At 42.1% G+C, this 144,179-nt stretch overlaps 1 protein-coding gene and 1 long non-coding RNA gene across 4 annotated transcripts; one reads left to right on the plus strand and one right to left on the minus strand.

The window, feature by feature from the left end:
- Positions 1–56,879: 56,879 nt before the first annotated feature.
- LOC124118861 (paired box protein Pax-1-like) lies at positions 56,880–76,209 on the minus strand. Of its 2 annotated transcripts, none has more exons than XM_046481153.2 (2): positions 75,946–76,209; positions 56,880–58,336 (listed from the first exon to the last, which is right to left on the minus strand). In XM_046481153.2, the coding sequence occupies exons 1-2, from the start codon at positions 75,956–75,958 to the stop codon at positions 57,537–57,539; spliced, it is 813 nt and encodes a 270-aa protein (XP_046337109.1). In that variant the 5' UTR covers positions 75,959–76,209; the 3' UTR covers positions 56,880–57,536. The 2 variants fall into 2 exon arrangements, with proteins under 2 accessions (XP_046337109.1, XP_046337110.1); XM_046481154.2 differs by lacking the exon at positions 75,946–76,209 and adding an exon at positions 63,800–63,934.
- LOC124118862 lies at positions 62,448–116,817 on the plus strand. Of its 2 annotated transcripts, XR_006858543.2 has the most exons (4): positions 62,448–62,496; positions 63,741–63,898; positions 116,348–116,416; positions 116,694–116,817. It is a non-coding gene; the product is annotated as an uncharacterized LOC124118862 (long non-coding RNA). The 2 variants fall into 2 exon arrangements; XR_006858542.2 differs by lacking the exons at positions 62,448–62,496; positions 63,741–63,898 and adding an exon at positions 65,003–65,122.
- Positions 116,818–144,179: the final 27,362 nt, after the last annotated feature.

Raw genomic sequence — 144,179 nt, forward strand, 5'->3', positions numbered from 1 at the left:
AGGGTGTATGTACATCTCTCTCAGGAATAGAGGGTGTATGTACATCTCTCTGTACTGGTCGGTGGATGTACATCTCTCTGTAATGGTGGGTGGATGTACATCTCTCTCTGCACTGGTCGGTGGATGTACATCTCTCTGCACTGGTGGGTGGATGTACATCCCTCTGTACTGATGGGTGGATGTACATCTCTCTCTCTCTGCACTGGTCGGTGGATGTACATCTCTCTGTACTGGTGGGTGTATGTACATCTCTCTGTACTAGTCGGTGGATGTACATCCCTCTGTACTGGTCGGTCGATGTACATCTCTCTGTACTGGTGGGTGTATGTACATCTCTCTATACTGGTCGGTGGATGTACATCTCTCTGTACTGGTGGGTGTATATACATCTCTCTGCTCTGGTCGGTGGATGTACATCTCTCTGTACTGGTGGGTATATGTACATCTCTCTGCTCTAGTCGGTGGATGTACATATCTCTGTACTGGTCGGAGGATGTACATCTCTCTGTACTGGTGGGTGTATATACATCTCTCTGCTCTGGTCGGTGGATGTACATCTCTTTCTACTGGTCGGCGGACCTACATCTCTCTGCTCTGGTCGGAGGATGTACATCTCTCTGCTCTGGTCGGAGGATGTACATCTCTCTGTACTGGTCGGTGGATGTACATCTCTCTGTACTGGTCGGTGGATGTACATCTCTCTGTACTGGTGGGTGTATATACATCTCTCTGCTCTGGTCGGTGGATGTTTATCTCTCTCTACTGGTCGGCGGATGTACATCTCTCTGCTCTGGTCGGTGGATGTACATCTCTCTGCTCTGGTCGGAGGATGTACATCTCTCTGTACTGGTCGGTGGATGTACATCTCTCTGTAGTGGTCGGTGGATGTACATCTCCTGTAATGGAGGGTGTATGTACATCTCTCTCAGGAATAGAGGGTGTATGTACATCTCTCTGTACTGGTCGGTGGATGTACATCTCTCTGTAATGGTGGGTGGATGTACATCTCTCTCTGCACTGGTCGGTGGATGTACATCTCTCTGCACTGGTGGGTGGATGTACATCCCTCTGTACTGATGGGTGGATGTACATCTCTCTCTCTCTGCACTGGTCGGTGGATGTACATCTCTCTGTACTGGTGGGTGTATGTACATCTCTCTGTACTAGTCGGTGGATGTACATCCCTCTGTACTGGTCGGTCGATGTACATCTCTCTGTACTGGTGGGTGTATGTACATCTCTCTGTACTGGTCGGTGGATGTACATCTCTCTGTACTGGTGGGTGTATATACATCTCTCTGCTCTGGTCGGTGGATGTACATCTCTCTGTACTGGTGGGTATATGTACATCTCTCTGCTCTGGTCGGTGGATGTACATATCTCTGTACTGGTCGGAGGATGTACATCTCTCTGTACTGGTGGGTGTATATACATCTCTCTGCTCTGGTCGGTGGATGTACATCTCTTTCTACTGGTCGGCGGACCTACATCTCTCTGCTCTGGTCGGAGGATGTACATCTCTCTGTACTGGTCGGTGGATGTACATCTCTCTGTACTGGTCGGTGGATGTACATCTCCTGTAATGGAGGGTGTGTGTACATCTCTCTCAGTAATAGAGGGTGTATGTACATCTCTCTGTACTGGTCGGTGGATGTACATCTCCTGTAATTAAGGGTATATGTACATCTCTCTGTACTGGTGGATGTCTGTACATCTCTCTGCTCTGGTCGGTGGATGTACATCTCTCTGTACTGGTCGGCGGATGTACATCTCTCTGTACTGGTCGGTGGATGTACATCTCTCTTTCTGTACTGGTGGGTGTATATACATCTATCTGTTCCGGTCGGTGATTGTGTACATCTCTCTGTAGTGGTGGGTGGATGTACATCTCTCTCTACTGGTAGGTGTATGTACATCTCTCTGCTCTGGTCGGTGGATGTACATCTCTCTGTACTGGTCGGAGGATGTACATCTCTCTGTACTGGTGGGTGTATGTACATCTCTCTGCTCTGGTCGGTTGATGTACATCTCTCTGTACTGGTCGGTGGATGTACATCTCTCTGTACTGGTCGGTGGATGTACATCTCCTGTAATGGAGGGTGTATGTACATCTCTCTGCACTGGTCGGTGGATGTACATCTCTCTGTACTGGTGGGTGGATGTACATCTCTCTCTGCACTGGTCGGTGGATGTACATCTCTCTGCACTGGTGGGTGGATGTACATCCCTCTGTTCTGATGGGTGGATGTACATCTCTCTCTCTCTGCACTGGTCGGTGGATGTACATCTCTCTGTACTGGTGGGTGTATGTACATCTCTCTGTACTGGTCGGCGGTTGTACATCTCTCTGTACTGGTGGGTGTATATACATCTCTCTGCTCTGGCCGGTAGATGTACATCTCTCTGTACTGGTGGGTATATGTACATCTCTCTGCTCTGGTCGGTGGATGTACATCTCTCTGTACTGGTGGGTGTATATACATCTCTCTGCTCTGGTCGGTGGATGTACATCTCTCTCTACTGGTCGGCGGATGTACATCTCTCTGCTCTGGTCGGTGGATGTACATCTCTCTGCTCTGGTCGGAGGATGTACATCTCTCTGTACTGGTCGGTGGATGTACATCTCTCTGTACTGGTCGGTGGATGTACATCTCCTTTAATGGAGGGTGTGTGTACATCTCTCTCAGTAATAGAGGGTGTATGTACATCTCTTTGTACTGGTCGGTGGATGTACATCTCCTGTAATTGAGGGTATATGTACATCTCTCTGTACTGGTGAGTGGATGTACATCTCTCTGTACTGGTGGGTGGATATACATCTCCTGTAATTGAGGGTATATGTACATCTCTCTGTACTGGTGGGTGGATATACATCTCTCTCTGCACTGGTCGGTGGATGTACATCTCTCTGCACTGGTGGGTTGATGTACATCCCTCTGTACTGATGGGTGGATGTACATCTCTCTCTCTGTGCACTGGTCGGTGGATGTACATCTCTCTGTACTGGTGGGTGTATGTACATCTCTCTGTACTGGTCGGTGGTTGTACATCTCTGTGTACTGGTTGGTGTATATACATCTCTCTGCTCTGGTCGGTGGATGTACATCTCTCTGTACTGGTCGGTATATGTACATCTCTCTGCTCTGGTCGGTGGATGTACATCTCTCTGCTCTGGTCGGTGGATGTACATCTCTCTGTACTGGTCGGTGGATGTACATCTCTCTGGTCTGGTCGGTGTATGTACATCTCTCTGTACTGATCGGTGGATGTACATCTCTCCGTACTGGTCGGAGGATGTACATCTGTCTGCACTTTTCGGTGGATGTCCATCTCTCTCTGTTTGTTTTCAGGATAGACTTAACAATATTATCCAATGTCAAGAAGATAACGGAAGCTTAAGTAGATAGAAGAAGAGATGTAGTTTCTTACATACCAAATCTAACATAATGTTTCTTTCTGCACTTCCCCCTTGGATACATCTGAGAGAATGTCATTTAACAGACATCGCTTTTCACGTACGCGTTACAAATGAGACTAAATGTCCCGACCAGTTGGCTAGATACCTTTCCTAGTTACCCCCGTCTCCTCCGTGTATGTATGTTTGTTTGTTTGTTGTTTAACGCCGCACTCAGCAGTATTCCAGCTATATGACGACGATCTGTAAATAATCGAGTCTGGACCAGACAATCCAGTTTTTGACATCATGAGCATCAATCTTCGCAATTGGGATACAATGACATGCATCAACCAAGTCAGCGAGCCTGACCACCCGATCATGTTAGTCGCCTCTTACGACAAGCATCTCTGTGTATGTCGTAATTTGATTTTCCGATGTGTATCTATCAATATCTCCACAATTGTGGTCGTGAGGCCTCCTTGACATAAACTGTGGGGATAGTGATACACTGAGGAAGAGAGGGTGTAACTGACGTATCCCAAACTTTCGGTCGAGTTAATCTCAATGAATATATTTTGGCAGGGACCATATATATATCGGTATATGGTCTCTGATTTTTGACACGCACACGTTCAGACACTGTCAGACACGTGTCTTTGTTTTCAATACTGAAGTAAGCTGCTTGTAAACTTGGTCGTGTTGCACGTGCTATATGTCTTACACTTGCTGGTTTACCGGCATATTGTTTATAAATGTTACTACAGGGACTTAGTAACTGTTGCGCCCTTGTAAGGGGTATATCGTGTCGAGCTCAGTGGCAAGTGTAGGTGTCTCAGTCAAACTAAGTTGGAGTACATTCACCATGTGAAACCGACAGACAAAATGGTCCCCTCCTTTCCTTGAAAATGTATAAACAATAGTGATAAGTGCAATGTACAAATGTTGAATTAACCCCACATATGGCATTCCTTCAACACTCGCGATAGAAGTATATGCCCTGGATGCGCACCTGGATACTGTTAGTCGTTTCCTCAAACCTGCTTTCAACATTGCCTACCGAGGGTCACGATGTAAACGCACGACTTCAGATTTGATAATCCTAGTTTTCATAACGCTGAAAACAGTTTAAATAAATCTGTTTAAATAATTTGGACTACCTTGGAAGTGCCAAATATTGGTGTTCTATAATCGCTACAAGAAAGCATTTAATGGTGATCAGGTACATGCGTACATTCCAGTCAGATACTCGTCTAAATCGGAAACAAATGAATCCAAATGGAAGACGTTACTGCAACTGCAGTCGGCCTCACCTTGCAGGGAGCAAATGGATGCATGGTCATATGCTATGTGTGGATTTCACACAAAAAGGAGAGAAAAGGGAAACAAATAATTCACCGTACTCACTCTTGGTTTCAAGATAGTTTCACTCACAGAAACAACAAGCTCATTACTTCATCCATGTCAAGATCAGTAATGGGCAATAACATGTGATGATAGCACCACATCCGCAGTTAGGACCACCCATCAAACCTTTTCTAAGTACGTTATATGAACTATCACGTTATCTTATTATCACTATTGTTCTTTATTTAACGATATGAGAAACAGCGCGAGAAGTTGAGCTATGTAAATGGAGACTGGATTAGAAACTCTCCATGTTTCCTATTTTTTAAGTTATCAAATTGAATTTGTATTGTCACATTTACATACTCACGTGTTGGGGAAATGTTTCAGCGTGCTTTTCACTGAGCATCTTTGATTCAGAGGCAAACTAATTTTTTGACTTGCTGAACAGTTTACACATTGCATGACCCCAACATGCCAGGATTTCCGACTTCCCCGAAATGTGCATACATTATCTGATCTCACCGCATCATTGACAACGCGTCTTTGACGTGATCTTCTTCATCACACGATGGCGACAATGTTGCCCCGTGGGCCAAAAGTAATTTACTGAATGTTATAAAACTGTTTATGAAATGTGCATTTCTGTTGGTGTGTCAACTACTGTTAATTAGCACGACAGGTGTACCAACCATCTGGCGGAGCCATTTCACACACATATAATTAATGCTGGAAAAACCTATTCGTCACGCTATCAGACCACACCGTGCTAACTGAGCTTATTGAACCCAGTGGATGTTGAAAATTACAGTTAATTACACACTTCTGACAAATACTCTAACATATCGGCTTTTAAAAAATAACAGTCAGGTTTAAACTTCTGGTATTTGTATCTGGGAGCTATAAGAACAAGATTCTTGTAATTTAGTGTTGCATTGGTGCATACAACCAGTCGTCGTCTTATAAATGATTTTACAAATAATAATTGCAAGACTATTTTGGACATCACATGTGTTTGCATTAATGATTGGTTGTAAAAAGCTTCAGAGCTACATTGAACTGACAGTGCACGGACATGGTTCCAGTAAGTGCGTCTGTGCCATGTACAACTTGTAACATTGTGAATCACGTACAGCTGTTTACATGAACTGTCCAGTGTGCATGAGATCAGCTAGTATTCTCTTTGTCCATTACCATGTATTATCAACATGTTAGTCATGAAACCTAAGTCACGTTACCTGACGTTTATGTCTTTTATTGTCAGAAGATAAATTGAACGGATTTAAGATTCCAAAATATGTTCCAGTTTACTGCATAATGATAACATGACAGAAATAAATACAAAGAGAACACGGTGATGAAAAATTATACATCAAGCTGACAAAAAAACCGTTTAAAATCGTTAATAAATCTAAAATACGTATGTACAAGATCTTATATTGCGCAATTAGTTTTAAAACATACACTTAATTTTTTAATTGTATGTATGGAAACTACATTATATTCCTTGTAATTAAGTCACTTGGTATAATTAGGATATTCAAAGTACAAATAGTAACTTTTGCGAGAACAAGACAGATAATTTACTGGGCCACATCTGAAACTTTTGCTATTTTATTCATAATCTCTGATACACATTTGTTAAATTATTTGTTTGTATCTACATTATTCCAAGCTTTTATAGTTGTAGGTATTACAGTCCTACAGAGGGTTTCCGTAAATTTCAGAACATGTATGTTTGTACCTTTAGGCTGGTTTTTACAATGTGACTTGAACCTTTACTTGGAGCGAGACTTGAAAAAAGTCGTAGAACGGTTTGGGTTCGAGTTTTGAAACTAAGTTCTAATATACTTTGAGAACGTCTTTCACTTAAAGGCTCCCCAACTCCCAACTCCCAACTAAAGCGGACTGTGAGATGCAAACATGAGCAAACTAGTGATAATAGGTGTTGCCAAGACAGACTCAAGCACATCAACTTTTGGTCAAAAATACGTTTTATTAATTATATCCAAGATCTTTCTGGGAAGAATGAACTCATATTTTGTTATTATATTTTTTGAAGCAGACAAGACACTTCTTTCAGGTGGACTCTGGTTACAGTTCAGTGATATTGCTACACCTAGGTGCCAGTGGGCTGTTAGTGCTCTCACAACGAATGTGCAATACTATATAAGTTTTTTTCCAGCTGTGTTTGATAATAAAATACCTATTAATTCAGTCTTTCTTGGTTCACCCAACCGATCTTCGGCCCACTTCGAAACGTTTACTAAGTTAGAATTATCCTCTTCCGTAAAATGTTTAAATGGGTATGCGATGCACCTATATAGGTATCGCCTGCAAATAGCCCAACACAAGTATCACATGTATCTGCTACATCGTTAATATAGACAAGAAATAGGAACATAGAACGATCTGTTACACATTTTACAAAGGTCATATTTGGCATAACACTTTCTTGGTAAAGTACAAATTCTCTTACTTTTTATGAATTGAGTCCCATCCGGGATTCGAATCCACACTCTCAGAATGTGCTGGCGAATAGGTGCCTCACTCGGAGAGTGTGAGTTCGAATCCCGGATAGGGCTCACCCTCCAAAAGCACTAGAATTTGTACTTTAGCAAGAAAATGTTATACCAAATATAACATGTGTTACATTTGACAGGGGGCACGGGTGGCCCAGTCGTCTAAGGCGCCGCGATTCACTGTGCAGAGTTGCGTCCCTTGGGCACGCTAGACACCTATGATTGTGGGATCGAATCTCGGTTCGTCCCGATTATGTATCTAGGTTTGTCAGCACCATACCCGTGCTCGTTGGTTTCACTGAAGTGGTAAACGTCTGAGACCTGCATCACGTTTCGCTTTCCTCCCACATTAAGCTGACAAGCCGTGATGTAACTGGAATACTGTTAAAAGCGGCGTTATAAACCCAACTCACTCACTCACTCACTACCTTTGACCACTTTCTGAAAGGCAGTGTGGTTCATATACCTTTTACATTTTGTATTCCCCGTCGACAAAGTCGATTTGCTCTCTAATATCTGAAATAGAGTCTACTCACCAGAGAAGCGAGAAGTTTACCCTGAATACCATATTATGAATAAGAACAGTATGCCAAACACGGTTAAATGCTTTTGGTAGATCGGAAGATGAAAACACCCCAGCAGAATGTTCTCTTTTATCAACTTATGTGCAGTTGTCATGGTATAGTTCGATAAACCGTGTTGTGACCCATCCTGAACCCGGATTTCTATTCATAGCTACGATTGTTAGAGTAAAAGTGGTTATACAAATGCCTACAAATAATTCCTTCTGATATTTTTCCAATACAAGAAAAGAGATGGGTTTGTATTTTGCTTGATCTGACAATCCCCTCTTTAAACAGAGTTATAGCGTGGGCTAATTGATTGTATGTCACCGTTCGCTCACTGTATTAGTTTATTATGAAAACGAATATTACAACCGATATGTTATAGCTTAAGATAGTAAGTTTAGAGACTGCAAGCGCAGAGTGGCATATGAGGGGTATGTTATTTGTATTCCAGTACTCACACACTGTTTTTTCCTTAGTGCTCTGAAATTACATAATGATACACATTTTTTTTGGTATGTTCTTCTGAGTATGTGTTTAAGGTTTGACATTGTAATAACATTTTAGTGAGATGGCACAATCTATGGAGTTTGTTAATGCTGCTTTCATGGACTTGGAGAATGCGATCTCGTCACGTCCCCTACCGCCACGAGAACTGTCAGTCACATGATTCAAGATGGAGGTACGCATGCATGACGAAGTGATACATGTGATTGATAAAAGGGCCGGTGACATGCTAAAATCAAGTTAGTAATTAACTGATGTGCAAACAAGTTCTGTTCTGTCCCCGTATTAAAAAACATTAAGGTCGGATTCAACTCTGGTAGATAAGTGTTAGGGTGAATGTTAGGTGTGTCATATCAGGCAAACAAAGAAGCGACTGGAGGAAATTAGAAACAGCTTGCGCACAACATAACAATTCTCAAAAGGAATGAAATACATTTAGTACGTGGATGATTTACTAGGGGTGTATAAAACCCCATTCATACCACAGTAGTCAGATCAAAGAGCTCGGAGATGACAGGTGAATCCTGTGCACTGAAAGGTTAGAGTTATCTGTCCGTAGATCTTGAACGGTAGATGGAGCTACAGATTACCCGAATATCTCTCTTCTATTGTTCTAAATACTCAGTTGAGTCTTCCGCACTTACACCCTAAAAAAATGCAGTTTGATATCCCCGCCTTGCCTCTGTGTGACAGGGGTAATTGACCATGCTCGGCGCGGAAACCTAGCAAGCTGCTACTTCCGTCTCGTCAGGAATTCTTGCTCTGTGTTTTCTGTATTTATAGGAAACAATCTGTTCACTTCTTAATAAGTTGTTTCTGGCTACTTTAAACAACTGACATTGTATCTGGTACATAGAAACCATAATAAGTATACGCATGCAGAAGGCGAGACACAAGTTTGGGGAGTTTGGACGGGTGGTGACTGCTTTGACGTCTAACGTCAACATGTCCCTCAGACTGAGGTGCTTCATCGTGCAATATTGTGGGGTTTTAAATGGCATGATGAAGACACTTAGAAATTATATATTGGACTGTTTCTTCCTGAAGAGTATGTATATTAGGGACCAGTTCAAAAGTTCAATGTCGGATAGAAATCTTATTTCCTTAAGTTAAAGTGTGGGGGGTTAACAGCCCTGCAAGTTTTCCATCCTACCAAATCAACTTACTTGATCTCTCAATGTTTTATATTGTAACTGAACTGAACTGGGGGAAGTCTCAAAACGTAAGGAATTAAGTTTTTGGACGACATCGAACTTTTAAACAGGTCCCTAAGATGATTGCGTTTTAGTGTGTCTTGAACCTGATTTTTTTCACTGACGGTGTTCGTTATTCATTTTTTCTATCTAACAAATCAATTCATCTTAATGCGTTTCCAAGACAGTGGACACCCAAGGTACATGAATAAATATGCAAACTATACGAACAAACTCATCCACCCCCATACATAGTAACTGGTGGACCTTCGGTTTCGAGATTATTTACTATCTGTAATGTATTTACAAACACGACTTGAACCACTAAAGTAGCCATCAGACATTTACCACTAAAAGGAGCAAATCCACAGATGCATCAAGATCAGAGACCGAACTTTTGCATTTGCACGCTTTGAATACTTCTTTCGGGAACAAAGTTGCATATTGCAGGTCCTCGGGGACTCATCTCGCGATAACACACGAGACCACGTGAAATCAAGGCTGAGACAACATAGGCTCAAACAGCATGATATCCCTTTGATTGACTCAAGTAATTAACTTGTTGTGTGCTGTGTTGGCTTATTAGGGGGCCGAGGAATCAGTGAAGAAGACACTTTGAAAGCCGGAAGTGGCAACACAGGAAAGAATCTAATGGCTTCTCCAGGTAGATACTAGGAAATGGCTGTGAGATATATATGTGCTATACATGCAAATAAGCATGACTGTCAGTAAATGGAAAGTGCCCTCGCCAGCAGTGCCTGTCTCTGCTTTGATCTCAACTGTGATAACGTAATACTGTAGTGATGGCTAGATCTTATCTAATATTGCAGCGTCTATCGTGTTTATTGCTGCCATTCAGGACACGGGTCTGTGGACTACACTTGATTATCAGTGTCCAGGGGTGTACTCGATTACTTCTCCAAACATCACTCACACTCTTATTGGACCCCTGCAGAGACATACAGACAGATATTTTATAACGTGCCAAACCAATTACTTAGCCAAGTCTATAGTGTTCCTGATACTCTTGTACAGGTTTGTGGGATATTCACTGAAGTCGGTTTATGATACAATTATGACTGGCATCTGACACGCGGTAGATATGCCAGGGCGAGGTATGTCGCTATGGTGTGAACCTACTCTGAAAGAAGACGAAGCGATATATGGCATGTGGGGGTATTATCGTTGTGGATTTAACTCATATTTAGTTTCCAATAGTAGCATTGTTGACTATATCCTCTACCACGTCCCACCTATTGGTAGAGGAAGTAGTATTGGCACCATAAAAACCATTATATTTGTATTGGTTATACAAGCACATAGAAACTGACGAAGGCATAAAGGACAGGCGTTAATATCACTGATCTATAACTAACAGGTTGATTGGGTGGATGGTTTCTTGTTTAACGCCGCACTCAGCAATATTCTAGATATACGACGGCGGTCTGTAAATAATCGAGTCTGGACCAGACAATCCTGTGATTGATATCATGAGCATTGATCCACGCAATTGGGATCAACCAAGTCAGCGAGCCTGATCGACGATCCCGTTAGTCGCCTCTTACGACAAGCATAGTCGCCTTTTATGGCAAGCATGGGTTGTTGAAGACCCATTCTACCCCGGATCTTCACGGGTCTATAACTAACAGGAAATACACGAGGCCCTGCTGTTTAGAATTCAACTTCAACAATCATATATCCCTAACTATTACTAAAAAAAGGGATGGCCCTCTGTCATATTTCCTTTCGATTCAAGATGTGTTGAAAAGGAATGAGAGCTTCCAATGCATAAAATACACTCCACTTCTAAAATCAGCAGTCCCAAAGACATGTGTTTTTTTTTAAAAAAGGGAAGACTGTTTAAGAAGTTTAAAGATCAGATTGAATTATTTAGCATAGTACAACCTTCTCTCAGATAGTCAAGTTGGTAAAAAATAATGCAAATAAAACTATTCTTTTTAAGATTTATCTTGAACGAAAATAATATTTTGGTTATCAAATTCTTTTAATTATTCATAGTTCTGTGCATTTAATAAATTGAGCAAATGTGTTCAATATTTCATAAACTTTCAGGCAATAACAACTTTCTAAATCCTTGTTATATTTCGGTTCTTCATCAATCCACATCCTTATTTCCTATTTAAAAATACGCGGAACTGATATTATTTAATTAAATAATTGAAATCAATTATTTTCATATAAATATTTTTAATTTGTATTGATTATTTCAAATAATACAATACTTAGTTATCGTTTACTCGTATTAATCCATTCAGGTTCCCTTTAATAATCATTATTTTGTAATTCTTTCTTCATGTGCATAACGGATATTGGTCTGTTTTTTTATAAATAATACGATGATTTGTTATTTTTTATAAAATTAACGTGGACTAAAATTAACTCGGAATGAGTGTTGTTTCACTAGAGTAAATTATTATTTTCTTATTGTCCAAACAATATAGCCTTTCGTTTCTAAATACATAAAAGGATGTTTCAAATAATACAAAAATATTTTATACAATTGTGTTTCAATTTGATCTTTTTGCTTTAATTAATGTATATTCAATTCACTCATGAAATCATTTCTTTGTGACCTTAGCTCGGCGAGCAGCACTTGCCGCCGTCGAGATATTTCTTCCTCGTGTTAACATACAGCAATAATATTTACACTCTTGTTGGTTAGAAATTATCATTTCAACACGCTCTAAAATTATCTTGTTGTTGATAGATGTAAAGTTTTAGCGAGCGCCGGCACACTGGTGATGAGAGCCTAAGGGAGCATGTCCGCCACCGCCCCATCTGCTGCTGTCGTCACTAGACGACCTACCTCACACTCGGTGAAGCGCAGTATACAGTCGCTAGCGAACACGCTCCACCAAAACTATATACTTAAAAAAAGTTTCACAGTCCAATGGTTTGGATTATTGAGCCTGAAAATATGTAGGTGAACATAATTTCTTATCCTACATAGTAATCTATTTCAAAGTTGTAAAGAAACGTATGTGAATTAAATGTATTTGAAAATGTATCTCCCAATCTGTGTTTGATAAAATGTATACACAATAAAACAGTGCACAATCGTAAAAACTTGTGACGTTACTCTCTTTCAATTATTTTCCAATGTTTTGCTCTCATTTGGATTGTAATAAAAGTGTCAATTACAATCATATGTCGTCTTTTTTCACCGCAAATGAGAACATTTAAACACAGTTTGTAAAATAGGCTTAACTAAGTACTTTGAGGACCGGCATTTCATTTTTCCGCTAGCATCAAAAATCTTGTTTTGTTCATCAATGTCGGAGATTTTTTTCCTCATCACGCTTTCAGTACGTTTTAACAGGGATAGTGATGTCTCTCTCCATCGCAGTTACCCGACGGCAGTGTTTGCCCATGCCGATCCACCATACACCGCAATGTTGCAACAGAAGCGGGTCGCTACACTACCTCCAAATCATTTAGCATGACACATTTTTCGCACAGTTTAATGTAATAACTGTATGCACCTAATCCGCATGAAAATCTAACGCAAAACCAAGACGGTGGTGACTGGAGAACGATACCACGGCAGGGCTGCAGCTGGCCAGAAGAAACATGTAGAATTACCCAGAAAGCCATTTACTCCAATAGCCAGAGCCAGGAAGGAAATTCTTAAACATCAGATATTAGAACAAAATTAAAAATGTATTCCTGTTTATTTTTTTATATTTTTTTTTATTCGATTTCAAAGATAGCTATTGTATGAGGTTACGTGTGCAGTATGGGGGATCGGAGTACTCCAGTACACAAGGGGAGATTAAGAACACAAAGACCAGCAGCCTGTACAAGAAGGACATTTGTCTGCTAGCAGGAAGGGCCAGATGAAATTATTCTAGCAGGGTTATTAATTTATTCAGTTTTATTGTAAGTTGGAAATTTTAAAAGCAAAATCGGAAACATGTTATGATTACTGGATCTCCTCATTACAAAGAATAAACATATTAATTTGTAGGACCATTATATTGATCACACGATATTAACACTCTGGGGTTTTGTATTGAGACCAGATATTTTTCTTCGACAGCTGCAAAACCATAAATATTAAAAAAAATTAAAACTATGATCCTTATTTGTTTATATTATAAAAAACTCATGGCAACAATGCAATTATTGTGTCGGACAATTTCTTTTTTTCAAACAATATGAAGCATAAGGATTGTGTTCAAAGGTTTTCGCGGACAAATTTGTGTTTAGATAAAATCCAAGGCCCTGCACAAGAATTTCAAATTGTCGACCCCTAACTCTGGCACCGGTATAACTCTCGCACCAGTTTATTTCACACAATGATAACTGTCACTTTATTATAACTCAAGTATGACTGTCCAACAAAAAAACACCAGTTGTATATTTTTTTAGATTTTACACACATGGCAGGGAGGTGAGGTGAAATGGGGTTTAATGTCGCGTCCAAGATTATTGCACTTATATAGCGACGTGCATGCACGTGTATGTTTGTGTGTGTGGCTGCTTGTACTAGTCCGGACTAGCACACTGAGATACCATGCCGCAGTTTAACATGAATACCCCACTCAGACACAGTATACTGACTCCAAGCCGACCAGTCCTTGTTTTAGCCCCTTAATGCCGAGCGCCAGACAGGGTAACAACATATGCCATCTTTTAACGTATTTTGGTATGACGCGGCTGGGGATCGAACCCCGTACCTTCCGCTCTCCGGGCGGACGCTCTACCATTAGACCACGGAGGCGGTCCACATGGCAAGGAAATAAGGTAACTTCAGGACGTAGTCATGTCCTCAGTTGAGTCTTTGCAGCAGCAACATCATCAAACTGCAATTATTTGAGTACTGGCTTTGTGGTTGAAGTCAAATCTACTATTACATGCATTTTCTGAGTAACATTGTGAACCCGTGTATGTTGTTCAGATTGTGTACTGTGCTTGAGGAGTTTTAATCCCCAATATGTTAATTAGTACAATATGTTAATGAGAAAGAATATATTCTTCTGTTCTCGACATGATTTTTTGCAAAACATAGTACTTCTATGAACTATCCTTACCTATCTGTTTCAGTTTAATGTTATTTTATTATAAGCTTTGTGGTAACCAACTGCTTTTAACAACCGAAACCAAACAATTAGAAATTGGCTAAACCTAAAATGTGACGAAGATAAACTCAACAAGTGACGAAGATAAACCCAACAAGTAAGGAAGATAAACATGTTAGCAATATTCGAGCAATATCACGGCGGGGGACACCAGAAATTGGCTTCACACATTGTGCCCATGTCGGGAATCGAACCCGGGCATTCCGCGTGACGAGCGAACGCTTTAACCACTAGGGTACCCGACCGCCCCTCCAACATGTAAACAAAATAAACACAACACGACAGAAAGATATCCCCAACACGTAAAGAAGATAAACCCAACAAGTAATGAAGATAAACCCAAAACATAAGGAAGATAAATCCAACACGTAACGAAGATAAACCCAACAAGTAATGAAGATAAACCCAACATGTAAAGAAGATAAACCCAACACATCAGAAAGGTAAACCCAACATGTAAAGAAGATAAACCAAACATGTAAAGAAGATAAACCAAACAAGTAATGAACATAAACCCAACATGTAAAGAAGATAAACCCAACATGTAAAGAAGATAAACCCAACATGTAAAGAAGATAAACCCAACATGTAAAGAAGATAAACCAAACAAGTAATGAACATAAACCCAACATGTAAAGAAGATAAACCCAACATGGAAAGAAGATAAACCCAACATGTAATGAAGATAAAGCCAACATGTAAAGAAGATAAACCCAACATGTAAAGAAGATAAACCCAACATGTAAAGAAGATAAACCCAACATGTAAAGAAGATAAACCTAACATGTAAAGAAGATAAACCAAACAAGTAATGAAGATTAAGCCAACATGTAAAGAAGATAAACCCAACATGTAAAGAAGATAAACCAAACATGTAAAGAAGATAAACCCAACAAGTAAGGAAGATAAACCCAACATGTAAGGAAGATAAACCCAACATGTAAAGAAGATAAACCCAACATGTAAAGAAGATAAACCAAACATGTAAAGAAGATAAACCAAACATGTAAAGAAGATAAACCAAACAAGTAATGAAGATAAAGCCAACATGTAAAGAAGATAAACCAAACAAGTAATGAACATAAACCCAACAAGTAATAAAGATAAACCAAACAGGTAATGAACATAAACCCAACATGTAAAGAAGATAAACCCAACAAGTAATGAAGATAAAGCCAACATGTAAAGAAGATAAACCAAACAAGTAATAAACATAAACCCAACAAGTAATAAAGATAAACCAAACAAGTAATGAACATAAACCCAACAAGTAATAAAGATAAACCAAACAAGTAATGAACATAAACCCAACTTGTAAAGAAGTTAAACCCAACATGTCAAGAAGATAAACCCAACATGTATAGAAGATAAACCCACCAAGTAATGAAGATAAAGCCAACACGTCAGAAAGGTAAACCCAACACATAAAGAAAATAAACCCAACACGTAAAGAAGATAAACCCAACACATAAAGAAGACCAAACAAGTAATGAACATAAACCCAACATGTAAAGAAGATAAACCCAACAAGTAATGAAGATAAAGCCAACATGTAAAGAAGATAAACCAAACAAGTAATGAACATAAACCCAACAAGTAATAAAGATAAACCAAACAAGTAATGAACATAAACCCAACTTGTAAAGAAGTTAAACCCAACATGTAAAGAAGATAAACCCAACATGTATAGAAGATAAACCCACCAAGTAATGAAGATAAAGCCAACACGTCAGAAAGGTAAACCCAACACATAAAGAAAATAAACCCAACACGTAAAGAAGATAAACCCAACACATAAAGAAGATAAACCCAACAAGTAATGAAGATAAACCCAACATGTAGAGAAAATAAACCTAACTAAAGAAGATATACCCAACAAGTAATGAAGATGTACCCAACAAGGAAGATAAACCCAACACGTCAGAAAAATATACCCAACACATAAAGAAAATAAACCCAAAACGTAAAGAAAATAAACCAAACACGTAAGGAGATAAACCCAACATGTAAAGAAAATGAACCCAACTCTTAAAGAAGATAAACCCAACATGACAGAAAGATATACCCAACACGTAAAGAAGATAAACCTAACACACAAGGAAGCTAAACCCAACACGTAAAGAAGATAAACCCAACAAGTAATGAAGATAAACCCAACAAGTAATAAAGATAAACCCAACACATAAAGAAAATAAACCCAACTCATAAAGAAAATAAACCCAACACGACAGAAGGGTATACCCAACACGTAAGGAAGATAAACCCAACACGTAAGGAAGCTAAACCCAACAAGTAATAAAGATAAACCCAACATGTAAAGAAGATAAACCCAACAAGTAAGGAAAATAAACCCAACATGTCACAAAGATAAACCCAACAAGTAAGGAAGATAAACCCAACACAACAGAAAGATAAACCCAACATGTAAAGAAGATATTCCCAACAAGAAATGAAGAAAAACCCAACACGTCAGAAAGGTAAATCAAACACGTAAAGAAGATAAACCCAACAAGTAATGAAAATAAACCCAACACGTAAGGAAGATATACCCAACACATCAGAAAGGTAAACCCAACACGTAAGGAAGATAAACCCAACACGTAAGGAAGATAAACCCAACATGTAAGGAAGATAAATTCAACATGTAAAGAAAATAAACCCAGCAAGTAAGGAAGATAAACAAAACACGTAAGGAAGATAAACCCAACACGTACAGAAGATAAACCCAACATGTAAAGAAAATAAACCCAGCAAGTAAAAAAGATAAACCAAACACGTAAAGAAAATAAACCCAGCAAGTAAGGAAGATAAACCCAACATGTAAGGAAGATAAACCCAACACGTAAAGAAGATAAACCCAACACGTAAGGAAGATAAATCCAACACGTAAAAAAATTAAACCCAGCAAGTAAAAAAGATAAACCCAACACGTAAAGAAAATAAACCTAACAAGTAACGAAGATTAACACAACACGTAAGGAAGATAAACCCAACAACTAAGGAAGATAAACACAACAAGTAAGGAAGATAAACCCAACACGTAAGGAAGATAAACACATCAAGTAAAAAAGATAAACACATCAAGTAAAAAAGATAAACCCAACACGTAAAGAAAATAAACCTAACAAGTAACGAAGATAAACAAACCACGTAAAGAAGATAAACCCAACACGTAAGGAAGATAAACCCAACAAGTAAGGAAAATAAACCCAACACGTAAGGAAGATAAACCCAACAAGTGAGGTAGATAAACCCAACAAGTAAGGAAGATAAACCCAACACGTAAGGAAGATAAACACATCAAGTAAAAAAGATAAACCCAACACGTAAAGAAAATAAACCTAACAAGTAATGAAGATAAACACAACACGTAAGGAAGATAAACTCAACACGTAAGGAAGAAAAACCCAACAACTAAGGAAGATAAACCCAACATGTAAAGAAGATAAACCCAAGAAGTGAGGAAGATAAAGCCAACACGTAAGGAAGATAAACCCAACACATAAAGAAGATAAACCCAGCAAGTAAGGAAGATAAACTCAACACGTAAGGAAGATAAACACATCAAGTAAAAAAGATAAACCCAACACGTAAAGAAGATAAACCTAACAAGTAACGAAGATAAACACAACACGTAATGAAGATAAACCCAACACGTAAGGAAGATAAACCCAACAAGTAAGGAAAATAAACAAAACACGTAAGGAAGATAAACCCAAAACGTAAGGAAGATAAACTCATCAAGTAAAAAAGATAAACCCAACACGTAAAGAAAATAAACCTAACAAGTAAGGAAGATAAACCCAACACGTAAGGAAGATATACCCAACACATCAGAAAGGTAAACCCAACACGTAAGGAAGATAAACCCAACACGTAAGGAAGATAAACCCAACATGTAAGGAAGATAAATTCAACATGTAAAGAAAATAAACCCAGCAAGTAAGGAAGATAAACAAAACACGTAAGGAAGATAAACCCAACACGTACAGAAGATAAACCCAACATGTAAAGAAAATAAACCCAGCAAGTAAAAAAGATAAACCAAACACGTAAAGAAAATAAACCCAGCAAGTAAGGAAGATAAACCCAACATGTAAGGAAGATAAACCCAACACGTAAAGAAGATAAACCCAACACGTAAGGAAGATAAATCCAACACGTAAAAAAATTAAACCCAGCAAGTAAAAAAGATAAACCCAACACGTAAAGAAAATAAACCTAACAAGTAACGAAGATTAACACAACACGTAAGGAAGATAAACCCAACAACTAAGGAAGATAAACACAACAAGTAAGGAAGATAAACCCAACACGTAAGGAAGATAAACACATCAAGTAAAAAAGATAAACACATCAAGTAAAAAAGATAAACCCAACACGTAAAGAAAATAAACCTAACAAGTAACGAAGATAAACAAAACACGTAAAGAAGATAAACCCAACACGTAAGGAAGATAAACCCAACAAGTAAGGAAAATAAACCCAACACGTAAGGAAGATAAACCCAACAAGTGAGGTAGATAAACCCAACAAGTAAGGAAGATAAACCCAACACGTAAGGAAGATAAACACATCAAGTAAAAAAGATAAACCCAACACGTAAAGAAAATAAACCTAACAAGTAATGAAGATAAACACAACACGTAAGGAAGATAAACTCAACACGTAAGGAAGAAAAACCCAACAACTAAGGAAGATAAACCCAACATGTAAAGAAGATAAACCCAAGAAGTGAGGAAGATAAAGCCAACACGTAAGGAAGATAAACCCAACACATAAAGAAGATAAACCCAGCAAGTAAGGAAGATAAACTCAACACGTAAGGAAGATAAACACATCAAGTAAAAAAGATAAACCCAACACGTAAAGAAGATAAACCTAACAAGTAACGAAGATAAACACAACACGTAATGAAGATAAACCCAACACGTAAGGAAGATAAACCCAACAAGTAAGGAAAATAAACAAAACACGTAAGGAAGATAAACCCAAAACGTAAGGAAGATAAACTCATCAAGTAAAAAAGATAAACCCAACACGTAAAGAAAATAAACCTAACAAGTAAGGAAGATAAACCCAACACGTAAGGAAGATAAACCCAACACGTAAGGAAGATAAACCCAACAAGTGAGGAAGATAAACCCAACACGTACAGAAGATAAACCCAACACGTAAGGAAGATAAACACATCAAGTAAAAAAGATAAACCCAACCCGTAAAGAAAATAAACCTAACAAGTAAGGAAGATAAACCCAACACGTAAGGAAGATAAACCCAACACGTAAGGAAGATAAACCCAACAAGTAAGGAAGATAAACCCAACACGTAAGGAAGATAAACACATCAAGTAAAAAAGATAAACCCAACACGTAAAGAAAATAAACCTAACAAGTAACGAAGATAAACACAACACGTAAGGAAGATAAACTCAAAACGTAAGGAAGAAAAACCCAACAACTAAGGTAGATAAACCCAACATGTAAAGAAGATAAACCCAACATGTAAAGAAGATAAACCCAACACGTAACGAAGATAAACCCAACAAGTAAGGAAGATAAACCCAACACATAAGTAAGATAAACACATCAAGTAAAAAAGATAAACCCAACACGTAAAGAAAATAAACTCAACACGTAAGGAAGATAAACCCAACACGTAAAGAAGATAAACTCAACACGTAAGGAAGATAAACCCAACACGTAAAGAAGATAAACCCAACACGTAAAGAAGATAAACCCAACACGTAAAGAAGATAAACCCAACAAGTAAGGAAGATAAACCCAACACGTAAGGAAGATAAACACATCAAGTTAAAAAGATAAACCCAACACGTAAAGAAAATAAACCTAACAAGTAAGGAAGATAAACACAACACGTAAGGAAGATAAACTCAACACGTAAGGAAGAAAAACCCAACAACTAAGGAAGATAAACCCAACACGTAAAGAAAATAAACCCAACATGACAGAAAGATAAACCCAACACGTAAAGAAGATATACCTAACAAGTAATGAAGATAAACCCAGCACGTCAGAAAGGTAAACCCAACACGTAAAGAAGATAAACCCAACACATTAGGAAGATAAACCCTACAAGTAAGCAAAATAAACCCAACAAGTAATGAAGATAAACTCAACACGTAAGAAAGGTAAACCCAAAAAGTAAGGAAGATAAACCCAACATGACAGAAAAATAAATTCAACACGTAAGGAAGATAAACCAAACACATAAGGAAGATAAACCCAACAAGTAAGGAAAATAAACCCAACACGTAAAGAAAATAAACCCAACACGACAGAAAGATAAACCCAACACGTAAAGAAGATATACCAAACAAGTAATGAAGATAAACCCAACACATCAGAAAGATAAACCCAACAAGTAAGGAAAATAAACCCAACAAGTAATGAAGATAAACCCAACACGTCAGAAAGGTAAACCCAACAAGTAAGGAAAATAAACCCAACACGTCACAAAGATAAACCCAACAGAAAGGAAGATAAACCCAACACGTCACAAAGGTAAACCCAACAAGTAAGGAAGATAAACCCAACACGTCACAAAGGTAAACCTAACAAGTAAGGAAGATAAACCCAACACGTCACAAAGGTAAACCCAACACGTCACAAAGATGTCCAGATATTTGTGCTTGTCAAAACTCCTTTATCTACACAAGATCTTTCGCCGTTCAACGGCTCTTCAGGTGTAAAAAAACTTTAAACTTACATTGTAGTCCTAGGCGACGCACAACAGTAGTATTTGTATCACATTAATATCTGCATGAACGTTCAAAACCACAAAGCCATGGACGCCCTCTACATCGACGTAAACAGTATTATTTTCCCAAACTTGCCTCCGGCGAAACCTTGTGATATACAGTTGTAAACAACGTTTTAAAATAGTTTCTTGTGTTAATGCTTATTATCAGCAGAGTGTGTATATTCTGTACTTGTCTGTACAGGGTTATGTAAAGCCTTCACTACACCGGGGATCTTCGTATCATGCAGCCTGTACTCAACAAAAGAACCTTGATGCTTGATCCTATGAGATGTGATGACACAGATACTTGGACAGCCCCTCGACCCACGCTTGCAGAACCGACCCACGCTTGTTCAAAATAGGTAATGTTTATATGATGATGGTTTTTGTTGTGGCTACTAATCTCTTTTGTCTGGATGATGTTCCTTAAATCCCCCTAAAATGTATCGCTTGTGGTTGTTTTTACTAATGGGAGAGTTTAGGCACATATTATTTAATCAATGTATAGCGATTTGTTTTCGTATTCTTGTTCTTTCATTGTGTTGCTTTCGGCTACGTGTTACACGTCTTCTAAATTGCTTTGTGCAGTTGCTACCACAGTCGCGAATAGAAATATCCAGCGCTAAATTAGGCAAGGAATCGTACTTGACAGTCAACATCAATCTCCAAGCTACTTCTCTTTCCTTATCAGCTATATAGAGACAAACTAACTTCAAATCAGTTGATCAAGAATCACTTGTCGGCATTTTAATGGAAAATAGTTCCGTGACAAATTTGCATGTATCGAGTTGCCCTTTGGCGTAAAGCGATCTACCAAGGGCGGTAACATCAGCAAGCTGGTAACAGGTGGCCGCCCTCCTTCACGTTTCTCGTGACCTCACACTCCTCTCGTGACCTCCCGCGCATCATTCATCACTCTTTCTGATTGGTCAATACCTGTCCCAGCAGGACGTAGTGGCTTCCAGGGAGGAAAACGCTTTACCTTCTGGAATCTGCTGCGCCGAGACCACATGATGCACTATCATCTACAGCGGATGCTGTGAAATATGAAAATTTGTCAAACAAACGTGTAAGAAAAATGGCGACGTGTCGTAAATCTTCCTGAGTAATTAACGCAATGGCCGACTCGGGTTGTTACATCCGGTGACTTGCCCTGTACTTTGGTTGTGCAGTTTGATACAGCTGTACATCTGTGCTTTATGGAGAGGTGCCCGGCATGCGTATGTGCCCGCTACTCCTAGTTCAAAGTACTGATGGTTTTACCTTCCATTCACACTTCCTTCATCTACTCCTCTAACCCAAACAACGGATGATTAGACGACAGTATCAGACCAATTCCCACAGAGTATAGGGGTATCACAGCAGCCTCACTCTGTAGAAGATATATCCATCTGCTCTTATACAATATGTCCACTCAACTGTTTTATTGCTACTAGTGTATCAAGATGCGTCTTTGACTGTGATAATGAGACGTCTCCAAACGTGGTGTGTCCATGTGAGCTGAACACGTTGTTGTTTACCCTACTTACAGGCGCGACCATAAAACATTTGGATCTTTCCCTAATTAGTAGTCTTCAAGGTTATAATTACTTGTGTCCACCAAACAACCCCACTGCTAATGGTTATAACACTATGCATGCGATACTGGACTGGACACGTGGAAGAAATTGAATTCGAATTAGCTTTAGCAGTAAACGGAAATCTAATTAAACACAGCGCCAATATAGCGAACTTCAAAACAGAGCTGTGTAACAGTTTGTTGTCTTGCGCTTTGGTCTTGCTGGACATCACACTCTCATTTGAGGGTCAACTTCCTCAAGTACTAAAACCGAAAGTTCATAAACGGCTTCAGATACAATATATGGGTAGATGTAATAAAAATGGCAATATATGAACAAACACGTGGAAAAAAATAATAAACATCTAACATCAGAGACCATGTTATGTTTACCGTTATAATCTTGGGTTTTTATAAATATGAGGTGAGTATATCCGAGAGATCTCATCTTTAACAATATGATACAATTTTTAACCACCTCATTTGGCTGGACAAAAACTATAAACCGTTATGCAACAGAGGGAAAGTATTTTTAAGATGCAAATAGCCTCATTCATTTAAAAAAAACTTTTATTACGACAAATATCCATTTTCATTAATCATCATAATAATACTTTACATCCCATAATTCGGAAACAGTTATAATTAATCTAAAGCTATTATAGCTGCAAAGTATAGCTGTATTTACAATCTGTTGACCAATTAGGTTTTGAAAATGGTGTTAATACTAGATATTCATCAAAAGTAAGTCATTACCGAAACTCCCTTACTCGTTACCAGATACAAGTTATCTCCTAACACACGTTGATGTGTTTAGCTCATGTATTCAGGTTATACAAAATGACTTGGAGATGTACAATTGCAGTCAATAAAATAAATTGTCTGCAAATGCGAACTGCCCGATACATGACATGATTATGTTTATATTATAAACAACTGTTTTTCTGTAAAATATATCTATTTCAGAGACTAGTTGTTAGTTTAGTAATGCACAAGCTCTTTGGTAACGAAAATGAATTCAATACAACTTAAGATACACCCTTGGCGAACACCCCTGAAAGTAAAGAAAGGCTGTCAAACAAATGATCTAACAGAAGTATACATGTTTTGAAGTAGCTATAGGTTCAATGTTTTCAAGTCACATATAAACTACTGGCAATTGATATCGCAGATACAGAATTACAAATTGCAAATAACACCTTGGAAAGTTTAAAAGTGTCCATGGAAGACATATGGATAAAATTCACAAGCTATGTTGATATTTCTTATTTTAAAATATTGTTTCATAAGATTCGGGTACAGCCCTTCTGTATAGTTACATCACTTTTAAGAGCAACAGCTAAGGAATAAACACTCTTTTAAGCCATAAGCGCTTGGTTTACAGTGAGATCTGGTCACCAAAAGTACACAGCAGTTCCGTTCGACCCGTCTGTTAGACATTAGAATATTGGATACTGGACATTAGATTATGTCCTGACCTGTGTTCTTTCCCTGCATAAATTTAACGTAACTGTCTGTTTTCAATCACCAAGTCGCATTCGTATTCGTTACCCGGTGACGTACGGTACACGTGTATGTCGTGCCTGTATTAAATACCGACTCGTTGTGTTACTGTTTGGACACCCCCAGTCTTTGAAGCCATTGTTTGGAGGCATCATTACCCAATTCTGCAGACAGCCTGTGATGAGCACGCGTTGTCTGATGACAACTGTTGTTTTTCGGTGACATCATCTGTCGGCAAGACGTCATAAACACGTCAGCCCCCGTCCCCCAGACGAGGGGTGTGTGGGGGGGGGGGGGGGGGGTGTGTGTGGGGGGGTGGGGGGGGGGGGGGGGGGGGTGGGGTGGCATTGGAGAGATTTTGTCATGTGCGCTAATTCAACAAACATGTGATGTCATGCCATTAGTGACTTTGTATACTGCCTGTTCTGGTGAATATCATCTATAAATCGACTCGCTCTTGAAAATGGAAAGCCGATGGGAGCTTTAGTGGTTACAGTGAATGTTCGAGTCGGGAGTTAACAGGATAACATAACACTTTGAATTTTAATTGAAGCTTCTGTTTTAATGCTTGTCTGTTTCACTTTCATGATGTGCGATTTTTTCGCTCACCACTATCTCTCTCCATCTTGAGACATTAGATTTATAATAGAAGAATAAATATATCACTCACACTAAAACTCGATTGCCCCACCACCACCCCACCCCTTGGCCACCCATATACATAAAGTATTGATCCCATTTCCAAACCTTTAATTCATGGTTTGTCCATTTTCACAGCTTTGGTTATATGTATACAGTTATTCATCCCTTTCTGTAATGGTCAACGTGTTTTAGCACCAGTTGAAGAGGACGACTGGTGTTTACGTCGTGTCATAATTTAATCTCACGTTACGATGCTGTCTGCCATTATTTTCTATCGTATCACTGCTACATACCCCCTCTGCTGGGGGGACCTTCCTCTCACGTGCACGTGCACACTCCCTAACACAACATTCCGACTTGAAGCAGACGACAAGAAGGCGGGAGACACGTCATAAATCCGCAAGGTGTATGGCGCCCTCTACGTGCGGGGGCAATGGTCAGGGGTAGCTAGGTGTGACTGGTTAACATAGTCGGGGCAGGAAGAGGGAGAGACCCCTGTACTGACGCAGATGGGGGAGAGCGGGGGATATACTATTTGGTCATGCAATACGCGTAGGGGAGTAGCACTCCTGGTGCTGACTGGGGTTATACTGTAAATATCTGATCACCAATTCACTGATCGGGACGTTTACATAGCGAGAAGTGTGTTTTCTCAACAATGGTATAACCATGGTTTTGGATGCGCGACATAATCGATGTTAAAGGGAAACTGTCATTTGACAATGTAAAAAACTTATAAAATGTTAATAAGTGCGTTCTGCAAAAACATCAACATTCAACGAAACGTCCCCTACGAAAAGATGCCACATATCACAATTGGCAACACTACAATGAAATTCTTTTTAGATGTACAAAAGATAGTAGTGGACAATGGTTCCAAAACATAACTCTACACCATACCTAACCAAATAATTTCCTGATAAATACGATATGTAGATAGCAGAAATTGTAGTTTTCTGCGCATCAGACATGGAAACAATCACGCATATATTCTGGGATTGCGGCAAGATAAACTATATCTGGAAATAACTTGAAATATGGCTTTACGGTCAAATCAAAATCAAACTTGAAATTTCATAGAAACATGTAGTAATTGGTTTTCAAAGTAGAACCAATGACCGATTGGAAGGCACGGTTAACCAGTCACTGATTGGGAAGCATGGTCAATTACTCACTGTTCAGGAGTCATGGACAACTCCATACTGATTAGGAGGCATGTCACCACTATTAGACAGTGGTCATGTCTACCAAACATCTGATATGAGTGTTGTTGCTTGCGCCACTGGTTAGCTGGATTGTTTCATCCACACAACTGAGCTGATAGATCTCGAACACCCAAACGATATCTTAGCTGTGTACTTTGCATTATGCACTTCGTTTGCATCTGTGTTTTATCATTGTTCGCATATAAGCTGTTTCATATTATGTATGAAGTTATTTGTATTCGCATCGTTACCCGCTCTTTATAGTTTTTTCTCCATTACTATATAAAGATATGTGATGTTTACGTTAGTTTAGTGACTGTAGAGAGTGTTGTTAATATATGCTAACGGCAAAAGTATCCGTGCTTCATATAAAGTTCAATAAAAATAATTTTCTTCTGAAATTAAATAATGCATCTTTCAAAACATATTCATGAAGGCATCTCGTCGACCTTAAGGTCGTGATTCTCAATGTGCACGTGCAGGGCGCACAATTTGGATGTATGTATGCTAAAGTTTTCTATTCACCTTTTAATACCCCACAATTACATTTTGCCGACAAACCAATTGAAGGCAGAACACTACTAGAAAATAGTAGTATTTCCTTTACGAAATCAGTCCGAATATGACTGAATATTAAACTATAAACAACGATGTCATTCCGACTATGGTGATTACCGTATCTAGCAATACGTTCTAATGTCTAGTCACCACTTTGGTTGAAGCTAGACTCCTTTAAAGATCAACCAACATGCTCATATAAGTACAAACATTCAGGTAAAAAACGTGCATTATAGTGTTCGTTCCGCGAAGCTGAATGCTTTTGCGACAGTTCATTTCCTGAAAATAAATATATAAACAAACAGTCACTGAACAGTTATCTTAAACGTTCCCTCGATACACATTGAAATAACGTACCTCGTGCAGTTCAATCCGCGAAGTAAATGACATTGTTCTTGTATTTGAGCTACACGGCAATCCATGAACAGTTCTTCAGTGCAGTGTGTTTGTTGGGAGCATGATACACAAACACATGTTTTTAATTTTCTTTAATGTGAACAGCACACAGTGATAGTTTTTGCTACTGTTGCACATAAAATCACTTTTGTTTCAAAGCAAATAACGGCTTGCTGAAAATCACCTTCTACGAGCCGTGGGTATTTTGCAAACCGGAATGGCGAAAAACGAAGTTGGCAGACATTTTAATTTCACTGAAAAATATTATCATCTCTTTGGTGACGTTATCTACAGCAAGGCAACACCCAAGGCTTGCCACGGGTCGGTCGTGCACGTGTGACGTCACGTCAACATAACAACCATATTCAGTGCATCTACGAAATCGATACCAAACTGCCACATTAATAGCTCTGACAATTCCTTGAAGGAAACCAATTTGTGACAGAGCCGTACGCAACCAGTTGAGTGAGCACAACATCCGGCTCCGACCTCCAGCCTTACGCCCAAATTTGCTTTCACGTCACCGCCAGTCACGCCCAGCTTGGCGTGACAGCATCTGAGGTTTAGAAAAGAAGTCTTGGACAATATACTGTTCACAGATGAGTCCAGGTTTCATCTGGACGTTGCACGTTGCACCTTGTAGCAGGATAATACCCATCCACACGATGCACGTGTTGTAACATACTTTCTGAGGCAGCACAACATTGCTGTACTGCCATGGCCTGCTGTTTCTCCGCACCTCTCACCCATAGTACATGTCTGGGATAAGATAGAACTGCGCCTACGACAGGACCAGAAACGATCAGTAAAGCTAGCCCAGTTGGACCAATTTTTGGTTGATATTTGGAACAACATCTCCAGGCTGGTTTTAATCATGTGGTGTCTTCAATGCGCCTCCGCTGCCTCGCCTGTATCAACACAAATGGCGGTCACGCCCGATATTGACATTGTTACTTGAGTTGTTGCATCACCCCTATTTTGGAGCGTGTCGCTCTGACTCCTGTTACCAGGTATGGATTTTGTCAATGAATTTGTTAGGTACCAGAATTTGAGTGATCTGTCCTTGTTGGGTTCGTGAACATGAAAAGCTTGATCGTTCTAGAAGTTTCTGGAGGATACAGTTTCTGAGAGGCTTGCTGTGCCTATATAAGAGCGACAAGGGGGCGATTCGAGTTCTTTTTCAACCTGGCTTATTTCTAATTTACTTGCCAAGTGCAGTTTGGATGCCTATTTCTGACAGATTCCAGCATTATTCTGGATTCAAAAGCAATATTATGAGCATTCGTGAGTGCACTGACATTAATTACTGGGCTTGTTCCTTATTGCTGCTGCCACCTATTGCACCCATTGTTTCACCTATTGTATATCCCTTTTGTGTTTCAGGAGGACAAGAAACTATCAAATCCTCCACAGTGTGATACCTGAAAATCCCCATCGAAACATCACCACTCAGCAATTTTCCAAAAGCCTGATATCAAAGTTTAAAATTTGTATCTCGTTGAAACTGACCAGGTGCCAACCGGTGTAAACCGTAAGCTGCGACATCTGGGGCGGATAAATGACAAATATGGATTAAAAGATTATCTGGCAACTATGGAGAATACAAGCCACAGAAGGGTCCTTACCAAGCTCCGACTGAGTCCCCACAGCCCGGAAATTGAGAGTGGAAGATACTCCAAAACTCCAGTTGAAAATATGTTCTGTCCGCACTGTGATTGCCATTCCGTGGAGGATGAGGAACACTTCCTGCTCTCATGCCCACTGTATACAGACCTAGGGAGAAATCTCATCACACTGACAGAAATAGGCGACCCTTCCCAGACTGATAAAACCAACCTCCTAAAACAATTTAAGAACGCTCTAAAAGAATAGTCAAGTCTTGTTGCCAGGACTGTATTTCGCATGTTTAAGCAGAGACCAACATAAGGGCCCAAATTAGATAAGATAAATTCATGCATTTATGCTGTGTATTTATACTATGTTCTCATCTCCGTACCATATAAATGCTCTATTTTTGTACCAGGTCCCACGTAGGCGTTTTTAAATGATAAAAAAAAAGAAACTAACTGAAAAAATGTCTATTCTATCAATACAGTAACACTAAGTGTACGCTGCCAGCCACCTCAATTTATACATAAATGCTTAAAATAATATGTAATACCTCTATATATAATGTATATTATGTATATCTACCTCTTATGTTTATAGTTATTTTTATGTCCATATGTAGATAGTTTCTACCCTGCCCTACGAGGGCGTTCTGTACAATAAAAAATCTTGATTCTTGATTCTAAAGAACAATAGTCCTCACACTGGTCGATTTGTAAATTCGTCTGTACAGTTAATACATTATATTATGATTTTTGAACAAATGCATTTTTGATAGACCGTGTCACATTGCATAAGGCCGACGAGGCAGGGATACAGCAACGCTGTTTTATTCCAACATAGAGTGTAAGGATATCTCTTTGTTCCGTACCATTATCTTGGCTTCAGAATTTGGGAATAACATAACTATATGTGAATGATGAAGTTTTCACTGTAGGGACGTTGAACAGTAATTGTCAAAACATGTACAATTTCAGCGTGGTTCTTTTCGCTTTGCCCACGGCTCTTGAAATTATGCGTCTTCCTTGCGTCTTAAAACGATTTAAACATGTAAATTATGCTCAAATGTTTTAGTCATGGATACATGCAATTTTGATGAGAAAACCATTTCAAATCAGAATATGGGAGCAATATGAAAAACCGCTTTAACTAGGCAAAATCCCTCTTCCCTTTGAAGCATCAAGCGGACATTTTTTAGAGGTCTCTCACTCGCTTGTTTATTTGACAAGTCTAATAGCTAATTAACTTGGAATTACCAGCACGTTTCTTTCAGATCTGTACCCCATCGCGCAGTATAGACGTACAAATGGTAATTTGCCGTACTTCTTTCTAACTTGTTTTTTTTACAGTAAACAGATTCAGTTCAGTTCCTTGACGAAAATGGCCCACATGAGCAAGGAAGCGAGACCAACGTTTCCAGCATGTTGAAACAATTACTTTAACCCCTGTAAATGACCCAGATGATTTTTCCATTGGTAGCTAGAATGCTACATGTTGTACAGGAACAGTGAGACGGACCAGGCTCGTTCAATACATCCAGTTCCAACTTCTCGTAACTCAACAGTTTTTTACACATGATGTTTAAATTTTGCTGTTTAAAATTTAGAGGGAAGCAGAAATCTACTTGAGAGTTGTTCCTTCTCTGAATGGGTGTTCGCATTGTCACTTAACTCGCCACATTCAACGCTTGATATATGTATCGTGTAGCACACAGGCTGGGGCAGCACCGTGTCGATACCCCTGTACGTACAACACAGAAATTAGGCTAATATAGCAACTGACACGAATATCGATTTTAGTTATATCTTTTTGGAATAAAACGTGGCCTTGGGCAGTGCACTTGGTAAAAAAAGTCACAATCAAACATAATCCGTCACTCTGCTGTACAAACAAGAATCAAATAATTTGTCACCCTACTATACAAACAACAATCAAATCAAATCTATCACTCTGCTGCACAAGCAACATTCAAATAATTCCTCACTGTACTGTACAAACAACAATCAAATCAAATCTATCACTCTGCTGCACAAGCAACATTCAAATAATTCCTCACTGTACTGTACAAAAAACAATCAAATCAAATCTATCACTCTGCTGCACAAGCAACATTCAAATAGTTCCTCACTGTACTGTACAAACAACAATCAAATACAATATATCACTGTGCAGCCGAAACAACATTCAAATATAATCTGTCATCCTGTTGCAAGTAAACAATCAAATAATCTGCCATCCTGCTGTATGAACAACAATCAAACAATCAGTCACCCTGCTGTACCAGCAACCATCATATAATTTGTCACTATGTTGTACAAACAACAATCAAATACAATCTGTCACTCTGCTGCACAAGCAACAATAAAATACAATATGTCATTCTGCAGCACAAGCAACACTCAAATAATTCGTCACTGTACTGTCCGAACAACAATCAGATATAATCCGTCACTCTGGTGTACAAGCATCAATGAAATACAATCTGTCACCTTGCTGTGAAAACAACAATCAAACAATCAGTCAGTGTGCTGTACCAGCAACTATGAAATAATCTATCACTCTACTGCACAAGCAGCAATTAAATAATTCCGTACTCTGTTGTACAAACAACAATCAAATACAATCGTTCACTCTGCTGCACAAGCAACAATCAAATACAATTTGTCACCCTGTTGCACAATCAACAATCAAATAATATGTAATCATGCTGTATAAACAACAATCTAACAATCAGTCACCCTGCTGTACCAGCAACATCCAAATAACTTGTCACTCTGCTGTAAAAACAACAATCAAATATAATCTGTCACCCTGTTGCACAATCAACAATCAAATAATATGTCATCATGCTGTATAAACAACAATCAAACAATCAGGCACCATGCTGTACCAGCAACAACCAAATATTTCGTCACTCTGCTGTATCATATACATCTGTCAATGTGCTGTACAAGCAACAATCAAATAATCTGCAAAGTATTGAATATCCCCGGATACGTGTGATGTAAGTGGAACCCATGAGTGAAGTCGTATTACGATGACCACGTGCACTCTAGTCATTTACTCTACATTAGCTCGCCGCCCTCGGTATATTCCTAGGTTTGTCAGCACCATTCCCGTGCTCGTGAGTTTCACCAAAGTGGTAAACGTCTGAGACCTGCATCACTCCAGGCTTTCCCCCAATTACTGGAATAAAGTTTAAAGCGGCGTTAAACCCAATTTATTCACTCACTCGCTCACTACATTAGCTTGACTGCACACAACGTGTCTATTATTCTCAACTGTTGACAGTAAACAGACTGTAGATTTTTAAAAATAAAAATATTTCACGTATGATGTTGCAGAAGGCTTTGTTTTACCACACAGTGGACCCTCGTACGCCATAAAGTTACACATATTTTTGATAGCGTTTTTACAATTCAAAGTCATATGGGCATGAACCTTTTTCCACATGGTTTCTGTCTGTGTGTGTGTATTCCATCTGTGTGACGACTGCCTCAAAATCATCCAGTGATCGATATTGAGATTAACGTCCCACCCCGTCTTGGTGCGCCGACACGCAGTCATCCAAGTCACCGAGCCTTATGACCTGCATGCGTTGCTGGGGACCTATTCTAAACCGGAATCTAAACATAGGACATGGTTTCTATTGGTAGCATGTATACATAGGTCATAGCTACTAATTCTAGGGTGAATACACCGGGCATGGGTACTAATTAAGGGTATATATATATACAATGCATGGCTACTAATTCTAGGGTGTACACACAAGTCATGGCTACTAATTCTAGGGTGTATACACAATGCATGGCTACTAATTCTAGGGTGTATACACCGGGCATGGCTACTAATTCTAGGGTGTATACACAATGCATGGCTACTAATTCTAGGGTGTATACACAATGCATGGCTACTAATTCTAGGGTGTATACACAATGCATGGCTACTAATTCTAGGGTGTATACACAATGCATGGCTACTAATTCTAGGGTGTATATACAATGCATGGCTACTTATTCTAGGGTGTATACACAATGCATGGCTACTAATTCTAGGGTGTAAACACAAGTCATGGCTACTTTTCTAGGGTGTATACACAAGTCGTGGCTACTAATTCTAGGGTGTATACACAATGCGTGGCTATTAATTCAAGGGTGTATACATTGGGCATGGCTATTAATTCTAGGTCGTATACATAGGTCATGGCTACTCATTCTAGGGTGCATACAAAATACATGGCTACTAATTCTAGGGTGTATACAAAATGCATGGCTACTAATTCTAGGGTGTATACACCGGGCATGGGTATTATGGGGAAATAAGTTGGTAAGTAAATGCGTGAATGAACGAACGAAAGAAGGCATGAAACAGTTCAATGTATCATTGAATTTATAGTCAAATGAAAGGGCTACCATATGAAAAAAGTACATACGTTAGTAAATACAACGTATTAGTTCAAACTTACAATGAAAAAAAAGCGGACGAAAAAAGAGAGAGAATATTTAAAATGATAAAAAGTATGTTAAAAGACTGCAGATTTCCGAGTCTACCACTCAACCCACATATGTTTACTGTGTGGGAGGAATCCTTACACTAAATGTATCGACTTTAAAGTAGCGATAAATGCCCGGGGCAGACTGACGTCCCTTGGGGAGTAGAGACACAGGGTAAGCGACACACGGGTCTCATCACCGGCAGGGAAATCTATACCCCCTCCCCTTCACCCCCTCCCCTACCCCTTGATGAGACTCAGATTAGGGTAAATAAACAGCTCATCTCTGCAACTGATGACGCGTTTAAAGCTACTGCTGTCCCGCACATCAGCACGGCTATAATTCAATCATTTGCTAACAGGGGAGTTGTTATTACTGCGTGAGTTGACTGTGGTGTACCTTTCTGGTTCCAGTGACAGAGTTCCTGTCACCCTGATCATTTACCGTATTGTCTTGGTGATTATGTTCAAGTACATGCTGGCTTTTACAGGTCCTTATTCATCATTGTAGTGACAGACAGGATTATCTACAATAACACAACCGCCATCTCTTCTTCTTCTTCTTCCCCGACTTCTCCTTCTGAAGAACATACGAGATGCTACTGAACGTCTCCCGCGTTACCAGATGAGGAGGAAACATACAGAGAATATACCCCTCACCTCCTTCCAACTCATCACTCAGCGAGTGCTCGGCTCTCCTTGCCCAACAATAATATCAAGGGACAAAGTTAGTGCTACCCGAGTCTCGACCCCCGATCAAAGACGATGTCTGTTTGTTTTGAAATGTTGTAAGTTGATCTGAGAGACACGGAGTACGGCAGACACTAGAGCCAGGAAAGAGAAGGGGAATGCCGGTGTTTGTTTCTGTCCCCGCAACCCTATACCAAACACTCGGCCATCGATAGGCCTTTCCGTGATAACTAAACCATATGTGGCAACGACATGCACATTTTGGGACCCAACAATGGCCGCCGACCTTTTTGGCGTGAGATACCCCGAGCAGCAGAGTGTAGACTGGTAAACACATCTTGTAGAACTCAGATGACGGATTTATGTCACAATCTGTGCGTGCTGTCTTGACGAGTTTGTGCGGAATATGTTTTTGAACATGGGGAGAAATATGCTGGGCGCTAATTACGGTGGCTAAAAAAGGTATACTTGACATTTACATAAATAGAGAGGGGCAATTATGAGCAAAAAAGGCACTTTATTATACATAGACTGTAATCAGGTATGCAGGATTGTGTCTACATAATGAAAGTGATACCATGACCATTTCAAACATGTTGTATACCCTTATCGAGTTAGCGACAGGTGCCCTTAACATACAGCAAACAGAAGGGTGTGACTTTCCTTTACTTTACATTAGATATATTTACTTAGTTTGGTTTTTAATTGTTGTTTAACGTCACACTGAACAGTACTCCAGCTACTCGACGGCGGACTGTAAATAATCAAGTAAAAACAGATAAACCAGTGATTGGTATTGTGAACAACTGGGTACGATGACACGCCATCAGTCAAGTTACATAGGGTAACAATCTGATCAATTCAGTTGTCTCTTCCGAAAAGAGTATATAAGTCGCTAGAGACCGATTCCAACCCGGAATCCCCGCGGGGCAGTTCCTTTATGATAAATAATACCATTAAGGAAGATTTCACAACTATTAAGGCACATGACTATGTGTCCAGTTTGTCTCAATGAATGAGAGCTACTAACAGAGTGAGTGGGGGAGTTTGTTGACGCAGGTCCTAGACGTCAACCACTTGGGTGAAGCACAAGAGCAAGAGTGGTGATGACAAATCTAGAAACATAATCAGGTTTTCTGGCGTATGTAAGGGACTCAACTCGGCACAGCAAATTACAGCGCATTAGATAGCTACGCCGGTAACCTCCCAAAACCCCTACATCCCATTTCCCCTACAGCTTAAGACAACAAAGTTCACGGTCCATGGCACTGCTAATCCCTACTCTATTACCTATTTCATACAATGGAACAACCCAAGAAACACGAACAGATTGAGATAAATATTAAATTACAATTACGATATTATTCAAATTTCATAATACATTATAATAAAATGTTCATTTTTAAAAATTCATAATACATTATAATAAAATGTTCATTTTTCAAAATTCATAATACATTATAATAAAATGTTCATTTTTCAAAATTCATAATATATGTACATTATAACAAAATGTTCATTTTTCATAATTCATAATACATTATAATAAATTTCATCTCAAATGTTCAATTCACTCTTTATTCGAGCCTGAGGAAATGGCCAACCGTATCTAGAAACTGCATTGGGGATTTCACCTCTCTATTCAACTCGTCTATTCAAGACGGTTCTCCACCTCTCTGTACACACTCTTCCTGCCTCTTGGAGCTGCTCCAAAGTCGAGCTGTAAAACCTTAGCTCGTTCTGCCTGTTCCACCTTCCTGACTACCTCGACAAATCGGTAGATGTTGGGATATCGGTGAGGGAGACCTCGGTTGAGTCGGTTATGAAAGCCTTCCAGGTTGTTGTTCGTCCTGGGACCTGTTGCACCGTGATGGTTCCACAGTGGTAGGGGGAATCGTGCTCCGTGGTCGACCCAGGTAGTGACGATGTAGTCGTTGAAGGCGACAGCTCTCGGTACATCTGGTGTGGTGTCCGTTGCGTCAACCCACGTGTCCTCTGTAGCATTCCTTATCACGGTTCCTACTGTCGTGACTCTTCCTCTACATGTGGACTTGACACACTACCAGTGTACGCAAGTCAGTCTCTCGACGTTCTTAGTGTGAAGATAACCATCAAAAAGGACTTGGGGCTTTCCTCTCTGTGACATAACAAACTCAACATAGCGAAGCCCAGACATGTTGATGTCATGTTAGTCAGATTCAAGTATCTATATACTAAACCTAGCCATCTCAACTGTAAATCGTCTATCTCAGTGTAATAATTGTTTCTTCCTATTGTTATTTTTGTAATTTTTTAAAATTGCTTTCTCATCATATAGGCATCTTTCATTACACTTACATTATTTAAAAAAAAAAAAATTCCCCTAGTCCCCTAAAGCTCTACCCCTTTCATTTCTACTACCTCTACTCCAGACCTTAATCTCTCCTTTAGGTGAGTTCATAATACCAGACAGGTAAATGCCTCGTGTTGTTTTAACTAATTGTAGGGGAACTGGGTTGTAGGGGAAATGGGATGTAGGGGTTTTGGGAGATAACCGCTACGCCACCCGTAGCGTCGGCGAGATCCGGATAGGGATAATGATTAATGGGTGTTATGTAGATAAATAAATGCGCCAAACTCCTTTCCATATTCATCAGAAATCTCTGGCCAAAAGCAGAGTCGATTGTACGATTCCGACTAGATGAAGACATGTGTTTATGAATCACTATCAAATAGTGATGATACCAGGTGTTCGCGAAAAGGTGAGCGTATCCTGCCCTACCGAAGGCAAGTCGATTGTTTACAGGAAAAAAACACGGGAACATATGGTACACGTTAAAATAAGGACATAATTTTTGTAACTGATGCGCCAAATTTGGAAATGTCCTCCAAATGTCTCCCATAAAACTTTACTGAGTTCTAGAATGTTGTAACTTCGACCAAACAACTTTTAAGCAAGAGTCGTGTGACGCTGTTTCAAATCTATTTCAAAAGTTGTGAAATGTAGACACCAAAGACTGGAGCTGCTGCGGTGTTACTGGACATAAAGGGGAAGTTGACTATTTGAAAGTTGAAGCCATCCCTCTTTTCATACAGTGTTGGTGGAGGGAGCTTTTTGTCACGCTGATTCGTTATGCATAGATCTAGAGACATGTTATCAATATCAAACCATGAGTAGATGCTAGGTCTGTAACCGTGGCGGTAGCCCATTCACAAGGATGACACAGTTACCCAGCATGTTTATATTGATGACTGACTTGCTTGTTTTTTATGTGATAACTTGACTAACAATGGGATTCGAACCCACACCGCCTTCTGAGGGTGGAAACGCCCAGCTAGCAACATGTTCTCTGATCCTTCAGAAATATGAACTGTGTTTGGAATATTACGAGGGGTGATTGAAAGATTCGAAGCCTAACTATGTTACCCCCTTAACAGTTTGCATATATTAATTACAATAGTTTCCATGCTTATAGGCATCATCTGAACCGAAAACACAACTTGGCGGCATATTTCTGCATGCATCAAAGTTACTAGGTATTCTCTGTTAAAGAAAATGGACAACGCTGGCTACCGTGCTGTCTTCGTGTATCTCCAGCAGCCATCCATGCGGTCATGGTGTCACTACCGTGCTGCTGTCATCGGGTATCTCCAGCAGCCATCAATGCGGTCATGGTGTCACTACCGTGCTGTCATCGGGTATCTCCAGCAGCCATCCATGCAGTCATGGTGTCACTACCGTGCTGTCATCGGGTATCTCCAGCAGCCATCCATGCAGTCATGGTGTCACTACCGTGCTGTCTTCGTGTATCTCCAGCAGCCATCCACGCAGTCACGGTGTCACTACCGTGCTGTCTTCGTGTATCTCCAGCAGCCACCTTTGCAGTCATTGTGTCACTACCGTGTTGTCATCAGGTATCTCCAGCAGCCACCATACAGTCATGGTGTCACTACCGTGCTGTCTTCGTGTATCTCAAGCAGCCACCCATACAGTCATGGTGTCACTACCGTGCTGTCATCGGGTATCTCCAGCAGCCATCCATGCAGTCATGGTGTCACTACCGTGCTGTCATCGGGTATCTCCAGCAGCAAACCATGCAGTCATGGTGTCACTACCGTGCTGTCTTCGTGTATCTCCAGCAGCCATCCATGCAGTCACGGTGTCACTACTGTGCTGTCATCGTGTATCTCCAGCAGCCACCTTTGCAGTCATGGTGTCACTACCGTGCTGTCTTCGTGTATCTCCAGCAGCCACCTTTGCAGTCATGGTGTCACTACGTACCGTGCTGTCTTCGTGTATCTCCAGCAGCCACCATACATTCATGGTGTCACTACCGTGCTGTCTTCGTGTATCTCCAGCAGCCACCTTTGCAGTCATGGTGTCACTACCATGCTGTCATCAGGTATCTCCAGCAGCCATCCATACAGTCATGGTGTCACTACCGTGCTGTCATCGGGTATCTCCAGCAGCCACCATACAGTCATGGTGTCACTACCGTGCTGTCTTCGTGTATCTCCAGCAGCCACCATACAGTCATGGTGTCACTACCGTGCTGTCTTCGTGTATCTCCAGCAGCCACCCATGCAGTCACGGTGTCACTACCGTGCTGTCTTCGTGTATCTCCAGCAGCCACCTTTGCAGTCATGGTGTCACTACCGTGCTGTCTTCGTGTATCTCCAGCAGCCACCCATGCAGTCATGGTGTCACTACCGTGCTGTCTTCGTGTATCTCCAGCAGCCACCTTTGCAGTCATGGTGTCACTACCATGCTGTCATCAGGTATCTCCAGCAGCCATCCATACAGTCATGGTGTCACTACCGTGCTGTCTTCGTGTATCTTCAGCAGCCACCTATGCAGTCATTGTGTCACTACCGTGCTGTCATCGGATATCTCCAGCAGCCATCCATGCAGTCATGGTGTCACTACCGTGCTGTCATCGGGTATATCCAGCAGCCATCCATGCAGTCATGGTGTCACTACCGTGCTGTCTTCGTGTATCTCCAGCAGCCACCTTTGCAGTCATGGTGTCACTACCGTGCTGTCTTCGTGTATCTCCAGCAGCCACCATACATTCATGGTGTCACTACCGTGCTGTCTTCGTGTATCTCCAGCAGCCACCTTTGCAGTCATGGTGTCACTACCATGCTGTCATCAGGTATCTCCAGCAGCCATCCATACAGTCATGGTGTCACTACCGTGCTGTCATCGGGTATCTCCAGCAGCCACCATACAGTCATGGTGTCACTACCGTGCTGTCTTCGTGTATCTCCAGCAGCCACAATACAGTCATGGTGTCACTACCGTGCTGTCTTCGTGTATCTCCAGCAGCCACCCATGCAGTCACGGTGTCACTACCGTGCTGTCTTCGTGTATCTCCAGCAGCCACCTTTGCAGTCATGGTGTCACTACCGTGCTGTCTTCGTGTATCTCCAGCAGCCACCCATGCAGTCATGGTGTCACTACCGTGCTGTCTTCGTGTATCTCCAGCAGCCACCTTTGCAGTCATGGTGTCACTACCATGCTGTCATCAGGTATCTCCAGCAGCCATCCATACAGTCATGGTGTCACTACCGTGCTGTCTTCGTGTATCTTCAGCAGCCACCTATGCAGTCATTGTGTCACTACCGTGCTGTCATCGGATATCTCCAGCAGCCATCCATGCAGTCATGGTGTCACTACCGTGCTGTCATCGGGTATATCCAGCAGCCATCCATGCAGTCATGGTGTCACTACCGTGCTGTCTTCGTGTATCTCCAGCAGCCATCTACGCAGTCACGGTGTCACTACCGTGCTGTCTTCGTGTATCTCCAGCAGCCACCTTTGCAGTCATGGTGTCACTACTGTGTTGTCATCAGGTATCTCCAGCAGCCACCCTTGCAGTCATGGTGTCACTACCGTGCTGTCTTCGTGTATCTCCAGCAGCCACCCATGCAGTCATGGTGTCACTACCGTGCTGTCATCGGGTATCTCCAGCAGCCATCCATGCAGTCATGGTGTCACTACCGTGCTGTCATCGGGTATATCCAGCAGCCATCCATGCAGTCATGGTGTCACTACCGTGCTGTCTTCGTGTATCTCCAGCAGCCACCTTTGCAGTCATGGTGTCACTACCGTGTTGTCATCAGGTATCTCCAGCAGCCATCCATGCAGTCATGGTGTCACTACCGTGCTGTCATCGTGTATCTCCAGCAGCCATCCATGCAGTCATGGTGTCACTACCGTGCGCTCATCGGGTATATCCAGCAGCCATCCATGCAGTCATGGTGTCACTACCGTGCTGTCATCGGGTATCTCCAGCAGCCATCCATGCAGTCATGGTGTCACTACCGTGCTGTCATCGGGTATCTCCAGCAGCCATCCATGCAGTCATGGTGTCACTACCGTGCTGTCTTCGTGTATCTCCAGCAGCCATCCACGCAGTCACGGTGTCACTACCGTGCTGTCTTCGTGTATCTCCAGCAGCCACCTTTGCAGTCATTGTGTCACTACCGTGTTGTCATCAGGTATCTCCAGCAGCCACCATACAGTCATGGTGTCACTACCGTGCTGTCTTCGTGTATCTCAAGCAGCCACCCATACAGTCATGGTGTCACTACCGTGCTGTCATCGGGTATCTCCAGCAGCCATCCATGCAGTCATGGTGTCACTACCGTGCTGTCATCGGGTATCTCCAGCAGCAAACCATGCAGTCATGGTGTCACTACCGTGCTGTCTTCGTGTATCTCCAGCAGCCATCCATGCAGTCACGGTGTCACTACCGTGCTGTCATCGTGTATCTCCAGCAGCCACCTTTGCAGTCATGGTGTCACTACCGTGCTGTCTTCGTGTATCTCCAGCAGCCACCTTTGCAGTCATGGTGTCACTACCGTGCTGTCTTCGTGTATCTCCAGCAGCCACCATACATTCATGGTGTCACTACCGTGCTGTCTTCGTGTATCTCCAGCAGCCACCTTTGCAGTCATGGTGTCACTACCATGCTGTCATCAGGTATCTCCAGCAGCCATCCATACAGTCATGGTGTCACTACCGTGCTGTCATCGGGTATCTCCAGCAGCCACCATACAGTCATGGTGTCACTACCGTGCTGTCTTCGTGTATCTCCAGCAGCCACCATACAGTCATGGTGTCACTACCGTGCTGTCTTCGTGTATCTCCAGCAGCCACCCATGCAGTCACGGTGTCACTACCGTGCTGTCTTCGTGTATCTCCAGCAGCCACCTTTGCAGTCATGGTGTCACTACCGTGCTGTCTTCGTGTATCTCCAGCAGCCACCCATGCAGTCATGGTGTCACTACCGTGCTGTCTTCGTGTATCTTCAGCAGCCACCTATGCAGTCATTGTGTCACTACCGTGCTGTCATCGGATATCTCCAGCAGCCATCCATGCAGTCATGGTGTCACTACCGTGCTGTCATCGGGTATATCCAGCAGCCATCCATGCAGTCATGGTGTCACTACCGTGCTGTCTTCGTGTATCTCCAGCAGCCATCTACGCAGTCACGGTGTCACTACCGTGCTGTCTTCGTGTATCTCCAGCAGCCACCTTTGCAGTCATGGTGTCACTACCGTGCTGTCTTCGTGTATCTCCAGCAGCCACCATACATTCATGGTGTCACTACCGTGCTGTCATCGGGTATCTCCAGCAGCCACCTTTGCAGTCATGGTGTCACTACCGTGCTGTCATCGGGTATATCCAGCAGCCATCCATGCAGTCATGGTGTCACTACCGTGCTGTCTTCGTGTATCTCCAGCAGCCACCTTTGCAGTCATGGTGTCACTACCGTGTTGTCATCAGGTATCTCCAGCAGCCATCCATGCAGTCATGGTGTCACTACCGTGCTGTCATCGTGTATCTCCAGCAGCCATCCATGCAGTCATGGTGTCACTACCGTGCTGTCATCGGGTATATCCAGCAGCCATCCATGCAGTCATGGTGTCACTACCGTGCTGTCATCGGGTATCTCCAGCAGCCATCCATGCAGTCATGGTGTCACTACCGTGCTGTCATCGGGTATCTCCAGCAGCCATCCATGCAGTCATGGTGTCACTACCGTGCTGTCATCGTGTATCTCCAGCAGCCATCCATGCAGTCACGGTGTCACTACCGTGCTGTCATCGTGTATCTCCAATAGCCATCCATATAGGTATGGTGTCACTACCGTGCTGTCATCGTGTATCTCCAGCAGCCATCCATGCAGTCATGGTGTCACTACCGTTCTGTCATCGTGTATCTCCAGCAGCCATCCATGCAGTCATGGTGTCACTACCGGGCTGTCTTCCTGTATCTCCAATAGCCATCCATATAGGTATGGTGTCACTACCGTGCTGTCATCGCGTATCTCCAGCAGCCATCCATGCAGTCATGGTGTCACTACCGTGCTGTCATCGGATATCTCTAACAGCCATCCATGCAGTCATGGTGTCACTACCGTGCTGTCATCGTGTATCTCCAGCAGCCATCCATGCAGTCATGGTGTCACTACCGTGCTGTCATCGTGTATCTCCAGCAGCCATCCATGCAGTCATGGTGTCACTACCGTGCGCTCATCGGGTATATCCAGCAGCCATCCATGCAGTCATGGTGTCACTACCGTGCTGTCTTCGTGTATCTCCAGCAGCCACCTTTGCAGTCATGGTGTCACTACGTGTTGTCATCAGGTATCTCCAGCAGCCATCCATGCAGTCATGGTGTCACTACCGTGCTGTCATCGTGTATCTCCAGCAGCCACCCATGCAGTCATGGTGTCACTACCGTGCTGTCATCGGGTATCTCCAGCAGCCATCCATGCAGTCATGGTGTCACTACCGTGCTGTCATCGGGTATATCCAGCAGCCATCCATGCAGTCATGGCGTCACTACCGTGCTGTCATCGTGTATCTCCAGCAGCCATCCATGCAGTCACGGTGTCACTACCGTGCTGTCATCGGGTATCTCCAGCAGCCATCCATGCAGTCATGGTGTCACTACCGTGCTGTCATCGGGTATATCCAGCAGCCATCCATGCAGTCATGGTGTCACTACCGTGCTGTCTTCGTGTATCTCCAGCAGCCACCTTTGCAGTCATGGTGTCACTACCGTGTTGTCATCAGGTATCTCCAGCAGCCATCCATGCAGTCATGGTGTCACTACCGTGCTGTCATCGTGTATCTCCAGCAGCCATCCATGCAGTCATGGTGTCACTACCGTGCTGTCATCGGGTATATCCAGCAGCCATCCATGCAGTCATGGTGTCACTACCGTGCTGTCATCGGGTATCTCCAGCAGCCATCCATGCAGTCATGGTGTCACTACCGTGCTGTCATCGGGTATCTCCAGCAGCCATCCATGCAGTCATGGTGTCACTACCGTGCTGTCATCGTGTATCTCCAGCAGCCATCCATGCAGTCACGGTGTCACTACCGTGCTGTCATCGTGTATCTCCAATAGCCATCCATATAGGTATGGTGTCACTACCGTGCTGTCATCGTGTATCTCCAGCAGCCATCCATGCAGTCATGGTGTCACTACCGTTCTGTCATCGTGTATCTCCAGCAGCCATCCATGCAGTCATGGTGTCACTACCGGGCTGTCTTCCTGTATCTCCAATAGCCATCCATATAGGTATGGTGTCACTACCGTGCTGTCATCGCGTATCTCCAGCAGCCATCCATGCAGTCATGGTGTCACTACCGTGCTGTCATCGGATATCTCTAACAGCCATCATGATCATGGTGTCACTACCGTGCTGTCATCGTGTATCTCCAGCAGCCATCCATGCAGTCATGGTGTCACTACCGTGCTGTCATCGTGTATCTCCAGCAGCCATCCATGCAGTCATGGTGTCACTACCGTGCGCTCATCGGGTATATCCAGCAGCCATCCATGCAGTCATGGTGTCACTACCGTGCTGTCTTCGTGTATCTCCAGCAGCCACCTTTGCAGTCATGGTGTCACTACGTGTTGTCATCAGGTATCTCCAGCAGCCATCCATGCAGTCATGGTGTCACTACCGTGCTGTCATCGTGTATCTCCAGCAGCCACCCATGCAGTCATGGTGTCACTACCGTGCTGTCATCGGGTATCTCCAGCAGCCATCCATGCAGTCATGGTGTCACTACCGTGCTGTCATCGGGTATATCCAGCAGCCATCCATGCAGTCATGGCGTCACTACCGTGCTGTCATCGTGTATCTCCAGCAGCCATCCATGCAGTCACGGTGTCACTACCGTGCTGTCATCGGGTATCTCCAGCAGCCATCCATGCAGTCATGGTGTCACTACCGTGCTGTCATCGTGTATCTCCAGCAGCCATCCATGCAGTCATGGTGTCACTACCGTGCAGTCATCGTGTATCTCCAATAGCCATCCATATAGGTATGTTGTCACTACCGTGCTGTCATCGTGTATCTCCAGCAGCCATCCATGCAGTCATGGTGTCACTACCGTGCTGTCATCGTGTATCTCCAGCAGCCATCCATGCAGTCATGGTGTCACTACCGTGCTGTCTTCGTGTATCTCCAATAGCCATCCATATAGGTATGGTGTCACTACCGTGCTGTCATCGCGTATCTCCAGCAGCCATCCATGCAGTCATGGTGTCACTACCGTGCTGTCATCGTGTATCTCCAGCAGCCATCCATGCAGTCATGGTGTCACTACCGTGCTGTCATCGTGTATCTGCAATAGCCATCCATATAGGTATGGTGTCACTACCGTGCTGTCATCGTGTATCGCAAGCAGCCATCCATGCAGTCATGGTGTCACTACCGTGCTGTCATCGGGTATCTCTAGCAGCCATCCATGCAGTCATGGTGTCACTACCGGGCTGTCATCGTGTATCTGCAATAGCCATCCATATAGGTATGGTGTCACTACCGTGCCGTCTTCGTGTATCTTCAGCAGCCATCCATGCGGTCATGGTGTCACTACCGTGCTGTCATCGGATATCTCCAGCAGCCATCCATGCAGTCATGGTGTCACTACCGTGCTGTCTTCGTGTATCTCCAATAGCCATCCATATAGGTATGGTGTCACTACCGGGCTGTCTTCGTGTATCTGCAATAGCCATCCACATAGGTATGGTGTCACTACCGTGCTGTCATCGGGTATCTCCAGCAGCCATCCATGCAGTCATGGTGTCACTACCGTGCTGTCATCGCGTATCTCCAGCAGCCATCCATGCAGTCATGGTGTCACTACCGTGCTGTCATCGTGTATCTCCAGCAGCCATCCATACAGTCATGGTGTCACTACCGTGCTGTCATCGTGTATCTCAAGCAGCCATCCATGCAGTCATGGTGTCACTACCGTGCTGTCATCGTGTATCTCAAGCAGCCATCCATGCAGTCATGGTGTCACTACCGTGCTGTCATCGGGTATCTCCAGCAGCCATCCATGCAGTCATGGTGTCACTACCGTGCTGTCATCGCGTATCTCCAGCAGCCATCCATGCAGTCATGGTGTCACTACCGTGCCGTCATCGGGTATCTCCAGCAGCCATCCATGCAGTCATGGTGTCACTACCGTGCTGTCTTCGTGTATCTGCAATAGCCATCCATATAGGTATGGTGTCACTACCGTGCTGTCATCGTGTATCGCAAGCAGCCATCCATGCAGTCATGGTGTCACTACCGTGCTGTCATCAGGTATCTCCAGCAGCCATCCATGCAGTCATGGTGTCACTACCGGGCTGTCATCGTGTATCTGCAATAGCCATCCATATAGGTATGGTGTCACTACCGTGCTGTCATCGTGTATCGCAAGCAGCCATCCATGCAGTCATGGTGTCACTACCGTGCTGTCTTCGTGTATCTTCAGCAGCCATCCATGCAGTCATGGTGTCACTACCGTGCTGTCATCGGATATCTCCAGCAGCCATCCATGCAGTCATGGTGTCACTACCGTGCTGTCTTCGTGTATCTCCAATAGCCATCCATATAGGTATGGTGTCACTACCGGGCTGTCTTCGTGTATCTGCAATAGACATCCATATAGGTATGGTGTCACTACCGTGCTGTCATCGCGTATCTCCAGCAGCCATCCATGCAGTCATGGTGTCACTACCGTGCTGTCTTCGTGTATCTCCAGCAGCCATCCATATAGGTATGGTGTCACTACCGGGCTGTCTTCGTGTATCTGCAATAGCCATCCATATAGGTATGGTGTCACTACCGTGCTGTCATCGCGTATCTCCAGCAGCCATCCACGCAGTCATGGTGTCACTACCGGGCTGTCTTCGTGTATCTGCAATAGCCATCCATATAGGTATGGTGTCACTACCGGGCTGTCTTCGTGTATCTGCAATAGCCATCCATATAGGTATGGTGTCACTACCGTGCTGTCATCGTTATCTCCAGCAGCCATCCATGCAGTCATGGTGTCACTACCGTGTTGTCTTCGTGTATCTCCAACAGCCACCCATGCAGTCATGGTGTCACTACCGTGCTGTCTTCGTGTATCTCCAGCAGCCATCCATATAGGTATGGTGTCACTACCGTGCTGTCTTCGTGTATCTCCAGCAGCCATCCATGCAGTCATGGTGTCACTACCGTGCTGTCATCGTGTATCTCCAGCAGCCATCCATGCAGTCATGGTGTCACTACCGTGCTGTCTTCGTGTATCTTCAGTAGCCATCCATATAGGTATGGTGTCACTACCGTGCTGTCATCGGGTATCTCCAGCAGCCACCCATGCAGTCATGGTGTCACTACCGTGCTGTCTTCGTGTATCTTCAGCAGCCATCCATATAGGTATGGTGTCACTGCCGTGCTGTCATCGTGTATCTCCAGCAGCCATCCATGCAGTCATGGTGTCACTACCGTGCTGTCATCGGGTATATCCAGCAGCCATCCACGCAGCATGCCGCGATGTTTAAAATGTTATCACAGTTTATACAAAAAGATTACTTTCTAGAAAAACTATATGTAGCTAAAAACGGTTACACTAATAAAATGCGTCGCAAAGGACGTATGCAATTTTTTTTATATGTCCAAGTCAGCAATAAGAGATGAAAGAAGACCTATTTTACATTCATTGTCATATGAACTTTGAACTCGTTACCTTTGTGAGATTTTGCCAGAAAATACTTGATTCTGACTGACAATCAGAAATTTCAAACCACAATAACAAGACCTGATTGAAACAGCTCATGCAGCCGAGGCCCCATGGGTACTTACTTGTTTGTTTCGCAAACATTTTTGGTAGACACTAAATGTGTCATTTAGTCACATGGTTTTAAATGTTCACACGACAGAGACATATTGTGAACTTGCAGAGTATAACGACGTCGATGTTCACGTACTGTTACAGTGAGGCTCCAGGAGGACTGGGCCTGCTTTTTCTATTGGTTTCAGTCATCGGAAATCGGAACAAGGAAGTCTTACATTTCGTGAAATCAGTCTCTTCGTAATTTTAAACAACTTTGGGAATTGGATCTTAATGCAGATAAAACTAATATTGTAATATTTGGATCTAATTAGCGCGGGTGATGTTTAATACAAAAACATCTAACAAAAATCAACTTTTTGAGTTTGAGTGTGTACTTGAATATAGTTCAAATCAATAAAATATCAACTCTAATTGTCACATTTTATCCGAAATTGAATTGTATCATTGTTGTATGTAAATCAAATTGAAAATACAAGAGCCAGTTCTGAGAAACATACATGTGTTGGCGCTGGCGTTGCTCCACAACTTCTATTGTAGCATCTAAGCAGTGGTACTTCTTCTGTGTTTAGTCTGAGGACAAGATACGCTTTTCCAACAACATATCAAAGACCGATCGACCTCGAACACGGTAGAAATGACAGTGTTTATCTGTTTATCTGTCTGTCTGTCTGTCTGTCTGTCTGTCAGGGGAGGGACAACAATCCCCCAATGTGACATATTGTTTTCTTTGTGGTTTGGAACTAAATATGCAAGGCTTATTTCATTGTCTTCAGAGTTGACCACTGAAAGTTTGGTGACAAAGTAGTTGTGCTACATACTTTCAATGCCTCTCATATATGACGAAACAAAACAATGTTTGATTATATTCTGCGACATTCCCTGTTTAAAGTGGAAGACAGCCTATTGTTGAGCTTACACACAGCTTTAGCCTTGCTCCAAGGCTGAACTGAAAGAAAACTCCATGGGTGTGTAGTAATTCTATCCTCCTAACAGGCAAGTCCAGTCTCTTATGGGGACAACTTGTTTTTATTATTTACATAATCTAGAACTAATGATTTAGTGTAATAGATATTGTGCAAGTATAATACAGCATCAACAATGCGCTGAAAGTAGTCATAGTCAACAACGGCACAGGGAGGATTTTCGCCTGAGTTATGGCCCTTACCGCCTGATATCTGATCATACACGGCGATATCCTCGTATTTGTGGCAGACGACAAAGTGAAGAAAACACACGCGTGGCTAAAGTTCAATCAATCAAACACGACGGCTAACAAAAAACACAGCTCGCCCTGGAAAGAAATAGTTCGCGTATAATGTAGTCTTTAATTCGCCAACAGACAGCTTAGTGCAAAACTCTTCGTGTTTGATTATATTATCAGTTTCCCTCTCACCTTTCTTAATCGCACATCCGCCATAAAACTCGAGTCGGGACTAATTTGAAACAGCAGACGACATGACGAGTAATCTCACGTGCGGGGGTGAAGACAGAAGTAAGACAGGCGCTACAGATACGTCTGAATCGGTCCCTGTCTGTTGCCGGCTAATCTGATCCATCGCTGCAGATTAACATGCTCAGCTCGACTACATCTTTATCCGGGCAATATTGCACACAAAGTGATTGGTAACATCAGCTGCCATGCACGATTTGTTGCAGCATCGGTATAACCACGTAAACGCCGTCTTCACGTCCCTGCGACGGGCAGATATTCTTCAATGTCGCCACCGTCGTTGCGTCAAATACAGGCGTAAGATTGGATGTTTGACAAAAATCGGTGAAATCACTCTACGTTATTGAGTATTTGGTACTTTGAAGATTGATTGGTGTTTATTTGACGCCTGGGATCTCCTTTGAAACAAATGTTGAAAGGTTCCAGGAATCAAATGCTCGGTAACCCTCACAATGTTTTATTATGTTCATTACCATTTACAATATTGAATATATGAAAATGTACACTCTCACTCTACTGAGTAAAGACATTGAAAAACTTTGGAAAACAATGACCCAATCAAGCAATGGATGGCATCGTCTGCTAAAATATATATATGTACCTTGGACACAGGGGAGCTGTAGACAGGGCGTAGAGGAGGTTGCGGGGACACAGGGGAGCTGTAGACAGGGCGTAGAGGAGGTTGCGGGGACACAGGGGAGCTGTAGACATGGCGTAGAGGAGGTTGCGGGGACACAGGGGAGCTGTAGACAGGGCGTAGAGGAGGTTGCGGGGACACAGGGGAGCTGTAGACATGGCGTAGAGGAGGTTGCGGGGACACAGGGGAGCTGTAGACAGGGCGTAGAGGAGGTTGCGGGGACACAGAGGAGCTGTAGACAGGGCGTAGAGGAGGTTGCGGGGACACAGGGGAGCTGTAGACAGGGCGTAGAGGAGGTTGCGGGGACACAGGGGAGCTGTAGACAGGGCGTAGAGGAGGTTGCGGGGACACAGGGGAGCTGTAGACAGGGCGTAGAGGAGGTTGCGGGGACACAGGGGAGCTGTAGACAGGGCGTAGAGGAGGTTGCGGGGACACAGGGGAGCTGTAGACAGGGCGTAGAGGAGGTTGCGGGGACACAGGGGAGCTGTAGACAGGGCGTAGAGGAGGTTGCGGGGACACAGGGGAGCTGTAGACATGGCGTAGAGGAGGCTGTGGGGGACACGTAGAAGCTGTAGACAGGGCGTAGAGGAGGTTCTGGGGGACACGGGGGAGTTGCGGACAGTGCGTAGAGGAGGTTGTGGGGGACACGGGGGAGCTGCGGACAGTGCGTAGAGGAGGTTGTGGGGGACACGGAGGAGCTGTAGACAGGGCGTAGAGGAGGTTGTGGGGGACACGGAGGAGGTGTAGACATAGCGTAGAGGAGGTTGTGGGGGACACGGAGGAGCTGTAGACAGGGCGTAGAGGAGGTTGTGGGGGATACGGAGGAGCTGTAGACAGGGAGTAGAGGAGGTTGTGGGGGACACGGAGGAGCTGCGGACAGGTCGTTAGGGAGCCTGCGAGAGACACAGGGGATGTTTGGAGGCGTCGCGAAGGCGGAGGTCAGGGGCGTGGAAATAAGTAAAATTAAATTTGGAGGAAGAGTTGGTGTTATCGTATATCAGGGGGAACACCGCCTAGCTTTAGGAAGCACCTCTTACTGCCCCCCCCCCCCCCCCCCCCCCCCCCCCCCCCCACCCACCTCTCAGGACACCCTTCTCCCATACGTATCAAGCACCTTGGTTTCTGTGAGTACACCTGCTCGCCCCTCCGCACATCATACTTTGTGGGTACACATCATCCTCATTTACCACATGCCCCTCTTACCTAACCCCCACCCCGCCTCATCCCCACCCGAGCAGATATCCAACTTGACGTCTTCCTCATCGTTAACGTACTGACGTCTAATTACGATATGTCAATTAGTCAGTTATCCCCAATTAATGGCCAGCACTGTGAGCGCCACTAGGCGAGCATCCGTGGTAGTTTTATTGCGGGTTCTGCGCGCTGTTCGACAGGGATATGATACTCCAGAAGTTTCTTTTTGTTTTTCCCCATTAATATAGGCCTGTGATCTCGCACCGAGTAACTTCATCAGTCAGTTTTCATATGGTGTATACAGTGGATGTATTCATACATACAAAGGTACGCTATATACATAGAACCGTTGATTTGAGATAGGGTTCATCAGGTATTTGGTATAAAGATTCAAATGAGATATTTGATTACCATTATGCTTGTTCCAAACATTGACTGGTCTGTACATGTAGACTGTTGCTGTGTTGTAAATTGCATCTGGTTTTTTTTGAATGTATTGCCATAAATATTATCTCAACTGCTGCCTCTGTACGTCAAATTGTCATCCGTATTGTCAAGAAGAGGATAGGACAATTGCCTCAGTAGAACATCTGAGTGTTGAAACACACACGCTTATAAGTGCTATGCTACTCAACGGGTTTTTTATGTTCGTCCGCAAATTAATCTCAGGTCAGTTTGACCATTCTGCAATAAATGCCTCAGCCCCGGACTCGACTAGGATGATATGTAACTGTTGTGATGGGCACAACAGAAACTACTGTGTGTTATCATGTCCATCTGCAACTACTCACATCACGGGAACAATGGCCCAATATCATAGTTTTCCTTTTCCAAAAGAAACTTCAGTTTGGGAACATATTCAGTCCTCACTCACACCAAATGTCAAATGTGTCACTTTATGGTTCTATTTCAGAAGTGTTTCATAACCTACACGTTCCACTCTACACCGAAGTAGAATTCCCGGGTGACGTTAACCTGCTGTCCAGGTTCTCCTCCTGCAACACCTCGCACACATTCCCACACAGCCTGCTTTACCTGCAACACCTCAACTCACATTCGCACAGCCTACTTTAACTGCAACACCTCAACACACATTCCCACAGCCTGCTTTAACTGCAACACCTCAACACACATTCCCACACAGCCTGCTTTACCTGCAACACCTCGCACACATTCCCACACAGCCTGCTTTAACTGCAACACCTCGCACACATTCCCACAGCCTGCTTTACCTGCAACACCTCGCACACCATCCCACACAGCCTGCTTTAACTGCAACACCTCGCACACATTCCCACAGCCTGCTTTAACTGCAACACTTCAACACACATTCCCACAGCCTACTTTAACTGCAACACCTCAACACACATTTCCACAGCCTGCTTTAACTGCAACACCTCAACACACATTCCCACACAGCCTGCTTTACCTGCAACACCTCGCACACTTTCCCACAGCCTGCTTTAACTGCAACACCTCGCACACATTCCCACAGCCTGCTTTAACTGCAACACCTCAACACACATTTCCACAGCCTGCTTTACCTGCAACACCTCAACACACATTCCCACAGCCTACTTTAACTGCAACACCTCAACACACATTCCCTCAGCCTACTTTAACTGCAACACCTCAACACACATTTCCACAGCCTGCTTTACCTTCAACACCTCAACACACATTCCCTCAGCCTACTTTAACTGCAACACTTCAACACACATTCCCACAGCCTGCTTTAACTGCAACACCTCAACACACATTCCCTCAGCCTACTTTAACTGCAACACCTCACACACATTTCCACAGCCTGCTTTACCTGCAACACCTCAACACACATTCCCACATACTAGACTAATATTTAGTCTCTGAAATGCACATATTTTACAGAAAAAACGTTGTTAAATTATATTTATAAATTATAATAAAAATGAGCAATGATATATTTTTCATTTTCAGAAACTGAAACTGCAGTAATAAATAGCCAGACTTGCCAAATTCAACAGATTTGCATGAGCTGTATTGGATATATTTGTTTCAGGGTCTGCATGACACACGATCTACATAATGAGTTGTTTAATTAACCTGCTAGTTATGGTTCAGGCGACAACATTCACTTCTCTTTGATTGACTTCTACTGATGTGACAATACCATCTAAAACTAGAATGATATAGATCTTATAACACTGGGCCAGTGTGTGAGCCCACTGCTACACTTCTAGAAATCACCAAAAGTGAATCGTTATGCCCCAGGAAAGTTTATGTCTAACATGTTACGTCTGAAGGTGTACTTATACATTGGTGCCGGGGATGTGTGTCGGGGATTGTAAACATGTTACGTCTGAAGGTGTACTTATACATTGGTGCCGGGGATGTGTGTCGGGGATTGTAAACATGTTACGTCTGAAGGTGTACTTATACATTGGTGCCGGGGATGTGTGTCGGGGATTGTAAACATGTTACGTCTGAAGGTGTACTTATACATTGATGCCGGGGATGTGTGTCGGGGATTGTAAACATGTTACGTCTGAAGGTGTACTTATACATTGGTTCCGGGGATGTGTGTCGGGGATTGTAAACATGTTACGTCTGAAGGTGTACTTATACATTGGTGCCGGGGATGTGTGTCGGGGATTGTAAACATGTTACGTCTGAAGGTGTACTTATACATTGATGCCGGGGATGTGTGTCGGGGATTGTAAACATGTTACGTCTGAAGGTGTACTTATACATTGGTTCCGGGGATGTGTGTCGGGGATTGTAAACATGTTACGTCTGAAGGTGTACTTATACATTGGTGCCGGGGATGTGTGTCGGGGATTGTAAACATGTTACGTCTGAAGGTGTACTTATACATTGGTGCCGGGGATGTGTGTCGGGGATTGTAAACATGTTACGTCTGAAGGTGTACTTATACATTGGTGCCGGGGATGTGTGTCGGGGATTGTAAACATGTTACGTCTGAAGGTGTACTTATACATTGATGCCGGGGATGTGTGTCGGGGATTGTAAACATGTTACGTCTGAAGGTGTACTTATACATTGATGCCGGGGATGTGTGTCGGGGATTGTAAAGGTGGTAAAGGAACAAGAGCACTTCTGAACATTTAGTTTATCAAATATATATGCATGGCTGCCTCTCCTGAAACCCCCATGTGTACGCACCTCAACATGAACTCCCTACTGGCGGGATCGAGTTACGCCTTTGCCATGAACTGAGCGGGTTGGTTGTCACTACATGTAACATCACTATCAGACACTGATCTTGTCACACCGATATCAAGAAAGGGGATCTTATCACCGAAAGTTCATTATATAATTATCACTCGTATTTCTTGATGAATTTGTATTTTCAAATGCATTTATTATTTCCCATCCTTTTTTCTGTCTCACCCCTTTAGAATAATTCAATACTTCACAGTACTATTCCCTTGAGTAATGCTTTGTAAAACATAGTTTGCTTCTCGATTGAAATATTCGAGAAGGCCCTGACGTCATCTTACTATTTTTAAAATAATTTTAACTCATCTTATTCCTCCTACTCAGTAACTATAGTTTAAACTTGTAAATAATATTTGCATGAGACGAAAAAAACGAACTTTTATGTAAATAGTGTATCAGATGAAATATAGTGGAACTAGAACAACATCGATTCTCTGTTTCGGACATTAACAAAAGATGTGACGCAGTGCCATCACTTATACTGGAAACTAAAATATTACAAGATCCGTTTACTGTACTGTAGCTGTATATACATGATAACTGTACCCATGGCTGGACGAATAACTCCGTTGTTAGACCCAGCTCCAGGATCTCTTCGTTTTCGTCAAACATGTGTCATGTCCTGATATTGATAACCTTTGTGGGTATGTCAACTTCTATTTAAGAGAGAAATGCGCCATTTCGCAGAATGAATGACAGAAAACATGCATTAAACTTTACAACAAGAGATTGTTGCTGGCCTAAACTACCTTTATATTTCTGCTTAACAGATCATTTGGAAAAACGTGACGTCTACGTTCAAATGTATCCAACCGTTATATGGAATTCTAACAATATTGGGATTGTTAAACAGTTTTACATCCTCCATATACATAAAGGCTTAAATGTTCATTATTTCTGATCTAATGTGTACAAGGTTGGTCAGTGTCTAATAAAAGGTAATCGGCAGCTTAAATAAATTTCCTACATGATATTCACTTATGTTAAAACACTGCTGGGGGCATGTGCGCGACGCCCAGAAATGCATCTCCCGTGTCTTTAAAGGATTACTATTTAAGAAAATAGTTCATTTAAGTAAACAGTACACACAAATAATTATGTCCGTGGCTAAAACATTAATGCAAACCCCTCCTGATTTACAAGGAACGCACTGAGAAAGTGAGATGCACGGGTTACAGACCCGAAGAGTCTGGCACCATCACACTAATGATAGGTTTTGCTTGACGAAAACCACTGTGTCCATGCCATATGATTTGTAGGTTTGATTATTACGGTGCTGTACGCGACTGTGTGTAGGGTATGGTTGGGGGTGGGAGTCGGGGTCCGGTGTGTGAGGGGTGGCAATACTATGACTTACGTTTTGATGATATATTTTCAACAAAATTACACTTTTACTGAACGAGATTTACCAAATAACAAAATACACCTCTCCTTTTCCAGAAACCTGTATCCGCGCTTCGTATGTTGGTGTTGGTGGTTATCTTTCTTGGATGGAAGAAGGGATAAGTTTAGTATTTCCCATCGCACGATATATTTCTGGTGTTTGACACGTAGTAGGTAATTCTGTCTTTCTCAATATAGAAAATGCCAGAAATGTATCGAAATTTATTTCTTTGTGAAATATCCATAAATCATAAATACATATAGAGAAACTCGATTTCAATGAAAACTGTCTCATAAAATAGACCCATACATAAACTGACGAGACCATCATGCATGCGTGTGTACAATGCAGTGGTTTTGTTCACACGCCTCCTGTAAGGGTCGTGCACTGCGGGATGAGGTTCGAGTCTCAGCCACGTCTTTAAATATACATTTATGTGCGTTGTCAATTATTTCAAGCAAACAATTTGTCATTGATTAGTTTTCGGCATATATTGTAAAGAGGCATAGATATGATGTCGGAAAGATTTTCAAAACTTGTAGAGAAGACAAGAAATTCATTAAAACTGCTCTATTAATCCATATCGGAGTACATTTTATCATATATTTAAAGAGTAATTACAAAATGTTTCAAAAACACTCTCTGGACACATCAGCGCGGCCCTTCCGTCTAGCTCCAAATCTAATCTTCGAGATATCTTCTTAAACTAAATATAATACACATATTAGGCATTTGTAAAATTACCCTACATGGGTAGTTCAAAAGTGGTATATGGTCGAATTAACAGGGTTTAACTATATGCCACATTTTGAACATAACACAATTACATGTTCATGATCAGTAAAGAAAGTATGAACCATGACTTGAGTATTCTGTGGTGAGGGGTCAACACCTTGTCTGTCATACAGACCCTGAAACAAATATATCCAATAGAGCCCATGCAATTCTGATCTATAATGTTTGGCAAGTTAAGATTCATGCAGTATGAGGATATGAAAATAAAGAAAGTCTCTGGGCTTCTTTTAATTATATTTTATAACTATAATTTTACAACCCTTTTTGCTGTGAAATATGTTCATTTCAGAGACTAGATGTTAGTCTAGGTCACACCGTGAAGTAGCAGTCACTGTATGTTCACACGATGCTAAGCTTGCATTTTAGCTGCTTATTTGTACTGATTATACGTGAAGAAAATGGGATGTAAGTAAAGCTGTTAATTAAACAAAAGCCCACATGTTTTCATGATAACTGAAGTCAACATTTTCTTCTGGAAATACAAGGTAACGTCGAGTGAAGAAATGATTGTACGTGCAGAAGGAAGTGTACATATTTAATTAAACTCGCACAGCAACTCGTTTTCAGAGTAAACTGTGGGTGCAGAAGCAGCTACTAATTTTTAGTTAGGATATTAACTTCGGGTGCAAATAAAAATAAAATCACCACAGATTATATGAATTTGTGAATGGGAATATTTACATACAGGAGTCCGTATCTCAATACAAGATATTGTGTCAGAATCATTATATAAAAATGATTAAACCTGCAGTGACACATTTATTTGAACTATTCAACAATTATGTTTGTCAGGCGTGTGTTAGATAGGGGTTTGGGTTGATCTGTGGCGTGGCACCTGTAACTATTGCTGTGTCCCGTCTTGCTGCGTTTGTTACTGGTAGTACACGGCGTACACCACAGACACTTACTTCTATTATACTCCCTGCTGTTCTCAATATACAAGTTTTACTATCATTACAGTAAAACGTTGTTGAATGATAAAATCATAAGTTATTCTTCGAATTACTTTGAATAACGAAAGAGGCAGAGAGTGATCCAACAATTTATTACATGAATTGCTTCTAGAAATAACGCCAGACAATATCCATTAATGATACACATACAGACATATGTACACGTGACTAGATGGCAACACATCAGGATGGATCACTTCCCAGCGGAGGCAAAATATGTCCCCGTGTGGCAAACAAAGGGAGATAACCCCCCTGAAGGTTTTCTTACATATCAGTATTTTGGCACTTATAATGTGTAATAAAAACGACAATAACAAAATGCTCTCAAATAATTTGAAAGATGAGGCATTTTTGCATAAATGATAATTTATGAAATGATTTCTTTCACACCATGAGCAAATGTTCAGAACAGTGTCCAGTGTTCTCTGGTGTGCCCCGAGCATGGTCTAGCACCGTCAGCAACACAGACCCGCGCAGTCACGGCGCGTGTACCTGACCACGGGACTACCAACTGTCACCGGACGAGAATCTGCAAAGACAACATTTTGCCGTGTCTTACCGTGCTATTTTGGGATGTGGCCATCTCTCCCAGAGCACAATATTCACCATCACTCGACGTCCATATTGTCACAGCACCTTTATAGTGTCATCAAAGAATTCCACTCCAAGCTTAAATTACGTGTCCACATATACAGTCATTGGGCCTTGCCAGCCATCACAATCTTTGTTGAGAATCAACTTTGAAGATACATAGGAGACATGGTTGGTTTCATTGCATAGTAGTTCGTGACGTTATAATTTTGACCGAAACTTGTGCCATTATCCGGTGGCATAGATCCCGCCTGCCCTATTGCCTGCTGGTACCTGAAGCCCAGAATATCATTAACGGAATGTGAGGAGGGCCACGCCCTCATCATACAAGGTGACACACAGCTTGAAACAGGGGGTTTGTTCATGGGAATACTTGGCGGCTGAGGTGGAATCTGATGGGGGGTGGGGATAGACGGCATTGTGGGTGCGGGGCAGGAGTAAGGGTAGAACTGGTTGTGATAGATGGGTGCAGACGGAGGCGGAGCGATAGGGGTGGGGGGCTTGCTCTCATACTGTTGTCCCTGAGAGGGTTGAGTACCCCCCGTCCCCCCAATCTTGTTCCTGAGAATCCGACTGATAGAGCTGACTGAAGGAACGTTGTACTTGTCACACACGCCGTCGGCTAACAGTTTGTCCCGGATCTCCCAGGCAAAGATGCCTGGGTCTCGGTCCTTGTACATTTTGATATGTTTAACAACGTTTGGTGTGGTCACCCGGGGCTTGCTCCCTCCTATGGCACCAGGAAGGATGGACCCCGTCTCGTTGTAGCGGGCTAGGATCTTACTGACACACCCGTGGGACACCCGGAGCTGGCGGCTAATGTCACATGGCCGTACCCCCAACTGAGCAAGTTCCACGATACGCAGACGGATGGCGTTTGGCAGTGGACGGCCGTTGACGAAGACGCCTCCCAGCTGGTTGACCTCCCCGTACGTCTGGTGCTCTGTAACAAACATAATGGGCATCAGACTCACGAAATATACCAGTACATGCACATACACACCAGCTGATAGATATGCACTGCAGCAAAAGGTCTTGAATGAATTAGATATTAAATACAATATCGAAATTATAATCAGTTATTTCTCAAGTTGAAATGGCATCACGCGAATTACTTTTTGGATGGATATATCCTGTGTTAGGAATAAGCATTGAATAAGCGAGCCTTGGCGAACTAAACACATAGAATTTTTTCCTAACAAAGGATATTTACCATCCCAAACCTGGTGACATTTTATCATATGATGTCATTTTTAAATTGTAAGCACTGCAAGTTTTACAGGAATTTGCGCATTGATTATTAGGTCTCAAGGTCGCAGAGTTACTAGAGTCAATATAATTCAAATTAAATATTTGTTTTTGAGACAGCGGCATAACTCCAAGATAGGCAAAGTGACATATGCCTACGCCTAAGTTTCCAATATCAGTGAACGCCTTTCGTTGGTAATCCATCGGTCCGCCGGAAAGAGTAATTGCCCTTTGCCAAAGGGAAGCAACTTTAGTATATGAGACGTCACGTTTGTTTAAAGTGTGCCCGGGCAGACATAAGGTTACGAAATCAGTCTGATGTCTCACACAGCGACAAAGCGAAACAAAGTCAAATATTTAGGCCAAATCCAACAGCTTTAAATTTGGGAAGAGACCCCAAGCCGTAGACATGGCAACTGATCATGCTGACGTCCTTGTTAGACACTTATTTTCTTTATCTTAGACTATTAGTGTAGCAATGTTAATGTTCCCAGTAATTTGGCAAGATCCCGATGGTCAATTCTGACGCTATACTGTTATGTGTGTGCGTGCGTGCGTGCGTGCGTGCGTGCGTGCGTGCGTATATGCATGTGTGTATGTACTGATGAATGTGTAAATTTCTTTGCATTTAACTTCAATTTCTAAGATTCCCCTATCTGACTTATGGACTTTTCCCCGAGGAATACATAAATGATGTATATATGGTACATTAACACTCTGTGATTTCACACGGAACAGTTGCCCACTAGTTATTTGTGGATACTAAATTATCACCTATTGATTCTACTGTGGCAAAGTGGACGAAACGTTTATGGATAATAACTATAATATACTGTAATAATGACAACGGTATAATGATCTATGCCGAAACGTCGCTATTACAGCATAATAAAGAAGTTGTTATCCATAAACGTTTTGTTTACTTTGTCATCTGTCAACTTCGAAGAAATGCCTATCAAACATTTCGTTCTACCGTGGTTTCGCCTTACAGTGTCCGTGACAATGTGGTGTTTGCTAGTTGACTATGAAGCAGCATGTCCAGTAAATATTAAAAATTATTATAACGAAAACAATTCATGAAATTCCGAATACTTTTTGTGTCGTCATTAAATATTTATCACTTTGTGCTGCGGCTTCAATAGCTTCGTTTTATTTAACATTCTGATCACTTGTAACTATTTTTTGTGTGTATGCAAATCTCGTCCTTAACAAATACTGTACTGTGGTATATGAAATACACCTGACAAGTCCCTCGAACAACCCCGCCACTGAGTGCAAGCATCGTCCAGCCTTGTGTTGTAGACCATGCAGATACTGTTCTGGTGGTATGTGCAGGGAGTACAGGGGGACACAACAGGGGAGGAAGGCAAAATATACATGCCAGTGCTTGCTTGTACGGAAAGTTGGTAGTGCTGGTTTGTTGTAATGATGGGACAGTCAGTGGTGTGTTGACAGCGTGTTACTGGCAGGGGAGGAAGTGGCTGCAGTCAGACATCATGTGATGCATACATCACAAGTCATGTGGTATATTTGTGTTACAATATTAACGACTTCGTTAATCTCAATGTGTATTTGTCAGTGGTTGAATTTGTCGCATAGGATAATATAACACTGAAACATGGTTTTGCTACACAGATAAACACCGTGCACATGGTAAACGTATGCTGTACTCTTCACTGTCGCCTGAACAATAACACATTAAGAACATAGATCAGATACTCATGTATTTAACTTAGTTTGAATAGTTATGAATCCATGGTCATACCATGTGAAGGGACTTGGAGAAGACGGAATGAACTGCAAACTATACTGATATATGGCCATGAGGAGATACACCTCAATCAGCTATTTATCAATCACTTTTGGGTTGTTGACGCAAATTTATATTGTTTTCTTAGATGTTTGCGCTTCTGCTTTGTAATGGCGTTTCTAAGATGCGTGTTTGTGAAATAAGAAATGTTATAAATTGTGTGTATAATAAAAGAAAGAAATCGGCAAAAGGACATTACAAAAAGAGGAGATATTCCCTCGTGTCGCTGTGCAGCTTCAGCTAGAAGACGGCAGGGTCTGTCATGATGGCATTGCTGCAAATCAGACTGCTAACAGAACAAATGGACTAGTTTCCGGTAAATTGAATTAGAACTAGCATATCATACAGCAAAGGATTATTTTAGAAAAAATAATTTCTCGGGATTAGTACAAGATGTTTCTTCACATACAATGTAGGCTGTGGCGGACTGCCGGTGCTGACTTAAAAATCCCAAGTTAATAATCTAAATTAATCATTTAAAATCTCATCACAAATTTCTGAACAAACACTAGATGTTGATGGTAGGCAGGTTGTATGTAACCATTCCTTCATCTAGTCTTTAGAGGTTTACACGTGGTGAGCGATCTAGTGTTATTAACAGGAATTTTACCTTTTATTTTATTTCATATTTTCAATCGCTCGTGAAAAAGATTCAACACCTGAATTCCTAAAAATATGTGGAACGTCCACTCAGCTTGACTTATTAATGTTTGGATATTATACAAAAATACATACACATAATTAAGAAGAATAATCAACTTCGAATGGGGAGGATTCAGTACAATGTAAAACACTCGATGAAAAGAAATAGTATCAAGAATAAGTGCATCTCAGTCAAATCACTTAATATCAACAAAACTTTAAAAAATGTTAGAAAGGTTAATTGTTGCCTGTACTGGGCACCCGAATGATTGATAAAACGCTCAATTTCTCCCAAACTCGCGTTTCACTTAAAACGTAAAATTCGCATGTTTCTTTCTGAGAATCTGTAAGAAAACATTGCAGCCCTTGGGACAATCTGTGTGTCGCAATTGAGTTTGACAGGGTAGTATTTAGCTGATAAATACCTCCTGTTCCGATTTCTGTTCTCGCACTTATCTCGCAACAAGCTTGACTCCATGTTTACCCGAGACCATTAGTTAGTGTCCGCATCAAAACATGTTAGCATAAAGTTCCAACATTGCGCAAGTTTTATTTATTTTTGAGGAATTGGATACTGCGTTTTTTTCGGTTACACATAGAACCAAATATATATAACACAGACATGCTGCTAGAAAAAATATATCTCAACAAATGTTAATTCCAGTGTCAAAATAGTAAATAACAGATTTATCATAAATTGTTGAAAGTTGAATAGATACATGCAGAAGACCCATGTAAAGTTTGAAAGGATCAGCAGTTTGTGGCTAATTTATAAATATTGAAAATTTCAAATGTCTAAAGAATTTTGCAGAGGAAAAGCTTTCCGCGAATTTCCTAAAGTAAAATATTTTTTTCTGACCAAACATTACAACTATACAGTTTAGAAATCAATATCTTAATAAAGCACTTGACTAGCTAAAATAACAAATAAACACTTAAATATTTCCTGCATTGCATATATCTAAGTATGATGTTTGTAAATGTGAGACAACAAACCCATATCCAGAGAATTTCGTGCGATTATGTAGAAGCGACCAGTTATGGAATTAGAGTTATGAACTCCAGATCTCTTATAAGGCAAACGACAGGGGAGAATAATTACTCAATACCGACATTGGAAGTCCCTGCTTAGTAAAGAAGACATGACATACACAGTGAAGTGCTTGATAAACAAAAGAAAAACATCTTGAGAAGCCTGAAGGATCGGTCTCTACATACGATGTCATATCCATGTTAGTTTGTAAATACGGGCGAGAGGGATCGCTGACCCACCGGGGGTAGACGGGGAACGTTTACCTACCCGCTGCAAATAAACCAAATTGGCACTTTCGATGAAAACACGCAACCTGAAGGGGCAAGATTTGCCAAACACCTAGATAAATCACTGCTCTCCCTGTTCCAAGGTGACTATCTAATTTAGCCCCGCGACAAGCTGGAAAATTAACATGGCGGTATCTTGTTGTTCCTGACCTGTTATCAAGCCAAAACGTGAGAAACTTTAATTCTAGGTCCGAATTAATTACCAGCAAGTGGTGGGACCCACCTTGGACACAGATGACCACTGTAAACCCCACATAGTCTTTACGAAATAACATGCTGGATGTGTTCATGTTTATCAGTTAACACTCTTTTAAAGGTATTATTTGCAATTCAGAACAACTGGTTACTCTCCTATTGTGGACTATAATAAAGAAATAAAAATGAATTTTGTGGAAATATTAATACAAATTGTAAAGGCGGATACTACTGGTGGTGTGAGCGGTCCGGCTGAATGTCCGTCGCCGACCATCTGGGTCAGTGCATGACCTCTGTGTGGACACTATACAGTTCTTGTAGCTAATCCTTCTGTAATATTTAACGCTCAAAATTATTTTTAGAATAGTTTCACCTTATTACAGTTCTGATAATGCGTGTCAACTTCTACACAAGCAAAATGTTGTTTATTTTGAAAGATAATAGTACGTACTTGAATCAAAACTAAAGATCTCCGCTAAAAAAACAATACAGGATATGTTTTGAGGTTTTAATTCAATGTACAATATTAGTTAAAATAATTTTGTCAAAAAGCAATATTTCACGTTAAGTGTTGGTGCTAAAATATTTTACGAAATTAGTTCTGAGTATTAAGTTGTAATAATTATCTGCAACTTGTTTAACAGATATTATTAGTTAAATTTTGATGTAATGAGTGTGGTAAAGATCTGTGTCGCCAGCTAAACATCATCACGCCAAAAGACATCGATGTAATTGTGAATGGAAACTTTAATACAGATATATTTTGTGTGCAAGGAAAATTTATCGTCACGAAAAGAATGAACTATTTCACGATCTACACCACTTGCGTCTTGTCGAGAACAGAAACTATTTTAGGAGCTGAAAGTTAATCCTAAATTCACATTTTGCTCGCGCTTAGCTGTCAAAATGGTTGGTTTATGCATGTTTTGCAGGGTTGAGTTTACTATTGTGGCAACTATGTCCCATATGGAAGCTATAGATGGCTGTGTTTTGGTGGCGGGGATGAAATGAGAGGGTCATAGGGGTATAAATCTCGCCGAGGGAGGTAGTTGTCACCATCAACCTGAGTGGTGAGGGGTCAGTAGTCACCTTGAAGTACTCCAGGCGTCTAATGGCATAACTGTTTCCCCAGCGCGTGTACCGGGTGGGGGCATGTGGTCACAGGAGCGTGATCGCTACCCACTCACTTACCCATAACTGAAGCGCCGTAATCCACTGCAAGTCCAGGGTTTGGGATATGGTTGGCGTCCAGCTTTCCGACTGTCAACAGCTCAGGGTGTTCCTGTGAAGGTAAGTGCTGGACAAACGACGACAGCTTGAATTGAGAGTTCGGTAAACTTTGGTCTCCGTTAACTGCCTGGTTTCATATTGCGTGGTGACTTTAGGAAGCGTTATGCATGTCAATGGCACCACAACGTGACTTTTACTGTCCCCCAAGAGCGCCTGTCGTTCCCAGTAGACGGAACCACCCGCTTAATTGAGCGCCTCGACACGTGATTGGATGGGGGGCGTGTGGCCGTCAATCAGGAGTCTATAACCCCGCCTTGGATCACCGAGCTCCTGTCAGGCATCGCGCCTGCCCTTGCAGAAGAACTAACCAGATTTGTTCTCCACAGCTACCAATCACAGACCGTGCCATTACCGTTGGAAAATGTGGTCCCGATTTGGAAGATCAAAGAAAATGTTTTCACCGAAAATCAAATTATGTTGGAAACAAAAGAATAACTTTCCTAATTTTCTTATCGGGTGTATTTTTTCATATTCTTTAATAGTACCATAATCAAAGTTTTGGTGTCGGCAAATGCACATTTGGCATTTCTATTTTCTTACTCCCTGCTTCTTATGTACATGACGGCAAGAAAGCAGCAGCGTATCTATGTATTTACCAGAGTCCTCACGCTTTATTCAGATGGCGGCCATCCCAGACGAAGCAATGATGGCCTGATGCTTGATGCAATACACTCAAACGGGAAAGGTGTTTGTTTCGCCCAATCACCTAAACTACGCCACATTAAGGGTGGGCATCGAATCTTAAACCTAGCAGAAAATAACTGCTTTTACAAATGAAACATTAACATACAAGCCGCTGGTACAGTGCGATCCCTTTGCAATGGCTGGAGGGTAATGGGTATATGGGTAGTGACTGTCGCCATCCAGGGGGGGTCGGCCGTAATCCCCCTCCTACTAACTCTCCCTCGTCCCAAGCAGAGTTTCTGGGAGATCTCGCTTGGATTCGTGTAATTTGGAAATGGCGTCTCCAGCAACATACCGTGAATCAGCCGGCCTGGTTCGCTGCCTCCACCATGTAGAATGTACAACTCAAACGAGAAATCCATGCCCTATAACCACACATATAAACCCGTCTCGCTAACTTTGTGCCTAAATCAGCAAACACTTTAACAAAGTTTAAACCTGCCCATTCCCTGGTGCTGTGGTCGAGTTAGACACACACTCCCACCCCAGTCAGCAGGCTCCTATACAGGATATACTCCGTGGATGTAATTCCTTATAAAGGTATGGCGGTAACACATGTCTTTAAACAATTAATTATTCATTTATAGTCTCAGCATTTGTTTGAATACTCCTGTGGTTCAAAGGTTACGAATGCAGTACTTATGTGTTGTTTATGTTCATATCTTGAAGTCAAAGTCAATGAAACTGGTACCGATAGAATCTAATTTCTTTGGGACGCCCTTTCACGTTAAAGTCGTAAGCACTTCATTGTTTTGCTTCAACTATTACTGTTACATCACAACATTTTCATTATCCCATCCCAAATGATGGTATATTTATGTTGGACTTAAACACTTGAATGTACATAGAGTATACTTCTACCCCTTACACATCTTACAGGGCCTTGCCTTGAAAACTGAAGACGTTTAAGTGGGTAATTTTTCATTTTGTATTCATGTGTAAAGATTTATTATCTGTGATTGAATACTTACTCGTGGTTTGGCTACTCGCGAATAAATATCAAACGTATTCACTGTTCCTCCACTAGACTTCAAAACTTCAGTGATGACAAAAACAAAAATGTATGCATAAACATATATGTATCGAACATTTATAGAACTGTATAAAAACAATTTAAAAACTATTTTTACAGTGGTTCTGAAAGGGATAAAACAATTATCAGTGATAAAATAAAACAGTACTACGTTTTGTTTTCACATTTATAGTTCGTTGTCTTCTTGTTCATGCCAAACCGTGCCCTGCAGTACTGATAGTATATATTTAGCATATAACAGAATTCATTCCTTTTTATATCTGTATCATGTCAGTACATGCTTACGCTTCTTACCCAATAATGAAATGCGTGTTATGCTAAATAAGTTGAAGACATTGACAGTATAATTGTTGTTATACTGCCCCACATGTTGAACATCAGCATGTCAACCGTCAACGAGAAGTCTCTCGAGAGTCCTGCTAGGTACCCGGATAATGCAGTCGGAATCTGCGTCTAGTACATGGGTATTCACTGGGCTTTGTTTATATATTTACATATATCACTTTAACCGCTATAGGTGTGATTATCCTAATGAATAAAATTATATAGGGTGGTTGTTCTTGCGACTTGAGATTATATATATTTTCAATCAATGTTGTAATCGTGTGTATATGCAAACCATTCTTTGTGGTGCCGATAAAAGTCACCTTGGCCAAATCAGAAAACAATTCCCCAAAAACAGACCAAAGTTCATTTAAAAAGGTGAATATGGTCCTTTGTTTCTGACAAAGAGGAAAACCACGCAGAACAACAAAAAAACTGTCGACAAAGTCACTTCCAGCTCATGTCATTTAAGTCACCTCTTCTTATAGAACCTGAAATTTGCTTGCTGTTAGTTTTTGCAACGGTCTGCGACTACAATTGTTAAGTGATACCTTTCAGCAACATTTACAACAAACTTTTCGAAAGAAAACCCAATAAACATCGCCAAACCACATGTAGATTACTGCACACATGTCGGATGGAACCATGGAGCCCTCGCTTGGAATGTAGGCGAGATGTTTCTGACAAACTGTGGAATCACTGGATAGAGAGAAGAATGGAGATCACTAGAGGAGCAAAGACATACTTAATGGAGCGACGGACAGGAAGAAAATAGCTTCATTCATCAATCCATGGGTTTCCTGGTGCACACGTTGCCAGGCAACATACACATATGTGCATACATGCACGTGCAGTCATCCAGGGCAGAAACGTTCCGGCTGTCTGTGCATCAATCATTTCTGTAATAACCAACAGATATATACTTAGCTACTTTCGTATACTTGTGAGACACATTTGGCTGGAGCACTGTGGGAGCTCTTGGCTTAGGTGAATTAACGACGGCACTAACGGAGTCCAACACTCTACGTATATAACAACACATTACCACACCCATTACCATTCATTACTATACAATACTATACATTTCCACACATTACTATACATTACTATACATTACTATACATTGCCATACTTTACTATACATAACTATGCATTACCATACATTATCATACATTTCTATACATTACTATACATTACCACACATTACTATATATTACTATACATTACCATACATTGTTATACATTACTATACACTACTATACATTACTATACATTTCCACACATTACTATACATTACTATACATTACTATACATTACCATTCATTATTATACACTACTATACATTACTATACATTACCACACATTGCTATACATTTGTATGCATTACCATACATTACTATACATTACCATACATTAGTATACATTACCATACATTACTATACATTACTATACATTACTATACATTACCATTCATTATTATACATTACCATTCATTACTATACATTACTATACATTACCATACATTATCATACATTTCTATACATTACTATAATTACCATTAGTTATCATACATTACTATACACTATAATACATTAATACCATTAATTACCATACATTACTATACATAACCATTAATTACTTTACATTACTATACACTACTATACATTACCATTAATTACTATACACTACTATACATTACCATTAATTACTACACATTACTATACATTACCATACATGATCATACATTACTATACATTACTATACATAACCATTAATTATCATACATTACTATACACTACAATACATTACTACCATTAATTACCATACATTACTATACATAACCATTAATTACTAAACATTACTATACACTACTATACATTACCATTAATTACTATACATTACCATTAATTACTATACATTACTATACATTACTATACATTACCATTCATTACCAGACATTACTATACATTACCATACATTATCATACATTACTATACACTACAATACATTACTACCATTAATTACCATACATTGCTATACATAACCATTAATTACTATACATTACTATACACTACTATACATTACCATTAATTACTATACACTACTATACATTACCATACATTACTATACATGACTATACATTACCATTAATTATCATACATTACTATACATTACTGTACACTACAATACATTACTACCATTAATTACCATACATTACTATACATAACCATTAATTACTATACATTACTATACATTACTATACATTACTATACATTACCATACATTTCTATACATTACCATACATTACTATACATGACTATACATTACCATTAATTATCATACATTACTATACATGACTGTACACTACAATACATTACTACCATTAATTACCATACATTACTATACATAACCATTAATTACTATATATTACTATACACTACTATACATTACCATACACTACTATACACTACTATACATTACTATACATTACCACACATTACTATACATTACCATACACTACTATACACTACTATACATTACTATACATTACTATACATTACCACACATTACTATACATTACTATACACTACTATACACTACTATACATTACTATACATTACTATACATTACCACACATTACTATACATTACTATACATTACCATACACTACTATACACTACTATACATTACTATACATTACTATACATTACCACACATTACAATACATTGTCATTCATTACTATACATTACCACACATTACTATACATTACTGTACATTACCATACATTACTATACATTACTGTACATTACCATACATAACTATACATTGCCATTCATTACTATACATTACCATACATTTCTATACATTACCACATTTTACTATACATTACTGGGGATGGCAGAACTAAGTGTGCTTTGACACTATGAAACAAGTATGGGCTACAGAAGGACAGTGGTGTTAGAATGTACCTCCCTCTTTCTAAAAACCTTCGACATAAAGATAGTCTCACAGAGTCGTATACTATGCCTCTTTCGATATCAGACTTAAACACAATCATAATTTTGAAACAGACCCGAGCAATTATATCGGACGTGCAATTGGCCTAGATAATAAAATCTACTTGCCATCCTTCTTAAGACACATATGCTTCATTATAAACATTACGTAAACCCTTCACGTATACATCTACTCTCGCCTATTCAAATATCAGTTGCAGCAGATATATAAGTTTGGTTTTGGTACAGATTTTCGTACTTACTTGCTGGCCTACGTTAACAATTGTATTTACTTACAGGCATGCGTTAATAATTGTATTTACTTACAGGCACAGGTTCAAAGTTTTGATTTACTTACAGGCATAGGTTAATAGTTGGATTTACTTACAGGCATAGGTTAATAATTGTATTTATTTACATGCATAGGTTAATAGTTGGATTTACTTACAGGCATAGGTTAATAATTGTATTTACTTACAGGCTTAGCTGAACAATTGAATTTACTTACAGGCACATGTTAATATTTGGATTAACTTACAGGCATAGGTAAATAGTTGTATTTACTTACAGGCACAGGTTAATAAATGTATTTACCTGCAGGCATACGTTGACAATTGTATTTACTTACAGGCATAGGTTAATAGTTGTATTTACTTACATGCAAAGGTTAATGATTGTATTTACTTACAGGCACAGGTTAATAGTTGGATTTACTTACAGGCATAGGTTAATAATTGTATTTATTTACATGCATAGGTTAATAGTTGGATTTACTTACAGGCATAGGTTAATAATTGTATTTACTTACAGGCTTAACTGAACAATTGAATTTACTTACAGGCACATGTTAATATTTGGATTAACTTACAGGCATAGGTTAATAGTTGTATTTACTTACAGGCACAGGTTAATAAATGTATTTACCTGCAGGCATACGTTGACAATTGTATTTACTTACAGGCATAGGTTAATAGTTGTATTTACTAACATGCAAAGGTTAATTATTGTATTTACTTACAGGCACAGGTTAATAGTTGGATTTACTTACAGGCATAGGTTAATAATTGTATTTACTTACAGGCATACGTTAACAATTGCATTTACTTATAGGCATAGGTTAATAATTGTATTTACTTGCTAGCCGATGTTATAAATTGTATTCATTGCAGACCTAGGTGAGAACTGTATTTACTTGCAGGCATGGGTTACGAATTGTAGGTACTGTACTTCTAGGATTTGATCATTTGTAAATAATACATAACCCTTATAATGAAATGTATCAATGTGTCCCAAAGCCATAAGACAGGTATGTTTTCAATGTGATATCTCATTGGTGCGTGCGAGGTTTATTCACACTGGACGCACTATGTATTCCGACCTTGTGATGACGTCTTTCGTCTCTGTATGGTGGATCTCGTGCTCCTGGGGTAGATAGGTTGTCAGACCCGACACGCCGGTGTCCAGTTCATTACTTACACATTGTAACCATTGATAGCCTATTATTATTATCATTCATTTTAGCTCTACCTTTAGGCAGGTTTACTACTTAACTGCAATTAAGCATGACGCGGAAATCAGGGATGTGAACTGTCTTGCAACACATAGGTGTGCGTATGACAATGGACATAAACAATTATACAAAACGTAACGTAGAAAAGAAGCCGGGGCTTTGAAAAAAACGTTTTAAATGGTCTATAGTATTAATATGTCCCCTCATGTAGTACGGGTTATCCGTAAAGACACGTAAAGACAAGGCAACTGTACGGGTACACGCTACAAGATATATGCATCTTGAACTTAAGCTCGATTCCGTTCATATGTTTCCGTTAGATGTTGATTATACATTCAAGTGAAACTAATTACATTGTAATATTTCAATACAACAGTAATGGGCAATCTTTGATATACAGTGTCATATTAAGTAATTAGAAACTGAATGAAACAACAGTTACTGATATGACAGACAGCGACATGACGCATTTGCTTAAATAGAGTTTTGAGGCATGTGTTCTTTTCTTTGAAGAGGAACATATATACATGGTCATGTTGAAGTTCATCGTCCAAGATTGACACATATGTATTCTTGTCGCAAAGCGCAATGGCAGTACATGCAACAGCAGGACAGTATATACAAAATCTGAGACCTCTCCTTTAATCACATAAACCTGAGCATATGTAAAACTAGCTATGTACATATACACCTGTATGCCTATTCTTCTGTACACACATAAGTATATCGCATATATTGTCTACATTGCTGAAATAAAGCGGACGGTTGGACATCGTCATGTTGTTTTAGCTATTGAAGCAAAATTGATTCCAGTCATTATATGATGATCACAATGCGTAAAATGTGTATGTTGTGTCAAACGATAATACAGATAATGTGTTTATGCTAGGAGAATACAGCACATGAAGTTATAAAATATATACCGGTAACAGTATGTAGGATAATGCGTTCTACCCACAGTCTACTAACCTCGGTGTGCCAGGAAATCAAATACAAACCAAACGTCCTACACATACAAACCGAATAGTCACAATATTTATATATTTATATATTTATATATTTTCTTGTTGAATATATTTATACATATTTATATATTTTCTTGTTGAATAATTTCAAACGTAAATCTGTTTACGTATCTAAATGTTATTTTTGTATTAAAACCTTGAATGTCATGGACCAAATAGGATAAAGCAAAATAGTATGTCTTTAGTGAAAGATTACTTTCATTTTGAATGTGTTTGTTATACACTTACTACTTAGATATGATGAAGAACAAAGTTTGAATTAAAAAACAACTTTCCAAACATATATTTTATTGGAACAAGGCTGATTTGTATGTTTACAACTCAGATCCAATTGACCATGGACCAAAGTAACTATACCTCTCAGGTGATTTTATCATACGTTTCATTTTCAGTTGAAAATATCTTAAGTTAGCGATATCATATCCAAAACATGGACTGGCGCTTACCACGCAAAAACGTCTACTTGTTTTTTTCTTTTAAAATATAATTTGAGTTAAAACTTTTAATCTTTTTTAATCGCTTAATACACAACTGATAATGAGTATGTTAGACATCTTATCTTTGAAAAATCGATAAATTTGCTTTTGTCGGCACAAATGTACAACATTTCAAACATGATGGGGGTCATGTGTTTGCAAATAATTTTTTTACCCCAGTCTGCTTTCAAATAATTTTTTTTTACATAAAATCACCCAGCCACAATAGACATATTTTTTAAAATGTTGCAGCAATGAGTATTGGTTAAATAGATATTATCAAATTTAACCATAGTTCTTCCAATTTTCAAGGCCATAAAAAACCTAGAATTTGTACTGTCTTTTGCCGCTGAGTGTATAAGCAATAGATTCGCATGGCTAATAAGGTTTTATGCTGGATAACACCAATATCATTTCAAAAATCATATTAGGAAAAAATACATCTTCGCATATCAAGAATGATAGGGATATGTGTGAGCATTCATTTTGTAATCCGTGTTATGACTCTAGGCAACCAAACTTATGTTCAACATCATATTCACACGTCCTGAAGCAAACACGTGATTAATGTTATGGGTGTCCGGCAGGCAGTAAGGGCGAGGGGTAGGAGAGAGAGGGGGGTGGGGGGTGGGGTTGGGGGAGGGGGTGGGGGGTGGGGGTGGAGTTTGATGAGAGAGAGGACATGGTTTTCTCGTCAATATGGAGTAGGGAAATACATCGTTTTCACTTAGAATTTGCAGTAAACTGATCTGCCACGAGGACTATCAAGTGCTCTGGCGCCATGAACCTCAAACTACCCGTCAAGTGCAGCAGCAACTTTCCTCTATTTTTCTGGAAGCGGTGACAGTGAAACTGCCCGTCAAATACAGCAACTTTCTTTTATATAGTTTGAGGCGGGTGAGATTGAAACTGCCCGTCCAATACGCCAACTTTTCAATATTTACTATTTATTTGGAAGCGGGTGGGGATACATACATATAACATCAAATTACACACTATGTGTGGATACATACATATAACATCAAATTACACACTATGTGTGTGAAATACATATAAGCCACAGAACGAGTGTCCAGATGCAATGTGTAATATCTATATGACCTTCCATTCTCGCGGATATAGAAAGGGTACAAAACATTTTTGAGTATATGACTGAATTGCAGGAACAACATTGTAGCTCAGAATAATATGCGTGACATTTGATGTTACATTCACGGTAGAGTATTGTAACAAGTGCAGCTGATACTAATTAGCAACATCACCTCCATGTCACCGTAACCATGCCATAGACTGTACACTTAGCACCCGACCTGTAGGTTACACACTACCATGTCCGTCTCACTATGAGATAGATATCTTAAAACGATCTCTTGTGTTAGTGTATTTCAATGAGTAGGATTTAATGAAGTAAATAATGTTTCGTGCCTCATGACAAATACCTGAAAATTATTATATGACATGTGGTATCAGGATCCCAATTACGAGGTACAATATTAATACAGTGTATTTATAAATGATAATTCCAATAGTGTTACATGATAATTACAATCGTTATAATTTGACATGCATGTTTTTATGCCTTCAAGATATAGCGGTGGAATATCGGAATACAACGGGAAGGAACATACATATTGAAGGCTTATTTACTTTGAATTTATTTAATTCGTTTTGCGGTTTTTATATAGAATCCAAAGGCCCGGATATGTTCGCAACATAAAATATGGCTATTCGTAACAGCGTGTCTTCTGGATCATCAGCCATAACGCTACAATCAGAAGCAAAAACGGTCCGTATTTAATATTGCACTAACACCATGACTTTGTTTGAAATGTCATGTCAGTGAATGCCATGTTCGCTCTGCACAAGCTGCCTGGCGATGCGTTCACTCCGGCATGTGGCAAACCCAACTCTTATCGTCTCAGTCAGTATTTAAAGAATTACATACGCTGTTAAAAAACAATATTTTTTCATGAAATTCAAGCTGCAATTTCCTACTTGAACATGTTTCTCCTGAAGTTAATTTAGCCTTTAATTTCTGATTTCAAACTAATGATCTTTGGGAGCATAAAATTTATCTAAAAGCAATAAAATAATATTCCTGCTTTGATTTTATCTCCACGATATCGGGTTTTGTCCGCCGTCTTCAGACGCCGCCCGTACCTGAGACATACAATACAGACATACAATTTTTTGTATACAGATTATGAAAATCAGACCTGTTTTGCTGGGTGGGAACCACCCAACGAAACCGTATCACTCGATCCGCCGATGCTGAATAAACCCGCAGTGTGTGATCGTCGTTCCTTGCACACTGCCGATCTACACACTTACGTCAACGACCGGCTTTGAGTTTTGTAACTTATAACGGCTAATAAGTTGGTGGAGTTCGGGGTGACTGGTCAGTGGAGGGCAGCTTGTGTGGACCTTTTACAGACGCATCTAGTGTCCATCCTGTTTCAGTGACTTCACTACTTTCGTGTTAATACTTTCACAAATGTTTCAACAGCTATGTGTGTAATTTAAACTCCCCAAGTATCAAGAAACTGTCACTTTACAACATAGAGGTCAGGCCGAATTTTAGATCTAAAAGTGGACAGATTAATATATTTCCTTTCAATACATTATTGACATTTAGCTACGCCGTTCTCAAAGCAAAGAAAGTACACTCACAAAATACACACACAAACACACACGCAGACAGCCTTCAGAAATATATACCCAAGTTGACCAGTTCGACAACAACACAATAAAGGGACCACGCAAAACAGAACTAAAATTACACCTACAAAAACGCGGCCGTTGTGGTGTATGTTATGGCCATCCGGGCTGCTCCCACCAGTCATTAAACAGATATCAGCGATTGAGCCATCAATCACTGTCACTTCACATTCATCATCGCACATTTCTGTTCACGTTTATCAATCGAGGTTCCCTTGAGATCGAGCAAAAAAAAACCCAACAGGATTATATTTTCATGATTCTCAACATTCAGATAATGGACAGGAGCCCTGTTCTCACAGTCACGTGTTGCCAGGTGGAAGACGTGTATGCAACGGGCCATGTTCTTATTCATCAACACAGGTAGCATATAAGATTCAGGGCTCATTGGTGCAATGATTGGACAATCAATGTATGTATGTATGTATGTATGTATGTATGTATGTATGTATGTATGTATGTATGTATGTATGTATGTATGTATGTATGTATGTATGTATGTATGTATGTATGTATGTATGTATGTATGTATGTATGTATGTATGTATGTATGTATGTATGTGTAGCCGACAGAAACAAGAGAAGGGAAGATTGTTGCGGAAACTATTATCCATATTTTCACACAACCATGTAAACATTTGCACACAGAAATAGCAGATTAACGCTTTTACTTCAATATATAAATCTGTATTATAAAGGATAACATGTCAATTTTGTCAGCATCACATGAGTAGAATTTACTCCAATAGCATGACAATGATTTTTAATCTACATAACACTAGATTAATCTTTCCTCCAGAATACAGAAATAAATATATTCATTTCCTTGACAATCGCATGAGTTATTGAAATGATCAAACTGGCACATTTGAGCAGAGGTTTCTGCAAAGTATTGTCATGTTACTCTTTTACACTGATTAACATAACTGTCCTTAAAATTCCATACAGACTATCTAAATATAAAACAAGAATTGGTGGTCAACATCGATTTTAGTGAACTGCATAAGTTTAAAGACTTTCACAAAATGTCAACCAATTTTGAAGTAATCTAGTGAAAAGAATACCAAAAATGAAGTAATATCGACCATTAGTAAGTTATATTTTTCAGTGAAGGCATTGGTCATATATTAGAGTTGTGTACCTGAATGCACTTTATTAAATTGTTGTCTTTAAATGTGGTTCACTATATATCATTGTTAAGTTTGAAATACTTGAAATCAGGTTGGTTTCTTTTCAAATTTGGTCTAAAAATCATATTGCAAAAGCATCTCAACACTCACGTTTGATAACCATGTTGCAGAAAGGCGGACTGTTCCATGATACAGGTAGGAGTTGCCTCAGACAATCCAATCTCCACCTTACAACACAAGGGATGTGTAACAATCTGGATACAACTTCATCACCGTCATTTTACACATACAGATTTGAATAAACCGACAGAATGACTACCCCCCTCAACAATTTTATCCTCAACTATCTAGGATTTCTGTGTCTGGTACAGGCATGGAAATACACTTTGTAAATGGTAGCAAAGGTCTTATGTCCTCCAACTATGAGGTAAAGTGTCTTGTTATCAATTATTTGAACACCTGTCATTTGCGTTGCTACACACATGCCTACTGTCACCGAACAGAGCACAGTGGTGTGTGTCTCTTTTCTTTCTTCCCGTATTGCTGTGGTTGTTTTATCTATAGACATGGACTAAACATCATCTTAATGGCTACTAAACATATATCTCCTTGAAAACTACTAAGCATGAAAGAACAACATACACAGAGAGGTTAACGATGCTGTAAAAGGCAAATGACTGGTCAATGAGCAACATCATTTAAAGCTGCTAGTTGGTCCGGGAATGATGAACTAAGAATTAGTTATTGCCCAAAATGTACAAATAATTCATCTGAGTTTATGTATATCCAATTTGATTAAAAATAAATGTAGAAAGTATTCAAAGAAAGAAATTTGTGAAATTCAAACTAATCAAACACATCGGCAACCAACACAACTAATGTTTATATACGGTTATTTAATAATATGGAGAGTATAGAATTCTGGAATTGGGTGAAATAGATCTGAATCTCTGAAATAAATATAACATTAAGTTGAAAGACTCATCTGAATACATTGGCAAAGAAGATGTATTTATAGATTTAGAAAACAGAATATTTATCTCAGATCATTAACAAAGATACAAGACTATGAATCACTAATACATCAAGGAAATATTTCACCTTGCGGCGTCAGATACTTTCATCGACTAATATGTATTGTTATGTAAATTTGTTTTTAACGTCAATATATAATCCCTATGGTCGTCCTGTACCTGTTACAAAGATAGTAGTGATATTAGAAAATGTTCAAATGCACAAAACACACAATTATCAAGATAAAGATCAACACAACAAGATGAAGTGTATGGCAGTTACCCACGTGCAGGCTAACAACGCAGCAAGATGATGTGTATGGCAGTTACCCACGTACAGGCTAACAACGCAGCAAGATGAAGTGTATGACAGTTACCCACGTGCAGGCTTACAACGCATCAAGTTGAAGTGTATGACAGTTACCCACGTGCAGGCTAACAACGCAGCAAGATGAAGTGTATGACAGTTACCCACGTGCAGGCTAATAACGCAACAAGATGAAGTGTATGGCAGTTACCCACGTGCAGGCTTACAACGAATCGAGTTGAAGTGTATGACAGTTACCCACGTGCAGGCTTACAACGAATCAAGTTGAAGTGTATGACAGTTACCCACGTGCAGGCTTACAACGCATCAAGATGAAGTGTATGACAGTTACCCACGTGCAGGCTTACAACGCATCAAGTTGAAGTGTATGACAGTTACCCACGTGCAGACTAACAACGCATCAAGTTGAAGTGTATGACAGTTACCCACGTGCAGGCTAACAACGCATCAAGTTGAAGTGTATGACAGTTACCCACGTGCAGGCTTACATCGCAGCAAGATGAAGTGTATGGCAGTTACCCACGTGCAGGCTAACAACGCAGCAAGATGAAGTGTATGGCAGTTACCCACGTGCAGACTAACAACGCATCAAGTTGAAGTGTATGACAGTTACCCACGTGCAGGCTAACAACGCATCAAGTTGAAGTGTATGACAGTTACCCACGTGCAGGCTTACATCGCAGCAAGATGAAGTGTATGGCAGTTACCCACGTGCAGGCTAACAACGCAGCAAGATGAAGTGTATGGCAGTTACCCACGTGCAGGCTAACAACGCATCAAGATGAAGTGTATGGCAGTTACCCACGTGCAGGCTAACAATGCAGCAAGCTGGCGTGTATGACAGTTACCCACGTGCAGGCTTACAACGCAGCAAGTTGAAGTGTATGGCAGTTACCCATATGTAGGCTAACAACGCAGCAAGTTGAAGTGTATGGCAGTTACCCATATGTAGGCTAACAACGCAGCAAGATGAAGTGTATGGCAGTTACCCATTTGTAGGCTAACAACGCAGCAAGATGACGTGTATGGCAGTTACCCATTTGTAGGCTAACAACGCAGCAAGATGAAGTGTATGGCAGTTACCCACGTGCAGGCTAATGTCGCAACAAGATGAAGTGTATGGCAGTTACCCACGTGCAGGCTAATGTCGAAACAAGATGAAGTGTATGGCAGTTACCCACGTGCAGGATAACAACGCAGCAAGATGACGTGTATGTCAGTTACCCACGTGCAGGCTAATGTCGCAACAAGATGAAGTGTATGGCAGTTACCCACGTGCAGGCTAATAACGCAGCAAGATGACGTGTATGGCAGTTACCCACGTGCAGGCTAATGTCGCAACAAGATGAAGTGTATGGCAGTTACCCATGTGCAGGCTAACAACGCAGCAAGATGAAGTGTATGGCAGTTACCCACGTGCAGGCTAACAACACAACAAGATGATGTGTATGGCAGTTACCCACGTGCAGGCTTACAACGAATCGAGTTGAAGTGTATGACAGTTACCCACGTGCAGGCTAACAACACAACAAGATGAAGTGTATGGCAGTTACCCACGTGCAGGCTAACAACACAACAAGATGAAGTGTATGGCAGTTACCCACGTGCAGGCAAACAACACAACAAGATGATGTGTATGGCAGTTACCCACGTGCAGGCTAACAATGCAGCAAGATGAAGTGTATGGCAGTTACCCACGTGCAGGCTAATGTCGAAACAAGATGAAGTGTATGGCAGTTACCCACGTGCAGGATAACAACGCAGCAAGATGACGTGTATGGCAGTTACCCACGTGCAGGCTAATGTCGCAACAAGATGAAGTGTAAGGCAGTTACCCACGTGCAGGCTAATGTCGCAACAAGATGAAGTGTATGGCAGTTACCCACGTGCAGGCTAATGTCGCAACAAGATGAAGTGTATGGCAGTTACCCACGTGCAGGCTAATGTCGCAACAAGATGAAGTGTATGGCAGTTACCCACGTGCAGGCTAATAACGCAACAAGATGAAGTGTATGGCAGTTACCCACGTGCAGGCTAATGTCGAAACAAGATGAAGTGTATGGCAGTTACCCACGTGCAGGCTAATAACGCAGCAAGATGAAGTGTATGGCAGTTACCCACGTGCAGGCTAACAACACAACAAGATGAAGTGTATGGCAGTTACCCACGTGCAGGCTAACAACGCAGCAAGATGAAGTGTATGGCAGTTACCCACGTGCAGGCTAACAACACAACAAGATGAAGTGTATGGCAGTTACCCACGTGCAGGCTAACAACGCAGCAAGATGAAGTGTATGGCAGTTACCCACGTGCAGGCTAACAACGCAGCAAGATGAAGTGTATGGCAGTTACCCACGTGCAGGCTAACAACGCAGCAAGATGAAGTGTATGGCAGTTACCCACGGTGAGGCTAACAACGTAGCAAGATGAAGTGTATGGCAGTTACCCACTTGCAGGCTAACAACGCAGCAAGATGAAGAATATGGAAGTTACCCACGTGTAGGCTAATGTCGCAACAAGATGACGTGTATGGCAGTTACCCACTTGTAGGCTAACAACGCAGCAAGATGATGTGTGTGTGTCAGTTACGCGTCATCTTGGAAAATATCAAGAAGTATGTGTCAGTTAGTTACGTGTAAGCTAAGAACGTATCGTGATGAAATGTATAGGATTTATGTTTGAGACAGAATATTTTTTTATACACAGAAATAAAGAATTATTAGGAACCAAGTATTTTAGAACATCCAGTATCCAGTGAACGATTCATTTTTATTTAGGTTCAACCTGAGGACAAATTAATTTATATACTATTAATTAAAAAAATTCCAGCCCATCTGAATATCAAATGGTCGGCCCCTACGCAGCAAAAACAATGGTTGAAGTTACCTACAAATCTGTACACCCCAGTCATGTCACGCTAGACATGCAGTTGTTGCTACCACAGCAATTATTAGTATTGTTATCATGCGATAGTAAAATTATTCCTTTATAAATTGGACGTCAGTACACGAGCCATGTAGAGTGAGTATTGTGTACACTGTATGTTCTATCAACATGCAGTGGATAAAGGAGGGGAATCCCACGAATTGTTTTGTAGCTGTTGACTCAGAAAATCCTATGACGCTTGCATCGAAAATATACAAAGTTACTGGCAAATATATATGAAAAGGTAATGGTGTATGTACGCAGAGACGGTACTCTCAGATGAATCTGGATGTAATTTTGGTGTTAGAAGAGGTTGTATATTAAATTATTTTTTGTTGTCTTTCTTTGGTAAGGGGCCGCTTTAATAACGGGCGTGCAGCATAATATGATATCAATATATTGTTAAAATCATCTTACAGTCATTCGCTGATGAAATTGTTAATATGGTTCTAGTACTTCTGATGACTTGCATAATAAGTGTTAACACAAAAAGGCAAAAATTTGCGTTCTTAAGATAAATGAAAGTAATTTAGCAAAATAAGAGAATGTTATTACAAAGGGAATCCTTTAGATGTAGGTGCACGTTAGTGGAAAGTTGCAGACAATAATACTCAAACTTCATTAGTTTGAGGAGAGTGTGGCAGATTTCGTCATCAAATCCCCTGTCATATATCCCACAGTAGGACATGATGTTATACGATAGCTGTAGAAAATATAATTGGGCTTTGTTTGACATAAACCATGAATCAAAGGTAAAGTATCCCGAACGCTTTGTTAAAACTGTTACTTAGACTCTCAAAAGATGTGAATATAAAATTAGTACTCGTCTCCAACGCTATTTACACAGAGGAGATTTTTTTAAAATTAGGAACCAAGTATTTGTTTTCAGAACATCCAGTCTCCAGTGACAGATTTATTTTTATTTTGGTTCAACCTGAGGATAAATTAATTTGTTAATATATTATTACGAAAAGACATTCCAGACCCCCAGATACCAACTGGTCGGTCCCTACAATAGTGGTTTTCAATATTATTTTTATATCTAACTTACAAATCGGAAAGCTTTCTTCTTACAACGTTTCTAAATATAACCAAAGTAGCCCTTTCTGTGTTTAGGTCTCTTCAAATGATCTAGCTTTCCTAACAGGCAGACAGATACAAGTTCCTAGAGGAAATAGAACATGTGAATGTAGAACTCCAACAATATTGAAGATGCGCATCGTGTACTCTTATGTACCCTTTGTATCAGCAATTGCGGAAGAAATATTTTCATATAGCCATAATTTATTACCGAACATAACAACCTGTGTCTGCTGTCAATTACAATGCATATCTTAGTCCATACACTGCCGGACAAAACAAAGTATACACATGAAAATTGATTTTGACCAAATACTTAGAAAATTTGGTGAAAACAAATTACGAGGCTGAAAAAAACCCCAAAACACTGCAATCTTAAGATCCAAAACACAATTGTGACACCTATGTCAATTGTATCACCATCGAATAACCATTTGTTGTTTGTGTCATTTTTAGCCACCATCAACTATGGATGTACACTTTTTTTGGCCCGGCAGTATAAATGCTAAGAAATACTGGAACACTAATTTTAGCAGTTGAATTTTACGTACCGTGTATATATCCAATATTATATACATTTTGTACTACAGGCGTGTAACCTATAAACATCAGTTTATTTACTAAATATTCTGGATATTAACAGATTACTTTTTTTCTTTTGTACCAGCTATTGCCATACCTTCACTTTCCCACTTTCTAGTCAACATAAGCGGTATTGTGTAGATACTTTATTTTGTATCATGAGTATAACTTTTCCTTTCCAAGTCAGCATACATATGGTGTGTAGATAATATATATATATTTCATATAAACAGTAAACATACGGGGGTAGTGTGTACAGAGTTTACTCTGTATTAAATTTTTAAAACCTTTCATTTCCAAGACAACATCAAAGATATTTACTGTGTACATATTGTATTCTGTATTACCTACTCGTATATATTATTGAACTTTACATTTTACACTGACAACGATTATTTATTGATTTATTTATTTGTAACGACAAAAATATATCCTATGTCAAATTTACACTGTTGCAGTTTAATTTGATAACATTCTCAATACATACTGTCAAAGATCACGATGAAATGTCAAGAGTAAAATGTCCAACTCCAAGGTGTACTTGGACAAACAGCCATTTTGTAAGCACAATATTGCCATTTGGGGAAGGGGAAAATAACTGATAACATAATCTTACTATTACGCTGTACATGTATTTTATTAAAGCGAGGTGCTTCAACTATTCCATGAGAAGACAATATATAGTAGGTATATCAAAACTCGCAAATATTGTAGCGCCAAAGTGCCTGAGAGAGTCACAAATTAATGAAAAAGTTTAGCATATGTTGTTATTCTGCTGTTCACTGATAATTGCAACATATATCAGCCGCAGTGCTTGTCGGGGGATTCTTGTACCTCTACCTCTTGATACATTCATCTTCTAATTTAACAACATAGGTAAAATATATGAAATACAATTAAAATATTCCATTATGGTTACACGGTGAATTTGCTGAATGATGCAAACGTGAAAACTATTGTCTACTAAACGTATGAAGAGTAGAGATAGATTAGTAGAATGCCGTACCGGTGTAGGAGGCTCAAATGACTCCCCAAGCTCAGACAACTCTAGTTATTTGAGCTTATACTCAGATGACTCCCCTTAGGCCCAAACGACTCCCCCGTCGTAGGCTCAGATAACTCCCCAGGCTCAAATGACTCCCCCATTTGTTTTGAAGAATACAAATGTTTTGACACTAATTGTGCAACAGTCTGTGAATGTCGTACACAAATAATATATTTTCGATGATACAGCATGGTATTTTCGAAGATTGCACCCCATTTATTTTGCATAAAGTAAAATTACCAGCTTTTTGCATAATAAGTTTTTATGTGATAAATTTGAAGGACATTATCAAGTCATTTCGTTTAAACTGTTTAAATACTGTTACACATCAACTTTATTTTCTGACATAATGGCTGGATATGATGTCATATTGACAGCAATATTTGTTTAACTTAGAAAAGATTCGTATTCATTATTCTAATTTACTAACTTTGTATTTCAAGTAATACTGCACCTGATGTTTGATTGTAATGTCTGTAATATTTTTTAGAAAGATAATTATGTTGGCACTATAACCTATTTGACAATCTTATTTCTTCATGTAAAATGTTGATATGTATGCATGAAATGTAACAAAATTAATGGAAATCTATATTGTTCAAAACAATTAAAGATATGTTAAAAAATATGTAAAGATTATTTTTATCGTCAAATTACCTTTAAGTGAAGTTAAAGTGTGCTTTGTGTTCAGAAATTATTTCCTTGTGATCGAAGTCGGCGCGGTTATTATTTTATTAGGTAATAGGTGGTTGATACACGTACGTCTCGTAATTATACACAAAAACTAATCGTCTTGTAAATTATAATATATTACGATTTTTATTAATGTTACCTATTGTTTTTAATGCAGCGACTCGCCGAGTTACAATACACTAAATCTCGGTAACTGCGCATTATAAACTGTGAGTAAATAAAATCAGATATATTTACCTACCAGGTGAATTTTATAATAAGCTGTACAACGTAGTATTTGTTGTTTGTGAATCAAAATTTACAAAGTATTTAGGGAATTTGTTTTACCTGACCGGAAGAGGTCATATAATACAAATGCGAGTCTATGATTTTAAAAGGAAGTGTGAGTGGATAGTCTGTTTGACAAATCTAACAAATGGTAGTCATAATCTCACAACCACTATACACTGTATACACATTTGCTCTGTTCTTTCAATCTCAACCCTTGACCAGTAATTGACTAGATCGTATTGACGAATGTTGCCTCATCGACCAATGTTGTTTTAACATGTAGGATCGTCTACTGGGATTTTGAGCAGGAAATTCTCATAATGACTTACAATGTTGAAAAACAACTTTGTAAAGATTAAATTCTCGAATATCAGGAGAACTATAGAGATGATGATATTTATGACGACACAGAACTTTGTACGCGTATTGTGTCGATTTGAAAAATGGATTCTGATAAGATGAAGTAGGATTTAGATGAGATCCGTTCCTACCTCTCCACATAAACCTATCCAGATTGGTGTACAGGTATCAGAGGACTGAAGGCAAACTTCAGAAGGAAGGCTTCTAACTTCATGATCCTTATTTCGGAACTGCTTTACAAGCATAAGATAGCTAGAAACTCGTCAGAAGGTAAGTTTTCAACAAGTTTTGCGTTAGTTGTTGGGATAGTTGTAATGACACGGCGTTACCTCCCCTTATCTTACATTCGACATCTGGCGTGAGGTCGATAACTTTGAGCCTGATACTCAAGAATCGGATATAGAATATGGGGAGCAGTTTGAGCCTGATATTAAAGAATCAGATATAGAATTGGGGGAGTAGATTGAGCCTGATACTCAAGAATCGGATATAGAATAGCAATTTGAGCCTGATATTAAAGAATCGTATATAGAACAATGGGAGTAGTTTGAGCCTGATATTAAAGAATCAGATATAGAATAAATGAGGTTAGTTTGAGTCTTATATTAAAGAATCGGATGTAATACAGGGGGAATCGTTTGAGCCTGATACTCAAGAATTGGATATAGAACAGGGGGAGTAGTTTGAGCCTGATATAACAAAAATTGGATAAAGAATAGGGGGAGTAGTTCGAGCCTGATATGAAAGAATCGGATATAGAAAGGGGAGTAGTTTGAGCCTGCTACTCAAGAATCGGATATAGAAAGGGGAGTAGTTTGAGCCTGCTACTCAAGAATCGGATACAGAATAGGGGGAGTAGTTTGAGCTTGATATGAAAGAATCGGATAAAGAATTGGGGGAGTAGTTTGAGCCTGCTATTCAAGAATCGGATATAGAATTGGGGGAGTAGTTTGAGCCTGCTATTCAAGAATCGGATATAGAATTGGGGGAGTAGTTTGAGCTTGATATTAAAGAATCGGATATAGAATAGGGGGAGTAGTTTGAGCCTGATATGAAAGAATCGGATATAGAATAGGGGGAGTAGTTTGAGCCTGCTATTCAAGAATCGGATATAGAATTGGGGGAATAGTTTGAACTTGATATTAAAGACTCGGATATAGAATAGGGGGAGTAGTTTGAGCTTGATATGAAAGAATCGGATATAGAATAGGGGGAGTAGTTTGAGCCTGATATGAAAGAATCGGATATAGAATAGGGGGAGTAGCTTTAGCTTGACATGAAAGAATCGGATATAGAATAGGGGGAGTAGTTTGAGCCTGATATGAAAGAATCGGATATAGAATAGGGGGAGTAGTTTGAGCCTGATATGAAAGAATCGGATATAGAATAGGGGGAGTAGTTTGAGCCTGATATGAAAGAATCGGATATAGAACAGGGGGAGTAGTTTGAGCCTGATATGAAAGAATCGGATATAGAATAGGGGGAGTAGTTTGAGCCTGATATGAAAGAATCGGATATAGAATAGGGGGAGTAGTTTGAGCCTGATATGAAAGAATCGGATATAGAATAGGGGGAGTAGTTTGAGCCTGATATGAAAGAATCGGATGTTATACAGGGGGAGTAGTTTGAGCTTGATATGAAAGAATCGTTCCTTCCTGTAGTGTGATTGTGCATCAGCATGTATTAGTGCTATTTGATCAGACAACTAGACACTCAAGTCCATAACATGAGACGAGTGAGTGAGTGAGTATGGTTTTACGCCGCTTTTATCAATATTCCAGCAATATCACGGCGGGGGACACCAGAAATGGGCTTCACACATTGTACCCATGTCGGTAAATTTGCCTCCTCTCATCTAAAGTCAGGTTACGTCACTTTCTCGCTGCCATCCTGCATTACAAATTAAATCAAATAAATTATAACATAATTAACTAGAAGTTGAAATGATTTGCAGAGACTTATCTCTAGAACATTGATTTTGGCAGATATTATTTTGCAAAAAGCACATTGTATCGAAAAACCAATTCAACCGCATTTACAGTTAACATTTTTCTCAAAATCATTTTTTCAGACACATTATTAGAGGCCAAAGGTTAGCTACAAAAATTACAGAATAGAATAGATGTTAACTTACCCTTTGATGCTGCATACAATCTTCTCCGTGCTTCTGACGACTGATAGGTGACACCGGGGAGAGTGGATACAAAACTTAATATACATGTAAAGTTGGCAAATTTCGGTTAAGTTTGGTACATTTGCATATAAGGTTAGTATGCATATCTAAAAAAAACCAATAGATTGGAAAATAAAATAATCTAAGGTATCAAAACGCAGTGCTTAACTTTAAGAAAGTGAAGTGAACAAACTTTTGGGATGCAGCTGTATACATTAATTTAAAACTATTTTACTTAGTAGATTTACTGCTAATAGATATCTTAGACATCTTATCTTTGAAATTCAATAAATTTGCTTTTTTCAGCACAATTTTACAGCATTTTAAACAAGGCGATGGTCATGTGATTGCGTGTTCCTTTCTTTTCCTTCATTTAACCGAGCATTGTTTTAGCAAATTTACCCATCCAGATTACTTTATACAAACTGTTGCAGAAATGTGTGATGGTTTAATAGACATAATCAAATTTAACAACAGTTCTTTCAATTTTCAATTACATAAAAAAAAACTCGTTAAAAATTATTTTGCCCCTCTGTTTGCAGCAATAAATTCGTCTGCTAGTGAGGCAAGACAACTAGTTACCTACTTCATGATCACTTCATGATCACTTCATGATCTTGTAACATTGATATTTGAGATGAAAAACAACTAAATACTACTTGTATATATACTTACACGCAAAAGAAACGCAATAACCATAACGGAACCATAAATTGAGTTTAAGCATGTAGTGAAGCCTGATGGTGTCATCAATAAAAACGCAACATAAAAAACCAATCGCCAAAACGCACCATTTCAATGAATATATGGGTATCATGCACCCATTTCTCGCGAAATCGAAAATGCACGAACTGTCACGAACTGTAGTGGGTATAAAACTGTGGCCGATTCTTGGACCTACCACTCCTTGGTCAACAATGCCACGCCTAACTCAAATTCAGAGAAACAAGGCTATCGGACGTTTGGAAGCTGGATAGTCTGTCCAAGATGTTGCCCGTCATTTCAACGTTAACATACCACAATTTACCGTCTCCTGCATCGATACAATGCTACACAGACCACAGATCTAGGGTCTCCACACCTCGACAAGATCGGCAGATTACCCGTCAACACCAGCGACATCCGTTCCTAACTGCAAGTGAAAGTGCTCGACAGACCATAGGAACACATAATCGACACATTAGCCGGGACACTGTGATCCGACGTCTCCGTTCCAACAACCTCAGATGTCGCCGCCCAGCACGTCGTCCTGTACTCCAACCACGGCATCAACAAGCACGACTTCAGTGGGCACAGGGTCATCACATTTGGCGTCATCGTGAGTGGAGGCGTGTCAACTTCTCTGATGAAAGTCGCTTTTGTGTCTCCCATGCAGACGGAAGAGTCAGAATTTGGCGGCGTCGAGGTGATCGTTTCGCTGACAGAAACGTTGTGGAAAGGGATAAATGGGGTGGACCTAGCGTCATGATATGGGCAGGGATTGGACTTAATGCGAGACTTGGACCCATGTGCTTTCTGAATGTTGATCAAGGTCGGGGACACGGCGTCACTGCTCAGCGGTATATCGACCAAGTGATCACTGATCAGACCCCACGTTGTTCCATTTTTTGCACAACATCAACAACACATTTTCCAGCAGGACAACGTTCTTCCCCATGTTGCCAGAGCTACCATGGCCTTTCTGCAACAACACAACATCCGTGTTCTACCGTTGCCGGCCCTCAGCCCTGATCTGAACCCCATCGAACACTTGTGGGATGAGGTTCAAAGGCGTCTGCACAATGTGCGCCCAATCCCTACAACTGCCGTGGTCACACCAGGTATTGACTGACATTTTGGGTATTGACCCGAAACTGTGTTATCCCTTAACATTTGAAAAAAAAACAATTATGTCATCTGGCTTTTAATCCATTTAACTGTTTTCAGACAAATTTTTGTCAATCTTGCCCTATTAGTATTTCTTGTCTTTACTGTTGAAAATAAATAACATGTATACTGCATACTCGACTTGCGTTTCTTTTGCGTGTGAGTATATAAGTACTTAACATTGATACTTGAGAGGATAGACACAGTGTACTTGTGTATATCAATATGAAACATGGACATTAACAAAAAACAACAACTCGATACATACTTCAAGATATAAGCTTGTAGCATTGTTACTTGAGATGAAAAGCAACACGACACTTATTTGTATATAAGCTTGTAGCATTGTGATTTCAGATGAAAAAAAACCATCTAGCTGGATACCTACTTGTATATATAAGCTTGTAACAATAATACTTGATATAAAAAACCCATCTAGATACCTACTTCCATATATAAGCTTATAACGTTAATACTTGAAATGAAAGACAACTAAATACCTACTTTGTTACAACTAGATACTTAGTGTACTCGTCTGTAGCCTTATACACCAGTCGTTAACTAGGCATGTACACATTTTACTAAATAGAGGTGCTATACATTTATAGAAATGTTTATATTCCCGAAATCCCGCGTTGGGCATACACAATACTGAGTGGCAATTGTCACATTCCGAGGGATTAAAGAGAGTCTCGTGTGCTGATTTCTGTCTTGATGGTTGATCGAATACTGAACAACTGACCCCATCTTCCATACCTTGGACACAATACTTTCTTTTTTGTTTTTATTCATGGCATAACCTGTAATGATGTTGATATATATTTCCTATTTTTTGACAGAACAATTTTGTTTATGCTGTATTTTTTCCCTGCAAGGGTAAATGCAATCTCATTAAAATCAGATCTTAGCTCTCGCAAACAAAGTTTGTTTAGCTGAAGCGAGAACTGACATCTAATTTTAATGAGATTGGGGTTAATGATGCTTAATGGACATTTCACGTCAAGCCAACAACTGTTTCAGTCACATTACAGCGGAACAAGTGGAATCAATAACCTTGTCCAAGGACACGACACTCTGACTTGCATGCTATTGTATTGGAAAAATTTGAAATGATTATCAATAAATAATTGTTACAGGCATACTGTCTATCATGCTCATATCTCGATGTCAAGGATTATGTTTGTGCTCACGAAATACTCTGTATTGATGAGGATGGCCATATTGCTGTCGATACTTTTTATTGAGGATTAGATTATTTCTTTCTAGCAGATGGAGGCTGAGATTTTGTTTTTAAACAAAATAATGAGCTGTGGGTTTTCAAAACAACAAGTAATATAGTGATTCTAGTAATGACAGGGGGTATTCCGTCGAGTGTTTATGCGAATGTCCGAATGGTGATTTCTGTTTACTAGTAATGTACAGAAGGGTACTGGTTTGTTCACAAACTACACAGTCAGCACAGAGTACTTAAGCCTATGGCGAAACATCCTCCAGAAATTGCACGTGTGTTGTTGCACATGTCATTAATGTCACAGTAACATCAATGGCTTGTCGATGACATGTACATTTCACCAAGTTCACTGTTTAAACGTTGACGTGTGCGGCTGATTTCCCACATCGTCGCCTCATTACAATCCCATTTCAGTCCAACACTGTGGGGGATTATGTCATTTCACATGTATAAGTTGTTTACACAGGGTTCCTTACGCACAGAACAAGACATTTGCTTTCTCCCAGTGCACAAAATACGAATAAATGTCTCATATGTTTCAAATGAGACCTATCCGAAATAAACAATCTCGTCCCCTGTGATTGTTTATTATCAACAGTTGTACGAGCACTCTCATGCTGGTGTAGACATTGCTCTGTGGCTGTCACAGCAGGCCGGTACCTGTAACTGCAAACACCGGTTAAACGTCGACCCTGAGTGAGGCGGGAAAACTAGTGGACTCTGCTGTTTGGTTCACTGTCAATTACGTTACAAGACAAAGTGCATGTTGTAAGCTAGCATTGACGCTTTTTGACCGCGGAACGCCCATTCGTGTCAGTGTGGTGCTTCGACACAAAGCTTCATGATCTGATCATTATAGCTCATTATTCCTCAAGTCATGTAATACTTTTCTTCAGCTTTACAAGTTTACAAGATAATTAACCTAATATTTATTTCCGTAATAATGGGATGCGAAAATTTTGAACGGATCAGACACATCATGTTTTTGGAAGTTTGACAAGTTTAGTGATAGTTTGGATTGGCTTATTGTATTCCCCTGTTTTAGTGGCTGACAATCGTGATGCATGTTTAATAGGTTCGAATAATTAATCTAAATAAACTAAAATTGATGGATGTTTGATTCTGTCCTATTTCCCGTATTATTCTGGTGATTGGATAAGTGTAAAGCGGTAAAGCTGATACCAGAGGGTAGATACGGCAGCCCGGCACCTCCTGTACTGAGCTGTGGGGAGGTTAAGGGACTCCGTCACGTTGCTAGTGTGCTGACATGTAGTCTCACCATGTTCTCTGGCAATTTCAAGAAGGTCCTGCAAGTATCGTCTGCAGCGTCATGTAGGACTTCTGAACTCTCGCAAGCCTTCGCTCAAAGGGAAGGTCATCCGCAGGTTAAGCATGAGGCGGGATATTGTCGCCCTGGAGTAATAAGGACAGTATTGTGTAACATAGCCTCTGAAGAGCCCCCATCTAACTGCGGTCGCATGGTACAGTATCAATCGTTCTTGAATGCCAGCAGTCGGCCATAAAACGATGGACTGGCTCGACTTTCAAAGCTCCTGTGGGGAAGCGCCAAGTTAATACGATGTACTTACATACGAAATGATCTCATGCATGACCTTCCGCATTTGTTGAGGAGGCAGGGAGGATAATTGTCGCTAAATATACCGCACCTAGGGCAAGCATATTGGTCACATATGCTCCCATCACGGCGGCAGGACAGTAATTGTCTTCGTGTAGTAATTACACGTATTTATTGCGTTGTAAGAAAGCTCCGTCATCGTGTTATCATGACAAAATCATATGGTAGCGTGTCTGCTAATATGGTTAACAGTCTTTTTCTATTCCAAAATACGACCTCGGAAGTTGGCAGCGTAAAATAGGTATTGTCTTAGTGCTCATCAAATGCTGGATTTTCTCTTCACATTGGCATCAGTTACACTTGTTCAGTGTTGATGATTTCCACATGCACGACCGCCAGCGCTAGAACCGAACACAAACACCAAGACGGATGAAATAGTGTGTGTATCTCCCTGTACATCTCACTGCAGTGTTTGCGGGCTTGTGTTCTACGTCATTAAGTCTTACGGTACACACAGATATGGTGATTAACTGCTACTTATTGCAACATTAACAATGCTAGTATCCAGGCAATATCGCAAAGAGTTTTCCAACAGCGTATGTGTTCACAATGATGATTATAACAGCAGGTTTAAACAGTTCGACAAGAGTAGAGGCTACTGGGAATTCAAACATTCTCTTGTACACGATAAGACGAACGTAACATTGATAATAATCTGAGGGCCAAAAGAAACGTTACCAACATTAACTGATTTGCCACTTTGAAACAAAGATGCCAACCTGTTCAAAAACAGTAAAGAACACATCTCACGAATACAGCCTTCATGTTCTCTGTCGTTCTTTGCACGTGCTTTGCTTTGCTTTGCTTTGCGTGCGTGCATGCATGCGTAGGTGCGTGCGTGAGTGCGTGCGTGCGTGTGTGTATTAGGCCGGACTAATGTCGGTTTTATAGTGCTACCAGCCCACTAAGATACCATGCCGCAGTTTAAAATGGATATCCCATTCTGAAAGAGTATACTGACGGAGAGCCGACCAGTCCTTGTTTTATCTCTTTAAAGCCGAACGCCAGACAGGGTAACAACAAGAACTATATTTTAACGTCTTGGTGTGACGCGACCGGCGATCAAACCACCGACCTTCCGCTATCTGAGCAGATTATCCATCCACTAAATCAGAAAGGCGGTCCAACTGTTTTGAAAAACGGCTCGTGGTATAAAACATAAATTAATACAACCCCATGTACCCCTCGTCTTTGGATATCCTAAACGACGTACTAAAATGTGTCTGAATGACCAACTTGTTGAACATTGCATTTGAGTTACATGCAATGTCTGAATGACCAACTTGTTGAACATTGTAATGTAGTGACATACAACGTCTGAATGACCAACTTGTTGAACATTGTAATGTAGGTACATACACTTTCTGAATGACCAACTTGTTGAACATTGTAATGTAGGTACATACACTTTCTGAATGACCAACTAGTTGAACGTTGTAATGTAGTTACATGCAGTGTCTGAATGACCAACTTGTTGAACATTGTAATGTAGTTACATGCACTTTCTGAATGACCAACTTGTTGAACATTGTAATGTAGTTATATGCAGTGTCCGAATTGCCAACGTGTTGAACATTGTAATGTAGTTACATGCAGTGTCTGAATGACCAACTTGTTGAACATTGTAATGTAGTTATATGCAGTGTTCGAATTGCCAACGTGTTGAACATTGTAATGTAGTTACATGCAGTGTCTGAATGACCAACTTGTTGAACATTGTAATGTAGTTACACGCAGTGTCTGAATTGCCAACGTGTTGAACATTGTAATGTAGTTACATGCTCTTTCTGAATGACCAACTTGTTGAACATTGTAATGTAGTTATATGCAGTGTCTGAATTGCCAACTTGTTGAACATTGTAATGTAGTTACATGCAGTGTCTGAATGACCAACTTGTTGAACATTGTAATGTAGTTACATGCAGTGTCTGAATTGCCAACGTGTTGAACATTGTTATGTAGGTACATGCACTTTCTGAATGACCAACTTGTTGAACATTGTAATGTCGTTATATGCAGTGTCTGAATTGCCAACTTGTTGAACATTGTAATGTAGTTATATTCAAAGTCTGAATGACCAACTTGTTGAACATTGTAATGTAGTGACATGCACTTTCTGAATGACAAACTTGTTGAACATTGTAATGTAGTTACATGCAATGTCTGAATGACCAATTTATTCAACATTATAATGTAGTTACATGCAATGTCTGAATGACCAACTTGTTGAACATTGTAATGTAGTGACATACAACGTCTGAATGACCAACTTGTTGAACATTGTAATGTAGTTAAATGCAGTGTCTGAATTGCCAACGTGTTGAACATTGTGATGTAGTTATATTCAAAGTCTGAATGACCAACTTGTTGAACATTGTAATGTAGTGACATGCACTTTCTGAATGACCAACTTGTTGAACATTGTAATGTAGATATATTCAAAGTCTGAATGACCAACTTGTTGAACATTGTAATGTAGTGACATGCACTTTCTGAATGACCAACTTGTTGAACATTGTAATGTAGTTAGATGCAATGTCTGAATGACCAGTTTATTCAACACAGTTATGTAGTTACATGCACTTTCTGAATGACCAACTTGTTGAACATTGTAATGTAGTTACATGCAGTGTTTGAATTGCCAACGTGTTGAACATTGTAATGTAGTTACATGCAGTGTCTGAATGACCAACTTGTTGAACATTGTAATGTAGTTACATACACTTTCTGAATGACCAACTTGTTGAACATTGTAATGTAGTTATATGCAGTGTCTGAATTGCCAACGTGTTGAAAATTGTAATGTAGTTATATGCAAAGTATGAATGACCAACTTGTTGAACATTGTAATGTAGTAACATGCACTTTCTGAATGACCAACTTGTTGAACATTGTAATGTAGTTACATGCAATGTCTGAATGACCAGTTTATTCAACACAGTTATGTAGTTACATGCACTTTCTGAATGACCAACTTGTTGAACATTGTAATGTAGTTACACGCAGTGTCTGAATTGCCAACGTGTTGAACATTGTAATGTAGTTACATGCAGTGTCTGAATGACCAACTTGTTGAACATTGTAATGTAGTTATATGCAGTGTTCGAATTGCCAACGTGTTGAACATTGTAATGTAGTTACATGCAGTGTCTGAATGACCAACTTGTTGAACATTGTAATGTAGTTACACGCAGTGTCTGAATTGCCAACGTGTTGAACATTGTAATGTAGGTACATGCACTTTCTGAATGACCAACTTGTTGAACATTGTAATGTAGTTATATGCAGTGTCTGAATTGCCAACGTGTTGAACATTGTAATGTAGTGACATGCAGTGTCTGAATGACCAACTTGTTGAACATTGTAATGTAGTTACACGCAGTGTCTGAATTGCCAACGTGTTGAACATTGTTATGTAGGTACATGCACTTTCTGAATGACCAACTTGTTGAACATTGTAATGTAGTTATATGCAGTGTCTGAATTGCCAACGTGTTGAACATTGTAATGTAGTTACATGCAGTGTCTGAATGACCAACTTGTTGAACATTGTAATGTAGTTACACGCAGTGTCTGAATTGCCAACGTGTTGAACATTGTTATGTAGGTACATGCACTTTCTGAATGACCAACTTGTTGAACATTGTAATGTAGATATATTCAAAGTCTGAATGACCAACTTGTTGAACATTGTAATGTAGTGACATGCACTTTCTGAATGACCAACTTGTTGAACATTGTAATGTAGTTAGATGCAATGTCTGAATGACCAGTTTATTCAACACAGTTATGTAGTTACATGCACTTTCTGAATGACCAACTTGTTCAACATTGTTTTGTAGTTACATGCAGTGTCTGAATGACCAACTTGTTGAACATTGTAATGTAGTTATATGCAGTGTTCGAATTGCCAACGTGTTGAACATTGTAATGTAGCTACATGCAGTGTCTGAATGACCAACTTGTTGAACATTGTAATGTAGTTACACGCAGTGTCTGAATTGCCAACGTGTTGAACATTGTAATGTAGGTACATGCACTTTCTGAATGACCAACTTGTTGAACATTGTAATGTAGTTATATGCAGTGTCTGAATTGCCAACGTGTTGAACATTGTAATGTAGTTACATGCAGTGTCTGAATGACCAACTTGTTGAACATTGTAATGTAGTTACACGCAGTGTCTGAATTGCCAACGTGTTGAACATTGTTATGTAGGTACATGCACTTTCTGAATGACCAACTTGTTGAACATTGTAATGTAGTTATATGCAGTGTCTGAATTGCCAACGTGTTGAACATTGTAATGTAGTTACATGCAGTGTCTGAATGACCAACTTGTTGAACATTGTAATGTAGTTACACGCAGTGTCTGAATTGCCAACGTGTTGAACATTGTTATGTAGGTACATGCACTTTCTGAATGACCAACTTGTTGAACATTGTAATGTAGATATATTCAAAGTCTGAATGACCAACTTGTTGAACATTGTAATGTAGTGACATGCACTTTCTGAATGACCAACTTGTTGAACATTGTAATGTAGTTAGATGCAATGTCTGAATGACCAGTTTATTCAACACAGTTATGTAGTTACATGCACTTTCTGAATGACCAACTTGTTCAACATTGTTTTGTAGTTACATGCAATGTCTGAATGACCAACTTGTTCAACATTGTATTCAACATTTAATTTAATTTATTCAACATTATAATGTAGTTACATGCAATGTCTGAATGACCAGTTTATTCAACATTATAATGTAGTTACATGCAGTGTCTGATTTGCCAACGTGTTGATCAGTGTAATGTAGGTAAGCGCAGTGTCTGAATGGCCAACTTGTTCAACACTGTAATGGAGCTACATGCAGTGTCTGAATGGCCAACTTGTTGAACATTGAAATGTAGTTACATGCAGTGTCTGAATGACCAGTTTATTCAACATTATAATGAACTGACATGCAATGTCTGAATGACCAATTTATTCAACATTATAATGTAGTGACATGCAATGTCTGAATGCCCAAACGTGTTCAACATTGTAATGTAGTTACATGCAATATCTAAATGACCAACTTGTTGAACATTGTTATGTAGTTACACGCAGTGTCTGAATTGCCAACGTGTTCAACATTGTAATGCAGTTACATTCAATGTCTGAATGACCAATTTATTCAACATTTTAAACGATAAAAGATACTGGAGGCGTCACGTGTACATAGAGTAATCAGATAACCGAGGACTGTGTCTGTCTTGTCACATGCTCTCCCCCATCCTACCCCCTCTGCCTGACTGTCTGTCATGTCACATGCTCTCCGTCCTCTTCCTGGCTGTATCTGTCATGTCACATGCTCTCTGTCCTCTTCCTGGCTGTGTCTGTCTTGTCACATGCTCTCTGTCCTCTGCCTGACTGTGTCTGTCATGTCACATGCTCTCTGTCCTCTGTCTGACTGTATCTGTCATGTCACATGCTCTACGTCCTCTGTCTGACTGTGTCTGTCATGTCACATGCTCTACGTCCTCTGCCTGACTGTGTCTGTCATGTCACATGCTCTCCGTCCTCTGCCTGACTGTGTCTGTCATGTCACAGGCTCTCTGTCCTCTTACTGACTGTGTCTGTCATGTCACATGCTCTCTATCCTCTGTCTGACTGTGTCTGTCATGTCACAGGCTCTACGTCCTCTGCCTGACTGTGCCTGTCATGTCACATGCTCTCTATCCTCTGTCTGACTGTGTCTGTCATGTCACAGGCTCTCTGTCCTCTTACTGACTGTATCTGTCATGTCACATGCTCTCTGTCCTCTTACTGATTGTATCTGTCTTGTCACATGCTCTCCGTTCTCTGTCTGACTGTGTCTGTCATGTCACATGCTCTCCGTCCTCTGCCTTACTGTGTCACTCATGTCACACGCTCTCTGTCCTCTGTCTGACTGTGTCTGTCATGTCACATGCTCTCTGTCCTCTGCCTGACTGTGTCTGTCATGTCACATGCTCTACGTCCTCTGCCTGACTGTGTCTGTCATGTCACATGCTCTCTATCCTCTGTCTGACTGTGTCTGTCATGTCACAGGCTCTCTGTCCTCTTACTGACTGTGTCTGTCTTGTCACATGCTCTCTGTCCTCTGCCTGACTGTGTCTGTCATGTCACATGCTCTCTGTCCTCTGTCTGACTGTATCTGTCATGTCACATGCTCTACGTCCTCTGTCTGACTGTGTCTGTCATGTCACATGCTCTACGTCCTCTGCCTGACTGTGTCTGTCATGTCACATGCTCTCCGTCCTCTGCCTGACTGTGTCTGTCATGTCACTGGCTCTCCGTCCTCTTACTGACTGTGTCTGTCATGTCACATGCTCTCCGTCCTCTGTCTGCGTGTGTCTGGCATGTCACGTGCTCTCTCTCCTCTGCCTGACTGTGTCTGTCCTGTCACATGCTCTCCGTCCTCTGTCTGCCTGTGTCTGTCATGTCACGTGCTCTCTCTCCTCTGCCTGACTGTGTCTGTCCTGTCACATGCTCCCCCTCCTCTGTCTGACTGTGTCTGTCATGTCACGTGCTCTCTCTGTCCTCTGCCTGACTGTGTCTGTCATGTCACATGCTCTCTGTCCTCTTCCTGGCTGTGTCTGTCATGTCACGTGCTCTCTCTGTCCTCTGTCTGACTGTGTCTGTCATGTCACATGCTCTCCGTCCTCTGTCTGACTGTGTCTGTCATGTCACATTCTCTCTGTCCTCTGCCTGACTGTATCTGTCCTGACACATGCTCTCCGTCCTCTGTCTGCCTGTGTCTGGCATGTCACGTGCTCTCTCTCCTCTGCCTGACTGTGTCTGTCCTGTCACATGCTCCCCCTCCTCTGTCTGACTGTGTCTGTCATGTCACGTGCTCTCTCTGTCCTCTGCCTGACTGTGTCTGTCATGTCACATGCTCTCTGTCCTCTTCCTGGCTGTGTCTGTCATGTCACGTGCTCTCTCTGTCCTCTGTCTGACTGTGTCTGTCATGTCACATGCTCTCCGTCCTCTGTCTGACTGTGTCTGTCATGTCACATTCTCTCTGTCCTCTGCCTGACTGTATCTGTCCTGACACATGCTCTCCGTCCTCTGTCTGCCTGTGTCTGGCATGTCACGTGCTCTCTCTCCTCTGCCTGACTGTGTCTGTCCTGTCACATGCTCTCCCTCCTCTGTCTGACTGTGTCTGTCATGTCACGTGCTCTCTCTGTCCTCTGCCTGACTGTGTCTGTCATGTCACATGCTCTCTGTCCTCTTCCTGGCTGTGTCTGTCTTGTCACTTGCTCTCTGTCCTCTGCCTGACTGTGTCTGTCATGTCACATGCTCTCCGTCCTCTGTCTGACTGTGTCTGTCATGTCACATGTTCTCTGACCTCTGCCTTACTGTATCTGTCCTGACACATGCTCTCCGTCCTCTGTCTGACTGTGTCTGTCATGTCACAGTCTCTCTGTCCTCTGCCAGACTGTGTCTGTCATGTCACATGCTCTCTGTCCTCTTCCTGGCTGTGTCTGTCCAGTCACATGCTCTCCGTCCTCTGTCTGACTGTGTCTGTCATGTCACATGTTCTCTGGCCTCTGCCTTACTGTATCTGTCCTGACACATGCTCTCCGTCCTGTGTCTGACTGTGTCTGTCATGTCACATGTTCTCTGGCCTCTGCCTTACTGTATCTGTCCTGACACATGCTCTCTCTCCTCTGCCTGACTGTGTCTGTCATGTCACAGTCTCTCTGTCCTCTGCCAGACTGTGTCTGTCATGTCACATGCTCTCTGTCCTCTGTCTGACTGTATCTGTCATTTCACTTGCTCTCTGTCCTCTGCCAGACTGTGTCTGTCATGTCACATGCTCTCTGTCCTCTTCCTGACTGTCTGTCATGTCACATGCTCTCTGTCCTCTTCCTGACTGTCTGTCATGTCACATGCATTCTGTCCTCTTCCTGACTGTCTGTCATGTCACATGCTCTCTGTCCTCTGCCTGACTGTGTCTGTCATGTCACATGCTCTCTGTCCTCTTCCTGACTGTCTGTCATGTCACATGCTCTCTGTCCTCTTCCTGACTGTCTGTCATGTCACATGCATTCTGTCCTCTTCCTGACTGTCTGTCATGTCACATGCTCTCTGTCCTCTGCCTGACTGTGTCTGTCATGTCACATGCTCTCTGTCCTCTTCCTGACTGTCTGTCATGTCACATGCTCTCTGTCCTCTTCCTGACTGTCTCTTATGTCACATGACAAGTATTGGAACAAAGATAAGTGTGGGGAACAAACATTCTGTACAAGAACGTTTATGTTTGTAAAAACCACCCAAAAACATCCTAGTTAATTGCACGAGCCTCACGCATTAGCGCCAAACACCTTCGTTGGGTGACATTCCTCATTTTGTCACTTTCAAGGAAGGTCGATTAATCTCAGTGGACCATTATTTCTGACATTCTTATAGATTCTGCTATTCATACAGATTTGTGATTTACTTGATGTCATTCCTTGTTTGTGTATAAACTAGCGATGCGGCGTCAGCAACGCGTGGAGCGTTTTCGGGTTATTGGAATGCTGGAAAATGACTGAAGTCAGCGTGCAGTATACGTTAAATGGCTCGTGGAACAGATACCAACAAACCAAAAATGTTGACGATCGACCTCGTTCAGGGTGTCCCAGGTGAACGATAAGAATACAGGATCGATTGATCCGAACCCAGGCTCTACGACATCGAGCTCAAACGGCGAATTTAATTGCTGCATACTTTCGAAATGAACGTTAATAGATTTGGCGGTGGATCGGTTATGGTATTAGAAGGCTATCACTATGACTGGACGAACCCATTCCACAATGTGCTAGTTTGGGTCATTGGACAGTACTATCGGGAAACATACTGACATCCTTTATTGTAATATATTTTATTTATATTTACTGTGACTGACTTACTGAGGTAGTTCTTATCAGACATGTTTCATCTTATGAGGATATATACTGAACCAAATTAAAAACTTCACAATCCTAAAATTTTAACATTTTGACCAGTTATCATTGTGGGCCTTTATTGTGTATTTAAACAGTAATGGCCACGTATTGTCTTCAGATAACGCCCGTTTTTGTGCAGGTGAATCGATCAAAATCATGTGCACAGCACTAAAGTGGCAAAAGTGTTTTTTCACGTGCAGCTGGTCACGTGGCCATAACCGCACGTGTTTTCAGCCATACTTGTTAGCAGTCATTAACAAAAAAAGAAAAACACAAGAAAACAAAAGTCTTTACGGCCATTTGTCATGCCACGCCTTTCAAATGTGCAACGTGAACGTGCCATCGGCATGTTGCAGACGGGAACGTCCGTAGGTGAAGTCACAAGGACGATGGGTTGTAGTCGACGGACTGTTTATGATTTACAGACGCGTCTACAGCAAACGGGTACCACCGCTATGCGCCCTCGGCCAGGTCGACCCCGTGTGACGTCACATGCAGCGGATCGTTAGATTGTCTTACGTCACCTCCGTAACCGATTTTTGACGGCTGCATCAACCAGAATTGAACTGTTCAAATGAACTGCGCAAACTGTTCAAAACCGTCTGAGAACTTCTCACCTTCAAGCACGACGGCCGTACTGCGGGCCGATTCTGACTCAATTACACAGACGTCAACGTCAGTTGTGGGCACAGCGACACTTACGATGGACTTAAGTCGTCTTCAGTGATGAATCCCGAATTAATCTTCGATTTGCTGATGATAGGGCGAGGGTGTGGAGGCGCCGTCATGAACGTTACGCCCAGTGTTGTGTACAGGAAGTTGACGGATTTCGAGGCGGAAGTGTCATGGTGTGGGGTGCTTTCTGTGGCAATGCACGTTCCAAGCTTCTTGTCATCCGTGGCAATCTCAACGCTGCTGCTTACCGCGACTAGGTACTGGCACCAGAACTTCTGCCTTTTATGGCAGCACATGGACCCGGTTTGATCTTCCAACACGACAATGCCAGACCCGTCACAGCAATTTTGACAAGGAATTTCCTTCAGAATGCGGGAGTCAACGTCATGGACTGGCCGTCAAGGTCTCCTGACCTCAATCCCATCGAAAACGTCTGGGATGCTCTCGACAGAAGTCTGCGCACTCTCCAGAACCAACCACAGAATTTGCAAGATCTTGGCACCATTTTGCAGCAACAATGGCGTCGTCTTCCCAATCATGTGTTCACAAGCATCACAAGGTACATGCGGAGGCGTTGTCTGGCAGTTGTCAACGCACATGGTGGCCATACACGCTACTGAACTTGTGTGCCATCAGATTCTCGTGCATGGGACTTATGATTTAAACTGTTGATGTTATTACCGAATACCTTAGGTGCTTGGAACAAATTATGGTTACCACCGTTAATTAAAATCCTTCTTTGGACATTAATGTTTAAAAATTACCTTCTCTGATACATTTGTCCGTTGTATATATCATATATGGCATTATATTTAAAAATGTGAAGTTTTTAATTTGACTCAGTATATTTTGAATAAATTGTTGTAAAGAAACTACAAAAGTTGTTCCTGTAGAGCATGTTGAGCATACATACGTTCATGACACCTCTCGTTTGGGGAACTATTTTATTCCGCGATACAGCTGGTTGTTGCATGTCTGTCAGTGTAAACAAACGTTCTAGATAATGCGTATAGATCTAGATCCTCCACACACACACACACACACACACACACACACACACACACACACACACACACACACACAACTTGTTTGTTGTGGTGCTGCCCACAAGATGCGTGGAGTAAAAGGACAGAATACATGCCAATACTTCAATACTTGGGCTCAGATGTAACGATAAAGACGCGACATGACAGGACCCGTCCACACACCCTGCCACTCTATAACAGCTTTACTCTATTTCGGCCGATAACAAAAAGATTAAAGGAAAAACTCCCATGCATATACAACTCACCGTGCGCCTGCTGACACACAATCATACAAGTCATATTTCGCTCGTCAGTAACTGTACACGTCCATGGGTTCGGGCCCGCGACCCTAGTGCCATGTCTTCAACTGGGAAACAAGGACAGATTTGTATATACTGTGTGATAAAATCTAAGAGGCGTTCATGCGTGACAGTTTATGCAAATGGAGGTAAGAAAACATCTTCATATTTATCTTCCGAAAACAGCCATGGTTAAAGGGTACGGCAAGTCTTATCTTCTCTACTGGCTTGCAGTAAGGTGACAAAAAACAACAGACATTCCAGCCGAACATCATTTCATAAATACTATTGTAGTGGTTACTTAAACTCGCCAAGAAATATATGTCTTTCCAACCACAATGGCGGCAGTAATCGTGTTAGGATAACGTTGCACACGACTGGCGTCAATGTAGTGCTAGGATCACAGTTGCACACGGCTGGCGTCAATGTAGTGCTAGGTTCACTGTGGCACACAGCTGGCGTCAATGTAGTGCTAGCTCCATTGTGGAACACGGCTCGCGTCAATGTAGTGCTAGGTTCACTGTGGCACACGGCTGGCGTCAATGTAGTGGTAGGTTCACTGTAGAACACGGCTGGCGTCAATGTAGTGGTAGGTTCAATGTGGAACACGGCTGGCGACAATGTAGTGCTAGGTTCACTGTGGCACACGGCTGGCGTCAATGTGGTGCTAGGTTCACTGTTGCACACGGCTGGCGTCAATATGGTGTTAGGTTCACTGTGGAACACGACTGGCGTCAATGCACATGTAGTGCTAGGTTACTGTGGAACACGTCTGGCGTCAATGTAGTGGTAGGTTCACTGTGGAACACGGCTGGCGTCAATGTAGTGCTAGGTTCACCGTGGAACATGTCTGGCGTCAATGTAGTGCTAGGTTCACTGTGGCACACGGCTGGCGTCAATGTGGTGCTAGGTTCACTGTGGAACACGACTGGCGTCAATGTAGTGCTTGTTCACTGTGGAACACGTCTGGCGTCAATGTAGTGCTAGGTTCACTCTGGAACACGGCTGGCGTCAATGTAGTACTAGGTTCACTAGAACATGTCTGGCGTCAATGCAGTGCTAGGTTCACTATGGAACACGTCTGGCGTCAATGTAGTGAGAGGGTCACTGTGGAACACGGCTGGCGTCAATATAGTGTTGGGTTCACTGTGGCACACGGCTGGCGTCAATGTAGTGGTAGGTTCACTGTGGCACACGACTGGCGTCAATGTAGTGCTAGGTTCACTGTGGAACACGGCTGGCGTCAATGTAGTGCTAGGTTCACTGTGGAACACGGCTTGCGTCAATGTAGTGCTAGGTTCACTGTGGCACACGCCTGGCGTCAATTATGTAGTGCTAGGTTCACTGTTCCACACGGCTGGCGTCAATGTAGTGCTAGGTTCATTGTGGAACACGGCTGGCGTCAATGTAGTGCTAGGTTCACTGTGGCACACGGCTGGCGTCAATGTAGTGCTAGGTTCACTGTGGAACACGGCTGGCGTCAATGTAGTGCTAGGTTCACTGTGGAACACGGCTGGGTTCAATGTAGTGGTAGGTTCACTGTGGAACACGGCTGGCGTCAATGTAGTGCTAGCTTCACTGTGGACACGGCTAGCGTCAATGTAGTGGTAGCTTCACTGTGGAACACGGCTGGCGTCAATGTAGTGCTAGCTCCATTGTGGAACACGTCTGGCTTCAATGTAGTGCTAGGTTCAACGTGGAACACGACTGGCGTCAATGTAGTGCTAGGTTCACAGTTGAACACGGCTGGCGTCAATGTAGTGCTAGGTTCACTGTGGAACACGGCTGGGTCAATGTAGTGCTAGGTTCACTGAGGAACACGTCTGGCGTCATTGTAGTGCTAGATTCAATGATCCACACGTCCGGCGTCAATGTAGTCCTAGGTTCACTGTGGAAGACGTCTGGCGTCAATGTAGTGCTAGGTTCACTATGGAACACGGCTGGCGTCAATGTAGTGGTAGGTTCGCTGTGGAACACGTCTGGCGTCAATGTAGTGCTAAGTTCACTGATGCACACGTCTGGCGTCAATGTAGTCCTAGGTTCACTGTGGAACACGTCTGGCGTCAATGTAGTGGTAGGTTCACTGTAGAACACGGCTAGCGTCAATGTAGTGCTAGCTCCATTGTGGAACACGTCTGGCGTCAATGTAGTGCTAGGTTCAACGTGGAACACGACTGGCGTCAATGTAGTGCTAGGTTCACTGTTGAACACGGCTGCCGTCAATGTAGTGCTAGGTTCACTGTGGAACACGGCTGGGGTCAATGTAGTGCTAGGTTCACTGTGGAACACGTCTGGCGTCAATGTAGTGGTAGGTTCACTGTGGAACACGGCTGGCGTCAATGTAGTGCTAGGTTCACTGGAACATGTCTGGCGTCAATGTAGTGCTAGGTTCACTGTGGAACACGGCTGGCGTCAATGTGGTGCTAGGTTCACTGTGGAACACGACTGGCGTCAATGTAGTGCTTGTTCACTGTGGAACACGTCTGGCGTCAATGTAGTGCTAGGTTCACTAGAACATGTCTGGAGTCAATGTAGTGCTAGGTTCACTATGGAACACGTCTGGCGTCAATGTAGTGCTAGGGTCACTGTGGAACACGACTGGCGTTAATGAAGTGTTGGGTTCACTGTGGACACGGCTAGCGTCAATGTAGTGGTAGGTTCACTGTGAAACACGGCTGGCGTCAATGTAGTGCTAGCTCCATTGTGGAACACGTCTGGCGTCAATGTAGTGCTAGGTTCAACGTGGAACACGACTGGCGTCAATGTAGTGCTAGGTTCACAGTTGAACACGGCTGGCGTCAATGTAGTGCTAGGTTCACTGTGGAACACGGCTGGGGTCAATGTAGTGCTAGGTTCACTGAGGAACACGTCTGGCGTCATTGTAGTGCTAGATTCAATGATCCACACGTCTGGCGTCAATGTAGTGGTAGGTTCACTGTGGAACACGTCTGGCGTTAATGTAGTGGTAGGTTCACTGTGGACACGGCTGGCGTCAATGTAGTGCTAGGTTCACTGTGGAACACGGCTGGCGTCAATGTAGTGCTAGCTCCATTGTGGAACACGTCTGGCGTCAATGTAGTGCTAGGTTCAACGTGGAACACGACTGGCGTCAATGTAGTGCTAGGTTCACAGTTGAACACGGCTGCCGTCAATGTAGTGCTAGGTTCACAGTGGAACACGGCTGGGGTCAATGTAGTGCTAGGTTCACTGTGGAACACGTCTGGCGTCAATGTAGTGCTAGGTTCACTGTGGAACACGACTGGCGTCAATGTAGTGCTTCTTCACTGTGGAACACGTCTGGCGTCAATGTAGTGCTATGTTCACTCTGGAACACGGCTGCCGTCAATGTAGTGCTAGGTTCACTAGAACATGTCTGGCGTCAATGTAGTGCTAGGTTCACTATGGAACACGTCTGGCGTCAATGTAGTGCTAGGGTCACTGTGGAACACGGCTGGCGTCAATGTAGTGCTAGGTTCACTGTGGAACACGGCTGGCGTCAATGTAGTGCTAGGTTCACTGTGGAACACGGCTGGCGTCAATGTAGTGCTAGGTTCACTGTGGAACACGGCTGGGTTCAATGTAGTGCTAGGTTCACTGTGGACACGGCTAGCGTCAATGTAGTGGTAGGTTCACTGTGGAACACGGCTGGCGTCAATGTAGTGCTAGCTCCATTGTGGAACACGTCTGGCGTCAATGTAGTGCTAGGTTCAACGTGGAACACGACTGGCGTCAATGTAGTGCTAGGTTCAACGTGGAACACGGCTGGGGTCAATGTAGTGCTAGGTTCACTGAGGAACACGTCTGGCGTCATTGTAGTGCTAGATTCAATGTTCCACACGTCCGGCGTCAATGTAGTCCTAGGTTCACTGTGCAAGACGTCTGGCGTCAATGTAGTGCTAGGTTCACTATGGAACACGGCTGGCGTCAATGTAGTGCTAGGTTCACTGTGGAACACGGCTGGGTTCAATGTAGTGGTAGGTTCGCTGTGGAACACGTCTGGCGTCAATGTAGTCCTAAGTTCACCGATGCACACGTCTGGCGTCAATGTGGTGCTAGGTTCACTGTGGAACACGTGTGGCGTCAATGTAGTGGTACGTTCACTGTGGACACGGCTAGCGTCAATGTAGTGGTAGGTTCACTGTGGAACACGGCTGGCGTCAATGTAGTGCTAGCTCCATTGTGGAACACGTCTGGCGTCAATGTAGTGCTAGGTTCAACGTGGAACACGACTGGCGTCAATGTAGTGCTAGGTTCACAGTTGAACACGGCTGCCGTCAATGTAGTGCTAGGTTCACCGTGGAACACGGCTGGGTTCAATGTAGTGCTAGGTTCACTGTGGAACACGTCTGGCGTCAATGTAGTGCTAGGTTCACTCATCCACACGTCTGGCGTCAATGTAGTGCTAGGTTCACTGTGGAACACGTCTGGCGTCAATGTAGTGCTAGGTTCACTGTGGAACACGGCTGGCGTCAATGTAGTGCTAGGTTCACTGTGGAACACGGCTGGCGTCAATTATGTATAATATTGCTAGATTCACTGTTGCACACGGCTAGCGTCAATGTAGTGCTACGTTCACTATGACACACGGCTAGCGTCAATGTGGTGCTAGGTTCACTGTGGAACACGGCTGGCGTCAATGCATATGTAGTGCTAGGTTACTGTGGAACACGTCTGGCGTCAATGTAGTGCTAGGTTCACCGTGGAACACGGCTGGGGTCAATGTAGTGCTAGGTTCACTGTGGAACACGTCTGGCGTCAATGTAGTGGTAGGTTCACTGTGGAACACGGCTGGCGTCAATGTAGTGCTAGGTTCACTGGAACATGTCTGGCGTCAATGTAGTGCTAGGTTCACTGTGGAACACGGCTGGCGTCAATGTGGTGCTAGGTTCACTGTGGAACACGACTGGCGTCAATGTAGTGCTTGTTCACTGTGGAACACGTCTGGCGTCAATGTAGTGCTATGTTCACTCTGGAACACGGCTGGCGTCAATGTAGTGCTAGGTTCACTAGAACATGTCTGGCGTCAATGTAGTGCTAGGTTCACTATGGAACACGTCTGGCGTCAATGTAGTGCTAGGGTCACTGTGGAACACGGCTGGCGTCAATGTAGTGCTTGGTTCACTGTGGCACACGGCTGGCGTCAATGTAGTGCTAGGTTCACTGTGGAACACGGCTGGCGTCAATGTAGTGCTAGGTTCACTGTGGAACACGGCTGGGTTCAATGTAGTGCTAGGTTCACTGTGGACACGGCTAGCGTCAATGTAGTGGTAGGTTCACAGTGGAACACGGCTGGCGTCAATGTAGTGCTAGCTCCATTGTGGAACACGTCTGGCGTCAATGTAGTGCTAGGTTCAACGTGGAACACGACTGGCGTCAATGTAGTGCTAGGTTCATAGTTGAACACGGCTAGCGTCAATGCAGTGCTAGGTTCACTGTGGAACACGGCTGGGGTCAATGTAGTGCTAGGTTCACTGAGGAACACGTCTGGCGTCATTGTAGTGCTAGATTCAATGATCCACACGTCCGGCGTCAATGTAGTCCTAGGTTCACTGTGCAAGACGTCTGGCGTCAATGTAGTGCTAGGTTCACTATGGAACACGGCTGGCGTCAATGTAGTGCTAGGTTCACTGTGGAACACGGCTGGGTTCAATGTAGTGGTAGGTTCGCTGTGGAACACGTCTGGCGTCAATGTAGTGCTAAGTTCACCGATGCACACGTCTGGCGTCAATGTAGTGCTAGGTTCACTGTGGAACACGTCTGGCGTCAATGTAGTGCTAGGTTCACTGTGGACACGGCTAGCGTCAATGTAGTGGTAGGTTCACTGTGGAACACGGCTGGCGTCAATGTAGTGCTAGCTCCATTGTGGAACACGTCTGGCGTCAATGTAGTGCTAGGTTCAACGTGGAACACGACTGGCGTCAATGTAGTGCTAGGTTCACAGTTGAACACGGCTGCCGTTAATGTAGTGCTAGGTTCACCGTGGAACACGGCTGGGGTCAATGTAGTGCTAGGTTCACTGTGGAACACGTCTGGCGTCAATGTAGTGCTAGGTTCACTCATCCACACGTCTGGCGTCAATGTAGTGCTAGGTTCACTGTGGACACGTCTGGCGTCAATGTAGTGCTAGGTTCACTGTGGAACACGTCTGGCGTCAATGTAGTGCTAGGTTCACTGTGGAACACGGCTGGCGTCAATTATGTATAATATTGCTAGATTCACTGTTGCACACGGCTAGCGTCAATGTAGTGCTAGGTTCACTATGACACACGGCTAGCGTCAATGTGGTGCTAGGTTCACTGTGGAACACGGCTGGCGTCAATGCATATGTAGTGCTAGGTTACTGTGGAACACGTCTGGCGTCAATGTAGTGCTAGGTTCACCGTGGAACACGGCTGGGGTCAATGTAGTGCTAGGTTCACTGTGGAACACGTCTGGCGTCAATGTAGTGGTAGGTTCACTGTGGAACACGGCTGGCGTCAATGTAGTGCTAGGTTCACTGGAACATGTCTGGCGTCAATGTAGTGCTTGGTTCACTGTGGAACACGGCTGGCGTCAATGTGGTGCTAGGTTCACTGTGGAACACGACTGGCGTCAATGTAGTGCTTGTTCACTGTGGAACACGTCTGGCGTCAATGTAGTGCTATGTTCACTCTGGAACACGGCTGGCGTCAATGTAGTGGTAGGTTCACTGTGGAACACGGCCGGCGACAATGTAGTGGTATGTTCACCGTGGAACACGGCTGGCGTCAATGCAGTGCTAGGCAATGTGGCACACGCCTGGCGTCAATGTGGTGCTAGGTTCACTGTTGCACACGGCTGGCGACAATGTAGTGCTAGGTTCACCGTGGAAAACGGCTGGCGTCAATGTAGTGCTAGGTTCACTGTTCCACACGGCTGGCGTCAATTGTGTAGTGCTAGGTACACTGATGCACACGTCTGGCGTCAATGTAGTGCTAGGTTCACCGTGGAACACGTCTGGCGTCAATGTAGTGCTAGGTTCACTGTTGCACACGGCTGGCGTCAATTATGTAGTGCTAGGTTCACCGTGGAACACGTCTGGCGTCAATGTAGTGCTAGGTTCACTGTGGCACACGGCTGGCCTGAATTTATTCCTAGGTTCACTGTGGCACACGGCTGGCGTCAATTATGTAGTGTTAGGTTCACTGTTGCACACGCCTGGCGTCAATGTAGTGCTAGGGTCACTGTGGCACACGGCCGGTGTCAATGTAGTGCTACGTTTACCGTGGAACACGGCTGGCGTCAATGTAGTGCTAGGTTCACTGTTGCACACGGCTGGTGTCAATGTAGTGCTAGGTTCCCTGTTGCACACGGCTGGCGTCAATGTAGTGCTAGGTTCACTGTGGCACACGGCTGGTGTCAATGTAGTGCTAGATTCACTGTTGCACATGGCTGGTGTCAATGTAGTGCTAGGGTCACTGTGGAACACGGCTGGCGTCAATGTAGTGCTAGGTTCACTGTGGCACACGGCTGGCGTTATCGTAGTGCCAGGTTCACTGGAACATGTCTGGCGTCAATGTAGTGCTAGGTTCACTGTGGTACACGTCTGGCGTCACTGTAGTGCTAGGGTCACTGTGGAACACTGCTGGCGTCACTGTAGTGCTAGGTTCACTGTGGAACACGTCTGGCGTCAATGTAGTGCTAGGTTCACAGTGGAACACGGCTGGCGTCAATGTAGTGCTAGGTTCACTGTGGCACACGGCTGGCCTCAATTTATTCCTAGGTTCACTGTGGCACACGGCTGGCGTCAATTATGTAGTGTTAGGTTCTCTGTTGCACACGGCTGGCGTCAATGTAGTGCTAGGGTCACTGTGGCACACGGCTGGCGTCAATATAGTGCTAGGTTCACTGTGGCACACGGCTGGCGTTATCGTAGTGCCAGGTTCACTGGAACATGTCTGGCGTCAATGTAGTGCTAGGTTCACTGTGGTACACGTCTGGCGTCACTGTAGTGCTAGGGTCACTGTGGAACACTGCTGGCGTCAATGTAGTGCTAGGTTCACAGTGGAACACGTCTGGCGTCAATGTAGTGCTAGGTTCACAGTGGAACACGGCTGGCGTCAATGTAGTGCTAGGTTCACTGTGGCACACGGCTGGCGTCAATGTATTCCTGGGTTCACTGTGGCACACGGCTGGCGTCAATTATGTAGTGTTAGGTTCACTGTTGCACACGGCTGGCGTCAATGTAGTGCTAGGTTCACTGTGGCACACGGCTGGTGTCAATGTAGTGCTAGGTTTACCGTGGAACACGGCTGGCGTCAATGTAGTGCTAGGTTCACTGTTGCACACGGCTGGTGTCAATGTAGTGCTAGGTTCACTGTGGCACTAGGCTGGTGTCAATGTAGTGCTAGGTTCACTGTTGCACACGGCTGGTGTCAATGTAGTGCTAGGTTCACTGTTGCACACGGCTGGCGTCAATGTAGTGCTAGGTTCACCGTGGCACACGGCTGGTGCCAATGTAGTGCTAGGTTCACTGTGGCACACGGCCGGCGTCAATGTAGTGGTAGGTTCACTGTGGAACACGGCTGGCGTCAATGTAGTGCTAGGTTCACTGATGCACACGGCTGGCGTCAATTATGTAGTGTTAGGTTCACTGTTGCACACGGCTGGCGTCAATGTAGTGCTAGGTTCACTGAGGCAAACGACTGGCGTCAATGTAGTGCTAGGTTCACTGTGGAACACGTCTGGCGTCAGTGTAGTGCTAGGTTCACTGTGGCACACGGCTGGCGTCAATGTAGTGGTAGGTTCACTGTGGAACACGGCTCGCGTCAATGTAGTGGTAGGTTCACTGTGGAACACGGCTGGCGTCAATGTAGTGGTAGGTTCACCGTGGAAAACGGCTGGCGTCAATGCAGTGCTAGCTTCACTTATGCACACGTCTGGCGTCAATGTAGTGTTAGGTTCACTGTGGAACACGTCTGGCGTCAATGTAGTGCTAAGATCACTGTGGAACACGGCTGGCGTCCAAGTAGTGCTGGGTTCACTGTGGAACACGGCTGGCGTCAATGTAGTGCTAGGTTCACTGTGGAACACGGCTGGCGTTAGTGTAGTGCTAGGTTCACTGGAACATGCCTGGCGTCAATGTAGTGCTAGGTTCACCGTGGAACAATTCTGGCGTCAATGTAGTGCTAGGTTCACTGTTGAACACGGCTGGCGTCAATTATGTAGTGATAGGTTCACTGTAGAACACGGCTGGCGTCAATGTAGTGCTAGCTCCGTTGTGGAACACGGCTTGCGTCAATGAAGTGCTAGGTTCACTGTCGAACACGACTGGCGTCAATGTAGTGCATGGTTCACAGTGGAACACGGCTGGCGTCAATGTAGTGGTAGGTTCACTGATGCACACGTCTGGCGTCAATGTAGTGCTAGGTTCACTGTGGAACACGTCTGGCGTCAATGTAGTGCTAGGTTCACTGTGGCACACGGCTTGCGTCAATTATGTAGTGCTAGGTTCACTCTGGAACACGGCTGGCGTCAATGTAGTGCAAGGTTCACTGTGGAACACGGCTGGCGTCAATGTAGTGCTAGGTTCACTGTGGAAAGCGGCTGGCGTCAATGTAGTGCTAGGTTCACTGTGGAACACGGCTGGCGTCAATGTAGTGCTAAGTTTACTGTGGAACACGGCTGGCGACAATGTAGTGGTAGGTTCACTGTGGAACACGGCTGGCGTCAATGCAGTGCTAGGTTCAATATGGCACACGGCTGGCGTCAATGTGGTGCTAGGTTCACTGTGGAACACGACTGGCGTCATTGTAGTGGTAGGTTCACTGTTGAACACGTCTGGCGTCAACGTAGTGCCAGGTTCACTGGAACATGTCTGGCGTCAATGTAGTGCTAGGTTCACTGTGGAACACGTCTGGCGTCACTGTAGTGCTAGGGTCACTGTGGAACACTGCTGGCGCCAATGTAGTGCTAGGTTCAGTATGGAACACGGCTGGCGTCAATGTGGTGCTAGGTTCACTGTGGAACACGACTGGCGTCATTGTAGTGGTAGGTTCACTGTTGAACACGTCTGGCGTCAACGTAGTGCCAGGTTCACTGGAACATGTCTGGCGTCAATGTAGTGCTAGGTTCACTGTGGAACACGGCTGGCGTCAATTATGTAGTGTTAGGTTCACTGTTGCACACGGCTGGCGTCAATGTAGTGCTAGGTTCACTATGGAACACGGCTGGCGTCAATGTAGTGCTAGGTTCACCGTGGCACACGGCTGGTGTCAATGTAGTGCTAGGTTCACTGTGGAACACGGCTGGCGTCAATGTAGTGCTAGGTTCACTGTGGCACACGGCTGGTGTCAATGTAGTGATAGGTTCACCGTGGAACACGGCTGGCGTCAATGTATTGCTAGGTTCACTGATGCACACGGCTGGCGTCAATTATGTAGTGTTAGGTTCACTGTTGCACACGGCTGGCGTCAATGTAGTGCTAGGTTCACTGTGGCACATGACTGGCGTCAATGTAGTGCTAGGTTCACTGTGGAACACATCTGGCGTCAGTGTAGTGCTAGGTTCACTGTGGCACACGGCTGGCGTCAATGTGGTGCTGGGTTCACTGTTGAACACGGCTGGCGTCAATGTAGTGCTAGGTTCACTGTGGAACACGGCTGGCGTTAGTGTAGTGCTAGGTTCACTGGAACATGCCTGGCGTCAATGTAGTGCTAGGTTCACTGTGGAACACTTCTGGCGTCAATGTAGTGCTAGGTTCACTGTTGCACACGACTGGCGTCAATGTAGTGCTAGGTTCACTGTGGAACACGGCTGGCGTCAATGTAGTGCTAGGTTCACTGTGGCACACGGCTGGCGTCAATGTAGTGGTAGGTTCACTGTGGAACACGGCTGGCGTCAATTATGTATTTCTAGGTTCACTGTGGCACACGGCTGGCGTCAATGTAGTGGTAGGTTCACTGTGGAACACGGCTGGCGTCAATTATGTATTTCTAGGTTCACTGTGGAACACGACTGGCGTCAATGTAGTGCTAGCTCCACTGTGGAACACGGCTCGCGTCAATGTAGTGCTAGGTGAAAAGGGTGAAAGGGTGTTCCAGTGAACGCTCACCCGTGTCTCCGACATCATGACAGGGTATTCCAGTGAGCGATCTTCTGTATCTTGGCATCTCGAAAGGGTGTCTATGTGAGCGATCTCCCATGTCTCTGCACATCTTGAAAGGGTATTCAAGTGAGCGATCTCCCATGTTTCTTACACACCTGTGGGTGGGAACCCCATTTGAGATAACTTGTATCAAACATATGTGTGAAATCAAATTCCAGGCCAGTGATTGGCTACTCCGTGGTGATGACCTAAGGTCAAATTATGACGGACTACTTTCAAGATCGTAAGTCACACTCTCCGGCGCAGTGGTGACTTAGCATAACACCACTGCAAAAGGCTAATTTGCATATCACGTGACCGGACTTTTCTCTTGTTTGTACACGAGCGCGCTTATTCTGAAAACCCAACAGACTGGCCTAATGCAAGCCTTTCGGTTCGCTTAACACATTGTTTTGCGTAATTATATAGATATGCTACTACAACTGCGACAGTGAGGTGCATGACGATGTGACCGTATAAACTAGCTCTCCGTGGGGCTCAGATGACAGCACGTGGAGCCGGACAACCAATGTAAACAAAGGTTTAACTACGCAAATGGAAGTAGATTTTCACGTTTTAGGATACCTTCTTAACGAACTGTAACCATTCTTTGGCATTTGTTTATCAAAATGTGTAGTACGACAAGTATATGGAATATCTTGAATGGACTGTCTAAGATGTGACGAATCGTCACATGGCGCTGGCTGCCGACCGCAAAGGAACTCTGGGTAGGAGAGTGTGTAAGTCATTGATAAGTTGCTCGTGCTCCTGTCGAATGTCCACCTACGTCTGTGTTGAACGTAATGGTTTTAGAGTGTTAATAGATATATTCCCGTGTTATTGGTTTTCGGACGCTTAAGAAACATTCGCTAATCACAAGAACCGTAAAACATCTCATTCACTTATCAAAGACAGCTTTATCTAAAAATCAAGCTATCATCTGAGTATTTACAATGCCTGTTGACACCACAACCCTCGTTATAGCGGGAGAATATATGTGTCTCCTCTTCAACCCACACTTCGAAGTCGACTAAAATTCGAAATACATCCCTCACACTAAACGTTTTGAATTCTGTTGGAAATTCCCTCTTCTGTGATATCACCCACAGTCATATTAGGCAAAACAAAATTACTGCGTGTTTAGAAATATATATGACGGATATTTAGTCGAAGGATTGAATTTCAAAAATAGCATATTAGCGGTCACGGGAATCTGTTTTTCAGCAAAACACAAATGATAATTCTGAAACGTCGCCGAGGAACTTGGAATCGTTTGGAATGTTTTGGAAACTACGCAAACACGAACGCCGAAGTTCACTTTCCGCCATATTGGATAGTGTTTACAAAATCACGTTTCACGTATGCGGGTTATGAGACGCCTATAGGATCAGGTATATTTCAAACTCAACTGCTATACATGCTTCCCTGAATTCCTCATACATTTTCGAAACAAATGACAAATGGTCTTTGTCACCAATACAAATCAAGATGGCATCAAGCGAAATAAATAAAATAGGTGTGGAAACGAACACTGTGCTCGGAAAACTATACTTGTTGAAATGTACACAAAGCAAAATTGTTGCATACATTGGCTGACGAGTTTGCGAATATTCGTGGGAAGAGTATCGTAGCACGAATTATGGAATTAAAAATACATACATTACAATTGTAAAAGTTTCCGTCTTATGTGACGCCATGACTGACGCAAAGCCACGCACAACGTCAACGACGATGGTAGTTAGATCTATCTCCATTTCTGACAAATTTTCTTGGTAACATTTGAAAACATAAAAACAAATAACAGTACGCAGATTGTCTGATTGTTTCTGATTACTTACATGACACATTTATGTATATACCAACCCCCAATCAAAGAAAATCCTCCTGTGAAAAATCCTCTGTTGTCAGTGAACACGCCATTTTGTAGAAGTCGGTCACCGGCAGTGATGCCATACGGCAGTAAACATTGTTGTACATATTTGGGTGACTGCGGGTTCTTTGATCTAGTTTGTACTATCATCATCGCCTTTGTAATCCACAGATGGCGGAAACGTTTTCAGGTTTAGTTGTAGGGTCACATTATTTATGAATAGTAAGCAGTACGTCGGATGACGTCACTCATGACTTGACCGGTGTGTTATGTATTAATGCGCCACTGCGATCATAAGAACAGACAAAATGCATCGAGTCGATTCTAAAAAGGTTTGATATTAGGATGTGTAAGAAACAGATTACTGCACTCGTGCCTGTCAGATACTCGTTGGAAGATAAATGGTATCTGACAGGCACTCGTGTAATAATCTCTATATCTTGGCATCAGGAAAGGGTGTCCATGTGCGCGATCTACCATGTTTGTTTTGTTTTGTTTTGTTTGTTTGTTGTTTAACGCTGCACTCAATAATATTCCTGCTATATGGCGGCGACCTGTAAATAATCGAGTCTGGAACAGACAATCCATTGATTGACATCATGGGCATCGATCTACGCATTTGGGATACGATGGCATGCATCAACCAAGTCAGCGAGCCTGACCACCCGATCCCGTTAGTCGCCTTTTATGGCAAGCATGGGTTGCTGAAGACCTATTTTCTGGGCATGAAAGGGTGTCCATGTGAGCGATCTCCCATGTCTCTGCACATAATGAGAGGGTATGCCAGTGAGCGATCTCCCATAGACTTATGCATGACCCCAAGGTCAAACTGCAAAACGAGGTTTTCCCCGAATGGCGGAAGTGATTTCAAACACCCGGAAGTGACTTATCGCTCGTCTTGCATGTCTCGTTCAGCTTCGTCGAGAATTTTGGTCAAAGTCAATCGAAGAGCGCGGGGAGTTCACCGTTGAACAAGGGATGGGTTCATCAACAGCATTAAAAGTAGATATATTGTGATTTTACACTAAATAACAATGACCACTTTGACAAGTCACGTTACCTTTCATGCCATATGCTGCTGTTTTGAACTGATTTTGAGGGGCGTAACATGAATGGGCTAAGACAGTCATAATGACTGATATCCAGCCCTTTAAATGTGTGCCAGCGCTATATTTTATTTATATTAATTCTTGTGTTTTGGGGTACTACGGTACTCTATAATTAAATATAATTATTATAAAGGTTATAGTGTATACTGTGTCACGTATATTGCAACCGTCATAGATGCAAATGATTTTGGCCATAGAACCAAAAAGTTTTTTTGTATAAAACCATAATCATCCACGATTATCCACAAATCTTCCATGAAATTCAGTTCTGTTTCATAGTTGAATGTGTGTATGTGGTAATTATTATATTTCCAGCATCGTGCGATGGATTCCTGTGTCCTGACTCGATCTATGGGGAAGAACGAAATCCCTCATAACTTAGAGGTAAGGACTATGAAATAAATATGTCGTATGCGTGTTCAATTAATGAAATTAATTTGAATCAATGGGTATGGAAGTTACATTAAACTGCAACAATAATTCTGGGTAACTGACCATGCAGATTATTGCTGTTTATGTAAATTATAGAAAATATGTTTTTTTAAAAAGTCAAAGTGACTCGGCACAATGTTTGAACAGTTTAATAGTAGAACACTTATTAAATATTATTCATACAATTGACATCTGCATGTATTTCTTCACGACCTAAATGTATTTTCAGATTGTTCTGAAGTGAGTGTTTCTGCAACAAACTGTTTGTCTGCCATCAGACAGATCGAGCCAGTGCTGTGCACATCAGTTTAAATACAATGTATGTACATTGTGTAATAAAATATTTGCGTCGATTTGACACTTTTATCTCTCACAGGCAATTTTAGCACAATTCTATAAGAGTGCACAAGGGAAACCATAATCAAGCAACTGTCCACAGCTGATTGATAGTTTTGCAAATTTTGCAACATGGACTCTCAAGGATGTTAAGGTTTGTATTTCTCCTATTTATTCAGCAGAAAACTGTCCACAGTTAAATAGGAAAGGGGGGATATTGAGACTTTTTCTTGTGTGCAAAGTAGTGCAATAGTAAAGCCTTGGTCAGCCCCCACACTATCACCTGGTTGAATAAGATCAAGAAAAATACCAAACACTTCACAGCTTTGTCATCTCAACATCAGACATACCACCTATAGACAAACATGATACAAAGATCACAGCATCATGAGGGTCTATACCAATCAGGCTTTAGAGTGGACAGCTAGTTTTATAAAAGGTATAAAACTTGTGAGTAGTTGACAAAGGCACATTGGATTTGAATTTTTATTTCAGTGCAGTCACAACATCGTCTTGGGTCTTCCAGCCAAGGAAACAGTGTCAGAACAAACATAATACATGCTACGCATTTTGGTGGCACTGGGTTGATCAAAATAAAAACATTATTGAAAGTATCACAATCATTAAAGAAATTAAATATGAAATGAAACAGGGGTCAGTTCTCTAGCCAGCTCTAGCTAGCTCTATTCCACACTCTGAAATCAGCATAGGGACTTTTTTTTACTTTTAGAGTCAAAAAGGATATTGTGTAATATAAGATTTCAGAGACTAAATGTTAGTGTATAGATGGGTCTCCCTCTCAAATTGTTCGACATGGGCCTGCATCTCCTTTATTTCAAATCGTGCCTCACGGCCCTCATTCTGTGTGAGATGCTCATTCCCTTCAGCCTCATGTCCATCACACCTCCTCCTGGAACCAGGTTCTCTTCACACTACAAACAAAATTATTCTAATTTAATATACTATTAAAAAAAAGAAACGCATAACCCGTATTTGCTGAGAAAATGTATATTCAAACATGAATAACTTGGTAGTAAATAAACTTGAGTACATGGAATTTTACATCCGTTTAGGAGAGATCAATGTCTATACAATGATGTCCATAACTTGAGGTAAGACATTCACAATATTCCTCAAACGTGAATGGAGTATCAATATATGTTGTGCCCACAACGTTAACGTGCACGAATAACAGTTCTCACACGCCTTGCCATGGACTGGATGAGACGCTGGATAACGGCCTGGGGAATCCTCCGCCACTCCTCCTGCAGAAATGCAGCTAGTGTCTGGAGAGTTTGGGGTTGATGTTGACGCTGACGGAGACGGCGATCAAGTTCATCCAACAGCAGCATCAAGACGTGGCATGTTCATTTGGCTTGGAACATCTGAACGAATGCCTATTTCCGAAAGCAAGCTTGCTTTTTATTGCCAAACACTGCATGCTTTTTCTGCCCAATTTCAACGTGCAAGATGCCACTTTTTGCGTTGTGGCGATGCATTTCTTACTCATTCTCAAAAAACCACATCAAAGTCAACATTTTCAAGCAAAATCGATTTGTTGCAAACGGAAGTGTGTCAATTGATGCTCTTACCAATATTGATACATATTTTGACGATAATATGAATATAATAGGCAATATTTTCGTTTTGACATATCAGTAACACCTATGCGTTTCTTTTTTTTGGATAGTATATAAATGTTTTATAAATAAAGTAAAAAAAATATTTCATAATGCCATCTTGATTTATGACATTTATTAATACACATATTATCAAAGTGGATAGTAGTAAATTCTGACACTATATTGTTCTGGCCTATAGGATCAAGGTGGGCTTCCATGGTGTTGTGGCCACAGTCCATGCAAATATGGATGGGATTGTCCCTGATTTCAGTATTCTTTGCACTGGGGTGTACTTGTTTACAAAATACAAATCTAGGTCTGAAATATAAAACATTCAATTCATTTAAGTCCCCCCAATTATTTTTCAATTGTGTATGAATATAAATCGTAAAGATGAAACCAATAAAGCATAAATTAAAACAACTGTAAGTGTTTTATGCATCATATATTTATGTCTGTATAAGCATTCATTTTAGCATTATAGGGGGCACGGGTGGCCCCAGTCGTCTAAGGCGCCGCGATTCGCTGTGCAGAGTCGCGTCCCTTGGGCACTCCAGATACCTATGATTATGGGTTTGAATCTCGGTTTGCCCCGATTATGTTTCTAGATTTGTCAGCACCATACCCCTAGCTCGTGGCTCGCGGTAAACGTCTGAGACCTGTATCACTTCGGGCTTTCCTCACACATTAAGCCGACATGCCGCGATATAACTGGAATATTGTTAAAAGCGGCGTTAAACCCAACTAACTCACTCCCTCACTCACTCATTTTAGCTTTATATGTGTAGTCCATTTCCAATCTAGAAATACGCATATTCTGACCAGAATAAATGTAATTGTTTGAAATTTGTTATGTTATCATTTTGTGACTTACATTAGTATATATATAACTTCCCGGGTGCCGTTGTACAAAACAACCTCAGTCCTAAATCTGTCGATATATGTTGAGGTATGGGAGTTACGATCACCTATACGCTAATATCGCTTTGTACAACGACACCCAGGATATATATACTAGTATATGAATTATATATGATATATATCTTATCTATATATCTATATATATATATATTTATCATATAATGGGTAGGTTTCTCGGCAGGATAAAGCCAACGGATAAAAACGATATCCGTTGGGGTCATATGCGGATAGAGATGCAAATATCAAAGGTCAAGCAGGGACTAGTTTCACTGTTTATAAACAAACATGGCGTCGTCCTCGTCATTCGGCGATCGAGTCAGAATTAACGATCGGGCATCAGGATAAACTACAGGGATAATTGCTATCATTATCAAAAGAACAGTTTAATATACTGAAAATCAGTGTCTAACTGTGACGTAGCTAAGGCATTTTATAAGTTTTGGCAACTTTGGAGATATAAATTTCGAAACAATTTTGCGAGGGCACGAGGCCTAGCCAAGTGAGATCAGTAGCCATATCTGTGCTTGTAGACCTCTGCGGCTTGAAACCTTCTCCACAAATTAAAATAGTTGGATTTGGCCGAAATATGTTTGAATTGTTACCTTGTTTCGTTTTGTCGCTGTGTGTACATCTGCCTACACTTCTTAACGTTATGACAGGACAGACCGACTGTCAACAACGTCTGACCGTGACTGTGACGTCTCATAAACTAGGGTCAGAGTAGCTTCCCTTTGACAAAGGGCAGTTACTCTAGCGGACAGACCGATGGATTGCCGCGAAAGGCAATTAAAACAATTGTTGTTTTGCGTATATGTAATTGCTTCGCCACTGTATAAGAAACAGATTTCAGTTGGAACTATATTGGCTACTGTCACTGTCCGACTGACACATCACTTACCCTGTGACGTAATAAATATTAATGCGCGCATTCCAGGAAAACTCGCAATGTTTCGGTAATGTTTGTGAGAGAGGGAAAGCGATTTTGAAGCACAGAATTAAAGAATGACAATATATGATTAAGAGGTTATCACGCTTGTGTGTTTGGGGATGGTAAATATCCTGTATTAGGAATAAACACTATGAATTTAGCTCGCCAAGGCTCGCAATATACAATGTTTATTCCTAATGCAGGATATTTACCATCTCCAAACACACTCGCGTGATAACCTCTATATATATAGATATATATATATCTATATATCTATATCTACATGTATAGATATAGATATAGATAGATAGATAGATATATAGATATATATATAGATAGATAGATATAGATATACATGTAGTATTATGTGACATGTAGTATTTATGTGACGAGAAAAGAAATCAATGTTGTATTCAGAAAAAGAACGAGTATTTCGTACTGAAACGTCATGTAAGCTGCGATAAAATCAATAGTTGATAGGCGATATTCGCTCTTCAGTTTTGCAGAAACATGAATGAAAATTATGACTTACGGTGAACAACTTTCCTTTAACTTGTCGGATGGCTGCCAGTCATCGTTTCCGCAAAGATAAATCGACCGGAACAACTCATAGATTTATTGCAGCTCGTATCTGACACGCATGCGATGCTCCGATGCCATTTTGACAGCTTGCGGGGATAACCTCGTTTTGGAGTTTGACCTCAGGGTCACGCATACATATTAAGAGACGGCTTTGTCTCTGGGAATCTCGAAAGGGTATCCATGTAAGCGATTTCCCATGTCTCTGGGCATCATGAAAGGGTGTTCATGTGAGCCAACCCCCATGTCTCTGCACACCATAAAAGGGTATTCCAGTGAGCGATCTCCCATGTATCTTGGCATTTTGAAAGGGTGTTCCAGTGAGCGATCGCCCATGTCCCTGAACATCTTGAAACGGTATCCGTGTGAGCGATCTCCCATGTGTCTGGGCATAATGTAAGGGTATTCCAGTGAGAGATCTCCCATGCCACTGGGCATAATGATTGGTGTCCATGTGATTGATCTCCAATGTCTCTGCACATCATGAAAGGGTTTTCATGTAAGCGATCTCCCATGTCTCTGGGCATCATGAAAGGGTGTTCACGTGAGCCAACCCCCATGTCTCTGCGCATCATGAAAGGGTTTTCCAGTAAGCGATCGCCCATGTCTCTGAACATCTTGAAACGGTATCCGTGTGAGCGATCTCCCATGTGTCTGCGCATCATGAAAGGGTGTCCATGTGAGCGATCTCCCATGTCTCTGCGCATCATGAAAGGGTGTTCATGTGAGCCAACCCCCATGTCTCTGCACACCTTGAAAGGGTGTTCCAGTGAGCGATCGCTAATGTCTCTGAACATCTTGAAACGGTATCCATGTGAGCGATCTCCCATGTCTCTGGGCATAATGAAAGGGTGTCCACGTGAGCGATATCTCATGTTCCTGGGCAGAATGAAAGGGTGTTCATATGAGCGATCTCCAATGTCTCTGCACATCATGAAAAAGTGTTCATGTGAGTGATCTCCCATGTCTCTGGGCATCATGAAAGGGTGTTTATGTGAGTGATCTCCCATGTGTCTGGGCATAATGAAAGGGTGTTCATGTGAGCGATCTCCCATGTCTCTGGGCATAATGAAAGGGTGTTTTTGTGAGTGATCCCCCGTGTCTCTTGGCATCATGAAAAGTTGTTCTTGTGAGCGATCTCCAATGTCTCTGCACATCATGAAAAAGTGTTCATGTGAGTGATCTCCCATGTATCTTGGCATTTTGAAAGGGTGTTCCAGTGAGCGATCGCCCATGTCCCTGAACATCTTGAAACGGTATCCGTGTGAGCGATCTCCCATGTGTCTGGGCATAATGTAAGGGTATTCCAGTGAGAGATCTCCCATGCCACTGGGCATAATGATTGGTGTCCATGTGATTGATCTCCAATGTCTCTGCACATCATGAAAGGGTTTTCATGTAAGCGATCTCCCATGTCTCTGGGCATCATGAAAGGGTGTTCACGTGAGCCAACCCCCATGTCTCTGCGCATCATGAAAGGGTTTTCCAGTAAGCGATCGCCCATGTCTCTGAACATCTTGAAACGGTATCCGTGTGAGCGATCTCCCATGTGTCTGCGCATCATGAAAGGGTGTCCATGTGAGCGATCTCCCATGTCTCTGCGCATCATGAAAGGGTGTTCATGTGAGCCAACCCCCATGTCTCTGCACACCTTGAAAGGGTGTTCCTGTGAGCGATCGCCCATGTCTCTGAACATCTTGAAACGGTATCCATGTGAGCGATCTCCCATGTCTCTGGGCATAATGAAAGGGTGTCCACGTGAGCGATATCTCATGTTCCTGGGCAGAATGAAAGGGTGTTCATATGAGCGATCTCCAATGTCTCTGCACATCATGAAAAAGTGTTCATGTGAGTGATCTCCCATGTCTCTGGGCATCATGAAAGGGTGTTTATGTGAGTGATCTCCCATGTGTCTGGGCATAATGAAAGGGTGTTCATGTGAGCGATCTCCCATGTCTCTGGGCAGAATGAAAGGGTGTTTTTGTGAGTGATCCCCCGTGTCTCTTGGCATCATGAAAAGTTGTTCTTGTGAGCGATCTCCAATGTCTCTGCACATCATGAAAAAGTGTTCATGTGAGTGATCTCCCATGTATCTTGGCATTTTGAAAGGGTGTTCCAGTGAGCGATCGCCCATGTCCCTGAACATCTTGAAACGGTATCCGTGTGAGCGATCTCCCATGTGTCTGGGCATAATGTAAGGGTATTCCAGTGAGAGATCTCCCATGCCACTGGGCATAATGATTGGTGTCCATGTGATTGATCTCCAATGTCTCTGCACATCATGAAAGGGTTTTCATGTAAGCGATCTCCCATGTCTCTGGGCATCATGAAAGGGTGTTCACGTGAGCCAACCCCCATGTCTCTGCGCATCATGAAAGGGTTTTCCAGTAAGCGATCGCCCATGTCTCTGAACATCTTGAAACGGTATCCGTGTGAGCGATCTCCCATGTGTCTGCGCATCATGAAAGGGTGTCCATGTGAGCGATCTCCCATGTCTCTGCGCATCATGAAAGGGTGTTCATGTGAGCCAACCCCCATGTCTCTGCACACCTTGAAAGGGTGTTCCAGTGAGCGATCGCCCATGTCTCTGAACATCTTGAAACGGTATCCATGTGAGCGATCTCCCATGTCTCTGGGCATAATGAAAGGGTGTCCACGTGAGCGATATCTCATGTTCCTGGGCAGAATGAAAGGGTGTTCATATGAGCGATCTCCAATGTCTCTGCACATCATGAAAAAGTGTTCATGTGAGTGATCTCCCATGTCTCTGGGCATCATGAAAGGGTGTTTATGTGAGTGATCTCCCATGTGTCTGGGCATAATGAAAGGGTGTTCATGTGAGCGATCTCCCATGTCTCTGGGCATAATGAAAGGGTGTTTTTGTGAGTGATCCCCCGTGTCTCTTGGCATCATGAAAAGTTGTTCTTGTGAGCGATCTCCAATGTCTCTGCACATCATGAAAAAGTGTTCATGTGAGTGATCTCCCATGTCTCTGGGCATCATGAAAGGGTGTTTATGTGAGTGATCTCCCATGCCCATGGGCATAATGAAAGGTTGTTCATGTGAGCGATCTCTCATGTCTCTGAACATCTTGAAAGGGTGTCCATGTCAGCGATCTCCAATGTCTCTGGGCATAATGAAAGGGTGTTTTTTGGAGCGATTTCCGGTGTCTCTGCACATCATGAAAAGGTGTTCATGTGAGTGACCCCCCGTGTCTCTGGGCATCATGAAAAGTTGTTCTTGTGAGCGATCTCCAATGTCTCATCATGAAAGGGTTTTCATGTAAGCCAACCCCCATGTGTCTGCAAACCATGAAAGGGTATTCCAGTGAGCGATCTCCCATGTCTCTGAACATCTTGAAACGGTATCCATGTGAGCGATCTCCCATGTGTCTGGGCATAATGTAAGGGTATTCCAGTGAGCGATCTCCCATGTCTCTGCGCATCATGAAAGGGTGTTCATGTAAGCCAACCCCCATGTCTCTGCACACCTTGAAAGGGTGTTCCAGTGAGCGATCTCCCATGTCTCTGAACATCTTAAACGGTATCCATGTGAGCGATCTCCCACGTCTCTGGGCATAATGAAAGGGTGTTCATGTGAGCGATCTCCTATGTCCCTGCACATCATGAAAGGGTGTCCATTTGAGCGATCTCCCATGTCTCTGGGCATAATGAAAGGGTGTCCATGTGATAGATCTCCAATGTCTCTGCACATCATGAAAGGGTTTTCATGTAAGCGATCTCCCATGTCTCTGGGCATAATGAAAGGGTGTTCATGTGAGCCAACCCCCATGTCTCTGCGCATCATGAAAGGGTTTTCCAGTAAGCGATCGCCCATGTCTCTGAACATCTTGAAACGGTATCCGTGTGAGCGATCTCCCATGTGTCTGCGCATCATGAAAGGGTGTCCATGTGAGCGATCTCCCATGTCTCTGCGCATCATGAAAGGGTGTTCATGTGAGCCAACCCCCATGTCTCTGCACACCTTGAAAGGGTGTTCCAGTGAGCGATCGCCCATGTGTCTGAACATCTTGAAACGGTATCCATGTGAGCGATCTCCCATGTCTCTGGGCATAATGAAAGGGTGTCCACGTGAGCAATATCTCATGTTCCTGGGCAGAATGAAAGGGTGTTCATATGAGCGATCTCCAATGTCTATGCACATCATGAAAAAGTGTTCATGTGAGTGATCTCCCATGTCTCTGGGCATCATGAAAGGGTGTCTATGTGAGTGATCTCCCATGTCTCTGGGCATAATGAAAGGTTGTTCATGTGAGCGATCTCCCATGTCTCTGGGCATAATGAAAGGGTGTTTTTGTGAGTGATCCCCCGTGTCTCTTGGCATCATGAAAAGTTGTTCTTGTGAGCGATCTCCAATGTCTCTGCACATCATGAAAAAGTGTTCATGTGAGTGATCTCCCATGTCTCTGGGCATCATGAAAGGGTGTTTATGTGAGTGATCTCACATGCCCATGGGCATAATGAAAGGTTGTTCATGTGAGCGATCTCTCATGTCTCTGAACATCTTGAAAGGGTGTCCATGTCAGCGATCTCCAATGTCTCTGGGCATAATGAAAGGGTGTTTTTGGAGCGATTTCCGGTGTCTCTGCACATCATGAAAAGGTGTTCATGTGAGTGATCCCCCGTGTCTCTGGGCATCATGAAAAGTTGTTCTTGTGAGCGATCTCCAATGTCTCTGCCCATCATGAAAGGGTTTTCATGTAAGCCAACCCCCATGTGTCTGCAAACCATGAAAGGGTATTCCAGTGAGCGATCTCCCATGTCTCTGAACATCTTGAAACGGTATCCATGTGAGCGATCTCTCACGTCTCTGGGCATAATGTAAGGGTATTCCAGTGAGCGATCTCCTATGTCTCTGCACATCATGAAAGGTTGTTCATGTGAGCGATCTGCTATGTCTCTGCACATCATGAAAGGGTGTCCATTTGAGCGATCTCTTATGTCTCTGGGCATAATTAAAGGGTGTCCATGTGAGCGATCTCCAATGTCTCTGCACATCATGAAAGGGTTTTCATGTAAGCCAACCCCCATGTCTCTGCAAACCATGAAAGGGTATTCCAGTGAGCGATCTCCCATGTATCTTGGCATCTTGAAAGAGTGTTCCAGTGAGCGATCTCTAATGTCTCTGAACATCTTGAAACGGTATGCATGTGAGCGATCTCCCATGTCTCTGGGCATCATGAAAGGGTGTTTATGTGAGTGATTTCCCATGCCCATGGGCATAATGAAAGGTTGTTCATGTGAGCGATCTCTCATGTCTCTGAACATCTTGAAAGGGTGTCCATGTCAGCGATCTCCAATGTCTCTGGGCATAATGAAAGGGTGTTTTTTGGAGCGATTTCCGGTGTCTCTGCACATCATGAAAAGGTGTTCATGTGAGTGATCCCCCGTGTCTCTGGGCATCATGAAAAGTTGTTCTTGTGAGCGATCTCCAATGTCTCTGCACATCATGAAAGGGTTTTCATGTAAGCCAACCCCCATGTGTCTGCAAACCATGAAAGGGTATTCCAGTGAGCGATCTCCCATGTATCTTGGCATCTTGAAAGGGTGTTCCAGTGAGCGATCTCCCATGTCTCTGAACATCTTGAAACGGTTTCAATGTTAGCGAACTCCCATGTCTCTGGGCATCATGAAAGGGTGTTTTGGTGAGCGATTTCCGGTGTCTCTGCACATCATGAAAAGGTGTTCATGTGAGTGATCCCCCGTGTCTCTGGGCATCATGAAAAGTTGTTCTTGTGAGCGATCTCCAATGTCTCTGCACATCATGAAAGGGTGTTCCAGTGAGCGATCTCCCATGTCTCTGAACATGTTTAAACGGTATCCATGTGAGCGATCTCCCATGTGTCTGGGCATAATGTAAGGGTATTCATGTAAGCGATCTCCCATGTCTCTGCGCATCATGAAAGGGTGTTCATGTAAGCCAACCCCCATGTCTCTGCACACCTTGAAAGAGTGTTCCAGTGAGCGATCTCCCATGTCTCTGAACATCTTGAAACGGTATCCATGTGAGCGATCTCTCACGTCTCTGGGCATAATGAAACGGTATCCATGTGAGCGATCTCCTATGTCTCTGCACATCATGAAAGGTTGTTCATGTGAGCGATCTGCTATGTCTCTGCACATCATGAAAGGGTGTCCATTTGAGCGATCTCTTATGTCTCTGGGCATAATGAAAGGGTGTCCATGTGAGCGATCTCCAATGTCTCTGCACATCATGAAAGGGTTTTCATGTAAGCCAACCCCCATGTCTCTGCAAACCATGAAAGGGTATTCCAGTGAGCGATCTCCCATGTATCTTGGCATCTTGAAAGAGTGTTCCAGTGAGCGATCTCCCATGTCTCTGAACATCTTGAAACGGTATGCATGTGAGCGATCTCCCATGTCTCTGGGCATCATGAAAGGGTGTTTATGTGAGTGATCTCCCATGCCCATGGGCATAATGAAAGGTTGTTCATATGAGCGATCTCTCATGTCTCTGAACATCTTGAAAGGGTGTCCATGTCAGCGATCTCCAATGTCTCTGGGCATAATGAAAGGGTGTTTTTTGGAGCGATTTCCGGTGTCTCTGCACATCATGAAAAGTTGTTTTATGTGAGTGATCCCCCGTGTCTCTGGGCATCATGAAAAGTTGTTCTTGTGAGCGATCTCCAATGTCTCTGCACATCATGAAAGGGTTTTCATGTAAGCCAACCCCCATGTGTCTGCAAACCATGAAAGGGTATTCCAGTGAGCGATCTCCCATGTATCTTGGCATCTTGAAAGGGTGTTCCAGTGAGCGATCTCCCATGCCTCTGAACATCTTGAAACGGTTTCAATGTTAGCGAACTCCCATGTCTCTGGGCAACATGAAAGGGTGTTTTGGTGAGCGATTTCCGGTTTCTCTGCACATCATGAAAAGGTGTTCATGTGAGTGATCCCCCGTGTCTCTGGGCATCATGAAAAGTTGTTCTTGTGAGCGATCTCCAATGTCTCTGCACATCATGAAAGGGTGTTCCAGTGAGCGATCTCCCATGTCTCTGAACATGTTGAAACGGTATCCATGTGAGCGATCTCCCATGTGTCTGGGCATAATGTAAGGGTATTCCAGTGAGCGATCTCCAATGTCTCTGGGCATCATGAAAGGGTGTTCATGTAAGCCAACCCCCATGTCTCTGCAAACCATGAAAGGGTATTCCAGTGAGCGATCTCCCATGTCTCTGAACAGCTTGAAACGGTATCCATGTGAGCGATCTCCCATGTGTCTGGGCATAATGTAAGGGTATTCCAGTAAGCGATCTCCCATGTCTCTGCGCTTCATGACAGGGTGTTCATGTAAGCCAACCCCCATGTCTCTGCACACCTTGAAAGAGTGTTCCAGTTAGCGATCTCCCATGTCTCTGAACATCTTGAAACGGTATCCATGTGAGCGATCTCTCACGTCTCTGGGCATAATGAAACGGTATCCATGTGAGCGATCTCCAATGTCTCTGCACATCATGAAAGGTTGTTCATGTGAGCGATCTGCTATGTCTCTGCAAATCATGAAAGGGTGTCCATTTGAGCGATCTCTTATGTCTCTGGGCATAATGAAAGAGTGTCCATGTGAGCGATCTCCAATGTCTCTGCACATCATGAAAGGGTTTTCATGTAAGCCAACCCCCATGTCTCTGCAAACCATGAAAGGGTATTCCAGTGAGCGATCTCCCATGTATCTTGGCATCTTGAAAGAGTGTTCCAGTGAGCGATCTCCCATGTCTCTGAACATCTTGAAACGGTATGCATGTGAGCGATCTCCCATGTCTCTGGGCATAATGAAAGGGTGTCCATGTGAGCGATATCTCATGCTCCTGGGCAGAATGAAAGGGTGTTCATATGAGCGATCTCAAATGTCTCTGCACATCATGAAAAAGTGTTCATGTGAGTGATCTCCCATGTATCTGGGCATCATGAAAGGGTGTTTATGTGAGTGATCTTCCATGCCCATGGGCATAATGAAATGGTGTCCATGTTAGCGATCTCCCAAGTCTCTGAGCATAATGAAAAGTTGTTCCAGTAACCGAACTCCCATGTCTCTGCACATCATGAAAGGTTGTTCATGTCAGCGATCTCCCATGTCTCTGGGGATCTTGAAAGATTGTCCATGTAAGCGATCTCCCATGTCTCTGCAGATCATGAAAGGTTGTTCATTTGAGCTATCTCCCATGCCCCTGGGCATAATGAAAGGTTGTTCATGTGAGCAATAACCCATGTCTCTAGGCATAATGAAAGGGTGTTTATGTGAGCGATCTCCCATGTCTCTGGGAATCATAAAAGGGTGCTCCAGTGGGTGATCTCCCCGATCTCCCATGTGTCTGCACATGTTGAAAGGGTGTCCATATAAGCGATCTCCCATGTCTCTGGGCATTTTGAAAGGGTGTCCTTGTTAGGGTATCTTGAAAGGGTATCCATGTGAGCAGTCTCCCATGTCTCTGCACATCATGAAAGGGTGTCCATGTTAGCGATCTCCCATGTCTCTGCACACCAGGAAAGGTTTTTCATGTGAGCGATCTTCAATGTCTCTGGGAATCATAATGGGCCTCTATATGAGCGATCTCCCGTATCTCTGCACATCATGAAAGGTTGTTCATGTGAGCAATCTCCCATGTCTCTAGGCATAATGAAAGGGTGTTTACGTGAGCTCTCTCCCATGTCTCTGGGCAAAATGAAAGGTTGTCCATGTAGCGATCTCCCATGTCTCTAGGCATAATGAAAGGTTGTCCATGTAGCGATCTCCCATGTCTCTGGGCATAATGAAAGGTTGTCCATGTGAGCGATCTCCCATGTTCCTGGGCATAATGAAAGGTTGTCCATGTAGCGATCTCCCATGTCTCTGGGCATAATGAAAGGTTGTCCATGTGAGTGATCTCCCATGTCTCTGGGCATAACGAAAGGTTGTCCATGTAGCGATCTCCCATGTCTCTGGGCATAATGAAAGGTTGTCCATGTGAGCGATCTCCCATGTTCCTGGGCATAATGAAAGGGTGTCCATGTGAGCGATCTCCCATGTCTCTGGGCATCTTGAAATGGTGTCCATGTGAGCGATCTCCTATGCTTCTCTGGGCATCTTGAAAGGTTGTTCTTGTGAGCGACCCCCCTTGTCTCTGCACATCATGAAAGGTTTGCATTATGTCTGGTCTGTTCACGTCTTTTGCCATTTTTTCTTGAAGGTGACAGTATGTTTTCAGAGATGATCTGGACGTGTGTGTTTTACCTTTAGTGGACAAAATCGATGTTAAATAAAATCTCAAACAATGTTATTTTATTATGAAAACAATAAACTGACAAATTTTATTTTATTCATTATATATTTTTTACAGTCAAAATGGTAGTTTAAGGTAATTTAATTGTTAAACTTGAACTTCTAATTTGATTCATAAACAAACAATTACATAAATTCATGAAACTTGATTTTGTTTAAATGGGGCATAGCCAGTATAAAAAAAACCCAGCAAAAAGCTTCATTTTCTGACAAAAACGTAACCTAGTGCTACTATCATAATACTTTATAATTTTTTCAATACACCAAACGTCTTTCACATTTCTTGAAGTACTTCATTTAGTGGTATATTTCATGATTTTCATCAATGATATCACTGTTCATCATGCACACAACAATGTTTCAGTATGCCTTTGTTCATGTTCCTCAATGAATGTCCGAGTCACTGCTCTCGTTATCTGTGTCACCATCAGATAGATTGGAAAACTCATCTTCATCAGAGTCATCAGAGGAGAAGTATCAAGCTTCCTGTGTATTGAGGTTGGCATTTGGTATCCACCATACCAGATGACTGAATATAATCCATCCACCAATTTCCAACCATGTTCTTCCGGAGGTCTTAATGCAGGTTTTGCAGTATGAGAGTTCTTCCAGACAGATGGCACTTAGTGAACACGGTTCAGTTTTTGTAGCAGTACACTCTCCGGAGGGGGACAAGCAAATGGATCACAGCCCTTTACGTTACCAAGTGGTCCTGATTTAGATCGAGGTGCATATTTGTCCTTGAAGATACAATATAGAGGTTTGTTGACATCTGAAATGTCACCTTTATTATACACCATGCAAACAGAGTGCTCGATAATGTTGACAACCTGCTGTGATTTCGTCTTGGCTTCCTAAATTAGAAAAAGCTTGTTGAAATGCATCTGAAGTCTCCAACATATATAATGGTTGACATTTTCCTGTTCTGGCAAATGGTGCAGTGTAGTCACAACCTGTGAATGCATGGAAGGAAGCTACTGCATTGACATCAATGTAGCATCTGATGTTGTTACTACTATTTTCAAGGCCATCCATACCTGAGAACCATTCATTTGTTTCAGATGGTGTAGAAGGACCATGACGTCTGTATCAATGCTCTGACTAAAACCCTTGGCGATTCCAAGTTACTGCTGGTACTGCATGCATGAAATATCAGTCTTGTGTCTGCCTCTTCATGGCCAGACTGTAGAATTAGAATTAGAAGTGATCTGACAACTTGCCCACTGTAGGCTGTGAAAACACAGCACACACTGCCGATGGCAACATACAGTTCATGTCCAGTCACTCTTGTTGTGAGAGCCGTCTATGTGGGCAAAGCAAAGAGGTACTGGGTTCAGGGGATATTGAAAGTCTTCTTGCAGGTTGATGTTTGATGTTAGGTACAGCAGTCGTCCAAACAGGACACTTTTCATTTAAGCTCATTTACCTTCTTATCTTTGGCTGTGCATGGAAGTTGTACAGCTCAGCAGCTAATTAGTTTACTTTACGTCTGGCAATAGGCTTTTCAAACCGACGAGCATCACTGAAACAACCATCTTGAAATTGCTTGTACCACCCTTTCTGTAGCACAGAAACAAGATCATTGGCTATTCATCTTGTACAGCCCTCTAGAACTTATTCAATAGGTTTGAGACATGCTTCACTGAATGGATTCAAACTACATTCTACTGCATTGAGTGGTTTCTCAACAGCCCCGCGATCTCTCACAACACGACATAGCCTTTGCTCACGAGAAGTTACATCTTTCCTGTCAAGGCCAGTCATCTTAAGAAGACCTGACACAACTGCGCTTCCTAATGAACGAGTTATCATCCATCTTGTGCGAGCAAATTCTGGTTGCTTGAACGAAGCAATTCCTGTCATAGAGAAGCCGCATCACTATTGACAGTTTGCTCAAGTGCCATGTCAACTGATACTCTGAAGAGAGAATTTGTGCTTCTCTTTATTGAAAATCCTCCATTTTCTATGGCTTGGGTTATCTATGTTCAGTAGATTCAAGTAATACAAGGTCATCCATCTTAAATAATTTGGACGATTCATTGCAAAGAAAGGTGGACACATCCGTCCAAGGCAGTACACAAAAAGGTTGAGGTCACACATCCTGCAGGCCCTGCTAAACATCAGATACAGATTAACAAGATCGAAATAGATAATCCAGAACAGTTTTTCCCATGAGCCCCATTCCTTGTCTCCTCTGAATAGGCATCATATGTGGCAAGGATTCTAAGAATCACATTCTTTTCCAAAGCCAGTTTGACAGATGTAGGATTGACGCCGATTTCATTTCATCATCAACAAGTCAAGGGTGCTTGTCAAGGAAGGACTGAAAATGTAGCTCCAAGGCGTGAGTGCGTGTATTGGATGAAGGTGTTTGCATCTATTGAAATGTCTACCGCTGATAAATCCCTTAAGATATCCACCAGCAAGAACGTCAGTCTCGGTCAAGAGGTATCATAGATACAGTATAAGGAAAGCTCCCAAGAAAATGCATACATTATCATAGGTGTTGTTTTCTTGTGCCTGTATCTGCAATGTTTAGCTACAGTCAAATCATAAGTGGCAAGTGCCATGTTTTTACCACAGGCTTTTGCAACTTCTTGGGAGATCCTCAGTGTTTTATCAACCACATTCAGTTGTGTTGGTGGTTGTGTTATGTTTTTCAAATACCCAATTCTTTGTTGTGGTAGACAGTCCTCAGACCATCTTGCAATTCCATCCGATCCACAGTGGGTTTGCTGATTCCACGAATAACCCATCATCCAGAGTATGTCCATGTGTCTTAAGTGTACATAATTTGTAGGCTCCTCTCCTTCGGATAATGGATACTCAAACCTTTGAATCCTATGATTTCTTTCTTCTTCCTGCTTTAAAAGGTGTATGTGTTGGAATATCTTCAGGTGAAACTGGGGCTGTTGGAATATCCAGGTAAGGTATACCGACTGTGTCATGAAGTGTCGCAATACCTGATAGAGTTTCTGTATTGTCATCATTATTGCCCCACGCCGTGCCAGTGTGAAGTCCAGGTGAGTGAAGGAGACCATCTGGAAGTGGTGATTCAGTCTGTGATACAAATGTTGCCATCTCCGCTTCCAACATTTCAGCCATGTGATACCCAACACAGTGTCCAAAATGTTTCAAAAATCCTGCTGCCCATGTGCAAGATTTAGAGGTTTACCTGATTTGAAGTATTGTGTAGAACGTCATCTGCTAATGACCTGACGCATCTCTCTGCCTTGACACTTGGTGGATCCTTGGGCCTCGGGGAGACAGTATACATTAAATCACAGGATGGGTCGACCATTACCCTTTCCTAAAACTTCTGCTGACAAGGACAGTGATAGATCCTTCGACTCATCTCTCATCCTGATCAGTTCCTGTCTCAGAATAAAATCCGCGTCAACTACACGTGCAGAATTGGACTTAGCTTGTGCCTCGGCATCCTCTTTTGATAGACTGGAAGAAAAAATACTTTTCCTTTTCTGTTAGAGGATTGGTACTCTTTTTTTCGTTCTTGTACTTGTTCAGTAATCCAGCTTCCACCTTCTGGGCACTGCATTTAGATTCGCTCCCAAGTAATGTCACATATTGCTTATGCAGAGACGTGAGGTATTCAGCACCATTTATAACGATAATTTTTTGTTCAACATAGGGTGACAATGTCTGGAAGGCTATCTCATGTGCATTGTTTGACAGGTTTTCTTTGCTTTTGTCAGAGTGCTCCATAGATGTTCCATGATTGATGGATATATTTTCTGTTCTTTTGAGGTAAAGCCTACGACAAGAATGGTTATATTTTACCTCCTATGAAGTCTGTATCACAATTCTGAGATAGTAACGCTCGGTCACACCGGGTTTTAGAAGCAGATTTTTTCTTCAGCATCAAAACTCTCGAATCTTCCAAGTGTTTCACTGTTGTTCCAACAAGCTTTGAAACAGCTTTGCAGAAAACACATTTTCAAATTACAAGGAATTACAAGCAATATCAGGCACTTTTGAACGTAGTAAACAGATGCATTTTTTTTTGGCTCAGTTATCCCTTTTGGAATAGCCGTGACATTTTTGTAGCACATGATATGATACCCATAGGACAGTTCAATGACATATAGAGTTCTCACATATTCACAGACTTTATGATATTTTAATGAAGAATACTTGTTCAGACGAAGTTTGGCAGCAACTTTTATTTGTTGCCAAGGCTCACTGTCCAACTGTTTGACTGGTTCCTTTGAATGTTGAATGAATAACCTTACCTTTTTGCAGGAGCTATATAACTGATCACAAGACTTTATACTGTGGAAATGGTGATGCTCTTTTATGTGGATCCTTACACAACTTACAACACAAACAGTGTCGATAATACTGATAATGGTATTTACAACAACTGCGCACCCTTTCCATTCCTGCTGTCTACATGCTTCCAGCATTGCGGCCATCTTGGCACCAGGGACCAGTCATTGCACTTGATTGAAATTATATACTAAAAACTATTCATTACAAGGTTCATTGATTAACTCTATTAAAACCGAGTCCTTTTTAATACATTACCAGTACTTGAACTGCCTAAAATGTCAGTTTATAATTTTAGGAATGGAGTTATCTCCTTTTGCCAATAACAAATCATTCTGACTTTGAAAAAAGCTCTGAATTTTTATGAAAAATCATTTGAAAGTATTGAAAATGAATACAATTGTTTCAATAATGTTGGGCTTATAAAGCAAATTTACTGAGAAAATATTACAGGAATAAGAAACAGAAGATGGTATTTTGCACACAAAAATCCTAAATATTGTAGTAGTTCCTTTCACACATTGGGACATAGTGGTGACATAGTGGTGAAATAATGTGTTCTTTTATAAAGTATATGCTCATACTTTCACTTCAATGCCCACATAACTTAAGTCATTTATTAAACTTCTCCCATTTCCCCTAATCACATCCACAAGGGTCGAATGTGTGAAGCCCATTTCTGATGTCCCCCGCTGTGAGATTGCTGGAATATTGCTAAAAGCGGCGTAAATCCACACTCACTCATTCACTCACCTAAATCACATGGGCGCTAAAACAAATTGCTGAGTCATGCCTTTAATGCCAAACTATGAGCAAATGGTCAAGATACAATTAGTAAGAAATTTGGACCTTTTGGCCTCTGAGGTAAATAAGGTCTATGCTATCACTTGGACTACATGTCTCTGGGCATCATGAAAGGGTGTTCATGTGAGCGCTCTCCCGTGAGTTTCGGTTCGTCTTGACAAGAGTGGATATGACGTCTGTCCCAAGTGCCCTGGATGTTATTGTGGGTGTCCGTGTGGACAGGTGCCGAGCCGTACGTAACCTCTTTCCTGGAGAATTCTCTCTAAAACCCCACTCTTTCCCGGTTACACGTGGATGTAATCCACATATAAGTGACGCTTTGTCATACGGATTAGAAATGTTACTGATGTAAATGCATCTGATTTGAATTTAAACAAAGCCTTGACTTTGAAGCGGTCTCTTACCTCATACGACTACATTACCACATTCACCATGAAATGTCAATTAAGTTGGATAACTACCTGAAATACAGGAACATGGCTGCTTACAACTTAGCGGGCTGGGTAGTAATTATTAGTAATAATTATTCTCAATATAATCTTTCTCGCCATTTGGCACAGTTAAAAGCACAATCTCATACTAACTGACCCCCATCACATGGAGACGGGGGGCGGAGGAACAGCTATTCATCTGTATATTCCAGCACAAATGAACCTCATGTGAAGTTTTCTAAATCCCATCACATGACAAAGTGAAAAACAATAACGGTATCTGAGTGCAGTTGGTTCACAGTACCATAGAAGAACAACACGTCAAATAGGGCGTCCTGTGGTATGCATGGAATTCCACTGTACATTTTTAGGACGGTTCACAACTATATATCGTGAACCATGTTAGATACATTTGACAACTGCGGCCATAACTTTAACCGCGCCGTTATCACATGTGGGACAGGGGAGTAAAGAAACATCATTGACCCGAATTGTGCCTCCGTCAAAAGAGTAGTTTTTTTGTATTGCATCATACGAGGGGTGATTGGTATACTGAGTCTCACATGGAAAGACTTGGCGTAAAAACATTAATATTTTCAACAAAATTCATTCCCCACTGATACAAATTTTGCCAACGATGTTGGAGGGATTTATCCCAGTTATCGTCTTGGCTGTCAAAAAAAGGAAGTTCTCTACAGCTGTTATTTCTTCACCGTTCGAATCGTTAGACCAGATCAGGAGATAAGGGTGAGTGCTGCAGGAGGCCAAAGTCAAACTCGTGGATTGCAGCCATAGAAATGACTGGTATTGCGCTCTGGCAAATTGTCTTGGTGGAAAAAGACATCGTTTCTCAGCTTCCAATGTCTCTTCGTCTTAATTTAATCCCGTACTTGACTCACAGTACAACACGAACTCTCACATCGCCACACTACACTGTGTCACACATATTCCCTCACACGAACACGTGTTACCTCTCACATCGTCACACTACACTGTGTCACACAGATTCCCTCACACGAACACATGTTACCTCTCACATCGTCACACTACACTGTGTCAAACAGATTCCCTCACACGAACACGTGTTACCTCTCACATCGTCACACTACACTGTGTCACACAGATTCCCTCACACGAACACATGTTACCTCTCACATCGTCACACTACACTGTGTCAAACAGATTCCCTCACACGAACACGTGTTACCTCTCACATCGTCACACTACACTGTGTCAAACAGATTCCCTCACACGAACACGTGTTACCTCTCACATCGTCACACTACACTGTGTCACACAGATTCCCTCACACGAACACATGTTACCTCTCACATCGTCACACTACACTGTGTCAAACAGATTCCCTCACACGAACACATGTTACCTCTCACATCGCCACACTACACTGTGTCAAACAGATTCCCTCACACGAACACGTGTTACCTCTCACATCGTCACACTACACTGTGTCAAACAGATTCCCTCACACGAACACATGTTACCTCTCACATCGCCTAACTACACTGTGTCAAACAGATTCCCTCACACGAACACGTGTTACCTTTCACATCGTCACACTACACTGTGTCAAACAGATTCCCTCACACGAACACATGTTACCTCTCACATCGCCACACTACACTGTGTCAAACAGATTCCCTCACACGAACACATGTTACCTCTCACATCGCCACACTACACAGTGTCACACAGATTCCCTCACACGAACACATGTTACCTCTCACATCGCCACACTAAACTGTGTCAAACAGATTCCCTCACACGAACACATGTTACCTCTCACATCGCCACACTACACTGTGTCACACAGATTCCCTCACACGAACACATGTTACCTCTCACATCGCCACACTACACTGTGTCAAACAGATTCCCTCACACGAACACATGTTACCTCTCACATCGCCACACTACACTGTGTCAAACAGATTCCCTCAAACGAACACTTGTTACATCTCACATCGCCACACTACACTGTGTCAAACAGATTCCCTCACACGAACACATGTTACCTCTCACATCGCCACACTACACTGTGTCAAACAGATTCCCTCAAACGAACACTTGTTACATCTCACATCGCCACACTACACTGTGTCAAACAGATTCCCTCACACGAACACGTGTTACCTCTAACATCGCCACACTACACTGTGTCAAACAGATTCCCTCAAACGAACACTTGTTACATCTCACATCGCCACACTACACTGTGTCACACAGATTCCCTCACACGAACACGTGTTACCTCTCACATCGCCACACTACACTGTGTCACACAGATTCCCTCAAACGAACACATGTTACCTCTCACATCGTCACACTACACAGTGTCAAACAGATTCTCTCAAACGAACACATGTTACCTCTCACATCGCCACACTACACTGTGTCACACAGATTCCCTCAAACGAACACTTGTTAACTCTCACATCGCCACACTACACTGTGTCACACAGATTCCCTCAAACGAATACATGTTACCTCTCACATCGTCACACTACACTGTGTCAAACAGATTCCCTCAAACGAACACATGTTAACTCTCACATCGCCACACTACACTGTGTCAAACATATTCCCTCAAACGAACACTTGTTACATCCCACATCGCCACACTACACTGTGTCACACATATTCCCTCACACGAACACGTGTTACCTCTCACATCGTCACACTACACTGTGTCACACAGATTCCCTCACACGAACACATGTTACCTCTCACATCGTCACACTACACTGTGTCAAACAGATTCCCTCACACGAACACGTGTTACCTCTCACATCGTCACACTACACTGTGTCAAACAGATTCCCTCACACGAACACGTGTTACCTCTCACATCGTCACACTACACTGTGTCAAACACATTCCCTCACACGAACACGTGTTACCTCTCACATCGTCACACTACACTGTGTCACACAGATTCCCTCACACGAACACATGTTACCTCTCACATCGTCACACTACACTGTGTCAAACAGATTCCCTCACACGAACACATGTTACCTCTCACATCGCCACACTACACTGTGTCAAACAGATTCCCTCACACGAACACGTGTTACCTCTCACATCGTCACACTACACTGTGTCAAACAGATTCCCTCACACGAACACATGTTACCTCTCACATCGCCACACTACACTGTGTCAAACAGATTCCCTCAAACGAACACTTGTTACATCTCACATCGCCACACTACACTGTGTCAAACAGATTCCCTCACACGAACACGTGTTACCTCTAACATCGCCACACTACACTGTGTCAAACAGATTCCCTCAAACGAACACTTGTTACATCTCACATCGCCACACTACACTGTGTCACACAGATTCCCTCACACGAACACGTGTTACCTCTCACATCGCCACACTACACTGTGTCACACAGATTCCCTCAAACGAACACATGTTACCTCTCACATCGTCACACTACACAGTGTCAAACAGATTCTCTCAAACGAACACATGTTACCTCTCACATCGCCACACTACACTGTGTCACACAGATTCCCTCAAACGAACACTTGTTAACTCTCACATCGCCACACTACACTGTGTCACACAGATTCCCTCAAACGAATACATGTTACCTCTCACATCGTCACACTACACTGTGTCAAACAGATTCCCTCAAACGAACACATGTTAACTCTCACATCGCCACACTACACTGTGTCAAACATATTCCCTCAAACGAACACTTGTTACATCCCACATCGCCACACTACACTGTGTCACACATATTCCCTCACACGAACACGTGTTACCTCTCACATCGTCACACTACACTGTGTCACACAGATTCCCTCACACGAACACATGTTACCTCTCACATCGTCACACTACACTGTGTCAAACAGATTCCCTCACACGAACACGTGTTACCTCTCACATCGTCACACTACACTGTGTCAAACAGATTCCCTCACACGAACACGTGTTACCTCTCACATCGTCACACTACACTGTGTCAAACACATTCCCTCACACGAACACGTGTTACCTCTCACATCGTCACACTACACTGTGTCACACAGATTCCCTCACACGAACACATGTTACCTCTCACATCGTCACACTACACTGTGTCAAACAGATTCCCTCACACGAACACATGTTACCTCTCACATCGCCACACTACACTGTGTCAAACAGATTCCCTCACACGAACACGTGTTACCTCTCACATCGTCACACTACACTGTGTCAAACAGATTCCCTCACACGAACACATGTTACCTCTCACATCGCCACACTACACTGTGTCAAACAGATTCCCTCACACGAACACGTGTTACCTTTCACATCGTCACACTACACTGTGTCAAACAGATTCCCTCACACGAACACATGTTACCTCTCACATCGCCACACTACACTGTGTCAAACAGATTCCCTCACACGAACACATGTTACCTCTCACATCGCCACACTACACAGTGTCACACAGATTCCCTCACACGAACACATGTTACCTCTCACATCGCCACACTACACTGTGTCAAACAGATTCCCTCAAACGAACACTTGTTACATCTCACATCGCCACACTACACTGTGTCAAACAGATTCCCTCACACGAACACATGTTACCTCTCACATCGCCACACTACACTGTGTCAAACAGATTCCCTCAAACGAACACTTGTTACATCTCACATCGCCACACTACACTGTGTCAAACAGATTCCCTCACACGAACACGTGTTACCTCTAACATCGCCACACTACACTGTGTCACACAGATTCCCTCACACGAACACGTGTTACCTCTCACATCGCCACACTACACTGTGTCACACAGATTCCCTCAAACGAACACATGTTACCTCTCACATCGTCACACTACACAGTGTCAAACAGATTCTCTCAAACGAACACATGTTACCTCTCACATCGCCACACTACACTGTGTCACACAGATTCCCTCAAACGAACACTTGTTAACTCTCACATCGCCACACTACACTGTGTCACACAGATTCCCTCAAACGAATACATGTTACCTCTCACATCGTCACACTACACTGTGTCAAACAGATTCCCTCAAACGAACACATGTTAACTCTCACATCGCCACACTACACTGTGTCAAACATATTCCCTCAAACGAACACTTGTTACATCCCACATCGCCACACTACACTGTGTCACACATATTCCCTCACATGAACACGTGTTACCTCTCACATCGTCACACTACACTGTGTCACACAGATTCCCTCACACGAACACATGTTATCTCTCACATCGTCACACTACACTGTGTCAAACAGATTCCCTCACACGAACACGTGTTACCTCTCACATCGTCACACTACACTGTGTCAAACAGATTCCCTCACACGAACACGTGTTACCTCTCACATCGTCACACTACACTGTGTCACACAGATTCCCTCACACGAACACATGTTACCTCTCACATCGTCACACTACACTGTGTCAAACAGATTCCCTCACACGAACACATGTTACCTCTCACATCGCCACACTACACTGTGTCAAACAGATTCCCTCACACGAACACGTGTTACCTCTCACATCGTCACACTACACTGTGTCAAACAGATTCCCTCACACGAACACATGTTACCTCTCACATCGCCACACTACACTGTGTCAAACAGATTCCCTCACACGAACACGTGTTACCTTTCACATCGTCACACTACACTGTGTCAAACAGATTCCCTCACACGAACACATGTTACCTCTCACATCGCCACACTACACTGTGTCAAACAGATTCCCTCACACGAACACATGTTACCTCTCACATCGCCACACTACACAGTGTCACACAGATTCCCTCACACGAACACATGTTACCTCTCACATCGCCACACTACACTGTGTCAAACAGATTCCCTCAAACGAACACTTGTTACATCTCACATCGCCACACTACACTGTGTCAAACAGATTCCCTCACACGAACACATGTTACCTCTCACATCGCCACACTACACTGTGTCAAACAGATTCCCTCAAACGAACACTTGTTACATCTCACATCGCCACACTACACTGTGTCAAACAGATTCCCTCACACGAACACGTGTTACCTCTCACATCGCCACACTACACTGTGTCACACAGATTCCCTCACACGAACACGTGTTACCTCTCACATCGCCACACTACACTGTGTCACACAGATTCCCTCAAACGAACACATGTTACCTCTCACATCGTCACACTACACTGTGTCAAACAGATTCTCTCAAACGAACACATGTTACCTCTCACATCGCCACACTACACTGTGTCACACAGATTCCCTCAAACGAACACTTGTTAACTCTCACATCGCCACACTACACTGTGTCACACAGATTCCCTCAAATGAATACATGTTACCTCTCACATCGTCACACTACACTGTGTCAAACAGATTCCCTCAAACGAACACATGTTAACTCTCACATCGCCACACTACACTGTGTCAAACATATTCCCTCAAACGAACACTTGTTACATCCCACATCGCCACACTACACTGTGTCAAACAGATTCCCTCACACGAACACGTGTTACCTCTCACATCGCCACACTACACTGTGTCAAACAGATTTCCTCACACGAACACATATTACCTCTCACATCGCCACACTACACTGTGTCAAACAGATTCCCTCAAACGAACACTTGTTACATCTTACATCGCCACACTACACTGTGTCAAACAGATTCCCTCAAACGAACACGTTAACTCTCACATCGCCACACTACACAGTGTCACACAGATTCCCTCAAACGAACACATGTTACCTCTCACTTCGCCACACTACACTGTGTCAAACAGATTCCCTCAAACGAACACATGTTCACTTTCACATCGCCACACTACACTGTGTCAAACAGATTCCCTCAAACGATCACATGTTACCTCTCACATCGCCACACTACACTGTGTCAAACAGATTCCCTCAAACGAACACGTTAACTCTCACATCGCCACACTACACAGTGTCACACAGATTCCCTCAAACGAACACATGTTACCTCTCACATCGCCACACTACACTGTGTCAAACAGATTCTCTCACACGAACACGTGTTACCTCTCACATCGTCACACTACACTGTGTCATACAGATTCCCTCACACGAACACATGTTACCTCTCACATCGCCACACTAGGCAGTGTCAAACAGATTCCCTCACACGAACACATGTTACCTCTCACATCGCCACACTACACTGTGTCAAACAGATTCCCTCAAACGAACACATGTTACCTCTCACATATGTTATGTTGAAATAATACTAATACTAATACTAATACTGCCACACATTGGTTATGTTGAAAATGTCACTACTACTACCACACACAGGTTATGTTGAAACTGTCACTAATACTGCCATGCACAGGTTATGTTGAAACTGTCACTAATACTGCCACACACAGGTATGTTGAAACAGTCACAAATACTGCCACACACAGGTTATGTTGAAACAGTCACTAATACTGCTACACACAGGTTATGTTGAAACAGTCACAAATACTGACACACATAGGTTATGTTGAAACAGTCACTAATACTGACACATATAGGTCATGTTGAAACAGTCACTAATACTGACACACACAGGTTATGTTCAAACAGTCACTAATACTGCCACACACATGTTATGTTGAAACTGTCTGTAATACTGCAACACATAGGTTATATACTGCCACACACAGGTTATGTTGAAACAATCGCTGGTACTGCCACACATAGGTTATGTTGAAACTGTCTCTAATACAGCCACACATAGGTTACGAACACGTTAACTCTCACATCGCCACACTACACAGTGTCACACAGATTCCCTCAAACGAACACATGTTACCTCTCACATCGCCACACTACACTGTGTCAAACAGATTCTCTCACACGAACACGTGTTACCTCTCACATCGTCACACTACACTGTGTCAAACAGATTCCTTCACACGAACACATGTTACCTCTCACATCGCCACACTACACAGTGTCAAACAGATTCCCTCACACGAACACATGTTACCTCTCACATCGCCACACTACACTGTGTCAAACAGATTCCCTCAAACGAACACATGTTACCTCTCATATATGTTATGTTGAAATAATACTAATACTAAAACTAAAACTGCCACACATTGGTTATGTTGAAAATGTCACTACTACTACCACACACAGGTTATGTTGAAACAGTCACTAATACTGACACACACAGGTTATGTTGAAACTGTCACTAATACTGCCACACATAGGTTATGTTGAAACTGTCACTAATACTGCCACACACAGGTATGTTGAAACAGTCACAAATACTGCCACACACAGGTTATGTTGAAACAGTCACTAATACTGCTACACACAGGTTATGTTGAAACAGTCACAAATACTGACACACATAGGTTATGTTGAAACAGTCACTAATACTGACACATATAGGTCATGTTGAAACAGTCACTAATACTGACACACACAGGTTAT

This window comes from Haliotis rufescens, unplaced genomic scaffold (genome assembly GCF_023055435.1).
Source record: "Haliotis rufescens isolate VD_foot unplaced genomic scaffold, xgHalRufe1.0.p SCAF_3, whole genome shotgun sequence".
Lineage (NCBI taxonomy): Eukaryota > Metazoa > Mollusca > Gastropoda > Lepetellida > Haliotidae > Haliotis > Haliotis rufescens.